The 144,179-nt window shown below is 38.3% G+C and overlaps 1 protein-coding gene across 1 annotated transcript; it reads right to left on the bottom strand.

The window, feature by feature from the left end:
- Positions 1–49,268: 49,268 nt before the first annotated feature.
- LOC117159700 (lachesin) lies at positions 49,269–143,780 on the bottom strand. Its single transcript, XM_033339796.2, has 9 exons — positions 143,045–143,780; positions 77,652–77,764; positions 74,876–75,164; positions 64,841–65,002; positions 57,925–58,074; positions 54,399–54,549; positions 54,165–54,313; positions 50,056–50,115; positions 49,269–49,979 (listed from the first exon to the last, which is right to left on the bottom strand). Exons 1-9 carry the CDS (start codon positions 143,181–143,183, stop codon positions 49,852–49,854), a joined length of 1,341 nt encoding a protein of 446 aa, XP_033195687.2. The 5' UTR covers positions 143,184–143,780; the 3' UTR covers positions 49,269–49,851.
- Positions 143,781–144,179: the final 399 nt, after the last annotated feature.

Below are 144,179 nucleotides of genomic sequence, written 5' to 3'. Positions count from 1 at the left end.
TTTTGGAGGGCGATTTGTGTGTGTTTTTCTATTTCGTCTAGGAATGAGTCGATTTGTCTGTTTGTTAGGTTGACGTTGTTGTAGATCTCTAGGTCGCAGTTTTGTTCGAGTATGTTTTGGAACTTTTTCCAGTCTGTCTTTTTGTAGTTGTACCTGGGTGTCTCGGTCTGGGTTTCGAGAGTTAGGAAGTCAGATGTGTTTTTGTTAATTTGAAATACTAGGGCGTTATGGTCACTGTCGTAGGCTAAGGTTTTTAGGGTATTGTTTGGACGTAGGTTTTGGAATTTTAGTCGCGCATCTGCTAGGCATATGTCCAGGTATGAGCCTCCTTTTGGGTAAGAGGGTAGCTCGGAGCTGTATAAGTTTGTTTTGTAGTGGATGCTTTTATTGTCTAGCCAGTTTCTAATGAAGTTGCCTCTCGTGTTGTTTATTTCGTTTTTCCAGCTTGTGTGTTTTGCGTTAAGGTCTCCTGCTATTATATAGTAGTTTTCCGGTTTGTTGAGCTGCAAGAGTTCGAAAAGGTTATTGAATTCGTAGTTAAATTCTTTCTGGTTTCCGTAGGTTGCGTAGGCTGCAGTGATGAATAAATTTTCCTTATTGCTTATTTTTATTTTTATGATCGTTGTTTCTAAGGTTCTGAAACGTGTTATTTTATCAATTAGGATCGTTTTGTATTTTATAGGGTTTTTTATGAGGATCGCTGTTCCTCCTCCTTGACTGGCGTTCGGTCTGTCGTGTCTTATCATGGAGTAGTTTTTGAAGTGTACATTGTGTCTTTTGTTTAGCTTTGTTTCTGAGATGAGTACTATATCGGGGGCTTCTTTATTTAATAGGGTTAGCATACTGTATCTTTTTTGGTTTGAAATTAAAGAGTTAGCATTTATTGCGATTATTTTCAGATGTTTTAGGTTAAATTTATTTGTCTTTTGCTGTGATGGTTGGTTTGGCGTGTTTTGGTTATTCGTCGTCTGTACTAATGAAAGTGCTGAAGATGGCGTCGATCCTTTCTTCGTGTGTTAATAGAGTGTTTTTTATTTCGTTTAGTTGCATTTGTTGTTCTTTTAACGCTTGGAGGATACCTTTTTTAAAGTCTTCGATAACGTTTATAATGTTTAGATGGGGGGAGTTATCGATTGTGATTGGGCTTTGGCTTGAGCGCGGATCTAAGTTTGCTGATTGTGGGGAGATTTTGGTTGTTTGATTTAGTGTTGTTTGCTGCTTCACTACGTCAGAGAACTTTAGTTCTGGGACGTATTTGCGGCTTATTTGGGCAATTCGTTGTGTCTTTGCTTCTTTGTCTTTTTTTATTTTATCTGCTACCTTTTTACGGAGCTCTACGAGTTTGGGGCAACCTTTGTATGACGCGGGGTGTCCATAGTTTTTGCAGTTGACGCAGAATATTTTGTCTTTGGTTACTGCGTTTTCCTTTTTTATTGTGCAGTCGCCTGGGCCATGGGGCTCACTGCATTTAACACAGCGGTAGTTTAGGTTGCAGTTTTGCGCTGTGTGGCCTATTCGCTGGCATTTGTGGCACTGAGTTATGTCATCCTTTTTTTTTATTATTTTTTCCCATTTTATCTTGTAGTAGTTAAAGTAGTTTATTTTTAGTAGGTTGCTTGTATTACTGTTGGGGGATAGCTGTATTATGTAGATTGGGAGCAATATATTGTTCTCCCTTGATCTTTTTGTCGTGAATCGTGTAACTTTTGTGAATTTTACGTCGTCTATTTGCAAGGCTTGTAGGTCTGTGAGTATTTCTGTTTCGGTGTAACTATTGTCTAAGCCTTTTAACAAGTATGTATGGTGTTTCTCTGTTTTGGGTGTGTACGTGTAAAAGGTTGTGTTAGCTGAGAGGAGTATTTGTTTTGCTTTGTGGAAGTCGGGTAGGTTTCGGAGGTAGAGTGCATGTTTACCTGAGTGTATTCTTTTAATATGGAACTGATTGATGCCCGCTACTTTCTCTATGAGCGTTACCGTGTCCTTGGGGTCTTGTAGGAGTATGTTTATGGGTGGTGGCCTGTTGTCTTTTGTGGTGGGTGGGGTGCTCGTGCGTTCCTCCGCGGAGCATCCGGTGGGGCGTCCGTCCGGTGCTCGGTCCCCCCTTGGCGATGCTGGTGGCGCTGGGCCTCCTGGGTTGTACGATGGGGTCTGTCGCCCCTGCAGTGTTGATTGTTTTGGTGGTATGGTGGGACTGTGTTTTCCTATTTTGCCTCTTAATGTTTCGTTTTTCTTTTTTATTTGTTCTAGCGTTGAGCTCGAAGTAGAGTAGTTTGATGGTCCCGGTTGTGGATGAGGCTCTGGTTCAGATTGTAGTATACTGAATCTGTTTTTTGTTATGATTGCTGGAGGCGAGGTTGCTCTTACGGGCTTCATGTTTTTCATTTCTTTGGCCTTTTCTTCTTGGCTGGAGTGATAATCTACAACTGTGTTTCCTAGGATGTTTACTAGTCTTTTCGTCCTGGCAACCAGGTTTGGTTGTGGGTTGAGTTTCCGCGTCTTTTGAGCGGAAAGTCTTAAATTATTCTTGATTTTGTTGGCCGTTTTTTGTGTGATTATTTTTCTCTTGATGGCTTTTTTTATTGGGTCCACGGTGGGTTCCGTTTCGTTGCTTTTGGCTTCATTATCGGTAACTTCTATCTTTTTATACAATTTTATTTTGTCTTATCTTATTTTATTTTCTTTTTGTTCTTATTTGTATTTATGGAGGTGATGACGATGCAGTATTTTTCACTATTTTGTCACTATTTTGTCACTTGATCTTTCTACTTTAGTGGATGTTAGTCTACTCCGACGCGCGCTCCGAGGGGTCCGTCCCGCTCGGTGGTCAACAGTCGACTCCTACCGCGGCTAAGTGGGCGCTGACAGTTGATGGTACACCTGCCGGAGCGCTAGGACCCGTAGTTCGGACGGAGAAGACGCCGCTAGCACGGACGCCAACGCGTGGGATATGGTCCGATATTCCCTGACTATTCGGATGGAGGTAATCCTCTGTAACCTCCTCAGTAGCAGTAGGCTGCGACGATTTCTCAGCAGATTTTCCGCCCACACCGGGGTCCCGTACAGGATCCTGGATCGAACCATTCCCTCGTAAAGTTGGCGAACTTCGACTCCAGCCTCGCCAATGTTTGGCAATAGATCGCATAAGGCGTTGGCTGTGGCCGTCACTTTAGGGACCAGAGCTCAAAGTGTGGCCCGAACGATTTTCTGCAACTTCTGTTGCAGGAGCATCTTGTCCTCCATTAAATGGCGATATGATGAGCAACTTCCGGCGAAAGGTTGCCTGTATCTGCGCCTTCTATATGTTCGGCATATGTCGTTCAGATGTCCGACGGATTGGAAGACATTGAATGAATCTCCGAAAAATGTGTCTCCAAGGCCTCCCATTGAACGTTCGGGATGCTGGATGACTTTCCCTGTGATGTCTTATCTTTGGGTCTAAATTAATATTTCCTCTGAAGGGAATTCTTCCGAGGAAAGAGCATCTTGTCTTGTATCTTAACTATTAAGGTTTGATTATTTTTATTGTATCTTTGATCATCGATTACAACCTACCTGTTGGGCTGCGTATTGATCCTGATTTGTGCATCTTCCACGTGCAAGGTTATCCAGAGGCAATAAGAGCAAAATTATTTTTGTCCTTTTTTCCTTGCAGATACTTCTGCCCATACCTCGCTCTTTCTTTCGTTGTACTAGTCATCCATAACCGTGTCGTTTAAGGGCTGGCACGGCATATCCAGGATGCAAAAGCCGCGTTGGTTTTGATTTCCTTTCTTCGCAGGAATGCTGTTGCTTTTTCTTTTGTTGCTGGATTTGACGCTTGATCCAACGTTTTCTTTTATTGGACTTTCGATCATTTCTAGCATTTTCGTATTTTCTTTCCTGGTTGTATGGGTACTGGATTTAATCTTTTTGCATCTTTTCCGGCTTCGCAAGTAATTTTAGATTCTGTCACTGTTTCGCGTCGGTTACCTTGTCGTGTAAAATTAAGGTAAAAATAAGGAACTTGTTAATTTCCGAAAAGGAGATTAAGTTCTTTTTATTTTTTACTCAATTTATACAATTTTTCGGTTCGCGATGATACACTTTCGATACTTGGATTAGTTAAGAATTTTTTTATTAGACTGACTGGATGATTTTGAAGGGAGCATTTATATTCTTCCATTCGTTGTAGTGGGAGAAGGTTTTGTTTATACTTAGTGTAAAATTCGGAGAACGGCTGGAGTGATCGAATGCCACTCAGGCGGCTGAGAACGGGTGCTGACCGGACGGTCACACGCGATAAGGCGTTCGGAATTTCGGTTTGTTATATACAGTTGCTCGAATTTCGTCTGTGACATTCCCCCCTTCTTAGATTGAACTTGATCCCTCAAGTTTTCTTCAGAAGACTTTTGTGGAATCGGACTTGACGTGGCTTGAAAATTACAGCTGATTCCTCCTCTCCATCTGAGTGGTATGTGTTGGTTGGAATATAGATGTTGGGTGTTGAGCCCAGGGTGAGTGGTACTGGTGGGGCTGTCGCATTGTGGCTGTTGATTACAGTTTCATTTCGGCAGCAAAATAAATTGATACATAATTTGTTCGGTATACATTTCCTGATGCATTTGAATACCCCTATTTTGTTTAATCCATATATACCTAGTATGCCTAATGCTATGTACCCTAATATCTGGAGCGTGGTTAGTCCCCAATACTGTATATTTTTAATTCTGTGTTCGAAATTAAGAGTTTCTATCTCGTCGCCTATTTTATCGATCGTTGTTTTATAGCCTTGTAAATTATCTATTATTTTCGGTGCTCGCTCGAGTTTATCTAATAGATGAGTGAAACTATCGTTTGTTTTGAGCGCTAGGGTTTTTGTTTTGATTTCGTATATGACTTCGTTTTTTGTTTCGCCTATACGCATGTGTTCGTCTTTGTACAATATATCGCAAGAAGTGTTAGCTCTTATGATGGAAGGCTTGTCAAGTTTTTGTAAGGTATGTTTCGTTTGGCAAATTGTGTCTATTTCTATCGGATTTGCTGGTATCGCAATGTAACAGTTGCTAGTTTTGAGCGGTATAAAGCTAATGTCTTCAATCTTAAGTACAGTTATTTGACAATGTTCAATGTGTGGTTTGAAATTTATTATTTCGCTGCGACAATCGGTTTTTGAATTTCTGTCATGGATTGGTAGTGTTTGTTTGCATATAGTGGTTCCGGCTCGATTCTTACAAAGTTTGTTGAAATACTTGATATCAGCGTTTATAAATGAAAGACCTGAAGTTAAATATATCTGATGTTCGACTACTGGAGCCAAAAATACTCCATTTCTTTTACTCGGGATAGGATATACTTGTAATATGTTCCATTCTGTGTTAGAGACTAAAGGTACTATGATTTTGAAAAATATTTTGTCATCTATTGTGAAGATTTTAAGATCACTGATGTCGAGTATGAATTGAAAATGTTCGGTTTTGGCAGAAATCGCGGTGTTGTACATCTGGCTACCTATTGCCTTGGCGTAATTTTCTATGAATTCTTTGGGGTCAAGTATTTGTGGACTAATTATTCCTTGTTTGCCTAATATCATGACGTTAAGTATTTCATCTAATTGGAAGTGTAAAGTTTGCATCGCGGTGTCGACTTTCATGATCATCTTAAGCATAGATCTATCGATATTTGCCTGCTGTTGTAATTTTAATATATCACTATATGATCTCTCTAAGTGGTTTAGGTTTTCTGAGTTTACAATTTTTCTAATAAGTGCTGTTTGATTAGCTATTATGGTCTTGATTTTATTATTATCATCGAATAGTTTGTCCATATTTTTGTTTATGAGCGTAAGATCATCATCGTCGAGAGTCCCGAACAGACTTTTCAATACGGAACCTATGATGTTAAGCAAACCTCGTGTGCTCCGGGTATGTGTTAACGCTTTCAAGTGTTTTGCGAGTTGTTTTAGGTTATTGATGCGATTTTGTAATCCGCCTAACTCTTCGACGTATTGTTTGCTGATTGCACGTGAGTCTATTGTTAATTTATATGATTCTATTGCGCTTATCTGTTCGTATATGTCGCTAGTGTCTAATCCTACTATTACATTGGCAGTGTCGCTGTATAAATATCCTTTTCCTATGTTTTCTACGAATACAGAGTTTCCTTCTAATGGTGTAATATTTATTTGCGCGGATACTATTCCGGCAAAGAGGAGCGTCGACCTGGAAAGTAAGGTTTTAAACGATTACCGTGTATCTTTTTGTCTTGAATCAGATAGTATGGAGTACATACTTTATCAATCGTGTACGGTCCTAACCATTCCACATCAAGTTTATGCCTTTTATGATCGTTATGTATTAAAACAGAGTCTCCTTCTTTGAAAACTGATTGAGGTTTTATAATTTTACGTTTTTGATCGCGCTGATATCGCTGTTTACTTTTGATCAATGTTTCGCGAGCGTGTCGGAGTCTAGAGTCCCATTCCTTTTTGCGGAACGTGACTTCGTCTGCGTATGTGCGTTGGGGATTCTTGGATATTGTGGAGGGAAGATTGGCTTGGTGTCCGAATGTGAGTTCGAATGGCGTGTAACCAGTAGAGTCGTGTATCATTGTGTTATATGCAAAGCATACAAAGTTAAGTTGATCGTCCCATTCTTCATCCGAATTTCGCTGTATCGATTTTAACATGTCTGTTATTACTGCGTGTGTCCGTTCTAACGATCCGTTACTTTGTGGGTGGAAGGATGTCGTTTTGATATGTTTGATTTTGAACGCGTCTTCGTACTGTTGCATTAAACTAGATATAAAATTCTGTCCGCGGTCAGTTAATATCTTTTTTGGAGCGGAAAAGATGTAAATGTAATGATTCAAGAGTGCGTTCCAAATTGTTTCCGTTTGCTGAGTTTTTAGTGGTACGAGTATTAAGTATTTTGTCAATTCGTCATGTATGGATAGAATGTACTGATTGCCTTTTTTCGTCTTTTTCAGTGGGCCTAATAAGTCCATAGCAATTTTATCGTTTGGTTCGAGGGGTGTGTCGGTGATACAAGGTTCTTCGCGCGGTCTGATACGTGTAGTTTTAGATGTTTGACAGGTGTCGCATGATTCTATATGTTGTTGTATACGTTTCATCAAATCTGGTACTCTGTGCCGTTCACGAATGCGATCGTATGTCTTTTGTATACCGGGGTGTCCTACTAAATCGTGATTTTCTTTCAATAATTCGTCTATTTCTTCGTCGCTATATGTTTGAATTGGTTCCCATGCAAAATTTAATTCTTTTACGGTGTCGTTCAGGAATAGTAAAATTTGTTTGATCGCGTTCTTTTCGGTCTCTGTGAAACTGTCGTCGCCTATACCTATCTTTTCGTTTATATGAATAATTTCGTTTAATTTAGTTAACCATTCGATTCTGTCGTAATTTCCTAGCTCTGTTTTGGATAATTGATAGAAAGATTTACGGTTCGGAGTCATTTTGAGAATTTTGGGTAACGCGTCGGTAGATTTTTCCCAATCGTGATATTTTTTATCGAGTTCTATGTTCAAATTTTCGCGTCGTCTGGTCAGAACATGTATTCTAGATAGTGCGTCGGCTGCAGTATTATCTTTTCCTTTCGTGTATTCTATGTCGTATTCGTATTCTTCTAGTTTTAATCGCCATCTAATCAAGCGTGATGAGGGGTCTTTGCAATTCTGTAACCATTTTAGTGCTTGGTGATCGGTTCGGATGAGGAATTTCCGTCCTAACAGATATTGTCGGAGGCGTTTCACGGCCCATACTATTGCTAAAAGTTCTTTTTCTGTAGTGGAATAATTTCGTTCCGGTGGGTTTAGAGTTCGCGAGATATAACAACATGGATGTCCGTCCTGTGATAAGATTGCACCTATACCTTCGTTACTGGCGTCAGTCGTTAATGTGAATGGTTTCGCAAAGTCTGGGAATTTTAGTACGGGTGATGAACAGAGTTTGTCTTTTAATGTCTGGAATGCTTCCTGGGTTTTATCTGTCCAATGAAATGGTGTCTCCTTTTTTGTAAGTTCGGTCAATGGTTTCGCGATCTTAGAAAAGTTTCTGATGAACTTACGGTAATAACCTGCTAGTCCTAAGAACGATTTGATGTCTGTGGGATTACGTGGCTGTTTGAAATTGCTAACGGCTTCTAATTTTTTGGGATTTGGCTTTACACCTTCGGCGGTTACTATATGTCCAAGATATTCTAATTCTGGTTTGAGAAATTCGCACTTGTCCGGCTGTATTTTGAGTCCGAGTTCGCGTAGGCGTTGCAATACTATCGCGAGGTTGCTATTGTGCTCTTCAATCGACTGTCCGAATATTATAATGTCGTCTAAATATACGAAGCAATGTTTATTTATGAGTCCTCTTAGCGCGGTATCCATCATGCGTTGAAATGTTGCAGGTGCATTCTTTAAACCGAATGGCATCCTATTGTAATGATAGTGTCCTTGTGGTGTGGAGAATGCTGTGTACTTTTTAGAGTCTATGTCCATTGGGATTTGGTGGAATCCGGAGGATAAATCGAGGGCTGAGAAGAATTTTGCGTTGCCTAGTTGAGATAGTATGTCGTCTATGTCAGGTAATGGATATGCGTCCTGGTCAGTTAGTTCGTTTATTTTTCTGAAGTCTATTACAATTCGCCATTTCTGTTTCCCTGAGGCGTCTGCCTTTTTTGGTACTACCCAGACTGGTGAATTGTAAGGAGAATCAGATGGTTCTATAATGTTCTTTTGTAGCATTTCGTCCATTTGTCGTTTGATTTCTTCTTTATGGCATTCAGGCGGTCGGTAAGATTTTGTGTTAATGATTTTATTTTCTTTTAACGTTATTGTGTGTTTAGCAAGATTAGTGCATGGTAATAAGTCGGTCTCTAGATTGAATACGTCAAGGTAGAACAGCAATATCTTTTCGATTGGTTCACGGAGGGTTTTCTCTATATGCGAAAGTCTAACTAAATCTTTAAACATGGAGACTTGATCATACGTATTTGAATTTTCGATAAAATTAGTCATTTTGGCTGGGCACTCACCACCATTGATAAAGCATATCGTTGTCGGTTTTCCTTCCAGGTAGACTGTTTTTGACACTGCTTGTTTTGGAGGTACGTCGTTTTCCTGTTGCAATAAAAGTATATTATTGTCAAGTTTTAATTGTTGATTCGAGAGTTCAAATTTGAATTTAGATAGGGCTGGCAAACCGAGTATGCCGTCTTCTATAATTGGAAAGTTGTCTTCTACCACAAAAAATTCTAGAGTTTTGCCAAATAGTTTTATCAAAGCGTGTTCGTTGGTTTTAAATTTAGAGTGTCCCATCGAGAATTTCTGTTCTTTTGTTATTCTTGGTCGTAATACGCATCTTCGCTTGAGTATATTAATTCCTGCTCCGCTGTCAATGAGGAATTTATGTCGCTGTCCGTCGGATCGTAAAAGTACTGTGGGTAGTCTTCCTGTTGTGGCGTTAATTCGTAGGTCTGGTCTATTGGTTCCTCTATTTCTTCCTTGTGTGTCTCGAGATTGTGGACTGCTGGTGGTCTCGGAAATTGGCTGGGTGTTCGAAAATTTTTACATTGACTGGAGACATGTCCGATTTGGTTGCATTTGAAGCATTTTAATTGTGTCCTTTGGGCAAGTGGTATTTGTTCGGTTTGTCGGAAGCTTCTTGGCATTGGATTGGGTGTTGGAGTTGGTTTTTTAGTGATCGGATTAGGATTATTGGTTGTTAGTCGTTGCTGCTCAGGAAGTCGTAATCGTTCTATTGGTTTTAGTCGTCGATTTCGATCTTCCCTGAAGAATCGCTCGATGTCGGTGGCTTTCTTTTCGGCTTCAAGGATATTGTATGGTGGATTGGCGAGTAGTAATTGTCCTATTTCGCCTTTCAGGCCTCGGATAAAATCGATCACGGAGTCTTTTAAAATCCTGTCGTTCATAGCTCGTCTAGTAATTTCGTCACGGTATTCGTTCGTTATACTGTATTGTAACTTATTGAGTGCTCTGCGGAACCTGATGATATAACTTTGCACACTTTCGTCGTGACGCTGTCTCGTTTCGCGTAGCTGGTCTTGATGTTCTCTAACAGAGTCTTGGGTGGCTACGTTTCGTCTTAGGGCATCGTACAGGTGTCCGTATTCGTATATCGATATATTGCAGATGGCCATTGCGGCTTTACCCGTGATTTTCCCGATTTTAATCATTTTTAATAGTAACGTGGGTTCGCTACACATGGCTCGTAATTCGCGTACTTCGCGTATGAATTCTTCTACTCCGATATTGTCTTCGCCGTTTAATTGCGGAATACATACTATCGCGTCTTTGGCCCGTAAGCTCGGAGAGGCGAATTGCGGTGGACGGTCTTCGTAAGAGGGATGGTTGTCTTCTTCTGTTCGAATTGGAACGCATGGTGGGGAAGTTCTATCTCTCGCGGCAACAGATTCGTCCATAGTAATAAGGGAGTCTAGTTCTGTAGTAGCGTCGCGTCCTATTTTTATTTTGGAGATATTTTTGCCTAATAGTTCTATTTCCGCGGCACGCTTCTTATTTTCACTGTCGGCCGTCCGTTGTGTCTCTTCTACACGTTGCGCAAGAATTTCAATTTGTTTTTGTATCACGTCGAGTATGGCACGAATCGAATTGTCCGTACCTCCGTTTGTAGAAACGGTTTCAATAGTTTCGACTTTGTCTTTTCGTGATGTGGGCATGATTCTAATTGAGCTTATTGATTCTGAACTACTGTTGCTATTTGAACTCGAAGCGCTTGAGAAACTGGGTTTTCTCACACGGTATCGTGAAAATGAATCCAGATTTTTCAGCTTACCGTAGTAGCTATGGCCGTTGAGGAGTCTCAGGGATGTTTCCTCTCTGGTTGGTTTTAGATTCCGAATCTTATTCGTAGGCTTGCTCTGCGCTGACCGTAGTCCTCTCGTCTAGTTTCACCGTAATGGAACGTTGAAAGTTGCTGCAGGGCCTCGTAGTAGCAAAGATTCGCACTGGGTCCGTTGATCCTTCGATCTTCAATGATGCGCGTACGCCGAAATCGTAATTTCGTTTACACTGAAGTGAATAGATCCTGGCACGGATCGCCAAAAATGTCGTGTAAAATTAAGGTAAAAATAAGGAACTTGTTAATTTCCGAAAAGGAGATTAAGTTCTTTTTATTTTTTACTCAATTTATACAATTTTTCGGTTCGCGATGATACACTTTCGATACTTGGATTAGTTAAGAATTTTTTTATTAGACTGACTGGATGATTTTGAAGGGAGCATTTATATTCTTCCATTCGTTGTAGTGGGAGAAGGTTTTGTTTATACTTAGTGTAAAATTCGGAGAACGGCTGGAGTGATCGAATGCCACTCAGGCGGCTGAGAACGGGTGCTGACCGGACGGTCACACGCGATAAGGCGTTCGGAATTTCGGTTTGTTATATACAGTTGCTCGAATTTCGTCTGTGACAACCTCTCTGTTTCCATACTCATGCTGCATGAAATAACTTGTTCTGCGTTTGCTGTCCCGTTTTTCTTTGTGGTTCCCCTGTGTTATATTTTGAGGTTCTATAGTTCGATATTAAATCGTTCGCGATTGCGTCCGTTTACTTATACTGGTCGGGGGAGAACCGGAAAATTCGAATTTGTCTACCTTTGACGGTTGCACGTAGCGGCGATATTGTTTTGCCCGGAGTATTTCTTACATTACTTGTAACCTAACGATCTTGGTACTCCAAGGCAAAACAACAACATGATTTGAATTGTGTTCTGACTTATGTGCCTCTACATCACCCTCCTACCAGTGATAACGTTTTTATTAAGTTAAACTTTTAAAATATTTACAGAGTTTCTCTACATCGTCGTTTTTTTAAAAAAAAATATCGATACACTCGATCCGACAATTTACGACGCCTAATCGAAACCTGTCTGGAACAAATTGGAAAAACGGACTCTATGTCTGGACAGGAGTGATATACCTATTCCTGGTATCTTCTTCCCCGGTGCCGGACCTACCGGAATCAGTATGTCACGAGATTCGGCGGTTTTTTTCTCTAGGTCGTCCGTAACTACAAACGCAGGTTTTAAACGGTCTCTGGAAACCGTTTCGTGGCGATTTATTTGGACGGTGTAATTTTTTTCGTCTCTTTTTATGACTTTAAACGATCCGTCATACATTTCATCATTCATAGCCGTTTCCCATAACTCTTTCTTTTCGGATCTCATCGCTTCGTTAAAATCCACCGGTAATTTTTCCGCTACGTACGTTATTAGGTTACCATAAAAATCGGTTCGTTTGATCTTATCTCTATCTCTCAATTGTCTCACATTGTCGCTAGTTCCATGCGGTTGTTTTTCATGTTCACTCTCTGCACTTTCATACGTACATGCTCTATCACTCTGCGCACTCACATCTTCGCGCTCGACAATTTTCGGTAAACTTAATTTTACGAATTTCGCATTCTCTAGTTCGGGCTTAAATATTACGTCACGGCTTAATATTACATTTTTTATTGTTGGCACGTACACTCGATACCCCCGTCCGTCATCTAAATAACCTACCACATATCCTTTGTTAGCCTTTTTGTCTAGTTTCGTTCTCTTCTCCGCAGGTATGCGTGCAAAGCACTCGGTACCGAAAACCCTAAACTTTTCTAAATTCGGCGGTTTCCCGTACCACAGTTCATATGGTGTTTTCTTGTCTTGTCTTGTCGACCCCGTCTTATTTATGACAGGTACTGCTGTGTTCATGGCTTCGCCCCATAAAAACAGCGGTAGATTTGGTTTCGAATATAGCATCAACCGACCTGCCTCTACTATTGTTCTATTTTCCCTTTCTGCGACACCATTCTGTTCAGGAGTGTATGAGACGTTAATTGTGTGCCAAATTCCCTGACTTCTTAAAAATTCTTTGACTTCTTTATTTTTGAATTCTTTCCCTCCATCACTATGAATTTCTTTAATTTTATTAAACTGATGATCATTAAACTGATTCTCAACTTCTAGGCAAAAAGTTTTTAATTTTTCAATTACTTCTGACTTACGTCGTAAGAAGTAAATCTTTGTGAATTTTGAAAAATCATCTTTAAATGTCAGAAAATACAGTTTCTTGCCTAATGACTCGACTTCCATAGGTCCACATACATCCGCATAAATAATTTCGCGAGGTTTAGTCGCCCGATTGATTTTCTCGTGAAAACTCGATCTATGATGTTTCCCGTACGCGCAACCTTCACAGAAAAAGTTACTATTCTCTACCACTTTCATATTTGAATTCTTTAAGAACTCTTTAAAATGCCTGATATTTTGATGACATAGCCGTTCGTGCCATAACTGTAACGTGTCCGCGTTTGACTCCGCTCTATTGCTAAAATTACAAACTTTCTTTTTTTTTTTTGTACGTGGAGAAATCCTCATGGACACTCCGCTGCCGCAATAATCGCGTAACAGCAGAGTAGTGTCGGACTCCTACCGACTAAAACTCCACGATGACCATCTTATGCGCGTGACAGGGGTGCTCCAGGAACCTCTTATGAATTAACTTCAGTTGTATCCCCTTCTCGCGTTCTCTTGTTCGAGCCGGCTATTGAGTAGGCGTTAGGGGGAGGTCGTTGCCCCTAGTGCTGTCACTTCTTCTGGTCGTAGTCCGTTGGGGTGGTGGCGGGGCGGCTTTGGGTCGTCTGACTGCCACCCTTCTCCATCGTCTTATCCTGCAGGGGTGAAAGTTTTTCTTTCTCTCCCTTTCCGCTCGCTCCTTCGCGAGCATAACTCGCTCGCAGAAGAGGCGGACGGCCTCGTATTCCTGTGACCCTCTCAACATCGCTTCCACAATCGCTGAGGAGGTCAACGTTTCTCCTATGGCGTGCCGCAGGGTGTAGCGGGGCAGCTCCCACGCCGGACAGAGCTCCAGGGTGTGCTGCGCTGTGTCCCTGCCCTCTCCGCAGTGGTGGCAGATGTCTGTCGTCTCTCGCCTTATTCTCTTCAGGAACTCGCCGAACACGCCGTGTCCGGTGAGTACTTGTGTCATCCTGAATGTGAGTGGGAGGCCGTAGCGGCTCCTCCATGCCTCCCAGTTTGGTAGGACCGCATCCGCGCCTCGGTGTTCGCTTCTCCCGTTGATCAGTTGGGATCGCCACAGGTTCCATGTGTCCTCCTCGGCGGTTCCTGTGTCGTTTGGAGCCGCTTGCTCGGTGGGGTCTTCTCCCGGGTGCCATTCTCTCCGGCGGGTGTATCTCTTTTTGAGCGCCAGCGCCCGCAGCTCCCACGGAGGGGACGCGACTAGGGTGGACGCCGACGCGTGAGACACCGTCCGGTATCCCCTAATGATTCTGATGGCGGTCACTCTGTGCAGCCTTCTCAGGAGCAGAATGCTGCGACGGCTTGCCATCAGGTCGTCCGCCCATACTGGGGCCCCGTACATCACTCCTGACCGAACGACGCCCTCGTAAAGTCGGCGCACCGCGTCTCCGGCCCCGCCGATGTTCGGTAGTAGGCCGCACAGGGCATTGGCAGCCGCTGACACCTCCGGGATCAGTGAGTCGAAGTGCGGTTCGAACGTCCACTGGCTGTCGATGGTGAGTCCCAGATACTTCATCTGTGATCCCACCCGGACGGTTTCACCCGCCATGTTTATGCATAGGCCGGGCGGTGGTGTCCCTCGCCTTTTCCTGTCAAAGAACCAGGTGGCCTCCGACTTCGCAGGGGAGACTCTCAGGCCCAGTTCGTTCACGGCACGGGTCGCACAGGCTTTGCGATTTCGCCAATGCGCAGCGTCTCGTGCCAGCCACGACCCTCGACCAGGATTAGGGTGTCGTCCGCATAGCATATCATGGCCGCGCCTGGGGGTAGCGGGCATCGCAGTACCTCGTCGTACGCAACGTTCCATAGTATGGGGCCCAGCACCGAGCCCTGTGGGAAGCCACGCTCGACGGATCGCTTTTCCTCTCCTTCCTTACTGGTGTAACAAACCCACCTGTCGTCGAGGTAGGCTCGGATCAATCGGACGAGGTAGCTGGGAACCTCGAAGTGCTCCAGGGCCGTCACTATCCTATCCCATGGCATGGTGTTGAACGCGTTGACGATGTCCAGGGAAACCGCCAGCGCCACGCCTTTCCGGGAGACCATGTCCTCCGCAATCGCTCGTACGCGTCTGACCGCGTCAATCATCGAGCGCCCCTTCCGGAAGCCGTACTGGCTTTCGCGCAAACCTGGCACTTGGCCCGCTATGTGTCGTTCCAAACGGGCGGCGACTACCCTCTCGAGTAGTTTGCCGACCTCGTCCAGTAGGCATATCGGCCGGAACGCTGACGGCGAGGTCGTCGGTCGGCCCTCTTTATGGAGCAGGACCAGCCTCGCCGTCCGCCACGCCCGGGGGTAGACTCCCTCCCTCAGGCATCTTGTGAAGAGGTGCCGGAGTCTGGGGGCCATGACCCCCATCACTTCCCCCCAGATCCGGCCAGGGATTCCGTCCGGGCCCGGTGCCACGTTACGGGCGGTCATTCTTCTGGTTGCCTCCCATATCTCTTCCTCCGTGACTTCCCAGTCGTCCCTCCATTTCAGCGGTCGTGTCGTTTCCCGTGGCCGTTCCGCCGCTCTGTTTTCTTGTGGGGGAAAGAGCGTTCCGGTGATCCGCGTCAGCAGCGCAGGCTCCATTTCCGCCATTGTCAGGGGGCCCTTCGCGCGTAGTTTCTGTGTCACCGTCTCCTGTATGGCCTCCCCCATGGGTCCGACTCGACTGTTTCGACCAGTTCGGACCAGGCACGGTCCTTCGCTTTTTTAATTTCCCTTTGTAGCGAGCGCCGTAGCGCGCGGTACGTCCGGTAGCGCAAGGAGACTTCTTCTTCGTCGCGTGGTCGCCAGCGGCGGGCCCTTAGGTACTGTCTTCGGGCCCGGACACATCTCGACCTCAGTTCCGCGATGTCGGGGTTCCACCAGTAAACTGCTCTGCTTCGCACCGTGCCCGGTGTGGCTCGTGGCATGGATGCGTCGCAGATTGCTGTCATGGCTTGGCGGAGGTTCTCGGCCTCCTCTTCCACGTCTGCTTCGGTCGTCGTTGTCGAGGCCTCCCAGCTCCAAGCTGTTGCTATAGCAGCCGCCCGGAGTAGATCTTCATTCCTCTCCTTTATTTTCCATCTAGGTGGTGGGCGCGCGTGTCTCCCCCTCGGCGGGCCGCGCCCGTCGTTTGTCGTCGGCATTCCAGGTCCAGGTGCGTCCACCTCCATGAATATGTAGAGGTGGTCCGACAGCGTCTCGACCCCTTCGGGCACTCTCCAGCCTGAGATCCGCCTGAATGCCTCGGGGGAGGCCCATGTTATGTCAGCAATGGAGCTCCCTCTGCACGTCACGCAGGTACTGGTCGAGCCCCTGTTCACTAACAGAAGTCCAAGTCCCGCGGCCCAGTTTGATAGCGTGCGGCCGCGCGCGTTGGTCCTGGCGTTCCCCCATTCCGTGGAGTGCGCGTTGAAGTCTCCCAGGACGAGCACTTGTCGGGGGAGTCGTCGCCAACTGCGTCTAGGAATTCTTCGAACGCTGCCCGTCCGCTGTTAGGTGACACGTACACCCCCACCATCATCATCCCTGCCCACTCGACCGCGGCGTACCTCGTATCCATACGGTGCCAAGTCCGTTCCGGGCGGGACGGATTTCTCCCAGCCGGATGTCCTCCGGCTTGCAGCCGCTCTCCCTCGCCAGGGTGTCCTGGATTTCCGCCTTGGTGGCCGCTATGTCTATCAGGGACACCCTTGCCTCCGCGGCTCGGAAGGGGGTCGCCACGTGGACCTCGTTCGGGTCCAGAGCCCGCGTCAGCTGTGCTGCGAGCGCTGCGGCCTTCTCCCTTCCTTGGTCCTCAGGGACCTCTAAGATGACACCTCCGGTGATGGTCTTCCGCATCCTCATCGTGTTGATGCCGAGCTCGGTCAGGAAGACACTGTCCTTGGCCGCAGCCAGCACCTCCGCGTAGGATTGGCTCGATTTATCCGTCAAGGTGATTGTTACCGCTGACGTTCGCGGTGCGCGCGGGAGGGGCCCCCTGCCTCCCCCTCTTCGTGCGTTCTCCAATCCACTCTCCGGAGTTTTCCTCTGACTCTCCGCCCCTGTCTCGGGGATCAGCTTCGCCGGCTGCTTCTTCCCTGCCTCCTTCTTCTTTCCTCTTCTTTTCCTTCCGACGGTCTGCCATTCGGTGACAGCCGTTCGGCCTCCCTTGGGCGCTGGGGCGCTTGGGGCTCCAGGCTCCATCCCTCTCGTGTTCGCGGCAGGGGCGACCTCCTTTCCTTCTCCTTTTTCTGTTCCCTGCAGTTGTTCCTGCAGTCGGTGCAGCAAGGATCTCATCTCCTCTACATGATGCTCGACTGCAGCGAGACGCGCCCTGTAGCTGCTCTCATCCGCGGTGGGGAGCGAGGCCGGCTCTTTTCGGAGTGCCTCTACCGCCGCCTCCAGTGTTGTTATGCGTCCTTGCGCTATAGCGAGTGCGTCGGTGACAGGGTCCGTTTTCCTCACTATCTCTATCACGCCCGCGGTGATGGTTCTCGCCGCCTCCTTCAGGGTTTTCCCCTGCGTGCCCTTGTGGCCGCGGGGTGCCTCGGCAGCCTTGGCCACCTCGGCGGCCCGGCGAATCAGTTCGGCTCCTATGTCCGCCGTTGTGGCTGTTCTCATTTCTTCAGCCGGGTCCGCGGGGAGTTCGGGGGATTCGTTGGCCTTCTTTCTCTTCGCTCGGGGTGCTTCTCTGGCGGGGGTTTCCTCCTCCTCTGTTGTTTCCTCAGTCCATATTCCCTCCTTGTCCAGCGTGAAGCGGGAGGATCCCTCCTTTGGCGGCATCGTCTTCGTCATGCTCCTGGTGCTAACGTGCAGCGGCTCCGCAGCCAGTTCCGTTTCCCTCCGTCCCCTAGCGTTTTCCTCTACCTCCTTCTCTTTCGTCATGGTTGCGTCCGTTTCCCCGTTGGGCGGGAAATGTCGCTCGGTCAGCACTTGCCACTCTGCCAGTCGCTGTCACTTTCAAGTGACCCGCGCAACGCGCTTCGGCGCACGCGCCAATATGGCTGCGTCTGGGTAGTTCCTCGAGTAGCCCGTGTAGCGGCGCTGTTGTCACGCGTCCTAATATGGCCACTCCACCGTCCTAACCTCACACTTGTTGGTTTTGCTTTAACTTCTCCTTGTCCAAGCCGGACTTCCCGTATCCACACCCGTTTTGCGCTCACAGGCACTAGTCCTCGTCAACGCCGTTAGCCGCGCTGGAAACACTCGTTCCCGGCCGATCACGAAAGTTAAGCAGCAGCGGTCACGGAGCGGTCTAGGATGGGTGACCGCTCCGTGAGGCGTTGACGAAGAGGGAAGGAGGCGCACCGAAGCCATTTTTCTGGGACCATCCAAGGAGCACGAGGCAGGCAGAAGCTCCCGGGACACAGGACTACCCTGGGGAAACACCGATGGATCTGATATTTCTTATAGTCGGGTGGCGGCTGGCCGGTGCCCGCGACACTAGCCAGTTCGCCGATCCGGTGCGGAAATTTCGGAGAATTTGGTGGCCCCCACGGAGTCCTGTGAGCATCCCGACGGATCTGATATTCTCTCATAGACGGATGGCAGCTGGCGGTGTCCGCGGCACCTGCCAGTGCGCCGATCCGGTGCGGAGAATTTCGGAGAAGTTAGTGGGCCCCACGCCTGCCAAGACCACGTCGAACCAGGAAGAGGCGTCAGGGGACGGGGTTCCAGGATGACGCAGCAGGAGCGAGGCGCTAGGGGGCGTGGTTCCCCCCCAGCGGTCCTAGAAGAGCAGGACGCCTCCCTTCGACAAAGAAGGAGAGATAGACGCCCGGGGGCAACCGGAGTAATTCGGGAGAGATCCCGGGTGCATCTCGACTCAGGCGTCAGGACAGGCCACCGTGGAGGTTTTAGCCGGTACGAATCCGGCACTACCCAGCGCCCTCTCCCCGGAGGGGCGCGGGGTGCCTATGAAGGTTTCCTCCACGAAAAAAAAAAAAAAAAAAAAAAAAAAAAAAAAAAAGGCACTAGTCCTCCACTCTGGTTACCTCCCTTGCCCAGGCTCTCCAGTTTTCCGGAGATTTCGATTACGCTCGCAGCTCCGTCCTCTTTACGTCTGCCTCCCATGTATCCCCACCACTCACTAAAATTACAAACTGACGGTATGATAATTCGCATATCTACTTTATACAAATTTCCGATAACAGAACCTCTTGCTATTATTTTCCGATTTTGTAAAAATATACAATTGGTCCCCTCCTTTGAAACACAGAAATCTATGCCCCTTCTTGCGACAGATCTAATGGAAAATAGATTTCTTTTCATACCTGGTACGTATAGAACATCGTTCATTGTACATGTTACCCATTTGCCGTCCACAAAAGTCTCTACTCTGATTTTTCCTTTGCCGCACGCATCCATGAATGTACCATCGCCGATCTCTATCTTCACCGTGTTATCGAAATCTTCGAAGACGCTGAACCATTCCCGTCGTCCTGTCATGTGATCTGTAGCTCCTGAATCGATTATCCAAACATCAGGGTTTGCCGCTTGTATCGCTGAGGTACTTCCTAACAGACCAATTCCGCTGTGATCCCGATTTTGATTTCTAGGTTCCTGGTTGTCTCTTCTGTTACTTTTAAAACAATTTTTACTTGTGTGGCCTTTCCTTTTGCATATAAAGCATCTAAAGCAATCCTTCTTTAGATGGCCAACTTTTCCACAATTGAAGCAGCTTGGTCCTTGTTTCTCGTATTCACGTTTACTTGACTGCTTCTGCTGTTCCCCTTTATAATTATTATTTTTTGTTACCAGTGCCACCGATGTTTCCTGGTCGTCTTTCTTCCATCTGATTTCTTCTGTCATCTGCCTGGTACTAAGCCTGTCTAAGGTCTTCTTTTCTTCTTCCACGGAATCCCACGCACTGTGAAAATGATCAAATTTGTTTGGTAACAACGATAAAATGCGTGTTATCAGCATTTTCTCGCCAATTTCACTCCCAAGGGTTTTCATCTTTGCCGCTATGAGTTCCAAGTTTGATAGGTTGTACGAGACATTTTCAGATTCTTCCCATTTAAAATCGAAGAACTGCTTCTGGACCATATTTAAATTCTCATCCGACTTCATGTCATATACTGTATTCAGCTTTTTCCACATTTCATGTGCTGTTGTGCAACATAAAAGAAGATCCAACGGTTTCCTTTCTACTGAAGTCACGATTAATTTTCTCGCTAATCGATCTGCTTTCAAAAATCTTTCACGCGCGATTTCTTTCGCCGCGCTGTTACCTGGATGACACAGATTCCCTTCACACACATTGATCAGGTCGTCATCTTCCTCCAAAAGTGTACGCATAACAAAACGCCACTGGAGCCAATTTTCTTCGCCGCGTAACATCTCGATCTTCGCACTTGCTGATTCCATTTTAGCACTATCCCTTATTTTACTAAGCACAACACTTTAACAATTTATTCACTTCACGTTTCTACCTTGCAATTTACAGTCCTGGGCCCATAACCTGTTGAGGTTATTCGATGTGTAAACAGAGAAAATACGTGGATAAATTGTAAGGCAGAAAATATATTTAAGTAGAAGTGTAATAAGTAAGAATACAATTTGAGCTGGTCCAGATCCGTACGCTAGCTGTGTTACCCAATGACTGAAAAACCCCGAAGCCAACATCGCCTGTCTACTGTTTATGGCCTGACTTCGTCGCAGTCTTTTGTCTACGCGCTGTCGATGGCTTCAGTGCTTGAGAAAACTAAAAAGACCAGATGTAGAGTTTTCTTAGAAGTGGTAACCACTTCAACAAAAACATACGGTGATGTTTCGAATTCCTTAAAAATGAAAATATTCTTTTCGCCATGACGCGTAACCGGGTGTGGCCTGACCTTCCTCATCTGTTCTTTAAGCCGGTTCGCATACTCCGTGTTGGCTTGCTGCTCAATTGCAATGAAAAATTCTCCCGGCAATCGTATGTCGGTGCCGTAGATCATTTCGGCAGCCGTTGTGTTTAAGTCCTCCTTTATCGCAGTTCGGATGCCTAACAATACTATAAGCAAAATCTCAACCCAGTTGCTCGTGCCGTGGCACTTTAACTGTCGCTTTTAACTGTCTGTGTAGCCGCTCTACACTAAATGTTTGGCGCCGAGCAACTGGCACTACTCTTCGAACAACCGCGGTTCAAATTGGCGCCCTTGGTCGGTCGTGATTCTTAAGGGTTCGCCAAAACGTGCTATCCAAGTATTAAGGAAGGCCGAAGCAACGGTTGCCGCTTCCATATCGACAATGGGAATAGCTTCGGGCCAACGCGTGAAACGATCGATACACGTTAGACAATATCGATACCCTTGTGAATATGGCATGACGATAATGTCTAAGTGTATGTGTTCGAACCGGCCAGCTACCGTTTTGAAAGTTCCGACTTGCGAGGATACGTGCCTGGTGACATTGCAGCGTTGACATGGTATACACCATCGCGTCCAATTTCGTCAATCTTTATTGATGGACGGCCAGGCGAAACGTGTTGTCACCAGTTTCTACGTAGCACGTATTCCGGGATGGGAAAGACCATGCAACGACTGAAATACAGTGCGACACAACGGCTCCGGTATATACGGTCGTGGGATTTCGTTTGTAAAATCACAATAAATTCCGACGTCCTGATCGGGAATCGTATTTTTTTCAATTTAATCGTAAATTTTTCAATTTAGAGCCTGACTTCATAATTTGACGTAGCTCTGCGTCATCTGCTTGCGCTGCTGATAATGTTTGGTGACCGACGGATTTCCCGATCGCTTCTATTCGTGATAAGGTATCGGCTATCGTATTATCAATTCCTTTAATATGTCGGATATTTGTCGTAAATTGTCCTACATAGTCGAGCTGACGGAATTGTCTTGGCGAACATTTGTCAGGATTTTGCTCAAACGCATATATCAGGGGTTTATGATTTGTGTAAATCGCGAAATCTCTCCCTTCAACAGCGTGTCTGAATCGCTTTACCGCCGTGTACATCGCGAGTAATTCACGGTCGTACGCTCTGTACTTTCGTTGCGCGAGGGATAGGGATTTCGTCATGAAACCTAAAGGTTGCCAAGTATCATTGACGCGTTGTTGGAGTACCGCTCCTATTGCGAAATCGGAAGCATCGACCACGAGGCTAACGGGCGCGCCAGGAATCGGATGCGCTAACATTGTCGCGTTAGCTAAGGCGCGCTTCGACTCGTGAAAGCTCTTTTCGGATTGATCGGACCACTCAATAGTCGCGTTGCACTTCGTCGTGCCTTTCAACAAATCGTTGAGTGGTTGCATAGTTTGCGCGGCCCTCGGTATGAAACGTCGATAAAAGTTAATCATACCGAGGTATCTTCGTAGTTCTTTAATGGTAGCAGGGTTTCATAATCGCTTCAACGCGTTCAGCCGGAGGTTTTATCCCCTCCGCGGTAACGGTATAGCCAAGGAATTGAATTTCGCGCACGCCGAATTCGCATTTCGCGAGATTGATGACGACCCCATATTCGTCGAGGCGTTTGAACAAAATCCGTAAATGCTCGCGGTGTTGTTCTTCGGTATCAGACGCGATTAAAAAGTCGTCGATATACGCGTAGACGAAATCGAGACCTCTCGTGATTTCGTCCACGAATCTTTGACACGTTTGGGCGGCATTTCGAAGCCCAAACATCATACTAGTCGCTTCAAATAGACCGAAAGGGGTAGTAATCGTCGTTTTCGGTACATCCTCCGGCGCGATGGGAATTTGATGGTAAGCATGCACAAGTTTGATCTTAGAAAAGATGCGCTTACCATAAAGATTCTGGGCAAAGTCCTCGATGTGTGGCGGTGTGTACCTATCCGGAATGGTACGGGCGTTCAATGCCCGATAGTCGCCACACGGTCGTATTCCTTCGTCCTTCTTCGGTACGATGTGCAAGGGTGATGCCCATGGGCTTCGCGATGGACGCATCACGCCTTGGTCTATCATAATTTCGAATTCCGCCTTTGCCTGCTTGAGTCGATCGGGGGCTAGGCGGCGTGGCTTCGCGTGGACGGGGGTTCCAGGTGTCGTGCAGATATGATGCTGCACTCCATGCTTTACTGTACTTCGCCGGAAGACGGGTGGTCGAGTTAACGGGAATTCTGTCAAGAATCGATGGTACGGGGATTCCTTGTCGATTGTCCTTATGGATCCTACGTCGGTATCAGCTGCGAATCCCCTCGTGAACAGCTGGGTAGTCTTGTCCAAGAGTCGCTTGTTCCGCGGGTCGACGAGTAACCCGTAATGGCCCAAGAAGTCGATGCCGATGATGGGCGTTTTCATGTCGGCTATTACAAAACGCCACTTAAAATCTCGACGCAAGGCCAGATCGAGGGACAAGGTGATAGTCCCATATGTCGCGATACGGGTTCCGTTCGCCGCGAACAGTTCATACGCGCTTTTACTCGCGTGACCGCGCACCTTGTTGCGCGGAAAAACGCACGTGTCCGCACCAGTGTCAATTAGAAAAGCGACGTTAGTTCGCTGGTCTCGTATGAAAATGCGGCGGGTCACCAAGCCGTCGTCGTTCGCCGCGTTTACGGACGGCTGGACTCGTTTCCCGACTTCCATCGACACGGAGATCTACATTTTCGCGCCCGCTCGCGGTACAGGTCGTGATAATAGCATAAGCCGTTTCGGGAGTTCGGGAGATGCATTCCATGGCAGCCGCTTGCCCTCCCTTGGTCGCTGGGGTGTTTGGAACTCCAGGCTTCGCCCTTCTCGTGGTCTCGTCGGGGACAACCTCCTTTTCCCTTCTTCTTTCAATGCTTTCCATTCCATTATTATAATTTGACCCAGACAACCGCGGCATTGCTGATCGGCATTCATCAGGGTTGTCCTCATCGACGTCACCAGTTATCTACCGCTGTGTATTATTACACTCCTCCTATTCACTAACTCCTTTTCTCTTTCAATTTCGCTTCTATAGCTCATAATTGCTTTACAATAGCCTTTAAATTTCTTTCAATATTCCTCTATGGTAAAATGATCTATGTCCTTCTTTTTGTTGGTATAAATGGATACCTTCCGTATCAATTTCTTAGTAAAATTATCCTTATTGCAACTGTCTCATTCACTTCGTCAATCCTCATAGGCTTTCTTACCAATTACATCAGGCCATTGTTTCAACGTGTTACTACTGTGACACGCATCGCCTTAGACAACCGTGCGTTTTAAGTTCCTAGTTTTCTTATTGGACTCTATCAGCATCCTAACTTTGATTTAAATTGGTAAGTTACCCGTCAACACGCAAAGCGCCGCATGAGAAACAGTGCGATATGCCGTAGTCGTAATACACAGGGCCGTTCTTTGTGCCCTTTTCAGAGTCTTCCTATTATTCGCAAGATGTTAGAATTTAATCTTGGAATTAGGATTAATATTCTGTGGAAGACACAATGTTTATGTTGAAATAATATAATGTGATATTTATTAAACAATTATTTCGAGAGTTATAAATGTGCGTTCTGGAATGTACACAGTTGGCTAGTTATTCACAGACTAACTGCCTTAGTGACCTGTGGCGCTTGTAAAGATTTTGAACCCCCACTCTCTATAATGAGTGTGACCTGAGTAGATGTCTGTGTAACGTCACGTGCCACGGAACCTTCTAGCAGCTTCTCGATACAAAGCGCTACGCTGTCAAGGCGCGACACCGACGTGCCCAATGTTCCATCCATATCCTTACGTTTCTTCCGCCGAGTTCTCGGAAGAGCATGCACGCGCCAGCCGCCGCGGTACATCTAACGAACGTACACTAGTGGGGATGGCGCTGAGCAACGAATGGAAGAATCTGTACGATCAAACACTCTATCCGCATGCGACTGATATCGTTGTATTCCAACACCCTTCCTCAACGATATTAGTCGCTTGATCATTGATTCTGCAAATTGCACTTCTGTAACAGAAAATTCAATTTAGTTGCACTTAAACCTTTCGCTCTTTAGGTGGAATCATGAGGTCCCAAGTCTTGTTATTTTTCAGCGAATCCATTTCCTCATCCATCGCCTTTATCCACAGTTCTGCATCTGGCCTTGATAGTGCCTCCTTTCGATCCTTTGGCTCTTCTAGGCTAACTGTCATGTTTAGTGCTCCCATGTACCTATCAGGAGGAATTCCTTTATTTAGTCTTTTTGATCGTCTTGGCTCTGAACCTTGAATATCTTCGGATTCATCTTTGGGTCCTTTTTCTTCAATAATTTCCTTATTGTTATCTCCTGTTTTATTTGCTGTACCTTCAGTAACGGTCTGTTCTTCAAAAATAATTTCTTCTGTCCCGGGTTCCTTATGAGTTTCAAGAAAGATCACATTACGGCTTATCTTTACTCTATCTGTAGCTGTATCGAGTAGTCTGTATGCCTTCGATTCTTCCGAATATCCGACAAACCTTAATTCTTCTGCTTTCTCGTCTAATTTTCTTCGACACTCTTGAGGTATATGTGCATATGCCATAGTACCAAAAGGACGAAGATTTTTGACGTCAGGTAGCTTAGAATACCATAATTCATACGGCGTCTTACCTGTGTGTTTTGTGGGTAGGACATTTTGCAGGTAGTTGGCTGTGTGTATTGCCTCACCCCAGTACTTCTTGTCCATGTCGGCGTCAATAAGCATACATTTAGCCATTTCTATTAGAGAGCGATTCTTCCTTTCAGCGACTCCATTTTGCTGCGGTGAGTATCCTGCTGTATATTGAATCTTTATACCTTCATTATGCAGGTAATTTCTCAGGTTGTTGTTGACGTATTCCCTTCCTCGATCTGATCTTATTGCTTTAGGTACCTTATTTAATTGATTTTTCATCGATTGCACAAATTCTTTAATATATTTCGTGGTTTCATGTTTTGTTTCCATCAGATATATTTTTGTGAATCTACTGAAATCGTCAATTATGGTTAAAGCATACCGTTTCTTACCTGGAGTTGCAGTCTGCATTGGGCCACAAACATCTGTATGTATGAGATCCAGAATGCTACTCGTCCTTGTCGTTGATTCTTTAGGGAAAGGTTTTTTCGTCATTTTCCCTTTTATACAGCACTCGCAAATTTCCCTTATTCCGCAGTCCTTTATCTTTATCCCGGTCGCAAGGCCGTTTTCTAATTGCTTTATCGCGTTTATATTTCTATGCCCGAAACGCTTGTGCCAGGTATGTTGACAGCTTTCGTTGTGTTGCTTTTCTTTCGTTGTACATGCGCTTTCGATGGTCGGCAGTAGATATGAATTGCTTGAGGCTTTAGCGAATATTTCCACTACTCCATCTTTTACAATACGACAACCGTCATTCTCGAAGCTTACTTTATAGCCGTCACCCGTTAGTTTTTTCACCGAGAGTAGGTTTGAGCTTAGCTCAGGTATGTACAACACTTTGTCAATATGCATGTTTGTTATCTTACCGTTACTTGGGTGCTTTATGATACCTGATCCTTTGCCCTTTATTTGGACTGCCCTAACTTCGTCTGCTAGTAGTACAAAACCCTTTTCATCTGGATTGAAGCTGCTGAAAAAATTTCTGTCTGCCTTCATGTGGCTCGTGGCCCCTGAGTCAATAATCCATGCATGCGTACGTCTTGTATCTTTATCACTCATTCCGAGGCAAAGTTCTTGGGAAATTTTCTCAGATGCTCTATGTTCTGTACTCACGAAAGCTTGCTGTTCTTCATCGGATCTATATTCCATTACCTTATTCACTTTATCCTTCTTTGTTTTCCATGTGGCGTATTTACGGCAATCCTTCTTCATGTGCCCGGGTTTTTTACAAAAGAAGCATTTCGTATTATTACTTCTACCATCACTTACTTTCATTACCGTCTCATTTTGGTCTGTTGTCCATCCTGAACCTCTGCGCCGTTTATATTCGTCGATGAGCTTTCCTTTGATGAATTCCATAGTGAGATCTGATTCCGGTCTACTTTCCAGGCTGCTAATTAGGGGACTGTATGACTCTGGTAGACTACGTAGAATCATTGCTACCGATATCTCCTCATCCAAGGGTTTTCCTAATGCTGTTAGCCGATCGAACATCTTCAACATTTCTGTTAAGTGTTCTTCCAAATTTCCGCCTTCAGCTAAGTTCATTCGACATATATCCTTGAGCAGAAATACTTTATTCGATAATGATGCTTTCTGATGATAGTTCTTCAGGGCCTCCCATGCTTGCTTCGCCGATCTTGCGCCCCGAATGTGAATAAGCTGACTATCCTCGACAAGTAACCCTATTGTCACACGAGCCTGATCGTCTTTATCTAGCCAATTTTGATCCATCTTGTCGGGCGCTGGAGTTGGATCTCTGATCACTGTCCAAACTTTATCTTTAATTAATAACAATTCGAGTTTATCTCTCCACGTCTCGTAATTGCTGCCGTTAAGTCTTTGAATCTCGAAACGTGCACTACTTGCCATTGTTATTTTGCTTTAGTCCGCACTTATACACTTATACACTTATATCTCACTGTAATGCTTTATGTTAATTGTATAATATTAACTTTAGTCACGAACTTATTTCAACACTAGCACATTGGGTCTGGGCCCATAACCTGTTAGAATTTAATCTTGGAATTAGGATTAATATTCTGTGGAAGACACAATGTTTATGTTGAAATAATATAATGTGATATTTATTAAACAATTATTTCGAGAGTTATAAATGTGCGTTCTGGAATGTAGACAGTTGGCTAGTTATTCACAGACTAACTGCCTTAGTGACCTGTGGCGCTTGTAAAGATTTTGAACCCCCACTCTCTATAATGAGTGTGACCTGAGTAGATGTCTGTGTAACGTCACGTGCCACGGAACCTTCTAGCAGCTTCTCGATACAAAGCACTACGCTGTCAAGGCGCGACACCGACGTGCCCAATGTTCCATCCATATCCTTACGTTTCTTCCGCCGAGTTCTCGGAAGAGCATGCACGCGCCAGCCGCCGCGGTACATCTAACGAACGTACGCTAGTGGGGATGGCGCTGGGCAACGAATGGAAGAATCTGTACGATCAAACACTCTATCCGCATGCGACTGATATCGTTGTATTCCAACACAAGATCTACTGCCCCAGCCCACACCGGTGCACCATACGTCACTATAGATTTCCACACATTATTACATCATTACAGCATTATAACATTATTACAAACTACGCGTCACATTAGGCGGTCCATTAATATTCGGTGAGATACCCCTAAGAGCTCCCGTAAAAACATTCGCTTTCGCACACACCGCTTCAACGTGCTTGTCAAATTTCTTGTGAGTGTCTATTGTAACTCCTAAATATTTTATACTTTCCACCGAGTTCGCAACCGCGTCACCCAGACTGATTCCAATAACTTGCGGCACACGCATACCCGATATGAATATTATCTGTGCCTTGTGTCTGGGCAACGTAAGACCGACACTCGCGCACCAATCGCACACAATTTTCAACAAACCATTCACCTTGGCGTTCACACACTCATTTTTCTTGACCGCACACGTCATCGCCAAGTCGTCCGCGAAAGCTGTTGCCTTGACCCAAGACAAGAATGGCCCAAGAACCGATCCCTGCGGTACACCAGCCGAAACATCGTACTCCACCGTACCAAACTGGTTACTAACCATAATCCTACTCTCTGTCAAATAGTCGTTCACCAGTCTTCTAACCTTCCAAGGCAGCTTTCTTTTAGCCACTTCATTAATGATGCTGTCCCAACTAAGGGTGTTGAACGCATTCTTAATGTCCAAAGCCATCATCATGCAGATCAGCCTTTTCTTCTTGCACATATCTGCAAACTTTAACACCTGATTAATCCACATCCACTGTGCTCCTTTTCTTCCTTAATCCATACTGCCTCCTGTGAAACGGGTCCACTCCCGTACATCTCTCTATAATTTTGTTCAGGAATTTCTCCCATACTTCCTTACCCAGTATCGGGAGTATGCTTATTGGCCTGTAAGCATTAGGAAGCCTGGGGTCCTAAGCAGTATCACTCTGGCTGTTTTCCAGCATCTGGGAATCCGTCCTGCATTCGTGATGTTGTTCATCACATCGGTTACAAGCTCTATTCTATGCGCGTCAACCAACTTGACAATATCGCCAGGTACACCATCTATTCCCACAGCCTTCTTTATATTAATATTATCTACTATTTCCTTTTCATCGTCTTCCGCTAGAGCAATATTCTCGGTACGAGAACTATTTCCGGTGATATCCCCCATCGTGTCCTCTTCTAAGACCTCGTGTTGCGAGGGTCTGTGTCCAATAATAAATAAATTACTAAGAATATCCTTCACCGCATTAATCGGTATGTCATTCACAGGCCCTCTACTCTTGCATCTATTCATATCCGTACGATATGGTTTACCCCACGGGTCACTTTCTAAAATCTTGCAAAATGCTACCCAAGCTCTCTTTTTACTTTCCGCGATTTATTTCTTCAGTTGCCTTTTTATCCCTTTATAAGCACCGTTAAAAACATCAGTTTCACTGGATTCACTTTTCCCGCCTCTTATTACCTTCCTCTGCGCTTTAAGGGCCTGTGCTCTTAATTCTGCAATCGTCTCATTCCACCAGTAATTGCAGAATTTCCTTTCGCCGCACAGCCCACCTTCCTTAGCATACATTCACACGTTCTTTCAAAACACTTTTGTAGATAATCTGCCTTGTATCCTTCGTCTATCATGTTAAAATCGTCCTCATTTAAAATGTCGTCAAATCTGGCTAAAAAATTGTCAGACGCTAGGCCCTTCGTTACATATATAAAAAATTTGTTTCTACAGTTTCCTGCCCTCATTTTAAAATCATGTACGATGTGCAAATGATCTGAAGCCGAGCAACTATTCAAAACCTTACTATTGACGTGGTGCTCGTTACACTGATTATATCAGGGCAACTCGTCCTCCCATTTCTATGAAATGTGTACTTCTGGTTTAGTCTTAACGGAAACACTCCATAGTTATACAGAGTTTTCATCAAGACTCTCCCTCTTTTATCCATACTTACTCCTCTCCAGCTGGTGGACTTTGCGTTAAAATCTCTCGCTACTATAACTTTCTTGCTCCTCCTTGTTCTCTCTTTAATCACGGATTCTATCATATTTATAAATTTGAGAAACTCCTGCTTCTTGAGGTTAGGAGAGCAATAGCCACTAAAACAGAGGATATCAGCTACACCTATACACCTACAGCTCTGCCATTAAATTGAGTGACCCATATCGATGCATCACCTTTTGCGTCATTGTACCAGAACAGTAGCTGCCTATTAGGTTTCAAGGTAATTACTGTCCGGCCTATTTTCAATCGCGCATTGATAATCCCCAAGTCCTGCGTCATCTTACATCTATTTAGATTAATCTGTAAAATTTTCATTTTCTTCCCTGGCTATTTGCCTCAACATTTTCCTGTAACTGGGGCATGCTAGTGACCCCGTCACATGATTAACTCTGGCACCTATTTCCTTTCCTTACTGCAAATAGCGCAGCAAGGCGCATTTGGGCACACAGCTATTGTATAATCCTTTTTTCCGCATTTTCTGCAGACCTCTTTACCCGGACTTATCGTTTTACATTTATTTGCGCTATGCCCAAACATGTGGCACCTAAAACATTGATCACATTTGGCAAAGTTCTTATCGTGGCTATGGTTAGACCCGTCCTAATCCTGATATTAACACCGCCCTTATCGATGTAAACTTTCGGTAACACCACAATCGCCAACTGTGTGCCCGACGGTGCCCGTCTCATTGTTTTAACTTCGACTTCACTACCGTCTTTAATTTTTAATTCATACACTATGGACACAACAAGCTCCTCCCTACTTACAAGGGGATCTGTTTCCTTAATCTCAATTGACACTTTGTCCTGCATAGGCGTCGCACGCACCTTATCACCTATAACTTCATTCAACTTAGTCATCACAATTTTCACCTCACTACCAGCCCTCAGCTCTATCAAAATATCACTGGTTCTGGTTCTCCTTATGCCGTGACTCTCCTTCAGGATCTCTTTTACCACCATGACCTCCTTATAGACCTGAAGCCACTCTTTCTCCTCTTCTACTTTCACAAGAATGGCCTCAGGCCTATTACGCATTCTTTCAGTCCTTCTGACCTTTCCTCTACGCTCATCTCTGGGTACCACTTCACTCTCCGCCTTCCCTAGACTCGGCTTCTCTTTCCTTCTATCCTTCCTACTGCGCCGGTTATAGACATTGCCAAATCGTCGCCGGTTCCCCTACCGGGCTGCTTTGCGGCCCCGGGGCGCTGAGCTATTGCCAGCGCCTAAGTTTGCACCCCACCGGGGGGCGTGGTGGACCTAGCGCGCCTCACTGAAGCGCGTCCATGGCCTCTGCCGCGCCCTCGCCGGTCAATCCTTTCAGGGTGAGAGACCGCACGCTCACCCTCTCCGCGGCCTCTTTTCGAAGCATAACTTGCTCACAGAAGGAGGTTACGGCCCTCCTCCTTTTCTCGCTTACCAACAATGCCTCGAGGATCGTCGGCGGCGAGAGGTCTCATCCTATTTCCGCGATGAGGTCTTGGCGCGGCCGCGCCCACGCCGGGCAGTATTCCAGCGTGTGCTGGGCCGAATCCACGCTTGCATCGCAGTGCTGGCAGCGCGCGGTCGCCTCCTTCCCGATTCGGTGCAGATACTCACCGAAGCAGATGTACTCCGCCACTAGCGATGCCTTAACACCCACTCGATGATTGCTAATTAACACACTATTACTCATTCACTAATAACTTACAATTGTTAAATAATGATTGGCTATATAACAACTAACATTAACGGTAAGTACCAGACTACATTATTTAATGGTATTAATATATACACTTCATTATTTCATTACTAGCTTTGTCACCATCGTTTGTCATGATAATTGCTATCAAGTCATATTTATCTTGGATATAAACATTATTTATTTACATTATTTATTTACATTAACTATTCCCGGCATTATGCAACTCGGAATAATTAACTGCCCTCAGCTTCCCTTGTATAACAAAATTTAACTAGGTAAGGCACCTAACCTCTATATCAAACCTGTGGAAACACGGATCCTATTAAGCTATCTGGAGCAAGAATAATCTAATACTAAAATAACTAATAATACGTAACCCGGTAAAAAGAGGTATGAATCAAATATAATATAACTAAGTAATAATAATGAAACTATAACTCTTTCCAGATAATACCACTTTACCTATCGTCTTACAATAGCTGCAGTTTCCGTGCAGTTCCCCGGGTAGCTCGCGCAACGGCGCTATTGTCACGCGTCCCAGTATGGCTTCCTCACCGTCATAACCTCACACGCGATTTTATTTCGCTTGTCACGTCTTCTCCAGACCGAATCCTGCTATTTCTTATACCCACTGTTTTCCACAGACACTAGCATTTCACTTGGATTAACTTCCTTGTCCGAATTCTCCAGTTTTCCCGGAGATTTCGATAACGCTTCCTCCAACAGCACCGGATACGACGCGAAGGACCAATATGTAGCTAATTCTCGACTGAAGAGCAACCGGTCAGGTCAAACCGATCGATATCGCGTACCTCAAATGACTTAACGAAGTTAAATGGCTCAAGGTGGAGGAGGTTTAATAGATCGAGTGTAAGAGTAATCTAGCATTGTATTTGCGTTTGTTTTATAAAAGTAAAGTGTGATGTTATGAACACGGCGGTGGTAGGATCTTGTTGGGAGTGAAGTACCGCACGGTACGATATCTGATGATGAACTGTTTTTTTTATATTTATAACGTTTATTGAATCATTAGATGAGTATTACATTTGTATGTTGTTCGCAATAAACAATAAATTTCGGTTAAGGAGTGGTTTAGACAAAAGTACCGATACGTGAAGTTACGACATAGCCATACAGTGTTTTGTGTGTCGGAATTACATTTTTTTTGTGTTTTAAATATACAACTTAGATTTAAGTCGCTGTAGAGCGGTACACTGACTATCTTAACCTTCAACTGATTTATATATTCTACTGGTTTATTGTTGATTATGACTGTCTGTTTCCTTCTCTTCCGGTTCATTATCATCGATGGATAATGGGGCTATTTTGTTGACTCCACGTTTATATTCTTCGTTGCTCGTTCTCACTGTCACCACTCGGCTGATTCCGTCTGTTCCTGGGCGTAAACTTGTTATTCGACCCATAGGCCACTGAAGTGGGTGGATGTTGTCTTCCTTCAGTAGAACGAGCATGCCTTGCTTGAGTTCAATGGTTTCGGGTTTGTGCCAGGTTTTTTCGACCATTAGTTAATTCACGTACTCTTTATACCATCTATTCCGTAGATGCTGCCTTACTTGTTGTATCCTTTGTCATGACAATAATCGATCTGGTTTGAGGACTGTAAGATCGCACTCGGGGGTGCTGGTTAGAGACTCACCGATCAGAAAGTGACCGGGTGTCAAAGGACTAAGGTCGTTGGGGTCGGATGATAAGAGAGTTAATGGCCTTGAGTTGAGGATAGCTTCGATTTCTATCATGCAAGTCGCTAATTCTTCGTACGCGAAGGGGGTGTCCTTCATTATGCGAATTAAGTGATGTTTTAACGCCTTTCCCACAATCCGCCAAAGTGTGGTGTACGGGGTGGAATGAAATGCCACTTTACGTTGTGGTTCAGTAGGTAATTTCGGAACTGTATATTTGTCTTCTCGGTTATTGTCCTAATGGCCTTGTGTAGTTCATTGTTGATCCCGGTAAACGTTGAAGCGTTGTCGCTGTAAATATCCGTACATTTCCCGCGTCTAGTGACGAACCTCCTCAGGGTTGCTATACTATTGTACTATAAAGATTGGGAACGATTTGTTGTTCTCCCTTGTTTCTTTTCGAGAAACGCGACACTTTAGTGAACTGTACCGTCGGGTCGAGCCTGGTAAGCCACTCGTGTTCCCGACGGGGCCTGGGGGCTCCGAAATCCCCTGCGCCGTACGTTTATTTATTTTATTCACCTTATCCGTATTATATATAATTGAATAGTCTATAGACATTGCCAAATCGTCAACATCCTGCCCATATACCGTCCGAAAGTATCCAATCGTTGTCCATTATATGCCAGGTCGTCAACAAATAAGCCAATCAGATGACCTAAGCCTGGTATCCTTTTCTGGGCAGAGGGGTCCGCCCTGTTCGGATGTTCACGGTCAACTGCGTAATGATGAACTGTCCTCCTACGTTGCTGATTCTCCCTACCAGCCGTAGGATTTCGTCTGTCGTTGTGCCCTTCCGGCTGGTACTTTCCCGGGGTTTTTTTACCTGACCTTGGAGTTTACAGCTCGCGGTGGACATGTAATTCGGGATTTCGTAAAGAAGAGAAGTGTCCGTGCTATAAACGGACGGCCACTCGAAATTCCGAACAGTTTGCATTATAAGATAACGGTGTTACCTTCATTCTTCGAATCAGTCTCTGTTACGCCGCGCGACTCTCTGCCTGGCCCAGGTCACACACCGCGGGCCAGACGGACACCAGATGTCCGCTCTTCCGTACGGCGTACCCTCAATAGCCTTAAGCACCGTCCATAAATCATAGATTTCCTAGAAAAGGTCCTTTAAACAAAACAAACATCTGGTCCCGAGGAATTTCTAAACACTATTGTCTACCACGGCAGGACAAGGGAAAGTTGTTTTTTCTCACGTACGCTGCAACTTTCTCCCACTAACCACTTTCTCTCGAGGGCAGTTAAGACCCTTCGTTTAACCAATTAAAAACGAAGCCTATTCCCTCACTCTCCTAAATAACATCGGCACCAATAAATCCTCAGTCACCGCGCTCATAATCGAGCATGAACACCTCCTAAATCTCCACTCCGGAACTCAAGCTACCTTGTACGCCCTAAGGAGATCTTATTGGCCTATCGACGGCCGCAGTCAAGTTTGGAGCACGCTGAAGAAGTGCGTCCGTTGCTGCAGAGCCAATCCCCCTCCAGTGGATTACATAATGGGCGACCTTCCAGCGGCACGGATCACAGAGTCTCGGCCATTTACCAACGTCGGAATTGACTACTGCGGGCCGTTTTACATCAAGGAACGAAGGGATCGCAACTGCGTCTCTCCGCGAACGGTCGTAACAGTCTCTTTACCGTTGCGATAAGCGCCCCAGATATGGTCGATTTACCATTACTTCTCCTGTATTCGAACGAGAATATAATTGAAAATCTTTTGCGTCGCCTTGATGTATTTGTAAAATAAATCGTCCTTTTCACAAAGCTCAAAGTAAAGATGATGAAACTCTCTTGTCTTTCTAAATTTGTTGCATTACCTATCGTCTCGTCTTCCATGTATTTTCTAACGGTGTATACATAGTACAGTAGAACCTTGCTTATCCGCTTATGAGGACTTTGAAATGAGTTGCATTAGATTCTGGCTGTATTTGAAAGCATTGTACAGCTGTATTTAAAGTATGCAATACATCCATGTCAGTTTCTTCATCATTACTGTTAGTATTACATTCCGTTGCTCCTCTTCCTTCCCTTTCTTTTTCTAATCCATCAATAGGTGCTGTGATTTTCATACGGTGCGACTTGTCGTATAATTTCTTCCTCGTTCAAAATTTAACGACTTTAGTTATTTCTATCAATTCCGATCCATTCTGCGGTGTTCTCTGTTTCATAATCTGCATAAGAAAAGATGCGTCACGTAATTTGATGAATATCTGACATTCCTTCTCTATCGTTATTCCTTTCCATCATTTCTTCACTCTCGTTATCGCTTTCCATCATTTCTTCTTCTATTTTCTTGAAACGAAGGAGTTTCCTGCATGCTTTATGAAGAGTTTCCGCTGTCAACAAACTCATCGGCATTATAGATGCAATCTTTTGAATAATTTTGGTTGCTTGCAAGATCGTACAAAGTTTTCTGGAATGCTTTAGCACTGTTTTATTTTGTAGAAAGATTTTTAACATAAATGTTTTACATCCTTTCGTGCTTTAAACTTCTGTCGCCATCCGTTGTTAGCTTTAAGATCTGTATTGCACGACATATTTTTTATTGAGGTACGAAACTTTTTCTCATAATGGGGCCGCCAATAGGCGTGCTCTTGACACGCTGTTATGTAAACCATCGGAAAAATGCACTATACAATTCAAAATTCCTTCTTCGTATTTCTATATTTATCATTTGAATATTTATCACGTTTAAAAATGAAAATCACAAAGGAATGCAAACTCTTATTTCTCAGGCCTTCTTCGATTAGAATGGCGTTACCCAAGCGGATTCGTTCTCTTTGATAACGTTCGCTTTTAATAATTTCTGCAACTCTTGCATTATGGAGGTGATGCATTAGCGGATGTCCTGCCGTATGTATCACGTACAGGTTGTTCAGAACCATTAAGGTGGACGAGTTTGTCCACGTGTCGCATTTCGCGAGATCGTACATCGAAATCAGTAGTTTGTTGTCCCATATCTGGATCCTGCATATACATACATCGGTGTTCATGTTCGTAAAGGCTGAAATTCGCAAGTATTCGTTCCAAGCGATCCATCGTCGGTCAGTTTTCATTGAACTGTGGAGGATTGTTCGAGGATAGATAATGTGAAGTAAGGAGAGCGGGAAGTAAGGATACCGTCAAATATATTTCAAATGAATTAAATAATTAAATAAATATATATTTATATATGTCTGGTTTTGATTGGTATTTTGGACGCGTTACAACTTTTCACGTGAATTAGCCATCGTTTCATAAAGCAGAGATTATATTTACACGCATATACAACACTATGATTTACGTATAAAATATATACAATAGTATGATTTACGAATAATAAGTTTAATGAACGCTATTAATAATGTTTTTGGATTCAAACGAATCCACGGTCAACGGGATAACTCTTTACTAAGCGTAAACTAATCTTAGGCACAGAAATACGATTATTGAAAATGCTCGATTTGTCATTCCCTAAGGCTATCGCACGAATGCCAGCCTCGTGGAGATTTTTCTCGCTGTACAATTGCGTTTTCTATGCCCGTTTGGAAGCATCGAGAAGGTTCCAAACGCCCGTTGCTAGGCAGTTTCTGCCTGGAGTTTGATTATTAATACAATGTATGTCCCATTGTATCGGCACCTCCGAGGCAACATCACACGTGGCTAGGCCCGCTCCCGAGGCCGCATGCCGCCACAACCATATTTCTCGGAAAACCCATACAACCACTCCAGACCTCCGTTAGGCAAAACGTCCATCCCGTGACCGTGGCTACGTTCGGCGACCAATTGTCAGCTCGAACCCAATTTCGCTATCACAAATCTCGAACAATTACAGCTATGATAAAATCTACGCTAGAGTACTAGAGGATGTTCCCAAAATTTCCAAGGAAAGGCTTCGGCTTTCCTTACATCTCCGACACGGCCATCCTGACTATCACACGTCCTCGGGTGTACCTTCAACAACAAAACAAAAGGAAACAAGATTAGTATCATTATGATTAGCATTCAAGGTGCCAGTTACATCCTGTGGGCTATCAGTCGGGTCGTAATGACATGATGGACCATTCTCGATTTCACACCCAAATGAGTCTTATCCTTCGAATCGCACATTCACTCAAAGTTCGTTCCATAACCAGCTTCGTAACATTGTCGCTGTCGGTACTAGACCAGCTCCAGCTTCGTGACATTGTCGCTGTTGATACTAGACCAGCTCCAGAATCAAAGTAAAATGCATACGATTCTGTTAGAATTTAATCTTGGGATTAAGATTAATAATCTGTGGAAAACACAATGTTTGTGTTTGAAATAATACAATGTGATATTTATTAAACAATTGTTACACGAATTGTAAATGTGCGTTCTGGAATGTAGACAGTTGGCTAGTTATTCACAGACTAACTGGCTTAGTGACCCATGGCCCTTGAAAAGGTTTAGAGCCTCACTCTCTATGCAGTAATGAGTGTGACCTGTGTGGGTGTCTGTGTGGCGTCACATGTGGCACAGAACCTTCTAGTAGTTTCTCGACGTGCCCATCTAGAATGTTCCATCCATATCCTCACGTTTCTTCCGACGTTTTTTGAAAAAGCATGCACGTGCTAACTGCCGAACTGCAGTGCAGTTGCATCTCACGAACGCACGCTAGTGGGGATGGCGCTGGGCAACGAACGGAAGAATCCATACGATCAATCACCTTATCTGCATGCGATTGATATCGTTGTATTCCAACAGATTCACCCAGATGGCTTAATATACCAGCCGGAGCTTTCACTACACAGGAGTCGATCCGGCGTTCGTCAATGGAATCGTGGTTTCTTTTCCGCAATGATGGACAATTAGACGCGATATGTCCCTCCTCATGGCAGTTGAAGCAAGTCACCTTCGACGATGTGGCTGGTCGTTTTTCCTTTGGATTTCGTATATCCTGCTCCTTCCCCGTTTGTGTTTTCAGGTGACACTCTGTTCTCCTATGTACGTGAACACCACAGCGGTAGCACTTAATCCAAAAAACTGATGGCCTGCTTCGTTTAGCTTCAGGTTCCGCCAGTGGATTATTTGACGAAAGTACCAGTCTCTTTCTCGCGTAAGAGAAAGCTCTCATTTCCTTATGGAATTGATCCTGGGTATGGATATCATTCGTAAATGCTATCCTTTCGAATGCTGGGCATGCAAAATCAGTCGTAGAAGGACGGCGGCGTTGATTAGTTCGGCATTGGTTAGATTTCCCCATTTCGCCGAGAGAAGGGAGCGAAGACGATTACCGAAAGCCCCGTGGGTTCGTCCTTCAGTGTTCATAACGCGCAAGAAAATGTAAACTTTATCCAAGTAAGACCACTGATCGGAACTTGCGTAAGCTACTGTGCTGTTGTACTCTCTTGAGCACGAGTTATAGTGAGATATAACTCGCCGTCTTGTAGAGGACTCTGTTTTTGTCTATCGATATGATTCGAACGACCAGGCTGTATCTATGTCCCGAGGCACAAATACATGAGACGCTCTCGATTCGCCTCGTCCTATGACACATGTTCCGCTACAGAACCAACCACTTCTTGTTTTTGCGTATATGTCTGTAACAGGCATTTTCTGTAACTCTTTTTTTTCGTCGAGGAAACCTTCATAGGCACCCCGCGTCCACCGGGGTAGTGCCGGATTAGTACCGGCTAAAACTTCCACAGTGGTCATCCCGACGATTGGTAGAAGTGCCCTGGACTTCGTCTTCTCCCTGATGGTGCAATCGGAAGTCATCCTTAGTTGATTGGACCGCTAGAAGAGACCACTCCTTCTAACGCCTCGTTGCCTGGGCCGTCGTGCAAGTCTGAGGGGGGGGGGGGGCAGACCCTCCCTGGCGTGACGGATGATGGCTTTTCACTCTTTCTCTCTAGGTGCGCTCCTTTACGAGCATGACTTGCTCGCAGTACTCCTCCTGTTGCCCCCTCAGCATGGCCTCTACAATCGCCTCAGGGGCCAAACTCTCGCCGATAGCGAGCCGTAGGATCTCGCGGTTCCTCCCAGTGTGCTGCGCCGTGTCTTCTACTTCCTCGCAATTGTGACACGTGCTGATCGCCCCTCCATCGAATCCTTAATATGAACTCCCCGAACGCTCCGTGCCCAGTGAACACCTGCGTCATCCTGTATGTCAGCGGGAGCCCGGCACGGTCTCTCCAGGCCACCCAGTTCGGTAGGACCGCTCCAACGGCTTGATGAGGCCGCGCCGTATTGTCGGCGGCGAGCCGAATGCGCTACCGTTCCCAGGTTTCGAGCTTTGCCTCCTCCCGGACGTCACGGGCCGACTAGTCGGCAGAGGGCGTATCCCTGCCCGAGCACTGGCTCCGCAGTTGATGGTACACCTTTTTTTTTTTTTTTTCGTGGAGGAAACTTTCATAGGCGCCCCGCGCCCTCCGGGGAGAGGGCGCTGGGTAGTGCCGGATTCGTACCGGCTAAAACCTCCACGGTGGCCTGTCCTGACGCCTGAGTCGAGATGCACCCGGGATCTCTCCCGCATTACTACCGGTTACCCCCGGGCGTCTATCTCTCCTTTTTGTCGAAGGGAGGCGTCCGCTCTTCTTGGACCGCTGGGGGGGACCACGCGCCCTAGCTGCTCCTGCTGCGTCATCCTGGGGACCCCGTCCCCTGACGCCTCTTCCTGGTTCTTTCGCGCTCCTACGGTGGCCGCGGCGGCGCCGGTGGCGGCGTCGCGCCCCTGCGGCGCGTTGTGTTCCTCGGGCGCTGCGATGTCCCGCTCCCGGTTTCTTTCCGCCCGCTCCTTCGCCAGCATGACCTGCTCGCAGTAGGTGCGGATGGCGGCGAACTCCTGGCGCCCTCTGAGCATGGCCGCGACGACCGCTTCGGGGGCTAAGCTCTCGCCGATTTCGAGCCTTAGGACGCGTCGTGGTTCCGCCCACGCCGGACAGAACTCCAGCGTGTGTTGCGCCGTGTCCTCCTCTTCCTCGCAGTGGTGACAGACGGACGTCGCTTCTCGCCGAATCCTTAGCAGGTACTCGCCGAACACTCCGTGGCCGGTGAGCACCTGAGTCATCCTGAAGGTCAGCGGCGCTCCGCCTCGATCCCTCCAGGCCTCCCAGTTGGGAAGCACGGCGCGAACGGCCCGGTGCGGCCGCACGGCGTCCTCCTGGATCAGCTGCGAGCGCCATCGTTCCCACGTCTCCTTCTTCGCCTCCTCCCGGATGTTCGGGGCCGGCTGGCTGGCGGTCGATGGCGTCGGGCCCCTCTGGTGTTCGTACACGCGTTCGAGCGCCAGGGCTTGCAGCTCGAACGGGGGGGATGCCGCCAGCACGGTCGCCGACGCGTACGACGTCGTCCTGTAGCCTCTCGCTATGCGGATAGCGGTCGTCCTCTGCAGCCTCCGCAGCAAGGTCAGGCTGCGGCGACTGGCCGTCAAGCTTCTGGACCAGACGGGTGCCCCGTAGAGGGCTCGGGACCGAACCACTCCCTCGTAGAGTCGGCGGATTCTCGATCCTGCTCCGCCGATGTTCGGTAGGAGGCCGCACAGGGCGTTGGCTGCGGCCGTCGCCTTCGGGACCAGTCCAGTTCGGTAGGAGTCCACCAGTACGTTCTTTGGTCGCGTCTCCCCCCCCCCCCCGGGACGGAGCGCGGCATCGAGGCGTCGCACGCCGCGCACATGTATCTTCGGAGCTCCTCCGCCTCCTCGTCGATGCTTTCCTGCCCGGTTGTCCGTCGGGCGTCCCAGCTCCAGGCGGATACAATCGTGGCCGCCCGTAGCATCTCCTTGTCCCTTTCCTTGAAACGCCATCGCGGTGGCGGGCGGCGGCGGTTTTCTCCCGGTCGTCGTCGTCTTCCGGCGTCGTCTGCGGCCCCCAGGGCCACCTCCATCAGTATGTAGAGGTGATCGGATAGCGTTTCCACCCCCTCGGCCACCTTCCAATCGTGGATTCGCCTGAGTAGCTCCGGGGTGGCCCACGTGATGTCCACTACCGAGGATCCTCTCCACGCCACGCAGGTGCTCGCCGAGCCCCTGTTTGCCAGCAGGAGCCCCACACCCGCTGCCCAATCGGTGAGCATCCTTCCTCGAGGGTTGGTCCTGGGATTTCCCCATTGCGTCGAGTGGGCGTTGAAGTCCCCGAGGACGAGTACTTGGCGGGGGAGGCATCTTCCGATGCACTCGCCGACTCGATCCAGGAAGTCCCCGCACGCGGCCAGGTCGATGTTTGGGGAGACGTATACCGCCACCACCGCTGCTCCCTGCCACTCGACCGCGACGAAGCCGCTGCCACGGTCCAGCAGGACGCCCGGGGCTGCCGTCCACGTTATCCCTGCGGATCCGTTCAGGTCCCCGACCCAGTTGGGCGAGTCGGGAATGCGATGTGGTTCGGCCACCGCCGCCAGGGCGACCTCGTTCTCCCGGATGGTCTGAAGGAGCAGATCTTGCGCCCTTCTCGACCTATTGAGGTTGCATTGCAGGAGGTGCTTGAATTATGTGGTCACCTCCATAGCCTCCTCCCGGCCGTCCGCCGCTGTTGGTTCGGCGGCGCTTCCTGGTGTCCCTTCCGCGCCTGCTGCTGCTGCTGGTTGGCGGATCGGTCGCTTTCTCTTGACTTTCGGTGAGGTGCATGCCTCTCCGCCCATCCTGTGGTTCGCGGGCGCCCCGAGCGACTCGCACAGGGGGCACTTGGGAGTGGAGGCGGGACAGTCTCTGGCGCGGTGTCCGTTTCCGCCGCACCTGTAGCACAGGTGCCCTCGGTCTTCGCTGGATACGCAGGTGGCGCGTACGTGTCCCAGTTCCAGGCACCTGAAGCACTGCAACGGCCGCTTCGGGATGGCCCTTATATCCTCGCGGTTGACCAGCCGATGGCTATCTTCTCTGCCTGGGCCAGCTTGCGAGCTCCTGCTGCCGGACACTTGATCCATGCCGTCCCGAGGCCGCCTCTGGTGGCGCCGATCTCGCCCACCTGTACCTCCGCGCTGCCGCATCCTGCCGCCGAGGCCAGTACTTTCTGCAGCTCCTCCCTCTTGACCGAGATGTCTATCCCGGTCACTCGTAACTCCGTCATCCTGGTTGGAGTGGCGATTCTCACCGCCGTCGGGTCCAGCGCCTCGGTCAGACGCGTCGCCAGTAGCGTCGCCTTTCCTCTGTCCTTGTCTCCAGGGACTTTGATTATGATGGCCCCCTTTTTCATTTCTAGACGTTCCATTCCGAGTTCCGAAAGCGGGATCCTTGTTCTGGCCGCTTCCAGGACGTCGGCGTACGACATCCTCGCTCCCTCGTTCAGCGTCAGGGTCACCGCGGATGTTCGCGGTGCGCCAGGGGGCGTGGCCACCTTGGGTGTGTTCAGTGGTCCTTTCTGCGTTTCAGGGGCACTCTGTTTCGGTGCGCCTGCCGTCCTGCCGGGCTGGGGCTGCTGCTGCCGTGCCCGCGTCGGTGGTGGCGCGGTCGGTCCTCTTCTTGCCGCCTCTCCTTCGGCGGCGACGGTTGTCCTTGTCCCGTTCGCCTTCCTCCTTCTCCTTCTTTTCTTTTTTGTTTCCGCCAGTTCCCAGCCCCCATCCTCCTGTTCCCTTGGGGGCGACGTCGGTTGGGCGGCGCGGGGATCGACGGAGTGGTCCTTGCTCGGTCGTGCTTCGGGGGGATGTTGCCATCGCGTGTCCCCGAATTGTTCCTCTATGATCCTAAGAAGAGGGTCCCAGTTCTCAGACTACTCTTTCTAGGGCGTCTAGGCGTGTCCTGTCGTTTCCATCTTCTCGTGGAGGACGGTCGTATTCGGACGTCGCGTTGGCGCATCGCGGGCATTCGTGGACTGGAGCAGCCAGTCTCCTTAGTTCCTGGCGGAGGGCTGCGTTCTCCTTTTCCAGCACGGACAGCCTCGTGTCTACGTGTCGTCGGTGCCTCGCGCTGGTCTCGTCCTTCTCGAGGATTCCGTGTTCCAGGCGGCGGTGATGTAACTCGCCGCGTTCTTCAGGGATCTAATGTAGGTCCCCTTGAGGTTTGAGGACGCCGTCGCGACGTGCATTATTTCAGACACGTGCATCGTCAGTCCCGCGCTGATGTCTGCCGGGGAGCTCGTCCTCATCTCCGCCTCTAATTCTTCGGACACCTCCGGGGTTGTGGCTGCTATTCTCCTCTTCTTCCCCCTGGATGCCGCCGAAGCCGAGCGCGAGGTGATCGAGGCTGTCGGATCCTCGTCGTCGGACCTCGCTCGCGCCCGTGATCCTCCTGCCATCGGTGACGTGCCATGGTCCAGCCTCGCTGGTGTGAGAAAGGCGCCCTCCGGCCTGTCCGCGGCTCTTAGCGAGCGTCTTGTCACTCTCCTCGGAGATTCCTCCGCCGTTTCCATCCTGTTGTCCTCCGGTTGTCCTCCTCCTGTCTCCTGTTCCATCGCCAGGCGTAGAAACACGTCCGGGGGCCTGGCGGTCCACCCTCGAACGGCCGTGGTCGCGAGATGTCGACGCAGTGGGGCCCACTTCACTACCCACGGCTGCGCCGGTACTGGGGTATCCCTCCCCTGCACCGTAAACTTTGTTACTTAAGTTTTTTATATACATTTTCTGTTTTTTGTTCTCTTCGTTGCCGAGGTCGTCAACGGTGTGTCCTGTCCTGGTGCCGCTCACTCTTCTTCACACCCTGATCCGGTCAGAGCTGGTGCAGGTGTGCCAGGGAGCCCCTTGTGATGAGGTGGTAAGTGGTCCTGACAGGCGTGGGGCCCACTAACTTCTCCGAAATTCTCCGCACCGGATCGGCGCACTGGCGGGTGCCGCGGACACCGCTAGCTGCCATCCGTCTATGAGAGAATATCAGATCCGTCGGGATTGCTCACAGGACTCCGTGGGGGCCACCAACTTCTCCGAAATTTCCGCACCGGATCGGCGAACTGGCTAGTGCCGCGGACACCGGCCAGCCGCCACCCGACTATAAGAAATATCAGATCCATCGGTGTTTCCCCAGGGTAGTCCTGTGTCCCGGGGGCTTCTGCCTGCCTCGTGCTCCTTGGATGGTCCCAGAAAAATGGCTTCGGTGCGCCTCCTTCCCTCTTCGTCAACGCCTCACGGAGCGGTCACCCATCCTAGACCGCTCCGTGACCGCTGCTGCTTAACTTTCGTGATCGATGGGAAACTAGCGTTTCCACCGCGGCTAAGTGGGCGCTGACAGTTGATGGTACACCTGCCGGAGCGCTAGGACCCGTAGTTCGGACGGAGAAGACGCCGCTAGCACGGACGCCAACGCGTGGGATATGGTCCGATATTCCCTGACTATTCGGATGGAGGTAATCCTCTGTAACCTCCTCAGTAGCAGTAGGCTGCGACGATTTCTCAGCAGATTTTCCGCCCACACCGGGGTCCCGTACAGGATCCTGGATCGAACCATTCCCTCGTAAAGTTGGCGAACTTCGACTCCAGCCTCGCCAATGTTTGGCAATAGATCGCATAAGGCGTTGGCTGTGGCCGTCACTTTAGGGACCAGAGCTCAAAGTGTGGCCCGAACGATTTTCTGCAACTTCTGTTGCAGGAGCATCTTGTCCTCCATTAAATGGCGATATGATGAGCAACTTCCGGCGAAAGGTTGCCTGTATCTGCGCCTTCTATATGTTCGGCATATGTCGTTCAGATGTCCGACGGATTGGAAGACATTGAATGAATCTCCGAAAAATGTGTCTCCAAGGCCTCCCATTGAACGTTCGGGATGCTGGATGACTTTCCCTGTGATGTCTTATCTTTGGGTCTAAATTAATATTTCCTCTGAAGGGAATTCTTCCGAGGAAAGAGCATCTTGTCTTGTATCTTAACTATTAAGGTTTGATTATTTTTATTGTATCTTTGATCATCGATTACAACCTACCTGTTGGGCTGCGTATTGATCCTGATTTGTGCATCTTCCACGTGCAAGGTTATCCAGAGGCAATAAGAGCAAAATTATTTTTGTCCTTTTTTCCTTGCAGATACTTCTGCCCATACCTCGCTCTTTCTTTCGTTGTACTAGTCATCCATAACCGTGTCGTTTAAGGGCTGGCACGGCATATCCAGGATGCAAAAGCCGCGTTGGTTTTGATTTCCTTTCTTCGCAGGAATGCTGTTGCTTTTTCTTTTGTTGCTGGATTTGACGCTTGATCCAACGTTTTCTTTTATTGGACTTTCGATCATTTCTAGCATTTTCGTATTTTCTTTCCTGGTTGTATGGGTACTGGATTTAATCTTTTTGCATCTTTCCGGCTTCGCAAGTAATTTTAAATTCTGTCACTGTTTCGCGTCGGTTACCTCTCTGTTTCCATACTCATGCTGCATGAAATAACTTGTTCTGCGTTTGCTGTCCCGTTTTTCTTTGTGGTTCCCCTGTGTTACATTTTGAGGTTCTATACTTGTTTATTGATGATAAAGAAACTGTTATATTTTTCTCGATTATTTCTGAATTATAGGATGTGTCTTTTATTTAGTTTCCTCTCTCGCCTACTTCAAAATAGTTGTTCGTTATGTTATTTCCAATTGTACTGTAACGTCTCAAATGACCTTCGGAAATCATTTCTTGCAACCTTATCAAGTACCCGTTGCGACGCCTCTTGTACCTTTTCCACAATGCAGAAACATTGCCCCTTCGCTTTCGATTTCATTTTGGAAAATGAAAAGAAGTTACCAAGGGCTAAATTTGGCGTGCATGGAGGATTTGGGATGACCGTGGTGTTGTCGGTTGAAAATTTTCCTGTTTCGTAAGATCGTAGTTGCGGCAAACAAAAACTGTGTCCTGTAAGACGACAATACCCCTGTGCACACGGCTTACGAAAACATATAAAAACATATAATTTCGTAGAAGTTGATTTAATATCTAGATTAAATGATATGAAAAATTACTATACCAGTTTCTGGTCGATAATTGAAAACTCCATCTGTTTGTTGAGGTTCCTTTTCGTGCTGCCGATTACATCTTGCCTCATAGTTTTCCAAAATGAATTAAGAATGAATCAACGATCGCATCTGCGATTGCTCGATCATCAATTACTTCATCGGAGTTACTTTCATTCTCGCTTTCCACTAAATTTCGATTTTCTATTTCCTGACTCGTCGAGGTAATAGTTAATCGTAAGACGACCACTAGAGAACTGAGCTACCATTCCAGAAGAGAATTCGAAAAATCTGATGATCTCTGCACAATGCAAAACGTTACTGCGAGCATCAGCCATCCTTGAGAGATGTCGTGAAACGTAATAAAGTGTCTGTATGAACTTTGGCTAGTAGGAACGAAACAAGAGTTTGTACAGTGCATAGACGTCGGTCCTGATGGGTTATGGGATAGCATTGCATTTTTGATGACTTCGAGATCAAGTGTGGATTGCTCGAAAAATTTTGTTTCTTGTGTTCGGGTTGTTTAAAACCAGAATTCTTCGGTAACAGTAGTGCGTCTATCAAATGGAGAAGAATATAGATATTGTTACATTCAACTCATTGTCTTAATTTTGCAAATTGCATAGAAGATTATAGTGAGACACGGCGTCGCTAATAACGGAGGATAATATATCACAGTGTGACACAACCGTGTCATAATCTGATGTCTCATTATAGTTCATGGAAGAGCATAGTGATGATGATAGTATTAACGCTGATATGATTCTTGATGACCTACCTAACATGAAATTAATGAACTATCAACATCAGTTTGCTTCTTGGAATTGTATGCCATAAAATATTTTGCTGGATATATGGCTAAGAAAATGACGTTAAAAAATCGCCATGTCGTAAATTCGTAGATAAATGTGCCAGTTTTTGTCGCAATGAGCAATTTCGTGCATACAACGTCAAAGAGAATTGTCAAATTTTGGACGCCTATGTGTAGCAACCAATGAACCAATTTTCGCAAATTTTTAGATTAACATATTGCGGACCAATCGTTTTATTGCAACACCTAAGCGATCGGGGGAAATTCCTTAATATAAAATTCACGTATTTATTCCTATTAGGTATAAGATATTGAAAACTACTCGTAGAGGTCATCTCCGAGATTTAAATTTTATAGTGTATTTTCTGAGCATATGATCGGTCATATCTAGACCGAATTTGATGCTATTATGTAATCTAATTGTCTCCAGTATATAGGTATCATTTTTTCAATTTCTACGGATGTATGCATAGAACTAAGAATCAGTACTTTCTTAGTTAGTATAGTTTTGTAAATTGTCAGAATACAATTATTTGAACGATATAATAGTAAACCTACAGCGACCGGTCAAATGACCGATTTTTAAATTCCATTTAGAATTTCTTACGTACAATGTTGTTGTACCGCCTTTCTACTATAACAAATTTCACGACGTTTCTTGTAGTATACCTACAATGAATCTTTTAATAATAGTGTAAATAGATATAGTGTAGTACATGTAATGCGTAATTTTGTAACTACTGTCAGTTGATTTGTCTCGGAAACTACGTGTTATTTTTTAATTAATACGAGTTTCATGACAAACGATAAACCAAACGCATGAGACGAAGAAGAGAGATATCCTTAAAAAGAAGAAAATTTGTATTATTTGCTTGTTTCATATGTATATTATTGTTTTAAAAATAAATATATCAAAGTACATCTGATTTTACAAAACTGAAAATAACAAACTCATACAATTAAGAAAAAAGGAGTATCGGTACAAATAGTTCTTAATTTGGTAAATGCCCTACTTAGATTGAGTAATCTCATTGAGATAATGTAATATAATTCATTCAGTAATGTAGTTGAGATAAGCAACCAATGAATAATTTATATCCTTCAGTTTAGAAACTAGAACCACTACACTTGTTCATTTTACGTTTGTAAGATGATAGTATCTATCGCCTATCTATTATAATTAATGAAACATTTGTAACTAAGAAATAAACATTTTCAAAAATGTCAAACACTTATTTGATGGTTTGAAAATGTATAAAAATAGTTTTCAGATATCTTACATCATTTTGTATGATGTATCATTTTACACATCTATCAAGCAAAATCTGAATATAAAATTGATCACAAAACTATAATTTTTCTTCTCGATAATTAATTTGTGTAAATTACTCAGTTTATGTTAACAAGTATTCTGTAGATTTGAGTGAGATAATGAGATATTACGTTTAATTATTTACTAATAATCATTTATTAGTCTTTTCTATTTAATACATTTATCTGTATTAATAAATTTTATTTAAATCTTAAAAACGGACAAAGTTACGATATTCTATTGTCACCTTGATGTAATGAGAGACGCTTATGAGTTACTTGAAAAGTTTACAAGGTAATCGGTGGGTTATGCTCAAAATACTAACTGCTAACCAATTCGTTCAAGTTTTAACGTACGTCATAAGTAACAAGAAGTGTAAGTTTTTATTGGATTTATTTTCTTTAATATAAGGTACATTCGACATGTACATATTATCAGCGGCGAGGTACAGAATCTCCTCTTGATAGCTGTACCTGTACCTGGTATCTGATCTATGGTATCTGTACTTCGCCGGTGATATTATAGCGAGTATTGAGTTTCGGTTGATAACGTAGACCAGTCTGACCTATTAAAAGCCGTAGCAAGTGCTGCTGCGTCGATAAGTACTACTTACGTAAGTGTGTACATTGTACATATCTGCGAAAATTGAGATCGAATATAAAAAATATACACGCTTTGTCGCATTTCAAAGGTATTTAAGATGATTATTGAAACGTTGAAATTACTTGAAAAGTCAGTTAGTACCTGCATACAACTATTTCTCGTTAGAGATCGTTAAATAGATTTGGAACTGAAAGTTTTAGAACAGCTACAGAAATTATTTTTTCACGATTTGGAAGCGGTAAAAGATACAATACACAAGCTGCGTTATACTTTCATCGCGCTATGTAGGGTAGAAGTATTTGAAGTTATACTGAAATTATTTCGAATAAAGAAGGGCAGGAAATGGAACACGGGTGTGTGTAGTTGTAGACAATATATATACAACGTTCGATCGCATACTTTTATTTCGAAACATCGAATTTCCTGACGTCTAAATATCCGCAACGCTGATACCAATGATAAGATGATTGTGAAGTATTATTATCAACGTTTCGTTAAGCATTATTAGGAAGGGCCAAGCTGCTTCAGCGTTTCCAAGTCTTGTATTTTTGGCGGTGCGTCGTTCCATTGATTCGCCGATTCATAACCGACGTTCAGCAAAATTAATTGCAAATCTAAATGGGCGCATACATTGACAACATCCATTGATCTAAAAATGTTTTCGACATTTGAAAGTAGGAAAGGGAAATAGGAAGATGTGGAGAACGCGAGCCTCCGTTTTATTTCTTTTTTCTTTGGTTCGCTGTTTCTTATCATTCACACGGACATTCAAATAATTCGAATTTTCTGCTTTTTTTCTTTCTTTTTTTTCTTTTTTCTCGAATCAAATACTCTCTTTGATTTTGTATAGGTTCAAACATACGCGCGCACACACGCACAAACATTCTTCCTCTTTTCTTGTCCTTTGGCACAAAGTTATCCGGCACTCAGCTTCGCGGTGACCAACAGCAGATGCCTTCTTCACCGCGGCCACAGTAGCACTGGTACAAACAGACATATCGACAAGAAGTGTGATAACTTCTTCCAACATCCAAACAATCGTCTGCCGCCGCTATTAGCGCCTGAACTTTGCGCTGCTTCCGCTAGACCTAAATAAACATAATCAACGTTATTCCATTCTCCTCGTTTTCTAAGATCATTGTGAGAGGAAAAGGATTAGCTTACCACCGATTATAGATACATGATCCTTGCCGCGCGACGATCTATCGAAACCGATTTTTATTTCTAAAAACAGATGATATATATGTGAGTGCACTACTATTATTTCTGCTACAATTATATTATTGTTATCGAAGTATAAGAATATACGTGTACGATATATGTATTCTATGTATATATATGTAGATTCAAAGTGATGTGTATAGGGTAATTTAAGTAGAGATGGACTATCATGAAAGACGAACTATGTATTTTCTAAACAAGCGTGTCGAATACGTCGATATTGTTATGCTAATAGCAATCGAATGTATCTGTGAAACGAAGATTAGAATTGCTTGGAAAAATGTCGAATCCATTACGATTGCTAATACAGCAGCGATTATTTACATTTCTTCTGTTTATCGCGTTATTCTATTTCATTTTAGTAATATCTCATTATTTATTTATTACTAGGTCATAAGTTTAGTAGATTAGTATTTTCCAGTTCTTAAAAAAGGAGTATATTTGTACGTCCATTCCTACACTCCGACATCGAAGAAAACGAGTGTACACGTACAACGTTGATCAAAATTTCATGTCGATCGATTACTATTTTAAGAAGATACACTATTTTAAGAAAATTTCGATGCACTTGGAAATGTCTAAGAAAGGGAGCGGCTTTGAGGAAGAAAATGGCAGCGGAAATGTGTAAGGAAGAAAGCGACTTTGAAGAAGAAAATGACAGCGGAAATGTTTGCGAAAGAAAAGAAACATTTTCGATTAAACCTTCGGTACGAGAAGTCAGAAATGCCCCTGTTGATTTCATTACAAATATACACTATATACCTTATACATTACAGACACACGTTAAAACTTGCAGTGCAAGTTTTTTTTCAGCAAAATAAAATTGAGATCGTAAATTGTGTACGTAAGTGTGAAAAAAAAACATTAGGGACCCTGAGATAATTATATTTATAGTAATTATATTTAGCATTTTACTCTGCTGATAACGTATTGCTTCTTCAAATATTACATTTGAATCTAAAGAAACCACAGGCCGGTGTCCCAACTCACTGCAATTTCACGTTCGAAATGTTGCAGCGGCTTTTAGAATGCAGAGATTTAGAAGATACTTGTAGATTTAGAACGCGGAGATTTGTAATGGAAATTTAAAGAGGCCTTTGGCGTTAACGAAAGAGGAATGGACTACGATCCCAGATGCATACATATAGTTCATGGACTGAACCCATTAAATGGAACCACGCTAAACTCACAGAAAAATCAGTTATTTTTAGGCGACTTTTATAAATAATGGTTAGCTTTTAAAGCACATGCTATGAAAAAGGACTGGAGCTGAGTTTATAAAAGTTTTATTAAATCAACCAATCTAAATTTTGCTTCCACTCCCTTGAAAATAATCCCTTCCTGCAACAATATAGCGATCAGATTGACTTTACCATAGCCCCAATGATTTCTGAAAGCAAAATTTAGATTGGCTCACTTAATCAAACTTTTATGAACTCAGTCTGGATTTTTCTTTTTTTACAACACCTCGTACAATTCAAATTGATAACTTGAGATACAGCTTCGTTGGTATTTCATTATTTAAACAATAGAAAAATACTTATAATACTAATTATTAGATGGCTGGTCTCAGAACAAAAACTAAACGGGAAAAGGCACATAAAAACAGGTAAAAGATAACGTAATAATGTAATTTTGTAAAATAATATAACTTGCGCATTAATCTGACAAATATTTCAGTCGATATAAGAATTAATGAGCTAGAAAGTTAAGCCACTTCTACGTTCAGTCGCAACGGAAAAACTGACAAAGTGTCGCGTACAGGTGACAGTTCTTCCTTTTTATCGCATGAGTCTGTAAGAGAGATGGAAGCGAACTCGTCTTCCGACGAGGAGTCGCAAGATTTCAGCTCTGTAACGCTTGGTAAGGTGTATAAGAAAATCGAAAATGAGAAAGAAAGGCGTATGAACATTGATATAGAGACAATGACGAAATACAAGAAACATGTCATTTCATATCTAGCAAAATTAGCTTCCATGTTACAGTTACGCTCTTCCTGCGACGCAAGTTAAACGAGCTTTTTCAACTCCGAATCTAAGTGAACGTCTCGACAGGTAACTTATCTTCACAAAATTAACATAAATTTATGTTTCTGAAATTTAACTTGTATTTTAGGCAATAGTTATATATGTACAAATATCAAATAAAGAATGGAACTGTAATAACTTTTATTTTATTCTATGCTTTAACATTTGCATAAGTTTTTTGCTTATTAAAATGATATAAGTTTTATAATTCATTTTGTGTCATTGATAAATAAAATGCATCAAAATTAGACTTCATTGTTTGATATTTCGCAGGAGACTTTAGAAGAATGTTTGAGATTAATATACTTGTAATTTTTATAAATAAACTTAAATGAAGAGATTCTTTCATTTAATTAATTGTAACACGCAAAGGCTATTCCTCGCTACAGACTCAACGTATCGAAATTTATTCCTGTTAATTATATTTATATTGTAAAACATACATGTGTTAAAATAAGTCTTCTATTACATATCTGAAGTTTATCTTAATGTACACGAATCTTATTTTAATATTTCTAAATAATCATCTATGTTGCATAACCTTAACTTGCAATAAAAAAGTTCAAATGTTCTAACCCATAGCATTTTTATAAGACCACCATTTTCTACACTTCTTCCTATATTAGCTTCCTGTAATTTTTTACATGTTTTGTGATGGAACTACCTTTCTGGTAACTAACTAAGGAATAATTTTAATAAGGTACGAATCGTGGGTCTGGCTTTGGTGCCATACGTTTAAGTGTTGATTCTCAGTAATGTAAATACAAGTTGAGGATGATTGAAATCAGAAAAATGGTTACCGGTAGGAAAAAATCTCCTATTATTGATAATGATTATTGCCTCAATATATTTTTGTGTCATACACTTTGGGAGTTGTAGAATCTCTTTACTCCTTATTATTTCAGTGTTATTTTCAGCGTTACAGATTCAGCATAAAATAAAATTACAATGGTTGTAATGATTGAAATTGTAACTAAAAATATAAAATTGTAAATAAAGTACAAGACAGTAAACAAAGTATACAGTCCAGGTAATGATGTATTAAAGCGAAAGAACATCAAAGTAAGAAAATTATAGAAGAAATGTGATATTCGTAACTTGAGTTAACATATATAATCGATATACTGCGAATAATATTAGTTTCCATTCTTCCCTTTAACTCGTGAAGGTCTATACGTGAAACGGAATATTTTCTCTGTCCACGATGATAAGAAAAATATTTCTTACGTAATTTAAATTTACGAAGAGACGAATCAGACCGGAAAAATATATTTTTATAAACGTCATTTTTTAACGTTTCTTTCAAACTCCTTTGTAATGTTTTTTTACGTATACATGATTTTTTTATACGTTATACCGCAATATCAAATACGCAAGAGTATAGTATGTCCACCATCGTGTTATACAATTTTTGTCTGAAACGTATCGTTCGTGTTTTTCGAAATGTTTATACGGTTCGAGATAAACCAAACACACTATATATGTATGTATATATAATAAAATACCGCTTTCAGTTTCCATCTTGCAAGCCCAATTAAAACGATTTGATGTTTTGGTAAAATTGATATTTGTCGTTTATGCAACGCTTTAAAAATCAAAATTGCGCACGTGAAAACCGTAGACCGAAATTCCGTTCTATTATTTGATGAGGTTTGCAATCAAAAAGTGTTTAGATTTCCATTCAATATCCTCCCTACCTTGTCCGTAGTATTGGCAGTTAAACGAAACATTCCGACATCGATACCGATGAATTTTTTTTACACATCATCTAGTAAACTAATTCTTTTAACTTATTTAAAAAAACTCGTTTTTAAAAAATTATTACAATTGTACGCATGTCCACTTATAAGCAATTACTTGAGAAATTGCTTCGTTAAAAAGGCAGATATTATACAGAACAGGAAACACAGTGAGTGATTTACGTGACGTAACGACGTAATGTAAGTCAACAATAAGATACAGAAGAAAATGTTTCTTATTACTTCCACTCGATTTATATTGTTTCCAAAGAGTAAAAAAACTTACCGTACAACCTTAAGGTTCCATCGGCCTTGCCAAGACTATTCGTCGATACGCATTTGTAACTGCCCACATCTTGTTCGGTAAATCCTTTGATCAACAACCACATCAGAACTTTGTATCCGGATCGTTCTTCTCGTACATTGTACTTGAGCCTGTGTAATTCGATGACAATAAGTTTTACCAGCCTTTAGGAAACGAAGCAAGAACACACGAGATTAAAAGAACACATAATCTCACCCTTCGAGCAGCATTTCGTCGTCTGAGCCTCGCCGGTTCTTTACCCAGTAATTAATTGTATTTGGAAATGCCTCGACATAGCACTCGAGCTGCACATCCGTGCTCAAAGGTGCTCCCAGAAGCTGATTAGGAGCTTTGACGACAGGTGCAACTGTGAAAGCGGTTTCAAATTAATTAGCCGATATTCATCGCGTTATACGGTTCGCTAAGATTTTAATTAACGTCCTTTTACGGGCGACATAGGTAACTATAATTCGTCCTTTTCCTTTCTGATAGCTGTGCGCACGATTTTTCCTTAGAGTTATCCAATTTAATACGACAATTACTGTTCCACTGTTTGCTAACTTTTGTTTCTCGAATGGCTGCGTGTAGAGTATTCGCGTTTATAGACGTCATTCGTTGAAAATAAATTTATATTCAGTGATCATGTACGTGTAAGAACCGCCATTTACGACGTTTCAATGAGTATTATCCTGCCATATATACATAATATTATGTAAAAACATTCTTCTAAATTTGCTTTTAGATTTACGCAACATTTATTTATGTAGCGATCATGTACACGTATAAATGCTACATTTGTGACATTTCAGTAAGTATTATTGCGCCGTGTATGCATGACGTTATATAAAAAGATTCTTTTAACTTTAGTTTTAGATTCACGCAGAGAGGTAATTTATTATTCAATCGCGTACTTGGAAATACGCTGGCTCATGAAAGTATTCAAATGTTTACTGTACAGAACTTTTATCTCGATATTGTACATATTATGCAAAACATTTGGAAATTTCATTAGTGCTGCAACGAGACACGATAGTCATAATTGTATTGGTCGAATTTGAAACCAATTTGAAAATGTATATAGAAGTTAGAAGATATTCATTGCAAACACATATTTAATACAAAATTAGTACACAACGTAAATAGCGATCTTGACCATATGGTGTTAAATATGGTTCCACTGAATATCGAAGTTTATTAATACGCGTATAATGCACGATAATAGACTGTTTAAATACTTTTGCGATCTCTGTAAAACATATGCATAATTACATTAAATACTTCGTAATTTCTGTATATATTTTCAAATTCATTTCAAACTTTACCAATATAACTACGCGATAGTCGAGTCTCATAATGGTGCTAATGTTTCAAAATGTTTCATACGCTACGCACAATATATTCATAAATGGTATCTAAAATTGTTCGAATATCTCCGTGAACCTGTGTATTTTATTTCGGACAATAGTACGCGCAAACAATCAGATACGAGTGGTATCTATAACAAGTTGAATCATATTTGAAGATACCGAATTGATAAACATATTAACATTTATTTTTCTACTTCTTTATCATTTTCTAGTGAAAGTGTTTTAGCGTATTCTTCCCATGCAGAGATAACGATATTTTAAAGAAAATAATGCCGTGTATTCGCTACGAGCAAGTAAATTATATGATACAACTTGTTATTAGTTGTTTTGGATCATTATGGATACATTAAGGATCATTAAGGGAAATTTACGACTTTAGAAATATATCTATATGTATAGATTTACAAGAGTATGTAATTACATCTTGCTTATGATAATTTCATACGAGCTTTCCCGCTATAATATCCATTCCAGAAATAATATTTGTTGCTGTATTATTACGTTTGACACTAGTATTAAAAAAGTAGCAAAGTTAAAATACAGTACTTTGTTATTAACTTGGGTGAAACATGTGAAATTATGCAATCTACGTTACGTTATGAAAATTGAGGAGAATTAATTCTCGGCTGGTATCTTTTCTTATCAAATAATTTAGACACTCAGCACTGATACTGATGTCAATTTAACCTAATTGCGGGATATTGATTCAAATCATTTTGTATTCGAGGGAAGCCACATTTGCATCAGATTTCGAATTTAAAATCAATAAAGAATTCAATGACGCATGCAAATGGACACATAACATACGACATTAAAATTATGAAATTCCGAATGCATTAGGTTGTTCCAAACATATCTTCCGCTTTATAAATAAATAATGGATGCGTAATATTTTATTTTACGTCGTGTTATTGAATTTTGTACAATCCATTCTGGTCTATTATTTTCCTACGTCTCTCCGGAAACCTCATAATGCCATTTTTCCAGAATTTCTGGCGTTTGCTAGCAAAATGTTGTCTTTTATATCATTTCTTTTTTTCAATTTTTATATCATCTATCGATCCTCTCACTGCGAATACAATTTTTTAACGACAGAAATAAAAGATAATCACGCGGAGCAATATCCGGAGAGCACGGAGGACGAGGTAGAGCATCCAGATCGAACGTTAACAATTTGTTTCTAACGGCTAAAAACGATAGAAAATGACGCCTCGTCTGTTCATCTATTCTTGTCGTTAGAAACAAATTGCGAATATTTCATTAAGATCTTTTAGCGTGACTCAGCCTGTTACTGTGACTGTTATTTATTCCTTTGTTTACAAAAATTTGTTCGCGGTGAAAAATCCAGCTCGGTAAATGACGCGAAAACGCACTTGGAATAACATTTTGCCAGCAAGCGCCAAAAGTTTCAGAAAAATGGCGCTATGGGACTTGTGGAGAGGTGAAAGAAGGTAATAGACCAGAATAGATCTTACACAAATCGATGAAACAATGTACAATATTGTGCATTCGTTGTTCGTTAATAAAAGGAAGGGAACTTTTGCGAAAATCTAATACATTACACATTCCACATTGAAATGAAGGCAGAAAAGCTACCAATACTATGACAAAAGATTGCGAGAACGTAAATTTTTCCATTGTAATTATCTCTTTCAATTATCTTTGTAAAGACGAGCATCAGCGAAACTCATATTGCATCAACGTTATGATCTGCGCTTTACGATTTACGGGAATGCAAATCTGCTTAAGTATTACGAGAAAACTTTTTCAAGGAATCGGGTTAAAATTACTTTCCGCTTTAAAAACAATGCGAAACGAGTATTAAAATGTTTAGCCGTTGTACGATTTCACGACATAATGAAATTAAATTGCGAACTCTACAAGCGAGTGGAACGTTATTGCGCAAGGTGATAAATCCGCAGACGACCTGCTACGTCTTCCTTTATCCTTCGGTTTAGCTCGCTCCGATTGTGCTCACTGATAAGCAATCTCGAATCTCTTTCGCTGCTACTCCGTGCAACAGAGAACAGAATTGACTTACTTTTTTGTAAGCAACGACATCATAGAATCACTTGGAACGTTATCGACTATCGTATCAAAGATAGAAGCCCGTAGATAAACCGTGAATCATTAGAGCATCTCGTTTCGTTCGCCTTTGCTTCATAGCGATGCACGATTTTACAGCTGTTCAGGGGTCTATCAAGCGCGGCAAAAACTTCAAAAGGAAGGCACGGCAAGTCGTTATGGCAATTATTCGAGTGATTCCGTGGATGCGGAGGGCGTCATTACGTTCGTAGCGGTACAGTCGCCTTTTGTCGTTGGTGGAAGCTTTTCCGCCGGCTACAATCAAGGATTAGAAGGAAAACAAGACTTACAATTCACGGCGAGTGTCACTCGCTTGCTAACGGCGGGCGGCACGTCGTTGCTAGCGATGCACAGATACGCCCCCATTTGTCGCCTCTCGACGCGATGGAATTGCAGCAGCGAACCGTTGTAGGTCTCGTGCTTCTCGAAAGTGCTACCACCTGCGCACCGAGAAAACGTTTTCTGTCTGCATATTTTCTCGAAAATTGACCCCCTCCCATGCACACACACATACACACACACACATACACACACACACACACACACACACACACACACACACACGACATCCACTTACTCGCTTCAAGCAACGCTTCGCATTCTCTCGTATCCGTCGTTTTTCTATCTTCCTCGCGGATCGCTTTTCATTCAAGAACCTCAGTCGTCGACTTCTTTTTTCTTCGTTTTTACGCTCTCGATTCCGCGAAAGGCAGAGACACGATAATACATATTTGTGGGAAGCAGCGGGCATGCGAAGATCGTTAGCAAAGGACGAAGAATTCACTCGTCACTGCACTTCGTTCTCTCCCGTATTTTCCCTTTAGTTTTAGAGACGCGTTTTATCTCGAATCATCGCGACAAGAACATTACGGTTATGGTTATTGTTATTACAGTCAACGGAACACGGTTAAATATTTGTGTCGCGTTTTCAATTTCGCTATCGACATCCCCTTAAGCAGAAACTCGTTCTGCACCATAACGAGCTGCTGCTTTTACGTGCTTTCAAAATATTTTAACGTCCGCGATAAATAGAATGCGTACGAAATTGAATTATTTGTAATTCCGCTAACACGTACAGACTAATTTTGGAAAGTCTGTCGAGTGTTTTTGGCGGAAAGCAAACTTAAATACGCGATATCATCCAGTAATTGTTACCTATACTTCAGCCACGTGTCCGGATGATTCGCTCAAGTTTACAAGACAGTTACGCGATAAAAGAAATTAAATATGTATACACTCGCAATACCTATGATTAACTTTGAAATAATGTTAATTGCAGTAAAGATAACTTAAGAACGTAAAGAACGTCGAATTTCGACGACTATGATTGTCAAAGCTGACCATTTTATTTCTGATGGCGTTACGTGGCAAAGATGAGACGAGTGAGAAATACCGAAAGATAACGCAACGAAAACGCGATGAGAAGCTCTGGTTCTGCAAGCCGAAAGGACAGTCAAGAATGAAAGATTGCCGACGGAAAGCCGCGAAATGGAAAGAACATTATTTCTCAAGACAAGAAGTTGCAACTTTTCGGATTTAAACGAATCCAGGTAAAACTTTTAACTAGGTCGAAACCACAGACTAATGCAATTGAACGAAGAAACTACCGTCAAAGTGGAGTGGGTGAACGGAAGTACGCCGCGCGTAAGGGAAAGGAAACAAGAGAGAGTGAGAGTGAGGAGGAAAGGAAGAGAAAGAGAGGGAGATAGCCCGAGATAGCCGGAAGCCTGACGCACAACGCAAGCGAAAGAAGAGACGAGAAGATATATGCTTAATTCACTACTTAGGTTGCTAACGAGTTTCTTAAGTGAGCGAACGCTAACGAGTTTGTAAAGCTCGTAAGAAAAGCGTCATCGTCAGGTAGGAAAGCGACGCAGGTTGCACGCGAGCAATGTTTTTGTGTATTTTGAAAAAAAGCATCGATACAATCTAAATATGCTATGTAAATTGCACGTTTCGTCCCATTTAACAACTTTAATAATTCTTATTTGTTCAAAATACTTACTTGTGTATTCTTTTTATTTCATTGCATATGATTAGTTAAATTCTATTTGCAATTTAATATACATGGTTGATTATTTATCGATGCATATTAATAACGGCAAATCTGTTGTGGATGAATTTTCTTTAATAAAGGACCATGCAAGTATTAATATCATTTTCGCGGTAAATGTCATTAAAAAATGATTCAGTTTCGTAGTAAATTTCTGTTTGCCCCATTAACTCGTAAGTACGTTCATTCGTGCGTTGGGACGAACGTTAATAGCGGTCTTCACGACAATCGTTAACTGCCTGTGGATGAAGAAAAATATGCAAAGTAAAAAGGACAAATACTGCGAGTCTTGAACGTTTCAGCCTAAGGGTAAGTGGAAGGAGGTAGTGCAACTACCTCGGCCAAAGTTTTGCCAACTCGAGGCCCTGCGGCAGAAACTACCACGTGCCTTCTACTCTATGTGTGTACAAACGATGTTATACGTACACGCACGGTATATATACTCTTCTAGGCCGTACAAGCGTAAGCTCCGTGGTTCGTTTTACGTGTCCCTACAGCGTATGTAAGTACACGGACTCTAACTCTTACCCTGGATGTGTGTGTCATACAAGATACCATGAAGAGGATTCTCATCCTCTGTTTCTTTACACGCGCATCCGCTGTTTCTGTCTTCGAGTTCAAGAGGTGAAACTTGTTTCAACGACCTGCCTCTTTATACCCACTTTACCATGTTCTTATGCTCAATCTGTGTGCCTACGGTCGAAAATTTCTCGGCTTTTGATTTCGTATTTTTCGCTTCTTATACGATGCCATCGAAAAGAATAACACATAAAACAGTTTATGCTACTTATTAATCGTTCTTTACAGCCAATTTTGCAAAGTTTATTTCTAGTAGTTTATCTAATGCTGTAGCTATTACCTTGTGTTAATTTATTTGATCTTTCTGCAATATATTTGTCAAAGATTAATCTATTTTCATGGAACGAACATATATCTCGTCTATATTTGTACAAACAGCAGTAAGCTTCGTTTTCTTACGATCATATTTCTCTTTGTAACCAAATAAATATGTTGATATATTCAATGTTTAATTTATATTTAACGGTAGGTGTAGATTAACCTAAAGTGCCAGCGAACGTAGAATAATATTCTAAAATAGTTACCTTTTCAAATAGAAGAATTATTCTGAAATTAATATTTTTCCATTGAAAATTACTGTAAAATCCGGCAATAAATCGGCGTCATCAAACATGTTCGCTCAATTTTCTCCACCACAAATAAAACTTATTTCGATCATTAAATAAATACAGCATATACTTAAGAAAGTTGTATAATCGTAAGAGGGACAAACATGATGGTAATAATTCTTTTTGCAGGCGAAGGTCTACGTTAATTTTAGCGATTCGAAGATTAATTTTGCCTCCTTGAATGGAATGCTCAATTTTGCATAAGATATTCCACGTTGAATTCTACTTTATTTGTAAGCAATTATTTATTTCCCGAAGGAAAATTTGATATTAACAATTTTATGAGCACAGGATGGGAAGTTTGTAAATGTTAAAAGATCAAAAATCTATCGATGCTTATTAATTACATTCTTAGAAGATAATTATTTGCGAATTATACTTTGGATCGTCATGACGTTGAAATGTTCAATTATTTCCTTATGCTTCTTTTCTACGTATCCTAATAGATTTTTGCGTGAAACGTTATCTCTATTGTCTCTATCTTCTCTATCAGTCCCTTTGATTTTTATAGTTGGACTGACTTCATCAGCAGAAGAGGTCCCCAAAACCGAGAATATTTGCATTATACGATCCAGGTCTGAGAGAATTACTCGGCTGAGAAGCTAAATTATTCAGAAGTGATGAAAACGAAGACAATTGCGCACTTGGTACAAGAAATGATATAAAATATCAAATTCCAAGAGTAAAAAACATGCTTAAAGGAATGTTACGACCAGACGGGCTTCTTCTTGCTCACGAAGTGAATTGTAGAAACGAAGAATGTTATGAATGGTTCGAGATTATGAGTCAGTTATTTCAGACACAAATCTATTGCAAAGATTTATTACGCAGAGAGGAAAATGTCAGAGAACTGGGCGTTTTAATATAATAACGATCCGAAATAAAATATTTAAATGGTTCAACGCGGGTTATCTGTTAGAAACTGTAACGGCTTAAAAAGTTGATAACTGGCCGGTTCAATCTTCGCATCTGAATTCGATTGAGCATTTATGGCGGAAGCTGAAACTCCGCATAGACAGAATCAAACATTCAAACAAGTCAGAATTATTTAAAGCCATAAGGGAAGAATAAAATGAAAACCTTTCAGACTTCAGATTTTTAACTGACTTCGTGTTTCGCCGTTATGTCACTGTTTCCGGTCCAATATCCACCATATAAATGGTGTTTCTTTTATTATATTATTAAATATTATATTATTATTAATATATTATTAATATATTATTTAGTATTATATCATCGGATGAATCACACGTTATTTCTGTAAGACACACGGCCGCAAATTCTTAACCTCATTAATTTAACAATTTCGTCGATAAATAGCTAGGTGATGAAAAAATATTGTTCCTTTGTTGCAGCTGTTGTTTCTTGGATTGCATTATATCCTCGTACAGGTATCCCTCGTACAACACGGTAGTTAGGTTGCAAAAAATGCCGCGTTATGCGATCCGTGTTATACGAAACAAAGAACTGTTAAATTAACAAGAGTATATTATTATTTTATATCTACGAGAAATATGTTTGTTAAAATAACTAATAATTGATTAAAAATATTATTTTCTAATTGCTATTGCAATAAACAAATTTTTAACTACAGGGAGCTAAAGGGAATTTAAAATTTCTATATTCTGAAATCCCGTATGAAAATTTCACAATACACGAGTTTACTCGAACGAAAATTATCGAATGACGGTGGTTGCGTTTAAAAATTCTGATTACGTGCCTTTTGTACGGGGATTTCTCCAACAGTATTCAAGCGGGTCCGTGTCGTTAGAGTATTGTGTGGGTGCGATACCAATATTTCTAGTATTTAAAATTTCTCCAATATTGTTTTTTGAAGTTTAAAGCAAAATGTTTCTCTAGATGAAACTTTTTTCATACCGCTGTATCGTTGAATACGTGTTCCAATAAGATGGATCAAGTTGAATATCTCAGAAGCAATGAGATTTAGAATAAACGTACTTGTTTCATTTTTATCCTTTGATCAATCAATTGACAATTGGATATTTCATTAGAAAAAAGAATATTTCCTGCAAATATAAAAGTTTTCTAATTCCTTGATCGGTATTTAAAATAACCGAGATATTTGAAGCGACCAGAGCTAGTGGAATATTCTGCCTCCCACATCAATGGAACATACAAGTATAGATATATCACTTGTGGTATTAATGCAAACTTAAAAATTGTCGTTTAAATTGTCTTTCCTTTGGACTGATTCTACCATGTGTATACTAAATGCAATCCTTTCTTTCGATGACACATACGTGATTTACGTAAAGTAACGTATATTACTTAATCGATTATGTATTAAACGATTACTAATTCACAAGCGTATAATTCGTTTAGTTAAGTACTATGAGACACTTGGAATTTCCTTATGATAGTAAGCTATTTGTGTGTACATTAATATGTATATATACATATAGTCATGGTCTTAGGTGTAACTAGGTACGCATATAAAATCATATTATTCTAGTAAGTCCTCCTTTTCGTGCGAGCAGGTCTTCAACGTAACCAGGATATTAGTTTCGTCTAATTACCCTATTAACATGAAACTAATGTAAAGTCACATGGTGCTGAATAGCGAATATCCTTTGGTGTATACTTACGACATCGAACAGCCTAGCAGTTATGTATGTTTGAAACTGCTATACGCGTACTATCGTGCAGTAAGCAGCAGGGTATTGCACGAACAGTAGATATACGAACGTTAATCCTCAAAATCATGTACAATTTCGAAACGAGTCTAGATTTCATAGTAGAATAAAAGCTTTGGTTTGAAACACTGAAGTTTCACGATGTTAAAAACTTCATCTCTCAACGAGATTACCCACCTTCGTATCATTTTATACCGCGCGTGTTTCAAAGCCTGTTTCAGCTATGAATATCAATTCGATAGTTTGACTTTTGTCATTTCTCTTCTTACTCGTTTAACGTTTAACGTTCTAACTATTCGAATGATTGACAAGTGACGTTTATAAGTTTCCATCGATGAACATTTAAAGTACACAAATCTGATAGAAGTTTCATGAGAATAAAGCGCAACAGTTCAAATGCAGTCGACAAAATTCGATTAAAGAAATCCGATTGAAAAAGCGATACCTTAGAAAGGAGAAAAACAAGTTGGAAGAGCTGCGAACCAGACAAGACAAAGTTTCATCTGTTTTATTGTCAGATTTGAAGCTCCTGTTCGTAATACGTAATCGATACTGCGGAAATAATAATAAAGCAAAAGAAACGACAGTGTCTTGGTAATATCTTACAAACGTAAACGTCGGAAAGTTCCTGTAAATATGCGTGACGTACGAAAGGAGCAGAAACGAAAATACGTTTATCCAAAATAATATGCAGGGATTGGAGACGCGTGTAGCGCGTAGTGTCGTTTGGCGCATGTCGTCAAATACGTTTAAAATACAAATGTAACTTTAGATGCGCTACTCTTCGATATTGAAAACGTTCTTATAGCGAACGAGTGTTACGTCGTATGAAATGAAACGTAACAAAATATGAAACAGGCAAAACAAAAAATGACGAGAGGAAAAAAGAGGAAACATTACATGCATCACCAGCCACAGTTGCGATATTAAAAATACAAGGGTATTGGAAATACATGATTGAAAGCATAACGCAATGTGATAAAACGACCACTGAAAGCCGCAAAAACGACAAGTTCGAATGTTACGCGTTCCGCATTCCGTTATTGATTTTAGCGACATAAAGCAGCGAAGCAGCGATTACCGATCATAACCATTGTAATAAAGCTGAGTTCGGGCAAAGGAGAAAGATGAAAACAGGCAAGCGACAGAAATGCGAACAAAGGAAGTAATGGGTAGCAAACGAAATTAAACCTTCGTCGTCCCTCTGCCTTTCCTTTCTTTTTTTTTTTTCTTTTTTTCTTTTTCACGAAGCGGTAAGTGAAAGAGGTCTGTCCGCGAAGATACCCACGAGTTTTATAGTGTCATTATGTACCAGCAGAAGAAGCCCTTATGAGAATAGGTTCTCCGTCTTCCCTTCGCCAGGATACTCTTGGAGTCGGCCTTCCCGTTGCACGACAGCTTAGAGTTGCATTGTCACCTTCCGAAACTGCCAAGTCGGCGCTGGTATCACCTCCATAGACGATATCCGGCGGTACTGTCCAACAAATGTCAAGAAGATATACAATCATCATTTTTTCTGTTATTAGAACAATCACAGTCGACGATGATACGTCTCATGCAAAAAGGGAATTTTCTTTGGTTCACTTCGTTCTATCTCACGCATTCTTCGTAAAAGTTCATCTGGAAATAACAGGTAACAGGTTTTAATCTACGTATGATAGGGCACGATGAATTCGATATGCAAATATTTTTATATCGCAAAATATTTCCTTCGCCGTTGAGACTGAGGATACATAAGAAGCATTTCAAGATTTATCTAGACTTTTAGTAAAAATATACAAAAGCGATGTATAGCAAAAAATTACATTTCCTTTCCAAAATATCAAGATATTTTGTGCGTCTTCGTTTGATATTTAAATATTATCCTCACATGCGTAAATTTCGTATGTACGCGTATATAGCTGCTCGCTAAAATATTCGTATATTTTTTATCAACATGTTAGACACGTATGTTATACGAAGTGTTTTAAAATTTCGTTAGCTGAAATGACGCCCAAATATCATGTTAAATAATAAAGTAAAAAATAAAATATATACATTTCTATTAAATAAGATATTTAATAGAAATATTATAGTATTTTGCAGCTGCCATTGAAAGATCTAAAGAGACAATTTTTAACATTTGTTATAAGATTAAAGTGACTGCTTATTGGATATTAGTCTTTTACTAAACATTAGTTTGTTAAATATAAGACTCCATTTGCACACTTTAATTTTTTTTAGAAGGCTTACTTGTTATTGACAGCATTTTGTACCTAAATGGTATAAATCATTATAATCAGTTTGACGATATTTTGTATAATTTATTTATATATACAAGGTAACTTAATGCGAATATGAATAAACGAACATAATTTTATGATTCATTCGAAGATAATATTACTGACTTTATTTTTTCTTGTCTCAATTGAGAATATATTTCTGTGAATATATAATGTAAAGATAAAAAAGTAATTCAAAATACTAGGGTTGAAAATGAATATACTTAAACTAAATTATAAATGTAATTATATACGTACATTCATATGTGTCTACATATATAATAATTTATTTAATTTAGTATATAATTTTTAAATATAATATACATGTAATAAATAATATAAAAATGTATAATATGTAATAAGTAATGTCTAATAAATATAATAAACAAATGTAATAAATAAATGTATGATAATATAAATTTATAAACACCACAAATTTTCAAGCTTTAAATTACACACATACATATAATTTTTCTAAAGAAAATTTCTTCGCGTTACTTTTCTCTCTTGATTTATAATCATTATCTGGAAATTATTTAAGAAAATTGTTTCGATGAAGTGAATGCATTGATGGATAAGTATAACTTACCCTAGTACGTGTTGTTATTTATATGTTAACAAATGTAAATCTATTCTTTTTTTTTCGATAATGAAATTGCATAGCTAAACTTGTAGTAACAGTGTATTCTCGTAAGTCAAAGAATAAGATATTTTACATTTTAATGGAAAGCTCCATGAAACCGATTAATAATTTCCTTCTTTGACGTGAACATATTCCTTTAATCACAGATTATGTAGAAGCTTTTGAAAGGTAAACGAGATGCAGTGTAATATTCCATAGTAAAAAGTGGTAAAACTAAGGAAGAAAGAAATTATGTCAAAGTTCGAAATTGATGAAAGACTTTTGTAGGTTAAAGTTCTCAAAAGATCCTTCTGTTCCGTAGGCACAACCCTAGGCGAAGGATATTATAATGAGACGGTATTTAATGTTTAGTCGGTATAGGTAACTAGACTCGATTTAGGAGTAGTAAGAGATAGAGGCGGACTAAGAAATTGCTAATGTTCGGAACGTTGAGAACATAATAATTATCCCTTCAATGAACGCCTCTCGACGTTAAATGGCGAGAAAAGGAAATGGAAATAATGGTGGAAAAGGAAAAAAAAGGAAGATGTGCGTTTCATTGCTCGTTACATTGCCGTATAATATATTCCATCCAATGCAAATTGGAATTTATGTGGAAGAATAGTAAGAATATTTTATACGTTCCAATAAAATACGATCGTTTATTATCGCATCAAAAGGTATACGTATAATCGCTTATTAAAATATTGCAACGATTCCAGTTTAAAATCCTGGAAATTACTATTGATTGATCTTTAGATTTCATTTGGATTATTTAAAAAAACATGTTTTTTTTTCTTTTAAACCTTGATCATTTATCAAGTTTATTTAACGTATATTGTAGGATGTTGTATACAGTTCTTGCATTTTTGTATGAAGTTTTGGTTAAGAATCCTATAATTTTGGAATCTTAAGAGATTCCAATATCGACTAATCTAAGTCCACGTTCCTTCTTACTCTGATTCTGAAATTTGACCTGTTTTCAGCAAAAATATCCCTGTGGATATGCTTCTCGATTTTCGATCAATTGGTAGTTTAGAATACCGGTCTTCCAGCAATTAGTAGCACCTCTGTAGTGTGCATCCAAATCCGAGAGTTACGATCCACGTGCTAAGGGTGTTGATTCTCCAAGCAATATTGTAACACGGTGTAATTGCTATTGAGCAGGCGACGATGAGTCCCTAATTACTTATTAAGGTTCGTTCATCGACCCTTCGGATCGCGAACCTAATAGCGTACCTTCCATCAACACACAGCCTCAAAAGTGGCAGATATCCGTGTTCGTGTTAGAAAGTTCGCCAATTATAAAAATAATCCGAACGTCTGAAAATACACGATTTTCTCATGCGGAATTGGAACGTGTTAGAAATTATTTTGTATCATTAAGAAATGGATTCGTCACGAGATTCTTTTGCAATTCCACCAAGTTAGAAATCTGTATTTTTTGCATTCTCACATTAACTATACTAAACACACCAACGATCATAGCAAGTTCTAGAATATATTTTTGATTAACGTATCATTTCATTCGCACGACATGTGTTTTATAATGTAAAATGATAAATGAAGTATAATTTATTCGAGTTTTTCAATAAATGTAACGAGTAAGAGTAACTAATATTTAATGGCTAGCACTGTATATTAATTGCTCCTTTTATTCTACGTAATTCGTTGATTAATAGAAGGTCGTCGGTTTTAGTTTCGAGAATTGTTCAATTATAGGACTTGTGTGGCTGCTTCTGTGGGGAAGGAAGCCATTATTACAGTTTCCTTTTTATTTTTTAGTTCCCACTTTTATGGAAACGTAATTAATGGTACTATTTGCAATCTTAAAATGAGTTTGCCTGAGATCATTTAGAAGGTTATTATTCAATATTACTTTCTCAATATCTTTCCTCTTGTGTCGGTTTTTTTTGTGCAGCTGTAGCAACTGATTTAATGTAATGAAATTAATTGGAAGTTTTATTTTTATTTCGTTCCGGTTGTAACAGTTAAAAAAATATATATATATATGTTGCAACAATATATGTTCTGAAATACATACAATTTTAATGATACTATTTCCAGGTTGAAAGCGATTTTGGAAATTTTTCATTTGCGACTAACGAGTTTTGATTTCTAATGTATGAGTGTTATTTTCATTATTTGTTCGGGTTTAAGATTCGTTTCTTGATAATATAAAATATCCGGCCGACATTTGTTAAGTTAAATCTGCAATTGTGGTAGTGTGTCGAGATAAGCGAGAAAAGAAACCATTCAAGCCCTAACAAAGTATCCCTATTGCCATTGTCGGTTACGAAACATACGTACTTACATACACATATATGTATTAGTTGTATAACGATTTTATAGATCTACTTTCTGTCTCTGTGTTAGCAAGTGATTTACAATCAAATTATACTATTGTATTTCTGTGCATATTATAAGTAGGATAATGGATTTGTGCAAGAGCATTATTAATATGTGATTACGTGTTAATACATTTGAAAGATCATTATTAAGTTCTTTTGGAATGGTTGGATTCCGAATAACATATTAATTAATTTACGTATCCAGGTATTATATATATATACATATATATATTTTAGCAAATTTATCAGATTGGGATACCACAGAAAATTTGATTGCGGAATATTAATTTTGGTTTTTGCTGGCTAAGTTATGTCGCCAATATTTCAATGTGGATATTTTACAATTTTCTGCATCCGTTACATTTATATATTAATGATTTACATATTAATAGAGTACGCTCTTCCGCTACCAGTAACGTATTTGTAATTTATTATGGAATTTCTAGTTGTAACTCGATTGTAGATGGGAGCATGCCCGTAGGTTGTGTGCAATAGCGTTTCTGAAATTTAGTAAAGTCGGTAGAGTTTACGTTATCTGGTGCTGTGTCGAGTAGAATCTACTTGTATGACTTTTCATTGTAACGAAATAGCTAATTTTGCTGGTAACTGTGAATTTTCCGCATTAGATTTTTTCACAATATGTGATACTGAAATCTTGTGCATCAATAAACATTTATCGCCTATAAATAACCCTTTAAATTATGGGATGGACTAATCTTTAAACATTAAGCCGTAAAAATGGCAAGCTCAATGCTCTACTGATTTGATCTTCCTTTTTTTTTTTTTAATTTCTTAAACGAGTTCATGCTGGTGATACATTTGATGAATCGATGTACATCTCCGTGTATAAATATCAGGTCGCTTGCTGGTTCCATATAAAACGTGGTAATCGATCTAGATTATCAGGCAAAGCAAAATTTTGCATCGACAGAAGATAACTATTTGAAATATACGATAAAAGTTGGCAGACACTTTTTCCAACAGTTACATAAAAATAGTGCATTGCGGCCTTCCCATTCTACCCAAAATCTGAATTTTATTTATAGAATCATTTGCAGTATTCGTAGGGTCGGATAACGATAAAAGGATATAAATAAAAATTTGACGAAACAGTCATCAAAAGACGCGGCGGGTAAAAATGGAACAAGAATCTAATTTAATTGCACGTATGTATAATTGTTGAAATTATTATAATATCGAGTATGTGTGTTATTCATAGTCTAGGATTTTAAACGAGATAATAAAACTTAACTTTTTGATGATTTCCTAATGATTTACCTAAGGCAACCTTTCGTCTCAATACTCAGAAAAAGGTTTAATAGTTTTAGTTCTAAGCAGCTGTTGTTAATAATAATATTTTGATTCTATTTTCACGTAACTCATCATTTTTTGCCAAAATTTGCGTTTTTTGCAGTGATAGATCAGTTCTGCTTCGGGATTTGTATTTGCAACCAAATAGTATCACATAGTGAGTATTATAGGATTCAGAAAGATTTTAATTTATCGGACAATATAATTTGTAAGTCACAAATTAATGTCTGATTAAGTCATGACTGACATGTTTTATCATATTCATAATACGATGCAATGACTTTTGCAGATTTACGTATAACGACAATACGTGAAAATATATTATTGCTCTGTTGTAACATTGGCAAAATATTTATATTGCTAATTAATAAAAATATATACATTGCTATGAAAGAAAATTTGGCCAACATTTGAAGAAACACTTATTGTAAATGAAATACATGCAATTTGTATCGTAAGACAGGGAAACTAGAGTTGTACGAAGACAGACAAATAGGTGGATCGATTTATTGGCAATGGCCCAATGACATTGGTTTTGCTTTTTTTCCGGACGTGGAAATTGTGTCTAGCGAAGCAACACAGAGTGCGAAAAAAGTCGTAAAAGAAATATTTCTTTTTAAGGGCGAGAAGAAGCTTGTACTTTCTTGACATCGGATGGTTAGTCGTTATAGTGTTCTATTTAAATCAATAACTGTCAACTAATTAAGCGTCAAAAACTATTGACGATATTGGCAGATGTTTCGAATAAACGTGTTATTACGGGAAACATAATTTGGCGTGAGTTAGCTATTTCGTAGATGGATGCATAAAGTGCGCTATACGAAGGGCAACTCTCTGTCTTCTTCATCGAAATATATTTTTATTGCATTAATAATTGATGTAAAATGAACATTAAATCTCAAGTGATATTTTAACATCTTCCTTGGAAATTTTCGACTTCTATCTGCAACATCTGATAGTACTATTAAAAGCTTCGAAAGTATTCACGAAGGAATTGATTTAAATAAGATATTCTGCATGCCTGTACAGAAGTATATGGAATGAGAAAACGAATTCCTTCGATTGCATAATTAAATCTAGTGATTTGAAACCCTAATTGTTTGATAGATTGTTCTAGGTAGAAGTCCAGTTAGCTTTCTCCATCGCTGGATCGCTACAGATTTAATATATTTTTCGTAACACGGGTAAAAGAAATATTTACGTAACATCTTGAAGATTTTTATCTGACTTTAGGAAAATGGCACGGTTATCTCAATTTTCGATGACGGAAATATGGAACCATATTACATGCTTAAACTCTCACGTATAGACGAGTCACTTAACTTTCTACCCTTATCTCTGCCACTGTGAATTACTTGTACGCTATTTGTTAGATGAAAAACATATTTTGACTAAAAACCGTATGGTATCAGGGCAAAGAGTATAACGTAATATTTGATTAAATTTTTATTACGTTGCTTTTTTCATTGAAATGTCAGTTTGAGTTTATCAAAAATGACATATGTCGTTTAGTTTCGCAGTTTGGAAGAGTATCGAACGCTGGGTAAAAAATTATTGCGGTGTATTTGTCTAGAAAACAGTAATTACCGAAGTATATTGTATGCCACATTTAGTATCATACAAGTTTGTGAGAAAAATTTTTTTCATATAACAAACGTTTCACCTGTAATCTAAGGTAGCAGAGTCAGGTAATCTACCCTGCACATCTATCCAAGTAAACAAGAAATATATTGGATTTAATTTCTACGTCTTATATTTATTCTATATAATTTTCAATAAGACTTTTCGTAAATACTACCGACCTAATTAGATTTTTTTTTCGAAATATGTTTCATAAAAAATTATACAACTATACAATAATAAAATAAGATATACAAAAATAATACAATTAAATATTGTATTTTTTAACTTTTCCACGATATTTCAAATAAAGTGGTATACAACGAATTTGTACTGCTTATATTAGAAGCTTTATGACGAAATTATTTAAAGCAACAGTATAATGATTCATAAATTAAAGAGATACAATGTGATCCTTTTTAAATGGTTCTAAATTTGTATTTATTTGATTATACTATTTCCTTACTTACTCTTACAAAACTGAAATATTTATTACACCGTATTCAGTATTTAAATAAGAACATTTTCAAAGTAACGCCTTTATCACATCGATTTCAAATGGAAAAGCTAACTGGTAAGACTATTTAAATAATTTTCCAAGCAATTATTTCTAACAAGGTAAAAGTTTTATCATTGTAAACAGATTCGAGAGTCTACCTGCAGAATAGTTTCGATAACAAGATTAGCTAGTTATTAGGATTTCTTTGTGCCTCGATCATGACAATTTACTACCACAGTAATTTAAATCGCGCCGGTATTTGAATAGAAAGATTAAATGTTCGATTACCATATTAACCCTTCGTCATTTTGCGAAGTAACATTCATTACAGTCTCCGCTAATTGCAGTATATTTCATTGCGGCACCATATATGTATAATTTGTACGATTTAAACCCTGTCCAATCCTATTGCGTGCATTAAATAACATGAGAAATTGTGGAAACCGTTTACGTCATCACGATCTAAAACGCAATACTGAATCTTTAAATTAATATAATTAACCTCGTTTATTTAAATATTTCAACTTTTGCGTAGCTTATCATAAATTCCACGTTTCACGAAATTTTTTTGCGCGTTTCGCTTCGATGGAACAAGAAAATATGCCGATTAACAGCAAAAATACTTCGTCGATTTCAGTTTTTCAACGTAGATGCGGTGTAAAATCCTAATTAATAGCAATTATATTTGTTCACTATTTCTGATCTGACTAGTTGATACACATATCCGGTCTTTGTCCGGGACATTATATAATGTATGACCTTCTATAAAAATAAAATTTTTAACAATGAAAATTTTGCGAATTTCTACTGGCTTGGCAAACGTTCTGTAGTTCGTGAAACAATTGTTGCACAGCGAAATTGTAAAGCTTCTGACCCCTCGATACTGTACAACTTTCATTTGAAACGTTTTTTCGTATTTCTGATAGTTACAGAAATAATCGCGTATAGATACTCAAACGGACATACTGTACGTATGTACGTTTCGGCTTCATCAATTATTGTTTTTGCCGAACGCGTATACGAATTTATGGGCTACGTTGATATTACATATATGTCGGAGATGAAAGGAAAACCGGAGCCTTCCCTTTGCAATTTTGAGGAAGCCTTCTAATGCTTTAGCCTAGATTTTATCATAACTGTAATTAAGCAATTGTCATTTGTAATTGTTTGATATTTGTGAAAGCGAAAGTGGGTTCGAGGTGACAACTGGTCGCCGAACGTAGCCACGGTCACGGGATAAACGTTTTGCCTGACGAAGGTGTGGATCGGTTGTATTGTTCTCCCTAGAAATCACATAGAATTGTACTTTAGAGATGTCGATATAATGGGACACACGTTGTATTAGGAATCTCCAGACAGAAACTGCCTAGTAACGGCGTTTGGATCTTTCTCGATGTTTCCAAAGAGTATACAACAAACTTTTGACAGAAATTGCCTAGCAACAACGATTGGAACCTTCTCGATGTCTCCAGCGAGCATATAACAAACAAATGCAGTCGTATAGCGAAAAAGATTTTCATCAGATATTCATTCGTGTGATCGCCTTGGAAAGTGATACATCGAGCAATTTACCGAGTGTCTCAGCAATCGTATTTTTGTGTATAAAATTATTCTACGCATAGTAAAGAGTTATCCCGTTGACCGTGGATTCGTTTGAACCCCGGAACATTGTTAATAGCGTTAATTAAATTCATTATTCGTAAAACCTACCAATCGTTAATCTCATTATTCGTTAAATTCATTATTCGTAAGACATATTATTCGTTCCTCTTATTGTTCGTTAAACTTATTATTCTTTAATCTAATTATTAGTTAAACTTATCGTTTGTTAATCTTATCATTTATTAAACTCATTATTCATAATATTTTGTAAAATCTTGTTTATTCGCGTAAATATATTCTCTGTTTCGTAAAACAATGGCTAATTCAAACGAAGAATCATTACGCGCCTTAAATCCTAATGATAACCCGACATATACAACACATACGTATGTATATACGTCAATCGTCCTCAAAGAAATAACAAATTAAATATTAAAATTAAATAATATTTAAATTGTTTCGTTTCAATGTTTATACAAATTTATCTCAATTTGAACGTATATATTTATATATTTGTAATGCGATCCGATAAGCAGTGGTGCTTCACGCCGATAAAAAGACATCGCTCGGAGGGTGAGATCATATCGTCTCGCTAATAGCAAATCGCTGTACATGTCGTGACAGCGATTTATATTTTTTATAATTATTATTATATGTATATTATGAAGGTTTATAATTCAGATTCATATTTTTGACACCTGCCTCCTTTTGTCATAGGTTAATGTTTCGCACACCCAAACCTTACTCGATAAATGCTCCTTAAAAAGGTGAGAACCGTATCAAAATCCATCTAGTGTTATTTTTATTATATTATTTTATATTATTTTATTATACGATTATCATTAATTTTATTTTATAGTATGTATAGATACATGCAATGATACATATAATAGTATTTGTAACACAAAGAAAGCATTTGTTACTAGCAGAGGTTCTGTTCAAATAAAAGAATATTCGGATGGAAAAATGTTTCGATATTAGAACAATGGATTCGAATAATGGAGGTTCGAATATGGGAAGCCGTACGATGTTAATCAAAATAAAGAAGAATTGCTTTGTATGGAATGTAAACAATTCTTACCTAAAATGTCCAAACATCCGAGTTCTGATATCATCGGGCTGGTGTTAATCTGACACATGTAACAATCTCTATCCGACTCCTTCAACTGACGAATGTGCAGCCGCCACGTGCCGTTGACGACTTCCTCCGTGGCTTGGCTACTTCCTGTCACCCCGAAGGCGTTACCGGATGCTACGCCGGACCCGGAACATCCGCTGGTCTCATAGGAGACCGAGATACGTGCATTGTGCGTTACCGTTCTAGTGTGGACTGAGAGAATCGTCTGGTCCGAGGCACGTAGCCAGCCAACCTGGAAAATCCATTGTCATTTCCTTACCTTTGCCGTGCCAACGACCAACTCTTTACCGTAACAAAAATTTTCATGTGGTTGCTCGAATAATCTCAATACTAATGATTTTTTGATACATCTGCATATTGGATCGATTGAGACTTTTTGCTATTCTTTACGTATTAGGTTGTCCGAAAAGTGTCATTTTTTCGCAAACATGTTTTTTACAACAATGCACCATTCAACAAACAGGAAACCAAGTCTGTGAAATGTCGCGGTGTTTATCTCAACAGAACAAAATGGATCGTACGTAATTCGACAAAATAACATAAATCAAAAAACGTTGTGCGTCTATTACTTCCTCATAAAACGAAAGAAACCTTTCGGACAACCTAATATTTCCTTTGCGAATACTTTCTTTTGTACATGAATTTAATAATCGTATTTTCACGCTTTTTATTTCATTTTGCCTTTATCATACCATTTACGATAAGCGTGAGAACGATATAGGATCGATCATATTTATCATTTTTAAATTAACCAATCATTGATTCAATTATCGACTTAATTTGTCATCGTAAATTATTGTTCGCCGCCTTGTATTTCGTAGGAATTAATGGACACGAAAATTAATCGAAAGCAGAGGAATATACTGGGGAGAATCGTGAGAGAAACGAGCAAGAAGCGAAATTCGACGAGAACGATCGATAAAGTAACGAAATGTAACATCTTCGCGCACGTAAATGCGGCTTTTTTTTTAGAAAAATGGGACGACAACGAATGTGATATAGAAATATGAAAGTGTTGCGTGTAATTAATTTTAAAGTGAAAATTGATCGTTTATTCTTTTCTCGTTAGTTTCCCTTCGTTTCAGCAAGTACGACATATTGATCGACGAGAGAAAATATTCCACACACAGAAATCGCATTAATTTCTGTCGATTTTCGTTATACCATAATCCAGTCATCTTTAGAGCATTCAATTTGAAAATAATATGAAAGTAAAACAACGTTTATAAGTTTGGCTGGCATTTTCTCTCATAAAAGATCTCCGGAAACTATTTGGATCTGACTGGGGGCCGAGCTTATCTTAATCCATCCCTGCCTGCCAAGCTGCCTTGAGTGGCTTTCTATAGACCGAATATTTCATCTAGGTGGATACTTTACGGGTGGAATCTGTCGCCAGGGAAAATGTGTCTTCTCCGTCTCTACTTACTCCTCAATCCACCATCCAGTTCCGATTCTCTCTTTCTCTCTTCTTTCCAACACATACACACATATTACCGCTCCTTTCTCTACTATCTCCTTCTTCACGCTTTCTGTGCTTCCATTTCCCTCGACCGTTCCCTCTTCCTCTTCGAATATATAGATTTCGATCGAAAAACTTATTACTAAATATAGCTAACGTTGGAAGGAGGATAACTCTCGGTTGGATTAGGAACGAGAGGTACTCGAGGGAAAATTTTTCGCAGAAGTGTACACAAACGTTGAACTGTAGTACCTATCGCTAGATGAAATTAATTGTTTTTCTTTCCTCTTTAATTAAACGATTTATGCAGATCTAAGCACAGACCTGTTTCTCTGTTATGTAGTTACGTGATTTTTAACGACACATTACATTATTTAACACGTTGTTACACGTTGTTTAAATACGAGACATTGGAAGGGAGAGTAGGTAATAAGAAAAAAGGAAGAGAGGGAGAGAGAGAGAGAGAGAGAGAGAATCTGTCAGCTTCGGTGATTTAATTTTGTCGCATACTTGTCGCTTTTAAATTCTGACTGACATTTTTTAATTTGACACTTTGCTCGTTTTGAACGAAGTTTCATACAAGATTACTCATCACCGAACGTTATTAAAATTCGTTGTACCGTTCAATGCACATTATTGCTTGATCTTCTTTGATACAAAACGAAAACATGTGTTCGTCGGTGATTTTAACACTTGCTATACGTGTAATATCGTCACTTTCATGTTACTTTTTACGTATTATTTGTAAAGTTGTATTGTGAATGACATTACTTTGTAAATAATTGAATATATTAACGGTAAAACGAAAATGGTAAGATGTATTTTAGTTTAGCTTACTTCATTCTTAGTAGGAGAATTTTTAAACTGTGCGTAAGATCTTAAGAATAAAACTATCGATTCAAAAATTCTATTAAACAATATTAAACCTGTTAGATCAGATGGCAGAGATTAACTGAATCTAGCAATACCAAAGAGGATTTCATTATTTTTATACTTTACGAAATAAATACAAAAATTATCATATAATTCTCAGTTTTAATTTTATTTTATGTGTATATTGAATTAGAAATGTGTGTGTGTATATATATACATTTTTTATATAGCGAATGCTGTATTTCGCAACATTTTGAATATGAGTAGAACTAAATATATTAAGTTAACTTTCGTAATTTTATAATCGTAGATATTTGTGAAATATTTTTGTTCCGCTTTCGTGAATCATTACCGTAAAGTAGTGAGAGTTTATTTATATTCAATTACCTTATATTTTCCAATATTGCGAACACAGCAAGAAAAAACGACTTCACGGCCGATTGCAGCAGTTTGATTTCCAACTGGAGCGATAAATACAGGTCCCGTAGCAATGCTTGAATCTGAAATAGGAGGAGATATTTTTTTATGAGTTTATATATTCTATTTATAAAACAAAGTACGGCAAATAAAAATTATGACAGAAAATGTGGATTTATGCACATGGTGTTCGAAAATTATTTGTCACGACTATCATACCTCTAGATGAGTGAAGATATGTAGAAAAAAATAGCTGCAAAACTGACACTGACCGAGGAATTCAGGGCCAAATTTTTGTATTGCCTCGTATTCTACTCATCGTGAGGATAAAAGATCTCAATGGAACCCTGGATTGCAATCCGACCTTTTTTTTTGGAAAAAAATGTTTAAAAACAAGAGCCACTTAAACGTATATTTGCTCCACTCGCAACGACATACAAAAATATTTCATATGTAGTTTATATGATATTAAAGAATGAATATGCGTATTGGTGATGCGTAATGATACGATGATGAATATGCGCAAATAATATTTTGCCCGAAGGTCATTTGTTCGAAGCTAGTATTAGTTTGCATATAGATCAATCTTTTTCTTTTCTATTGCGTGTTATAGCTGGCATTAGAATGTGAGTTTATTTACATCGACACTGGCGGACTCAGCATAAAACGCGAGAGAACTCGATGTAAGTAAACATGTTTACTTAACATGTCACACTACAAATATGTATCTAGAGGACCTGATCGCTATGAGCTTCCTAAGGTATCTCCGCCACTTGCTTTCCTAAATGTTATATAGATAAGTATTTGAGATGATGTTCCTTTACTACAATGCCAGAAATGGAAGTAAGCAATAATGGGGTTAAGATCACAAGTTCTAATTATTCTGTCATATTGTCATATTGTCATGTTATAAGTTGTTCATTGTAAACGCCTTGCTTTAATTTTGTCAAGGAAAATGAGCGGCGCTTCGAATAAACTCGGCGCTATACTACGACACGATTTTAATTGAAGTTCAACGACAAGTATGACAGATACAGCACGTTTATAAAAGATACATTAGTCTTGGCGTTAAGCGTGATTAAAACGCACTGGCTGAAGAATACCGAGATATTATTGAAAAAGCCGCTGCTGAAAATCACCGCGACAATCTGCGTTCTGCCATAAAGCGATGCTCTCGGTGTCGTGGCATCGTAGTTAAAGCCGGCAAAATTAATATTCCAATAAATGTTTCTGAAAGAAATCTGGCGAAGAAACGTGTTGCGATAGTAAACACGGCAATGTACAGTCACAAAATTATCTTTGATCGTCGGCGACGTGTACAATCTCGATAAAAATGAAGTTCATGCTAAACCCTAATTTTGTGAGTCGATGGTATTCCAAGGTCATATCGTTACACGTACGCTTTTTACGCATTCTAATGTCAGCTACAATATGTAGAAGGAAAATGATACGCATTTAAGTACAAAAGCACATCGATAAGCTATGAAAGATAATATTACATTGGTACGATAATTTACTTTTTGCGGCGTATTGTCCCTTTCACATTGTTCAAATTCTATGTAAAATATTCTTTGTTACCTCAGAATTGAAAGAGATATATAGAGATATTAAATGCGTGAAAAATGTAATACGATCAATCGGTGGATTGTGTAGGTACGTATTTTTAAATTGTAGAACAACAAATTACCATGACTGTTTTTCGCTTCAACAGCGATACAACCATAAGCTTTTTACATTTAATCAATTGATTCATTGTTTATTTGACGATTTTTCGCGATTGAAATCGCTGTTGTTAATTTTTATTGGAATGATCTATGTCGTTCGTTATCATTTTTAACTTCGCCATTAAACATTTATGCTTATATACCGTATATTCGTTGAAATTATTGAAAGATTTTTAAGTTTGAATCGTAATATTACCTCGAATATCATAGTCATAATATCATAATCAGATCTGAGTGAATTTCTTTTTTTTCTAATTATCAAGTATATTATAATCAATTCTCGTTGAGAATTGTAAGCAAGTTAGGCTGGCATGATACAGTGGCATGCGGAGTAATTTGAAATTACTCACAGTTGGCTTTTATGCGAGTGAATGTTCTACTTCAGCTGAATCTATTGTGTAGTTCTAGAGGCTAGTGTCTTTTTAGTCTGCGGATGTGTTCTGTACTGTCCAACAGTTAGGTCACCGGTGGGTTCGGGTGATTGCTTACACGTGTATTATATCTATTGCTGTACTTTGATATTTCTCCTTTTATTGTGAGTATCTTTAGGTCGCGATGGATTGTTTCCCTGGTTACGTTTTACAGAGCGTTCATTGAAATTCAATCATTGAAATTTAAATTAAATTAAGTTATATTAGTAAAAAGCAAACGTGATTCCAATAATTCATGATATCTTCGGTTATTGATCTTTTTAATTCAGTTATTGGTCTGGGCCAAAAGCAATGTGAAACTTCTTAAAAGCAACAATTGTTTTTATCCAAATTACATATTAAAAAATCTTTTAATTCTCCGGATCTTTCAAATATGAATAGAAGTAGTTCTTCGTTTTTCTTAGATATGACATGTTTTCTTCTTTCCTAAAATTCAACTAATTGCTGTAGAAGAAATATCACCTTCATTTTGTCGTCAAACATCGTACAGTTAATTACAGATAGCGTGTTCGTAATTCAATGTATTATGGATCGATATATTTGAATATATACAGGGTGGTTGGTAACTGGTGGTACAAGCGGAAAGGGGGTGATTCCACGCGATAAAAGAAGTCGAAAATATAGAATAAAAATTAAAAAAAAAATTTTTTTTTAATTTTTCCATCGAGACAACGATCTACAGTGAGATCCGTTATAACGTACCGCATGCGTACCGAGCGAAAATTCAAAGTCGATTTTCTCGAAAACAAAGCCTCAAACGAAAAATTTTTATTCTATATTTTCGACTTCTTTTTTCGCGTAGAATCACCCCTTTTCCGCTTGTACCACCAGTTACCAACCACCCTGTATATACGTCATTATGTGCCTTTGTATCATATTTTTTGGTTCATTTTATAATTCCTGATAGAATAGAGGACGTTGATATCGTCTTACTGAAAGCTACCTGTATTATCTTCTTAGTTCGTATTAAATCAACGCTATAATAAAATTACAAAATGACAGGAGAAACTTCTTTATCAATTAAACCTATGAAAATTATTATTTATTTTAACATTGCATGAAATAAATTGTTCGTCTTTTTTTATAAACGAAGCTTCGCTGAATTAGACAATTTTTTAAATATACAATATGTTAATTCAGTGTAAACTCAATTGAACTACCCCTATTATCGTAACAGAAATAAGGGAATCGATCATTTCGTGGCGTCGATTATCTAATCGTAACGGAAATTTACGATTCCCGTTGACGTGCTTTCTCACGATCGCGTTTCTCCGCGAATGGTCGATTAAACACAATAAAATATATAAAAATATACAATATACACATATACGTATATAATGCAAAAATTATCATTGTCATATTATTCCTCCTTTATTTACGCGTAATTCTCTTTGTAGGATGTAAAACTACGCATATCTACGTCACAAACTTGTAAAATATTCTGCCTTTGCAGCAAGACATACAATAATGAAACTGGGAAGAGCTTGAGCATAAGACTCAAAGAGCATGAAACATACACCAGATTGGATTACATAGAATCGACCGTAACAGAGTACCAAAAGAATGGAGTGGAGAATGTAAGACTAAAACTACAGTCTAACATCAACAGACATATTGATCACTGTCAGCTCAACATCATCTGAGATACGTTTCCCCAATTTTTTAGCTATACTACTTAGACCCTTCTTTTATACTTCTATTCAATTGGCACTTTTCAATATCTTTAGAACCGTAGAATAACACTCGATAATCGTTGAACGAACGATGAACTAAACTATTGACGACGCAAACAGTAAGTACTTAAATTGAAAAGGTCATCAAAACACGGGTGTATAAAGTTCTCGTCTTAATTTTCTCATAAAATTCAGGACTTGTCTGTTTTTTTAACGTTAGCTAGAACGTTACCTGATTTTTCTCTCTGCCATATTTATAGAGGTTTGATTTAAAATTAAAGTAACCATAACTCTTTATCTCTCACGCTTAAAATTCATTGCAACCAATCCGGCCCCTGCTGTAGTTATCTGAAGAATATAAATTGCAAATGGCGATTAAAAATTTATTGTTTCGTTATTGCTACCCATTAGCGACAACCGATTATTGTTACAAACTGCTATTACGAATTTAGTATCGTCGATACGACAAAATTATTATTTTCATGTAGTTCCCCTTAAACGCAAATTCTTTCAAATCTATCAAAAAACATTTACTCAACTGACGATTATTTTTAAATCTAGTCGCACGATTACCTTTGCATTTTAATGACGGTACACCAGTTGAATAATCAACTGCTCTTCATTGATTTGACGTGTAGCGTACCAAGGCCATTGTTACATCGTGCGATCGTTGCAGCATATTAGTATCAGATGTCGTATACAAAATATAATTTACTGTTCTATCAGTTTAATTATAATACATTTACAGGGGATGCTGAAAATAAATACTTTGGATTTTAAGCCATGCCTACAAGCTATTAATCATTAATTTGTCGATACTTCCTTGATTGATTCCCAATACGTTGGAAGTTGTTGGAAAGCCTGTTCAATACTGTAATGCAGTATCACAACGTTTTTAACAGCTGTTGCGTATTTATTGAATTTCAAGCGTGCGTTACAAGCAAAAATTCGATACAAATTCTAGACGATTCTAAATAATAATAAATTCTAATCCACGTTCAATCCAATCCACGTATTTAAACAGTTGCAATAAATCATCTGCTCACATGTACGAACAAGGTTTTCAACAACTTCGAACAGTACCAGGAAGTACCGAAATTATTTACGAATAATACAGAAATCAAGTTAATGACAAAAAGTCTGCGGGATATTTACAAATCAAATAAAACATACATACGTTCGTCGTTGAATTAATTCTTGAATTGGGAAATATTAAGCAGTCACCTATATACATATTCAGTATACATAAGAGGATCGCGCTACGTTTGCAAAACTCAAACAATCCCATCGAGTAATTCTAATAGTTAGAATCGTGACAGTCTCAGAACTTCGATTTATATATACAATGCGTTGATATAGCTGACGATGAATTGTAAATTCGTTCGGCGTTTACAGTATATAGCATGACGAATTGTAATATTCTATCTCTATTACAAATTAGCATAAGGATATGTTCTTCCGATGCACGAATCTGCTAATAAAGGTTCAAGCTTGAGTCACGTTCAGTGGAAACGTGACCTAATGTACGTATGTCGACAAGTTAGTAAATAGATGTTGTCAAATATCTTGCACCCAAGTATCTTAGTATCGAGTTTACTGACAAAACGTAGTAAGTTATACATCATCATTATAATATATAAATAAAATAATACATTTGATCTATAAAACAACCAATCTTATACATTTATTTTCCAATTATATATTGTTATTCAAATAATATTATTTTATATATCTATTTATAGTATTTATAGTATTTATTTATAGAGAAACGAAGCAAAATAACTACTAGGATGAAAGTAGTTTTCTATAATATCCAATCCTTGGTAGTAGCATTGACGAATTGTATTAAAGGTATTTATACCTACAGTGACTCGCGATGGTATTCGTACACTTACCATAGAACATTTTTATACGCATATTGTGCGTATTGTATAAAATTTCATAATTTTATTATATATTACAGCCTTATAAAATTTTTAACTTTTGACATTTCATCAGCACTATAATGAGACTCAACTGCTACGATTCTATTGGCAAGATTTGAATGCAATCTGAAAATTGTACACAGAAGTAGCAAGACATTTACTTATATCTACTAAGAAAAACTAGTATACTATGTGAATGGTCACCTCAAGCATACAAGAAGTATGAAAAATGATCCCACTGAATACCAAGACTTATTAATAATGTGGAAGATTGCCTGTTTAAGTAACAATATAATAATTAAGTAATAATTTCTGTACATTTTCAGAGTCCATTATTTATATAAATATGGCAATTCAGTGTTTCTACATTAAATTTCAAAATGTTTCGTATAATAGAAAAGATGTCGAAAAGTGAAGAAATACTTCTGTGAGCCACTGTAAATGATCGATGTTTCAAAGACAGACGATAAGGTAGACTGTACGGCGACTTGGGACAGCGTGTCAAACTTGGTCGACTAAATAACGAAATACTATTGTAGGCGTGATAGATTGACAGTCTGATAGAATGTTTAAAGCTGTTCGACACGATTGTGAGAAAAGACGTCTGACGTAGCCCGCGGGCGAAGGCGCAGTGAAAGCCAGCGGTGACGTTTTGGCTTCACCAAGGTGAAGTAAGGAGTAACGTGATGAGACTATAGCCTCATAGCTCTAAGTCCTATGATTAGATGAGCTTTGCGAACCGTTTCTCACTACCGGTTACACTTTTCAACACGTACTGCACGAATGAATTTATTCGCGTTTGTAAACATGATGAAGCTCTTGAATTATCAATTGATGAAACATCCAATATTCTATTGAGCATTTTTTTATTACAAGCTGGTACATCAAGAATCATTTTTTTTTTTTTTTTTTAGATAAGATCGCATTACACATCGCACTTACGGTATTTTGTATTGGACGTTTAGAAAGATTGTCTCGTAAGAATTTGTCGTTGTCACAACATTTAATTGCTAGTATCGATTATTCTGAACGATTACGTTACGTTAAAATAACGAATAAAAATTTATCGCTGCGAACGATTTTGGACAATTCTGAATAACAAAGAAAATATTTTTGTGACAGTTGCAAATTTTTACCGACATCTGCCTATCTTATCGTTAACTACATAAACGAATTCTTCGCTTTGTTATTTTTAAGCAATATTATTCATACGCGAAATATATCGTTCAGTATAGTCTAAACAATTTAAATCTTCCTAATAATATTTTTGTTGGCACGAAAAAGTACTTTCCTTTCAAATGAAAAATTTATATTTGTTTTGTAATTTCCCGAGTGAAATTTTTGTTGTCAAAAGCTAGAGGAAATGTCACGTTCCCATAATACGTACCTATCTTGTCTTTCTAGTTAATTTATTTTTGGAGAAACCAAATCATTCGAAAACAAGGTATACGTACGTACATGCTTTTGAAAAAAGAGTAAAATTAATCTTTTCTAAACAAATCATACATATTCCTCTTCTTTACCGAGAAAATAAAAAGAGAATAACACAATATTTCATTTTTATAGCCTTCAGTAGTTCCATATCTATGTTATCGGACATATTTCTTGAGAATTTGATCTTTCCAACTTTATATTTTACACAAACATGTTTATTGCACTATAAATATTTTCTATTTTATTATTCATGTGATACCATATTGGTCATCGTTCATGAAATTTTTATCACATTTATTGATAACTTACGTGAAAGTATTATATTCTATGATATACACTAACGCTAAATATACCCTGTAACTTCTATATACATTTTCAGCTTTCTTTTAAACTCTACTAATGTAATCGTGTATCTCATTACACTGTTAATGGAACTTTGTATAATCCACTTGATAAGATTTCAGCGAAACGTCCTTCTAAGTAATATGAAATTACCAGAAAAATTGGAATTCTGAAAGACAAACTAGTACAAAGTATACGCAACGATGTAAATTTTTAGAAAATTGAAAAAACTAGAAAATGTCAGAGAAGTGTAAAGAAAGGAATAAAAATTACAATAAAGTGGCAAGAAAATCATCTTGATTCTCTCGATGGTACTCTAGATTTGGCAGTCAAACACGAAAATCCCATAAAAACGAAACTAATACAGCGATGAATTTCAAATTAAGCTGCGCTAAACAAATTAGTCGGTTAAAGGTATTTTAACGGAGTAGTTGTTTCAGGATAATAATTTTCCCCGCTAATTGTGAACGACTTCTTGTTTCTACATCGTGCTTTAAAAGATAAATGGAAGAGAAAATATGCAGATAGGTGAAAAATGTAAAAAATGATGAAATAACACTTCAGTGGGGCTTTAATTAAACAGTATCAGTGCTACTTTTATAAAATGTAAGAATGTGCTTATCTTTTTATATGTCTGAGTCTGCGTTTCTTATTCTACCGTTTGAGAAAACTGAAAGTAAATACCAAAATTGTTTATCACGATACAATCAATTATAATACGAGTCTTTTTTTTTAATGATAATACATTTTCGATCCTTTGTTTTCAGCAGTCTGGAAACAGGATATTGAATCTTCATATCTTTAATTAAATTTTCCATTCAATTTTATTTATTGTCTATGTTACAATAAGCTTATTATTCCTAACACATTGTCAGACAGTTTTCGAGAGATAAGAATCGAGAAACTAGTTTTGTGTGTTTCACAGGAGAAGCTATAATTAAAATTTGCCAGAGAAGAATCGCGTTGAATATGTAATATAGAACGTAATTTTTGTGACGATTGGTATCATTTTTCACTGCAAAATATCAACAACGAAATTGCTTTCATACGTAACGGATGTGTAATTGATTGTGAAAGAGATTAAGAATGACATAAACACATGCGCATAGTAATTGTAACAATAATCTACGAGTAGTACTAATTTCTTAGCAAATTCTTCATTCCTTATACGCTGTATTGTTTTAAACGTTTCAATTGGATATTCGTATCTTTTCCATTAGAATTTACAAACGTAAGCATTCGAGTACTTCCACGTATGAACGTACAAAGGATAAAACAACGTGATAGACAGGTTTGGGAGAGAATAATCGAGAGTGACGTTGCTAATATTGAAAATAACGTAAAGTCAGTCGTGAATGCGTACGAAATAGAAAATGACAACGAAAAGTTGGTTTATTAAAGGTTGTTAAATCGTCGCGCATCGGCGCATTCCTGTGTTTTCTCTACGGTAGAAAATATTTCACGGGCGTTAACGGGACAGCACGACATTACTCTTGTCTCGCACGTTTCGCTCCGAGATTTCTCCGTTCTCCGTTCGTATCTTCATCTCTATGTGTCTTTATCCTCTTACGTTTTCACGTTCCTTCCATTTCTTCTCTCGAGCCGTGTTATCTTTCAATCTTCTCCTTGGAAGGCAGACAGCCTCACCTTCCTAGCAATCAAGCATCGAGAAACGTGTTTGCCGGAAACACTGAAAATATTCAAATCGCTCGCGCGACTTTTAATATTTTCCAATAGATTGTGAAATGGAGGCAGGGCATAGGAAACGACAAACGATAAACGGAAAGCGATAAACGATAGAAACGATAGAGAAAGGAAGATTGAAATGGAATTGGTGAATTGAAATCTATCGCGATATCCGCTTCAGTGTGACGCGCCATCGATATATTGACACGTTTCGCGAAAGACTCGCAAAATTTGAAACGATTTGCCGCGAACGTTGACATTGAAATGACGGGCATTTAGCGGTGGCGGAACATTCAAACATTGCGACGTTACGATGTATTCGTTTTTCCTTCCGGTGCCATTTCTTCTTGCTTGGAATACCTTCTGTTTTCACTGGCGTTCTCATTTATGCGGCTTTCTACCTCGCCCCGTGTTACTCTTTTCTTTTTTTCTTTTTTTTTTTTTGCTTTCCGCTCCCTTCCGTCCGCCCTCTTCTTTTTCGCAGACGAGCACTACCTTTCACGTCTTATTTTTTTCACTCTTACCCTCTTCTCGAGCTTGTTCGTCAGTTCTCTTCAGATAGCACAGAGAGCCACTCTCGACGTAAGTAATATCTAAATTGCTTCCGCGGTTTCAATTTTTTCTTCGATTTCAAGCTTATTCGGCTAAATTGGGATAAAATTGTTGCGAAACCATGAGATCGCTGAGAAAGAACGACAATACTTCTTCCGCCAATACTGCAAAGCTTCTTCGTTTTCTATCCTTCCTTTCCCCGTACTTTACTTTGATTCACTGGTATGTGTTATTCGTTTGCATAAGTCATATCGTATTATTCTGTATGTTCTTAGCATTTTTATAGGATTATCATTTACACGAGATGGTTATCGTAACCAAAATGGTGACACATTTTTTGGTGCTTTCCGGTAACCTGAGAGAAAATGTTACGGATAAAAATTTGTGAACATGTAATCAGTAACAAAGTGCGCTATTAAAAATTCGCCAAAATATTTGTTCTTCGACAAAAAATCAGGATCGCGTTTACTCTCTTATGACATTGTCATAATTTAGGAGGCATGGAAACCAATTCAACAACGTCGGATGAAGCTATTAACAAGCGAAAAGTTGAATTACGACGAGTTTATTTATTATTTTTAGCAACTAAAAAGTATTTTTGAATTACATTAGTGTTTCTCGGGTAAATAATTTTAAAATGATTTTCTAATCGACTTACTGAAAAAAACTTAATCGACTTAATCTGATATTGATGACAATTTTTCCTCGATATTTATCATACCCGATGAAAGAAATTATATAGCCATATAGAAGAATAAAGGTGATCTTAAATCTTCTATCGAGAAAAAGTATTTTGACATTGTTCAATATTCTATTTTCTTATCGATCGAGTATTAAGTAACTTTTGTTCACAACGCTCTTTTATCAACTTATAATTCTCATTCTAAAAATGCGAGCTTAACACTTTGACTGCCACGCCAAAATCACATGTCTCGCTCAGGACGCCACGGGAGTATTTTTATTATTCAAAGCATATAATGGCAAAATAATAATAAATTGATGATATAAGACAACATTCTTCTCCGATGGACCGTTTATCTTATTGGTGGTCGCGGGTGACCACCGTGGCGCCTTGGTAACAGTTGATAGCGACATATTATAACAAGGCTTCGTTTATTTCAACAAACCATTCGCATTCGTTATTTCGTCGTAAGCAAAACGTCCAGAAGATATTGTTGAAACGTGGAGAAGATATTAGTAAACAGTATTTGCTCATTCTATATGTAATAATAAGGTATGTTCACACTTCTAACTTCAATTATGTGATTAAAAAGCAACATTTACGATTATTTTCTAAGCTGTGTTTATAATATTCGTAGATTACCCCTCAAAGATATGGATGCAAACACAGATGCAAGATTTGTTCTCATTTTTTTTTTATTGATGTTCTAATAAAAATGTTTAATTGTTCAATGGAGCACTTTTTATTTTAAAGTATCTTCTGTTTATCGGTTATATTCAAAAAGCCCTAACTGTTAATTTTCATTCAATTTTTACAATTGTGAGAAGTTCAAGCGCTCCGGTCATCAATGACCACCGTGGCGTCACAGGAGAAACCGTGGCCGGTCATATATGACCAATGTGGCAATCAAAGTGTTAAACTTCGCTAGGAAAGGTAATTCGATACAGTAAGAATATCTGTAAAGATATGTCCACAAATTTTCTTTCTGAAAATGTTACCGCTACAAGCTTCTGCGTACTATATCTTTTCTCCTCAGCGCTTGAAGCTAATGAGAAAAGTTCATATAAACTATCTTTTATGCGATTCTGTTTACGAAAAACAGCAAGTTACGTGTTTTGTCATCTTATATCTGATCACTTCCATAAAAGATCTACAGAATGATTCAATTTTGAATCACGTCTGTTACTTGTTAATTCATTTACTTCCAATACGTCCTAGCGTTGCTTGAAATTATTGAAATCTCTGTTCCACTCTATAATGCAATATTTTAAGATTATCGATAGGTTCAGTATGTTTCGTACACAAGTGGTTTGAGTATTCTTACAAATAGAAATTTGTACAAAAATACAGTTTACAGGCTCTCTTTCTACGAGCAATAAATAAGCTTGGAAACAATAAGAATCGAGGTTTTGGCAAGGTTATCTTAAATGTCTTCTTTGTGGCACGATAGATGTTGAGAAACGTTGTCGTGTTTTCCTTAGTAAATGATCATAAGTTACGGTAGTTAGCGCAGTTAGGACTCCGCGTGAATGTCCGGACAGTAAACTGCACATGTGCGACGAGAAAATCCAAAATTACGATGTCCCAACTAGCCGAACACGAGGAAATCTTACTGACTGTAAGTTACGTTCCGTGCAACGTTCTAGAAGAGCATTAATTCCTTCCACCGAGTTTGTTTCACGGTATTTTCTGCTACAAGCAGCACAAAGAACAACGAAGTGGGTGAGAATGATCGAAAGGAGAAAATTGCGAAATGTCGAGGATGATCGATTGTTTTCCTTCGCTTATCCGCCAGCGGTTGGGACAAGAAAAAGAAAGGGAGGGAGGAAGCTAAAGCGGCAAGGTATATTATTATTTGAGCTGTTAGAGTGTATCAAAGAAAATGTCTCATAGATAAATATACATCTAAAATAATAACGACAACGTCTCCCTACGGAATAGCAGCGTGAACGACTTGTAATGTCTGTTGTCGAGAGACTGAAGTTAATTGCAATATCATTATGAAAATCGGCGACGTGTAACGTTTGTCCTAGTTACGTTCGACACGAAGACCTCGTACAATATCTACACTACGTTTGACCGAGTTAATATAAGGAAGATAAATGTATATCTTTATAAAGAATTTTTCTTTGAGATCGATGTTACCATTAAAGTAATCAGGTCCTTTATCCGAGTCGTAAACTTTCGTCTATATGTGTGTGTGTCTGTGTATTCGTACGTAGGTGTAACCTCTGGGAATGAAACGATGATAACAGTTTTAATCGGCCTTTTTCCGCCCAAATATTACACGTACATATACTTACGTGCGATACATTTCATTAAATATGTTAATACCATAACGTGTCGCAATGCGATAAATCACATTAATTGTCTGAAATAAATAAATTGAATTACAAATGTCGTATATAATGGTGGTCGCAAATTACGTGGCGTCGAAATGACTAGTATACGTTCTACTTTCGGTTAATGGTTATAGGGAGCGATCCAATGCAACGATGTAAATAATTCCTTAATTCCAGTTTACGAATATAAATTTTCTACGTTGTTACGCGTGCAAATCACAGATATACGTGTAATGAATGTAATGTACAGCGAAGTTTCCGAAGTTTCATGACAAAAGGAAATGTTGTACCATATATATTTATAACTTAATATATTTCTGAAAAGAGGTACACAAGGTACACGTGTTAATCCGCGGAAAGAGAAACGTCGTCAAAATTGGAACACACGAGCGGTATAGCATTGTCTAGTTCTGAAAATGGCCGATCCAAGATCACTGTTATTACGACTAGGGGGGAAGGAATATCCATGCTTTAAGAGACTCATTTTTTTTCACGAGGGGTGGAAAAAAAGCAGCTACGTTGCTCTTAATCATTGAAACGATCCCCTGGTACATATCGACGCACCTTCTCTACCATGCGTTTCCTTTCCCCCCTTTTTTTTTATTCTCTGAAATGCGGGCGTGGAACAAGAAGGGGACATGAATACGATAGTTGGTTACTAAGAAAAAGAAGCGGGAAAGCAACAGACGGGGACAGGCTGGCAGCGAGAAGGGGAGAGAAAGGATCAGCTCGGTGGGGCAGAAGAAAATCCCCTTTCGGGAATTCCTTGTTCCCGACCTCGATCGATTTTTTCCCTCGCGAGCTACAACTTGTCGGACCACGTCTCCTGCTAGAAATGAAATCGAATCTTCAAGCGGTACGTAAACCTATGTGGGGGAAAGACAATGTGTGCCCAGCCCGATAAAAATAACACGTTCCAAACTGCCGTTGGAATTGCGACGCGACTTCGGCAATGATGCCAACAATATCTGAATAACAAGATTACAATCGCGCAATTGTTCCTCGAATGTCGGCAAAAATAGTTCCGCTTCAGCCGCTTAAAGCTTTTTAAACTGATTATTAATGATCGATATATTACGTATCGTATTATATTCTGCGATTATTGATTTTAACAAATTGAACGAAATCGAAATCCGTGAGATGTATACATGTAACGAGATTTGAAATACGGAATTAACTTCGCGCTATATTTATAATTCTTGTCGCATAAGAACGTATAGCGATTTTTAATTTACTCTCTGCTATTCCAATTAAATAATTAATTTACAGCGCTTAATTTAAGGGACCTTCTTCACTTTAAAAATCCTTAATTATATGGTTATACGTGCAACATTAAGTGCGTCATTCTTTCTACCTGTTGCATAGTTTCAATCCCCAGAGACAGTCGAGAGGGAAATAAGAAAGGAGACAAACTATCGTAGAGGGTGTGAGAAAAAAATTAGTCACGTGCCTATTATGTATGCGTACCAACGGTTTCTAGTGTATTCTGCCAATTTCTGAGTAAATGAGTAAAGGAAGTCGTGACGATTTTAAATACAAGATTCTCTTAAATGAAACTGGTACGTGACTGGATTCTTGGTTCCTTTTCTCTCGCAAACGTATAATTCTGTAGTCGTGCTATTTGAAAAGAAGCTGCCGTAAGAAAGTGGAATCTGGTTACACAATACTTCGTACTTATTACAAAATACGTGAGCATACATATAAGCGTTGAATATTTTATAAACCAAATGTATTGTTCGTTTAGACAAGTTCTTCGGAATAATTCCACAGATGAAACGAAAGTGGATGGTTTTAAACAGCGAGCGCGTGTTCAATTGTGTACGTGATATTTTCCTCGAGCTTAGTACAGCCAACAGTTTATCCCTTTCTTTTATTCCTTCACATAAATTGTATCCGACGTTTTATTTTATCAATATACGTTGGTGCTTCATCCTAATTTGCTTTTGCCCTTAGAAAACTAATTATAAAGATACGAATTTAAAATGCATAAGATTCAACGCGAACTTATCTCGAATAATGTCATATGTATACATATGTGTTATAATCGGAGTTGTTTATTACAGTATTTGAATATCGTTAATTCTCCTTAATACTACGATAACTTTGTAATATTCAAACAGAATAGAAAGGCCAATTGTACCTAATATATGCTTGGTTATTATAAGATTTAAACGATTTGATTTAAGATTGAGTTCAATTAATTACTATTCGTTGGCAATAGATATTACGCCGGTAATATTTTACGAGTTGTTGCTTTCCTGCATTTTCATTGTTGACTGATCTGCAGTTAATGTCAAAGTTAAAAGATAAAAGCAATATCAGTCTTAGCGATGATTTATCATAAATCTTTTGTACTTTTACACAGACCAAGGGCCAACTCATCGAATAAAAATGCCCTCAAAAGTAACAACCTCCGAATGTTGACCATTGTGCATTGATTAAGGCGAGAAAGACCCGAATGTTCATCTCTCATTGTCTTCTTTTTTGTCATCGCTTCACAAATGAATTTCTCTTTCTCTATTATTTTTTACCCTATATTGTCATTTCAAATCAAACAATAAGAATATTTGTAATCATGCGTTTAATATCCATTTTATACAACAAATGGATCAAATAGAATCACTAAAAAAAATCACATCATTTTTCAAACATCTATATTTCGTTGCTAAATAACGTGCCTATCGGATTTGAACAGTGAATTACTTAGAGACAGTTAGTGTTAGTTACAAACAGAGACAGCCTTTCGCATAAAAGATTATTTCAATTTCTAAGGTACATTGAAACATAAAAGAAAAAATCGGATTATTTTGAACTTTACGCGTATTGTATATTAGCAGTCTAACGATAAGACTAACAGAGGATGACCTGTAACATAAATTAATGAAAAGTCAATTAGCCTCGTAGATGATTAAAATTTGTGACTCAATAAGGGTAAGCACAAAACTTGGTCCTTGTCGCTGTATAAACATAATGAATACACGACGGTAAAATAATGAAAACGTGGTAAAATTAAATTTAATCTAGAAAGTAATTTCCTAAAAAATTGCTTTCACATTCCCATTCGAGGAAATTATATTAATAATAAATAAATAAGTCAACTTCTTTCTTATCATCTGACACTATGCAACGGAAGAGCGACAATATAAAAAGATAATTAATAAAATACACTAGAACATAGCTAAATAAAATTGCATACAAAAGATGTTTTATAGAAATATTTAATTGAAACATTGAATTGAAAGAAATTTACGCAAAATGGTCGACGGTTAATAAATAAATAATAGAATTTGGAAACATAAATTGGAAAATAAAACGTAACATAGAAGCAATTCAGAACGTAGATTGCTTATCGGTTAGATTGCTTCTACAGTTTTGCTCAACTAAGTATGCACGCATACGTATAATATGAAAGTGACGTAGCGTCGACTTTGAATTTCGCGCAACTGGAAATTATAGTTATTATTACGATTATTGTTATTATCACTATTTGCATTATTATTGTTTCGTGCGTGTATTTGGCAGAATACAGGCGAAACGAGAAAAGAGAAACGAGAGAAATGGAAATGCGAAAACAAGTATGCATGAAAGAGAAATGCACCTTTTCATAATTTATAAATATCCTGATAGGGAAGCACAAACGGGTGTTGGGAAAAATTTCAACGGGGATCGAGATTATCTTGACAATTTTAGAGGAAAGCAGCGAAGGGACGAACCCTCTGCGATTGCGAGTCTCTGGATAAATAGCGATGGTATAGTTCAGCCTTCGGGGTGAAACGACAACAGCAGGAAGGAAACAGAGTTGTACAAAGGATTTTGTTGTGCACCTGTAGATTCCTCTTTAGACGTATACGTCGATTTTTCCGTGCGTATAAACTCTTCGACAAACCTGCTTGTTTTCATCTTTTAAATTATACAGCGTAGAATCGTCTTTTGGTCTTTCCACAATTTTACTTTTGTCTATTCATTGTTCGTTGTTTCTAAAAACTTCCACTCTACGCTTTTATTCTTTTCAGCTGTCTCTGCGATGATAAATTTTTCACCAAACGTCGAGTTGAAGTTTGTCCAATTTAAAACGAAAATGTCAAAATTAAAATACGGTTCACAAGTACGTATATCAATTTTTGCTGAAGTAACGAAAACAAACATATTGGTTTGAATTATTCTCTGAAATAAAATTTGTCTAGTTGATCGAAGAACAATTTAACTTTCGCGTCACGTCGAATAGAATTCTCTCTCGGTCTTTTAGTTGTTTCGTGCTTCGCCAATGTTTCATTGTTCCTACACTGTTCTCCACAATTTTCTGTTAACCCCTCTGGCCCGAACTTTTATCTTTATTCGTTTTCCAAGTTTTTTGTGTCTTTACACGTTGTTACATTCGTACGAATGCAAACTCAGTACTACACGAGATTATTTGCACGCCAGTTCTTACAGAGAAATTTTGCATGTTTATCCGTTTTAAATCTCCGTGATTGTCGGCTTATTTTTGCTATATTTTTTTATAGCTCGCAACATTTTCCAATATTTATTAATCGAGGTGCGCTTGTTTTTTTATTTATTCACAGAATTTTTTGCACTTTTCTGCCACCTAATGTGTATTATATTTCTCTTGCTATTACATAATTATTTTTGTTATTAATTCATGGAACTCTTCTTTATTACTTACCAATTAACTTAGACGCATCAGTACGAAATTTAAATTATTATTATGTATTTGAAAATTATACTATAAATGTTCTATATTATCTTTTTGGATATTTCATCGAACTATTTATCTAAATCTTAGTTTGACTTTTAACAATCATTCTCTTTTTCTTCTCTATTTATTATTTATATATAGATTTGAACGCTTACATTATATACTATCGTTATTAGCATTAGTGTACTCCAGTTATGAAACTTGATTTTCATTATTATAATATGTCCTCGTGTTCGAGTAATAATATGCGTAACGATGAAAATTCGATATTCAAATATTTTAACACTCAATATTTAAAAAAGTGATTTCATGGTTACATATTTCATTAAACGATTTTTTACTTTTGTATAAGATTTACTTATTCTAATAGAATTTGTACTCTCCTCGATCTTGTGGAATCTATCTTATCACTTCATGTTAACAAAATGGTAATTCTAGTCGCCTGATAAAATGATCGTGCTAATAGAAATTTTATGTCTTGTACTTTTTACAAGATATTTTTATTATGAACGTATCAAGATTTTCTCGGCTAAAATAAGTTTCAACATAGTATGATGCAAGTCTATTCTGAATTATTATACGTACAGAAGAATAATTCAACTTGACAATAATTTGGGATTATTACTAATGTCGTTAAAATAAAAATAGAAAAGCAATGTTATAACGCTGAATTGACAAAAGGATTAGTTAAAAATTGGGATAAAATTTACAGAATGTACGAGCATATTTTACGATTGAAAATAAAAAAAAACGCGATACAAATACTTTCTGTTTAAAGTCATAGCAAAATTGTGAAATAATGGCGGACTGGTTTTTTATCCGTTAAAGTGTAAAAAATAAATTTTGTAAATTTTAAAGCATTGTCCGAATATTACATAGAAAGAAGATATGATTCCAAATTCATAATCAATATTTATGATATTTTAAATTTATCTATTAACTTACTAAATTTTGTAAAGTTTGTTTTGTTAAAGTAAATTTTGTAAGTTAATACTCGGAACGTATTAATTGTTCCCTCGAAAATTTTCCCTTTTAAAAGCCTCAGCTTCGTTTTAGGGATCAAAGAACTTGTCCTGCTAGACACATTTTTTAACAAACGAGAAATCAATCCGTTGTTATTTCATAATTTTTGCTATATCTTCCCGATAATGTCGTTATATGATATTTGTTTTTCATTCTTATTCATGAAATATTCTACTACCGCTTGGCGGAGGAAACACGAGACACTCTGCTTCTATAAGACATAAGATATACCCTGACGACATTGTAATACTCTCTTGCTTATTCAATTACTTGGTGTGACTACCAAATAACCTGAAATCGGTGCTGTGATTCGCAACGATGAAAAATCGTGTAACGACAATCTACGTACAGAATGTTTTGTACGTAGAACGAAGGCAGGCAGAGGCGATCACAAATTTCACGTATTGCATCTTTTGTTTAGAAATACCCGAGTTTGCTTACGGTAATTGTTAGTCCGAACGCAAGATTACAAGAAAACTTTCCGTATTAGAGAAGATCGTTATCGGGATCTCGCGGGTCCGATGCAGCAGACAAAAGGTTGTCTATAGTTGCTATTCACGAGTTTTTATGTGTGCACATGAATAGAAGCGTTTCTAGGCCAGACTGTAAGAACACCGAGATTGTGGCAGCCCTTCCACACTCGCCATCAGAGGGACGTATACCAAAACACAATTTCTCGAAAGCCCCCGCTTCCGGAATCCTTGCTTTCATACAAATAATCCGCTGACCTGACCTGCATTATCCCTGCCGAGGAAGCCTTGTGTCCACCGACAGACCTAGCACATATTCTTCCTTCCTTTTCATTCTCTTTTCTGCTCTCTTTTTCTCCTCTTACATCGCGTTACGAATGCGTGCATCGTTGACTAATTGTATGATAACACGTGCAAGCAATGGCACATATTCGTAAGGTGTTGCCACCCGGAAGCAACATGCGCTCGTTTCCATTGAATTCAATTTCAATAAATTGTTGTTGCATCTATGCAAGTTGGCGGCAGAAAAAGGAAGAATGCACCTGGGACGCGAATGTAACGACAGATCCATTCTTCGCGTAATCCGTTTGAACCGAGTCAAGTCGAATTTGAACTCGTTTTGTTATCAGAATCTTGGCAATCGTTTGGGATAACGCGATAAAGATTTAACGGGAAACATTAAACTCCAGAAATCCGTATTCTTCACATTTTTGAAATTATTGTTTTCGTCTGTCACTTTCCAATCAAACTCGTCACTGGAACGACATTTTACAACAAAACAGTAATATTAAACGTGATTAAACGTGGAAAATTTAATCTTTTACAAATGTTTAATATGAAGAAATATTTCTCAGTTAATTACATATGCGAAAATATTTCAACACATTATGTCATATCGTAGTTTATTTAATTTTATCTATGCACGATACCAATACAATATTAGTACTATGTATATATATAATAATTTTTACCACTTCGATTTTAATATGCACAATATTCTATAACAAAGTACTAACTTGTCATTACTAAGTATAACTTGATATACAAATAATGTAAATCCGGATGCTAGTAACAGTGCTGCTCAGTTTTATACTTTCAACGAAGCATACTTTTTGGAACATAAAGTTCTACGTGGAAGATGTACAACGATCTAGTTACGACAAATCTATGCGGAATACAAAGAAATCGGTTAAGAATCTTTCGAAACACATGGCGTTTTCCTATTTTTTCTAGAATTCCAAACTCCCTCTGGCTATAGATTCGTAAGATATTTCAATCTAATGAACAAACCCGATTTTTCAAATTACAAAGGACAACAGTATTAAATAATAATTTGGATTTCCATTTAATGCTTTCGCTTAAAATTCGCCAGGCGTAAGAATACCGCAACTCGAAAGTCAAGAAGTAGCGAACCCAGTGAACGAAAAGCTCATGTGTGGTGAACTGAGTGAAGAACTCGTGGACAGGTAAGAGACGAAGGTGGTGAAGAAGATACAGATTCAGCAGTCGTCAAGCTGGATGATCCAAGTTGGATGTTGATTTTTCCTCTGTCCAGATAAGGAAAGAGGGTGAAGAAAGAAAGCGAGAAAGAAAGAGCAACAAGCATGGCAAATAGCCTTTTCTGACCTAGCGCGTACTGTTCCGCTAGGGAGTAAATGGTCGAGATGCGGATCCTGTGTTTTCGTCTTTTCGCATATATAACTAGCCAGTATGAGAAACTCTAATTTCCTTGATGCCACTGAACTGTCACCGAACGAAAACCTGACTTTTCCTTGAAAGTCTAATCATCAACGCTGGAGTGCAACGTACTAGGAATTTTATTACTTTCTGTGCCTCAATACTAATCACTATTCTGATACATATTGAGATATGTATAATATAATTTTGTGTGCTAGACTAGATTGGCCGCGTAGTAGTGACACACATATGTGAATATGAGTATGTGAAAATATGTGTGTGCGCAGTATCGCGAAAAACAGATGAATGTAACTGTTCCGTTGACAGTGTGGTATGAAAAATGGTGAGACAGAGAAAGTGCTGAGACGCGTGCAAATGTATATCGATGAAGATCCTGGAAATCGTTTATTAAATAAATCTAAAACTATTTTAATATAAATTCTAAGTGTAGTCTTAATGTTCCTTTACCTTTATTTCGGCAATTAAGATCCACAATTCTCAACAATACGTACATGTATTACTGATATAATCAAATTAATGACACACGCATATACCATATACATGTTAGAGATTGGAGAAAGACCATTAAATCGAGTACCAATATGTGTAGAAAAGATTTTCTTGAAATTGAATGCAGGCTGGTTGATAATTCATGGTACAAATGGAGTCAGGCAAATTCTATGGCTCGAAGTAGGACAAGAGTTAAGAATAATAAAATTGCTTATGAGAAAATGAGTTTGAAGAAGATGAATTTAATCGATGAATACACAGGAATAGACAAAATAGAGAAATTATTCTACATACGACGTCTTCAATGCAATTTTCTTAGTCCTGATTTTAGTATTATTTTGAGTCACAGAGTCTGTCTAACTCCGTTGAATTACGGATTATCCTGTATGGACTATTTAGTTAGCATTAATCTGAAAAGAGCTTGTAACGGGCCATAACATCATGGATTACGAGAGAAACTGACAAGGTCTATCGAAATTATTTAATTATAGTTTTTTTAGGATTCCTATAATGGTCTCTCGCTTATTATATTAACCTTCCACTATTTATAGAAATGATATTGCTAAAAATTCGAAGACATCCTGTTCACGAAGAAGAATTGTCTTGGCCTCGAGTTACATTTTCGAACGTATAAATATATATTCGATTCCAGAAAAATCTTTTCTCAACATTTATCGAACGTATGCGTTAAATTTAAACTAGAGATGAGTGAAGATCGTGTAATCCCATATTCTTCGTGTCTCAGTGGAAGAATCTGTCCTCGATCGAGGTTCGACAGTTTCATTAATTTGTCTTTTCTCAGCATGAAGGCCATCAGAACCATATACAGCCATAACCATATCGGTGTGTAGCTAAGTACGCATTTGAAATTGAACAATTAAATTTAAGATCTTACAGTGTTTTACACTTTCGTAAGATAACATCGAATCGTAACTTCAAAGTAGAAAATATTGTCACGTACTAATTAAATTTTATCAACGCTCATTAATATGTATTATTATGCCTCTAAATTCATGAGAGATTGATTACTCTAAAATACGAATATCCAAGACCGATAGCAAAATCCACGTATTCTACAAAGTCTACATTTTTTCAAACGAAACAAGTTATTTTTAGATCTGATACTCGTTTAATCTTTATGTACATTGTACACATTATACGTTTGTTTCTTTGTAGCTCGTTTCTACGTACAGTACAGAGAAAAGTCTAACATGTCCAAAATAAGCTTTTTAATTGTTTAGCGACGTACATAGTGTGCGTCCTTATCGTTTGTAATTTGCTATTGAAAAATGACGTGCGTTATGTCACATTCGTTTTTAGAATTATTTCTTGTAGTGAATTTGTCTATTTATTTATTGAAATGCGAAATGCATCTCACTCATAAAGTGTTCTCGTAATGATAAAAACATCTCTGAAGAAATTTGAGTGATATCTAACAAATATTATTCGGTGATAAATAGACTAAAAGTATAGGTCATGAAAATCTCTTCTCTAAAATTACTCGAACGTTTGAAAACAGGTTTTTTTATTTTTTTAACTAACAACGCATACCATGGATATTCACGTGAAATTTAAATTTTTAATGTAAAATATAGGCATTTCATCATTAGTAGAGGTCAAAAGAAAAGGAAAGAAATTAACTATCCTTTTCTTTACATGTACATTATCCTTGTATACGCCATCTTTTATTCAACTCTTGTTACTATTAACAATAAATCTGTTGTATTCCATATTGTAGTATCTACAAAATATGTGCATATTTTCTTTAGTAAATTCACGATATGTTCTAAAAGACAGAGATTTATTTTTGAACACGAATACTATCACATTGCCTGCAACCGTGTACGGCAATATATTCGCAACTTTTACAACTTTCGTTCTCAGTTATCGTAAATATCAGAAAGTCGGTATTTTCGAAAGATCAATTTGAAACGCGTGTTTAGGAGCAACACATTGAAGGAAATCATCACGTTTATCTCTATATCGTTCACTCTGTCTCCAGCTAAGATACGTTGAGGAAGGATGTTCGCAATATTCCGCAAGTATGCAAATTAAATTAATATAATACGCTTCCTTCAATAAAAGTAACATTTTTTGGGACTGCGTTCGAAAAATTCCCAAAATATAAATGTTTAGGCCTGTTAAATCCAAAATCACTTCGAATTGTTTGGATTCTTATTATCCTACTATCGAGTCGTAACTATCGTAACTATCGCGTAGGAATTTTTAAACACTGCAGAGTTTTGAACGATGGTGTGCTGATTACAAAAAAACCTTCTCGAAGGACCAAGCTCATGGTGAGATACGAAAATAACTTTGCTCCAAGCTAAACTATACAAAGTCGTTTAAAGCTATACTATAGAGTAGAGACGTGCTTGCAAACTATGAAGACCTCGTGTTAGGTACCTTTACAAACTGTTATTAAAACAAACCTTATGAAACTTCTATTCGAAGAATTTAAACGTTCGTACGTGTTCCTACCTTTATAACACATAACCAAACATACACGTTTACGTAATTGACGAATCAGTGGCTATTTTATCTTCTTGTACAAGTCGTTTAACCTCTGACCAACCGCACACTGACTGATCACCAGTATACCGAGCTACGAGTTTATGATATATCACTATTGAGGGCCATATAAAGGCGAGGGTCTGGTTACTCATCTGACCCGTGGACGTGTGGCTCCACGGCTGTAAAGTAATTTCTCAATCTCCAGTTTCGTAAGCAAAAAGACTAGGCAATAATAGATCCAAGACGTTTCTCGAAAGCAATGATTAAGAGTCCGTGTCATGAACCTACGAAGTCGACGCAAGACCTAACAATTCGAATTAATCTCTTTAACGGTAATCAGTCAAAAAACAAAAAAAAGATTTGGCAGACACTTCCATTTGAGTTCTTACTTGGACAGCAGTTGGCTGTAGTCAATCATATAAATTAGTACGTCGCTTGGAACTAACGTAACGTCTATTCCCTCATTCTCCGCATTCGAACAAATTGCCACAGATTAATTCGGCGTTCAACCGGTCGTGAAAGAATCGTTCCAGTTTGGTTAACTTGAGGTTTACGACTCGAACAAGGGAAAATTCATGCGGTTCAATCGTGGTGCTACGAAATCGATTCGACGACACGCAAGCCAAAGGTGATCCTGATCACAATAAAACTGTCAAGCGAATTGGGTCACATTATGCGTTCGGATCGTGTTGTAGTCTTCGAGATTTGGGATCGTACATTCCCAAGAGGAAAATCTTGCATCGATATAATTGCACATTGCAATCGCGTCACTTCTGAAGAACGACGATCGAGCTTAATTGGCAATGCAAAATTTTCCTCTACAATTTCTTTCTACCTGTAATCGGAACAGAGTTGTAGTTCGACCCAATTTACTTGACTCACTCTGTATAATTCCCTGTACAATTCAGATGTTAGCATGCATGGCTCTGACACGGTTGAGAATATCGACGAAACTTGTTCGAAAAAAGCGAAATCTAAGGTATTTGCATTTTAGAGAGTTTGCGACTAGGCGACGGATCTGGTCATTTAGTTTAGTTCAGCTTCTTCGCCAACCATTCTCAATGACCCAAACAACTGACATAAACTCGAAGTTTCCAAGAAACCAAGACCATTGTAATGGGTCATCAGGCACCGTGTCTGGCAAATGTAAACCGGAGGAAATTCTGTATAGTCAAACTTCCATTTACGTAAGGCACGGCTGGTAACTATCGCTCCGACCTTGAGGGTAACGCACCAAGGAAGAACCGTGACAAATAATGGATATTCATCAGAACGAATCAATCACCGTGTCGTAAGATCTTCGTTGAGTGCAACGAGAGTAGCAATCTCGAGGACGAAACATTTCATCACGAAGCGGTTTATAAGTACAAAGGTAAAGGAAATTGGTGCGTCTGAAGCCACGAGCTCCAAGATTCTTTAAGTATTCGATAGTTGTGAGTGAAGATATTGCAGTCTGAGTAATGGGTTTTATTGCGGATTTGGACTTGTGATTCTTCACACGTAGCGGAGCTCTAACTTTATTTAATATGATTACGTAAATAGAAAATTTATCGACCTCGGAGAAACACGTAACACGTACAGATCGATTCATTACAAGAGGTTAACTACAATACACAAGAAGAAACATTATCGCGTTTCTCTCGCGCTTCTTCGTGGTGCATACGTAAATGTAAACGACATTTTTCGCGCAAGTATAAAACCTGAAGATCTCCGCACTTACCAGGTTTAATTCAAATAACTCACCTTCGATCCCAAGTAGTTTGATAGATGTTCCATCGGTGTACCAAATGGCAATGTTACACGCAAGAGCATTGTTCGTTCACAAGATCACTGCACTGCGGTTTAAATACAGAAATGTGGTGCCTTTGATGAAAACGGTTTAAGAGATTTAAAGTCCAATAAAATGTAAATTAATCAGTTAAACTGATTGTTTTAGCTGATCTAATAATAATAATATTATTGTTCATTGTTATTCTAATGCTATTAATATCTATTATTCCAACGAAAATTCGAAGCCATTTTAATGTTTAAATCACCACTTACTTAACAAAAAAGGAATTGGGGTTAAATTCCGAAAATAATTTATCTGTTAAATCTACTGAATCTATGTAAGAAGATGTTGAAAATTTTATTTTGAGACTTATCTTATTATATCGGGCTGCTTTTCTTAATAGATTTGCTGCAAATATGCAGTGGCTTGCAAAACTACTGATGCGTGTTATATAAAAAAAGTTTTATCGTTTCATTATCAAATACAAAGATTATATTGGCAAAATTTCAATCTAATCTGAAAATATACGTAGAAGTTGCAAGATATTTCCTGCATTCTTATATTTAGTAAAAAAAAAGTAGTATATTGTAGCAATAGCTACCTCAAATATATAAGAGGTATTAAAGATAATTTCACTGAATACTGAGACTTATTAATAGTGTGTATGATTGCCTGTTTCAATACTTTTGTGATCTCTGCAAAATATACACATGTACTAAATATTTCATAACTTTTGTATATTTTCAGAGTCGTTGAAAATTTTACTAATATAGTCATGATAGTTAGCTGTCATTAGGGTACTGATGAAATTTCAAAATACTTCGAATAGCACACGTCAGACGTTCATAACTGATGTCGACAAATGTAGGAATATTTTCGCCAGCCACTGTAGATTTTTTAGATGCAGATTCGTTAGATTGGATGAAAATTAATGGACAGAATTGTACTTTAAATGAAGCTGTCCAAGCACACGTATTCACATTTTTCGAATGGAGATTTAATTGGACTTTTTAAAAAGAGGTTTAAAGGAAGATTAAGAATCTGGTAAATCGGCGAGGAAGTGTTGAATCTAAAGTAGGACAGTTACAGGGTGTCCTACGTAACTGGGTTAAACTGTACCTTCAAAATAAAAATGGAAAAGGAACTGTCATAACGGAAAATAAAACAGTATAGAATGAAGTCTCTCCTGGATTTAATTTTATGTAATTTTATGCTTCGGTACATCTAAAGAGTGCAGCTGCACCTGTTTTTTAAAAGTGGAATTTCATACTTTGACTGCATTAACCGCGATGTAGATTTTCACACTTTCGATAAAATTATTAAAACATCGTAGTTTGAAATTTGTTGTATTATTTCGGTGTATTGACAAACATTGTGAGATATTTTTATATTCAAACAAATCTATGAATTGTCATCTACTGCATTCTACGAGATTTTTCTATTCTTTTCCACACATTAATTAACGTATAATTTTTTTTGTCGAAGAATATTGTTCTTAAATGTGTTGGACATACCAATGAGAATGCAAGTGAACATTTTTTTTAAGAATTGAAACGCAGAACCAGACCAAACGATATCGAATAAATGAAATTAAGACATTCGAAATGGTGAAAGCGACTGTGTGATATTAAATGTGAAATACGAATTCTCTGATATAGATAAAAATTATTAGGACAAGTCGTTAAGCACGGTATATCTCGTGCGATACTCGGTGATTAATCGCTTCTTCGGCATACTTGCAGTCTATGATGGAATACAAAATTTTAGTTGGAACATTAAACTTGCCCTATTACACTTGCTACCAAAGGGATCCGTACAAACAGAATTCTTGAAAGTTCTAACCTAACTATTCCGTTCATACAAATACGTCTTGCGATCTAGCCTCGACTGTCTCGGTATCTAAAGCTCGGGTCAGCTAGGAAGCTTTTGTTGATGACTCTACTGGATGGACTCAAAACTTTCCCTTCGTTCATTCATCTTTCTTTCTTCCTCCTATTGCAGCGCCTCAAGAATATTTCAAGCGATAAAGATGTCCCTGTCTGTTCCAAGAGAAAGAATTTAACTTTACGAGAACGGTGCAGGCAATTAATTATCAGCAAAAAAATGTTCCCATTTATAAATTCTTTAAACAAAATTTTAATCAATCTATATTTTAATTCTCTAAATTCGGTGGAATTACAACTTGCGTCATTTTCATTTAGCATAACTAAGAAACAGAACAGGTTATTGACACGAAACTGTCTATCTTCATATGGTTTTAGAACCTCAAATTACATGGCTCCCTTGAAATTTCTATAAAAGAATGAAATAAAGGATCCTTTTGATACGACAAGCTTATACGCGGATTACTATTTCTCTAGGGAAAATCAAGCGATGCGCAGTATAGTTATCGTTAAAAAATAATAACGACTGGCCAGCAGCTTCGTAAAAGTCGTATAGAAGAATCCTGGACGTCCCAGAAGACCTTATAACACTTTATTTAAAAAGTCGTGGATCAAGCATTAAATCTCGTTGCTTAAAGAAATCCACAGGGGGATAACAAAATCTACTCTAAGAGATTTTCAAGTGGAAAGGATTAATGTTTCGGCGTAAGTCTACCCATATAAATAATCCAACAACCATATAATATATACCACGAAGATCAACAGCACAATCCATATATGATGATGAGCAGAAACTTAAATAACGACGATAGGTTGATATTAAAATGTCTATGGGTCTATATGTCTATAAGTCTATTTGTATATAAAGTGGATAATTTATCATATATACTTTATTATATGTTAGTACGTTATTACGGCTTATGGTATCACGGATAGAAAGATGTACTGGATTATTATATTTTGCACTGTAATAATTTCTTGTCTGCTACTGCTTTTAGTCTCTTTGATACATTTTCTTATCAGACTATGGATTATTTCTAGTCCAATGTTATATCATACTGCTGGTGTCCTTGTACTTCCTTTTCCAATAGGCCATACATTTCGATTAGGTTTAGATGAAGACTTTGAGCTGACCATTCCAATAGAGAAAATTTCTTATTTGTAAGCTCGCTTCGTCCATTAATCTTGTTATATGCTTTACATCTTAGTCTTGCTGGAATATGTTTTCGTCGTATGCAATTTATGTAGAAATTTATTATCTCGTTCATTCCCATTGTTTAGGTAAATCTTTTGCTGTTCAGTAGAATAATGAAAATAGCAAACGAAGTTGTAATTTGTAAGAAAAATAAATAGTTTCGTTACATTAAGTACCTTTGCACATTTCGTACCCTTTTATTCTGATGAAGTAAAATGTAAAGAAAGAATAAAAGCAAGATAACGAAGGAAACTCTATCTTACTTTCTATTCTTCTCTGTTATAAAAAATCTAATAAAAGAAATTAAATAATTATACAGAAAATGACAATCATTATCTACTATTCCATATTTGATAAAGTCTGTAAATGCTGTCAATTGGAAAAGAACTCTTTGGTTCAAACATCTATATCCAACATTTTTTCCCTTCAAAATACTTTTACGAAATGACAGTTATTGATTTTTATCGAACTTTGTGCCACGTTTATCGCTGTTGGCAAGATTTCTAACACGATCAGGATTCTTGAAAATGAGGACGAATTTTATAGAGTTTCACATTTCAGATAATTCGGTGATCAATCGAACGGTTTGCTTATTAACAACTAACTTCGTATTGTCTACCGTTTCCAATATAATGAGAATGCTTCAGAAATTTAAAATTTCAAAATGACGAAAGCACGTAATTACCAATAACGATTCAATAAAAGTCAAATCTTATCATGTAAATGGAACAAATTCCGTGTTGTAGCTAACCCTATCTCTGTGTTCCTGTGCACCTATTATGTGTTATTAGAGCCACTAACGTTACATTTTCTCCTTAGACAGAAAAGGATTTTTATAAGAGGAAATGGTTCGGCTTATCGGAACGAACTGGATCTTCAAGATCTTCATCAGGAAGTTCTTTTGGTTAACAAGGGTGAAGTACTCAGTCTCGATATTCAGATTGCTTCAAACATTGATGGAGCAAGCTAACTTCAAAGAGGATTTTGTTTCAACATTACAAGATCAAGGTTGAAGTAACCAGATCCAGAGAAGTTCGAAACACGGATTGGTCTTGGATACCAAACTAATGTTAAGGTAACGTATTCCAAACTGAGATTTCTGTTAAACAGCAATTTGAAGGATCAGCTATGCAGACGTACTAGTTTGTTATATGAAGCAACAAGCTACTACATTTACATATAACGTAAATTCTCTTGCCATTTGGTACGAAGTAACGTTTAGAACGATTACAAAATTATACAGCGTAAACTATACGATATACGTGTAAACTGCTTACAAATCAAGGCAACTTGTTTTTGTAATCTTTTATGAATTTGTGTAAGAAGTATCAATGTCAGTATTTACAAAGTCGAGAAATTAACGTTTAAAGATATGTTATAAAAATCACCGTCAAATAATTTTTGATACAGAAGTTTCTGCCGTTTCAAATTTCATTTCTACTATAAAACGTGAGAATAAAAGCTTGTGCCATTCGTGTTCTTTTTTTTTATATCGACTTCAACATTTTTCGTAGGAAGTTTATTTTATAAAAAGTTTCGACATTTGCATATACAAATGACATTACAGTCGTTTCTATGCAGAATTTGAAATTGTCGTTCTTTATATACCATGTACAATTGTTTACAAACTCAATACCGAGTTTAACTCAGTTTTGCAAAAAATATGACATTTTCTACACCAAGCCATAGGATTAATTGTGTTATCAACACTTTTTCGTAATTCAAACACGTATGTATAATTTAGTAAGTATAATTAAATAATTGTACTAATCGCAAGGCTACGATTATGAAATAACTAACGAAATAATACAGTCAACTGTGCACTTTGGTGCACGATAATACTCGAACGATATAATTTGTCATTTACTTTTTTAAAGGTGATTGTAAAAGCCTTCAGATCAATAGTAACGAACCTATTTAATTCGTATCGTGATAACAACCAAAAACAAATTGGTTAAAAATTTCGTTTCTTCGAACAGCAAATAGAATGATATAAGCAAATTTGGATACGTTTATTTATTATCCATTTTTGCATTTCGTGTATGTAAATGATAGAGTATAACGAAAAATACGGATAAAAGTCGCAGTTTTATACATATGTGTACGAGGAAGAGTTATTACATTTAAAGTTTGCTTACGCAAAATAAAAATTGTGCGAACAAAAATTTATCAACAATTGATCTTAAAATAAAATATCGTTCCTGTAACAAGAGAAAATATCAAAGTCATACACGTCTATTTTGATAACGTTTATATGGAAGGTAGTTCATGAAAAAATATTTGACACGTATTTTTTTTATCGACTATCTATCATATTGAAGAGATAAAAACAGCCCTCGAACCTATGGATTGGAAATATATTTTTTAGAATATTTCGTGAAGTATGAAAAATAGAAAAAACACTTTTGCTCTTAATTGATATTTTTAAACAAAGGACTCAATCATATAAGTTTTTATTGTTAAAGCTAATTTATTTCAATATACGATATATTAAAAACTTTAATATCTCGGAGTAACTTTTCTTGCCAAATAATCAATTGTATGCAGCTTTTTTAATCTGCAATTTTTCTGCAAAATTCTGTAAATTTAAGAATTCCTGCAATGTTTTCGATAGAGATGCTACATATACGTTTCAGTTATTTCCGAAAATCATTAATGAGCAGTGTCTTTCAATATTCAGCGAACGTAGATATCATCGAAATCGCTTTAACACAGAACTTAAATTTCGTAATAAATCATATTGTGTTATTCATTCAGTTTATTATTTAAGTTCTGGTACAATATGGTTTAATAAAAAATATGATTAGTATAACATCGCATGCTTAAAAAGGAATAATTAATTATTCCGTGCACTGTATTATAAACCTTAACTTTTCTTGTCTCACTTTCCTTAAATTCCAGTTACTTTTCAAGGTGTCATTGAAATAGCGGAAATATTTTAGGTAATTTCGTTAAAGGTCTTACGCTTACATATGCACATAATTATTAGACATACAATAAATCTTCAAAAATAATTTTCTTAACTTTACAAGAAATCGGTTAACATGGCCTTACTAATCTCAAATAGGAAACTCAAATAGTATAGGTACATAACATCGTGATGAGGTCATGATAAGAGGGGTATAGCTTTGGAATATTTTAGAATCAGTAGAGCGTTACAGCATGGTCGGCTATGGTATTCGTGCAACATATATACGCGTCTCACCAACTAGCCGTCTCTAGTTTGCAACAGGTCCCCGTCAAAGCTCGAAGTTTCTCTTGGTTTTCGTGGAACACAACGAAAGTAAATCCAGCAGCGAGCTACCGTAAGGAGCTCATCCTATTCGGCCAATCGAGTAATTAAATCCGATCGATAAACCTCTTATGATAATTCCGTTTGTTGGTACTTCGATGTGCTATAGGATCAAATGTTTGTTTATCTATGTTTGTTCAGTGTTGATTACAAATCGGATATAAGGCGGATTAATTAGACTTGCATCAATTAGTGTATCCACTCCGGAGACGAAAAATCACTCGATTTTGTTAATGCACTAAAAAATTGTCAACAAAATATCATATTTATTAGAGATATCTCGGTAAAAATTCATTTTCAGGGTCGACATACAATAAGATTGTTTAATAGAAATATTTATTTACTACGGCAATATAGTAACGCACTTTGCTGCAGTAATCCTTTGCTAATGTAAGCAATGACATATACTTAACGATAAAATAGCAATCCTTCCAACGAAAGGATGTATTCGTATCCTTTCAAAGTTTGCGAAAATTACAAGCCATCCTGAAAGTTATACAAATTCGTTAAACACATATCCCTTTCTTTTTACATGTTTCATATCGTGGTGATTTGTAATTTTCAGAATGGAAGCGAATTATTGGAATTAATATCGAATTAAAATACAACTTCGATTCGTACGCGTGTAAATTCGCTTATACGCATTCTTACCGAGTTCGATAAGTACGCCGATTTATATTCAAGTATTCAACTGCATATTTTTGATTTAAATGTAATTAAAAAAAATGAAATCTCGGTAGAGAATTGTTTTTGCAAGCAAGATATTATAAAAGGCATTACGCTTCGAATATTTTATATATTCTTTCGTATTGTATGGGTACTGTGTAATTTTCCACTCGCATGAACACGTAAAAATCCACGGTTCAGCAATAAGTAGCGCAACGAATTTAGTTGTGTGTGTCAGTAGGGCAGCAGTATGTATATATGTATTAAGATATAATATGCTTAATGGATTTTAACAGTCGAGGTATTAGCTTCATAAGAAAAGAACGATTTGGTAGAAGCTGCAGGCAGACGATGAAAAGTAGGAAGAAAAAGGAAAAAAGCAAGATGGAACGAGTAAGAAGAAGCAAGACTGACCAGATGAGAAATGGAACTGGGAATGAAAGAGTTAAAAGAAAAGAACAATCGACGGAAGAAAGTAATCGCTCGTTCAAGCTTTCTCTCTTTAGCGCCTGTGAGTAGTCTGTCTTAGAATGCTTAAATGGAAAAGAAGTGCACAGTGAGGATGCGTTGAACGGTTGTACGCGCGACGACAGAAATTCTTTCACGTTTCCCAATCGGAAAATCGGGCGATCGAACAAATGGAAAAGTCCGATGGTGCGCGAATTGAGAATAACTGTGAAGACTATAAATCAAATGCGTTTCATACGACTCGATACGAGTTGACATGTACGAGCTTCAAAAGTTTTTACTTTTACACATACTATATATTGGGTTGGCAACTAAGTGATTGCGGATTTTGTCAATACCATCTAACGACAAAATCCGCCATCACTTAGTTGCCAACCCAATAGCTTATCCTGCATTCAGAATGTTTTCCGTGTATTTGAAAATGTTTTTCATACTGCTGCGGACAGCAAGATTGGATGAACGTGGAAAGGTGGTTAATAATTCCAGAAAGTAATGCTATTATCGATAACTGAACGGCAAAAATCTTTGAAGTTAAATTTTTAAATATTCTAAAACATTGACATTGGCTAAAAGCAATTTCGCAGAATTCACGATACTGTTGCTTCGTTTCTATTAAGTTTGTTTGAACGATTTCAGATGACGTAGTATAGAAAAATATCTTACGTATGATGAGAATTATTGATAATTAATCGATTAATACAAGTAAAGTAATTACCAAGTAAAGATTTAAAAATGTTATTTGAACGTCGCATGATAACACATGTGCAGTTCGATATTGCCTGTAGTCAAGTATTTCGAAAAGACTTTGCAAACAGATCATTGCACGATTTTTTGTAAAAACGGTCGGGCTACGGTTAAACAGAAGCTTGGCTGTATTTGAGTGGACGGTTCGTAGATACGCGGAAAATAAGAGTTTCTGCAATTGCTGGCCGGTTGGTAAATACAAGGTTAACTCGTAAATAACTCCAACTGTACTAAATGGTATGTTGGGTAAAAGCCTCGCCCTAACTTTTCCCACACAACCAAGTTGTCAAAAATAATTCCCGTTTCATGCCCGAGTTACGCCAGGTGACATTTTTCTCGATACGTTATCAACGACAAATATTTATTTCTTGAAAAGATATTAATATATCACGCGATACGATATTGCAATTCCACGTGAAAGTCTCGTTAGGGAAATTTGACGAAGATAAAACCCTTGGCGAGTAATAAGTTTATCATTTCTTTTCAGCAAGAAAATGGAATTTATTCATGCTTCTTTTTACGTTTAATCTGTATTGCTAGTTATACCAGCAGAAATTAAGTTTCGTATCTTTATTAGATTTGAACTTGATTCGAGCCAATTAATCGGTAAGAAACGTAGAAATCGGGCCTGCTCGAAGAGACTTTCGAGATTTGCTCGGTTAAGAGCGGAACCTCTTGAATCTATCAACTACGTAATTAGAGGTGGTCGATCGATAAAATTAAGAAAATAAAACGCATGGCAGACTCCTGAAAATAGACGCCTTGCATCTTGCCTTTAATCATTTGATGTACAATATTACGTAGACGGTACGTACTGCATGAACGGTGCAATTTAAACTATGATTTTAACAATTTCCATAATACAATTGGATTCTTCAAATAATCCGCGTTTCTAACCTTTGAAATATTCTTAATATTTATCTGTTGTTTGTTCCGGTTTTAAATAATTGTCATTTCAATAATGAACAAAGAAAAATTCGCTATAAAAATTGTGAAAACTTTGACTCGTTGTACGTATAGTGCAGCGCAGTACAAACGATTGCGATGCCGCGAACTTCGAACGCGGCAATGAAACATTTATAAAATGCATAGGAAGAAACTTTTTGGTTTAAAATAGTATGCACGTCTGGCAGACCGACCGAATGTCAGTCCTTAATTAATTTCCTGTGCACGGCCTTAATTAATCCACGCGATTGAAAGGAAATTCGAAATCAAAGGAGAAAGCAGCGTGTAACTTGTTTATTGAATTCCTACGTCGTACTGCGGCTAAATGCGAGAGAATGTTTAAACTCGCAGAAGTGAATTAAGAGTATCGTGTAACCAAAGGAAGTTTCAGAGTTTCAAGAAATTAGCAAAGTTTGCACCGCGCAATACCTTCCGCTTTCCCTTCAACCCTTCTTCACTTTGTCGAACACGAAAGATATCGCGGTTCAATGCTTCCAAATAAGGCCGAGTCAAGGCAAATAAAATTTCCTTGTTATTTCTAGCTGGCGGAGAACTTGGACAAACGTAATATTTTCTCAATGATAGCTCATGAGATACTTCTTCCCTATGGTTATTACACGTAATAGCTCTGAGCACTGAGTACGATTTACCTACTCGTATCAATGTTTATTCCTACGAAATTGTATGTCTCTTTGTACGACTAACGAAGGAAAAATAAAAGAAAAATACGTGAAAATGTTATTAATCCTACTTTATTATCTGTGGTAATATTTATAATTTATGAACTCGCCTGTACGTATAATGTGCAATTCACAATTACATAGACTTAATGTACATGCGTTTGTTCGCTATTAAATCGTGCATAAATTTCGGCTTTATGACAGTAGATATATACGGTATATAAACAGTATATATTTTAATGACACAAAGAGTTCAAACATTCGACCAAGCAACTATGTACTCGCCATGTGTTCAGAACTCCTGTTTGGCAGCATAAACTCGGGAATTGTTGTATCCCATCGTACACCCGGGGCCTAAGCTACTTCAACTCTATCCAGTCGAAGTTCTGTACCTGCGATTTTCTCTTTCTCAGACCGATGTTTCGTTAACGCCAGCATACCAATTAGCAACTTATCTATCTTTTCCTATAAATAACAAAATTTGTACGGGTACTGAAAATTTTGAAATAATTTTGTATCGAAACGTAGGCAAATAGCTAATCAGGATCCAGTTTCTTACGTCTTTTGAGAATATCATCTTGCATCAGTCTTGCATTCTAAGACTTATTTCGATTTTTGTATTCTTAAATCACACGAGACATCGCGCGACAACCAAACAACCAACCGAGGCAACGCGAGAGACGCGATAATACGACTCTTTGTAATTTTCTGTTATAAATAACTCATTTAACGAATTGGCTTATAAAATACAGACTCGAAATAAATGAATTTTCTAATATCTTTTAAATTAAACAAAGAAGATCCGATCAACTTGTACGGTACATTTTAGTCATAAATCGTGCGTTTTCATTTGTCAAATATGACAATACATTGTAACTATAACATTTGATATTGATTTATAAATTCATAATGATTCACGTTTCTTTGATACTTCAATGATTTACGTGACATTAACAAATCTTTTGCCCGATCACGAACATGTTGTTACATATTCCTATTACTCTTGTAATTGTTTTATCAACCCATATTATGCGGCAGGCTATTGTTCTTCACTATGTCACGTCGGAATAAAGGAACAATAATACATGATTTTTTTATTATGAGTAATAGCACTGGCGCGGCATTTAATTCTCTTTTGTATTTTCGGTATTCATTGTATAGTACGTAGTACAATATATATATATATTTTTTTACAATTTATATAAAATTGTAAGTAAGTAAGGTTTCGAAAATGTTTTGATATTGGTCACAAAAATATGAAATAAAAAAGATATAGTTCCCATTTAAAAATATAATCACAACCATCGCAGCTTTTCAAGACCATTGCAAGGTAAAATAATGTTGTATCATACATAACTTTCGAGATATTTACGTGTTTCCAGATAAAATGGACACGTTGTATATCTCTCATAGAAAAAAGACTAAAAAGAAAACACTTCAGTGACCTCGCTAAAGAAATAAAATAGTCAAACTCGAAGATGGTATCCCGCTGGGGCTGGCCATCCACATGTTATTTAGCAATTAAGCTAGAAAAATTTACAAAATGTCCAGTTGGACAAATTGTAAAGTACAAATTAAACAATAATAAAAAAAACGCTGTATATACATTTGACACAGATAGAAAGGTCGATTGGAACCTCTTCTGCAAGATTTTATTTTAATGATTGGTCTATAGAACATATAATTGCAATTATTATTCCGGGAATATTTAACGGCAACTGTTGTACCTATTTTGGTTCGTTTCCTTCCGAAATTTTAGAAATCTAAGAATCTTCTAAATATGTATTTTAAAAGAGTAACCTCCATTCATCCTGGGGAAAGGAAGTATGGAATTAACAATTTACGACAGAAAAGTAACTTTTGCCTAAAATATCTTTTTACGAGTGTCACAAATTGTAATCGTTATAAATTCGTCGATCTGTAACATATTTTTCAGTTTCAATTTGAGTTTTGAGTAATAGTAATTAAAGCCGTATTATAGTATTAAACATTATGATCGTAGTGTCTTAATAAAAGTTGTGGACAGAAGTCAAAAATAATAATAGTTAACGCACTAAGTTTTAAGCTTGATAATTACTGAACAGCAATAACACGACACTCTGTATATACATACATGTGTGTCTAAGTACGCACTTACTACTGAGAAGTTAATAAGCACATATATAATATTCTACTATAATACTATCGTCAATTCAAATTTTCACAATGACTTGGAAATCTTTCGTCCTGATTCCATGAAAGTTTCCATTTCAACTTGAAATACGATGTGACTTCGAAGTAAGTACTATAAGATAAGTAGTAAATAAACTATAACAAGTAGTATAAAGTACTCACTGCAAACATGTACGCACACACATACACACACGCCCATGGACATCCCTTTTGGCCTAAGCCTACGTGCCTCAAGGACTGCACGTGGCTACCAGCTTGTCGTTGCCTGCTAAGCTTAATTCTAAATAGAAAACTATCAGTGGTCGGTTCTCATCACCGATAGCTCTGTTTCCTTAAAACTACCTACAGTGTAACGCTTATCCTAACTTATACAACATTGCAATATCGTTATTTTAATTAGCGCATACGCATAGGTTACAATTAATATCATCCATCTTTCCGAAAGACTAATATAGGTACGTAAACATTCTGTATTATTGTGAAATGATACAGGAAGAGAATTGAACTTGCTATTCAAATATTATAATATATAATAATATAATATATAATAAAATAAATGTTATTGAAATATTATTGAATTGGGAATGTCACTTTAATTCTCGATGTATTGTGTTCTTATTGAATTATATTATTTAAATATTATAATATATAATGATATAATGTACAATAAAATAAATGTTATTGAAATATTATTGAATCGGGAATATCACTTTAATTCTCGATGTAAAGATATCAAGTAAACCGTTGCATTGGAAAGAAGAGAAGGCGAAGCGGAAGCAATAGTTGTGCCCGTAAATATCTCTATAATAACGGTATAACGTAATAGATGCTGAAGCATAAGCTAAACGTAACAGAGAATGGAATAAAAGATCAGGGTGAGTACTAACGTTATTGGTCATAGGAAGTGAACAAATGTTACGCGTCCATGGTGATATCGCGCGTATTGGCGACAGTAACATCTTTTAATACTTGCGATGAACGAGTGTTTTTATATTCCGCTACAGTTTAATATCTACGAATTTACTTGCGTCGTCGTTTCTCTTTTCTCTTCCTTCTTTTCCTTTTTTCTTCTCTTGTTTCTCCTGCTCGTCACCGAACGGCCACTCGAGGTACTCGTAAAACGGATAAAAATCGTGGCGCGATGCAACACCGGTGAAGTATTTCCTTTTTTTTCTGCTTCCCTTCCGATCACGAGAGCCATTAAGCTTTTCCACTAGACTCTGTCAAGTGTCTACTAATATAGGTTCCACTAAATCATTCACGCTTCCTGCGTTCGTAAAAAAATGTACCAATCCACGCACCCTGCGCTGTTTGCAGCGCCTTAAAAAAGAAAGGCAAAAATACGTGTCGTACGCGTTGTATTAGCGAGCGTGCGACATTTGTTTCGCGTTACTGATTTACTCGAACAAAAATACGAGGAAATTATGTATATCCATATGGAAATATACGCGGGCCATTAAGCTACAACGAATAAACGTGACAGGAAATTTTTAATTGACGAAAAAAGACAAACGGTAGCGAGAGAACCAGGAGCGCTTCGAACGAGCGATATTGCAAATTCAATAATGCTATATACGAAAGAAAATTATGATCTCACAAGTCGTTATTTGTTATAAATATATAAAAAAGAAGACTATGGTTTTTTTCCAACGTTGTCAAAATTCATTTCTTTTCTTTTCTACAACTACCATCAGCTTCATATCGGTTAAGTTTCGCTAATTTTATATTTACGTTTCCTAATGTCTCTTTCTACAATCCTCGTTTTATTATTCCGGGTTTTTAAGAATCGATATTTTAGAACGGATAAATTCTTCGTAACTTCAAAGCGATTTGCTCATTAAGAAATTATCTGAGCACTTGAAAAGACTGTACCATATTGAAAACTTCAAAAATTGTTTCAGATAAAGCGTATCTTCCATCGAACGGGGTAAAATGCGATGGATACAATCTTTTGTAAATTGCTATATCGTTTTTGCAGTTTTCACCTTTTCTAAGCATTTTTCAGACATTTTTACTTACCTACGATACGCATCTTTGAATACCATTCGTGACTACTAAAGCCTGCGTTCGCCAGCCGATTGCAAGCTATTACCAGAGACTTTCGATAGGCCAACGTGTAATGCAGGGTTTTCCATGAGAGATCGTTTTTACTGTTTTTAAATCGAAAAACTTCGTAACATTTAAAAAATACACGCGTGGCCTAACAGTTGAGACTTCAACGTGTGGTTAGAAAAAGACTTCATTTCATTTGTTTAAATATTTTTACTCTTTACTTCGATTCGAAGATGAACAACAGGAAGACGTATTTTCGTGCAATTATGTTTTATTATTTCATTTGATTATTTTCATTATTCTCATTTTTATTGTTTATTATTTTATTAGTGATAAAAATATGAAACAGCGCAAAAGATTGCTGATGTGTATGGTGACGGTGATGTGAACAAAAGAATGACGCGAAGACGATTCAAAAAGTTTCGTGACGGACATTTCGGTGCTATCGGTCATAAACGTTTCGGCTGACCTATCGAAACTGGCAACGATCAGATCTATAGACCAATTGAAAATAATCCACGTTATATCGCGCGTGAGTGAAATGAGGGGAACACTGAATGAGGAATATTGAGAACAATTTGTATCAACTTGATATAGTCTCGTATCGAAAATTCTTACATTACTTTTCGACCAACCCGATATAAAACTTCAGTTGAACTGACCACTTCCATAACATGCGGATCAGGCAGCCTTGGCGTATCACGCGCGAGGTATAAAAAGAATTAACACGTTCCTTTCTTTCTGATTACATTTTCATTACCCTCTCCAATGGCCGGTGTATGCTGACAAAGAATTTTCCTTTAAATTTATTTCTATATCGTAAAACTTTTTATAGAAGTATATATCTACAATCGCTATAAAATTTTTAATACATTTTTCTCAACTAAGTCAGTCAGTATCATATACAATATGACCATACATTGGAGACTGCCATTTAAAACATTGTCCAATTTCTAATGTATCTCCATTTTTAGATTGTTCGTTATGAATCACTGATTTCGAATAAATCCGTAGCTACAATTTCGTGATTTAAACACATTTTTAATGTAGTTCTTTTAACGAATCGCATGTATAATCCTATAGAGTTATTTTCTCAACTGTGATGAAACTAGTCGTGATAAGACAAAGTAAATAAATTCATCCTTTTTGTATGTGTAAGTTATTTGTTTAAGTAGTAAATAATGAGCAATTATAATAGTATCATAATAAATAATACGTAATTTTATAATTTTATTAGTTATCGTTGAACGAAAATCTAAGAAAAAGAATAAGTTAACTCTAATTATATGCACATGTGCTTACTTACTTACTTACCTTCTCCTTTGGCTCTACGTAGAAATAATTGAAAGGTAAAGCTCCATTCGTGACATGTTATTCTGACAACTATGCAAGTACTCGAGCACGCTACTCTGTGAGCTCTTCTCCGGTGCTTCACATTGATTAACAGTGGTAAAAGAGTAAAACAAGCGGAAAAATTCTAAAAAGCTTTGCATGAACAAACACAGGCAAGAGTCATTGATTGATCCGAGAGCTTCGAAGAGATTAATGATCGTAAAAGTATGCATTTCGCTTAGAAAAACGGAAACTGTTCCTCTTTTACGCGTACAACATACGCACATTTATTATGTTATTAAAATCCGTGCTATTTAATTATCTAAAATATCTATTATCTAAAATAGCTGTTTCATCTCTTTTGTGGGATTTAATTCTGTCGTGGGATTTGTGATGTATATAAACTTGTTATTTCATTTAAATATACATATATTTCATTAGATTTTCCGAAACCATATGCAATTAACAATTTTCTATCCATTTGTATATAATAATCATAATCTTCTCGAAAATAGACTATGTAAATGGTAAGAAAAAGTATGTTCCCTCTCTTGTATTACTTATAACAAGATTATACGTACTTATTATATGTATATGTTTAATTACCACATTCGCTTAATCTGCTATCGATATATCTCTGATTTAGAAAAAAGGAGGTATTTTTTTTTTATAAAGACACTTTGACGGTTGTTAATTGAGCACGGGAAAAAGTTAGAGAGAAAAAAGAGGCGAAACAAGTGTGAGGAAACAGATTGGTACGAGTGTATATTAAGCATATATGCAAAAACGAACATACATACATGCAACCAATCTACGTGGCATGCCACAGAGGTTTGTACAGCTATACATATATAAAATGCTTCACGATCGTCAAATAAAAAGCAAAAGCATGTAGCACGAAAACATGCGTCATAAAATTCGCATTAAAAAAAGAGAAGAATATGCACGCACAGTAAAGAACGCAACGTCCTGTGACGTATTTTACGAGGGAAAAAACGGTACACAAAGAAGATCGGCGAACAATGTGACTTTAGAATAAGAACGAGCCGTACGTAGCATGTGTAGATTGGCAGCGTTCAATCATTTCTATCACTTCGAGTAATCGTACTTTATCGTGCAATTTCTTTTTCAGATTCCTAAAATGTGTTTCTAACATCGCATGAAATTTGAAATTTGCGATTTAAATTTAAATATGCAAATTGGCGAAAAATGTACTATACTGATAAAATTAGAATTTTGTAGCTATACAAAAAGAACTTCTATTAATCTCATGCTACACTTTAGATGTCTCCGCATCCTTTTTTTATATTATTTTTTATTTTTTCTAGATTCGTTGCACTTAATTAACATTGAAAACAAGTTTGCGCCACAGTAATTAATTTCGAATTCCCGTAAAAGTTTAATCAGAAAGTTTTACCGGTTGCACGAAGGAGTATCATGAAAGTGTCTTTTTAAGACGCCGTAAAGGCCGAAGCGACGAGTGAACTTAAAGATATGGAGGAGTAGATGCCAGCACCTTAATCTTTCCTACGGAAAAGTTTCTCTCGTCGCAAATCTTTCCTCGCACTTCGTCTTCTATTCCCCACCTTCTCCGCAGGGAATACGGCAACGAGCGTGTAAATCAGGAGACATTCGACTTTTTAAACAGATTACGCTATTTTCCGGGAATGCGATGAATGTTATACCATACGTTTGCTACAGCGTTCGAGAAATTGAAAAATTTCACGAAAGCGGTCGCTGTTTCTTCGTTATTATATCAATTTCGCACAGTGAGAAGCCAACCGAGACACAGATACTATTTGCAGGTACATGTTTTTGAGCCATTGCTCGAAATCAAGTCTTGCGCAGATGGAGTCATGGTATTAGCTAATAGATGGCAGAAGATTATTAAACAAAATAATATGTAATTGCTTTAATTGCATTATCGCAAGATATTGGAATAAAATTCGCAATTTATATTGGAGTATGTTTACGATTTAACCAACAAGCCAGGCATTTTTCTCGTGCAAAGGCCAGATAATATCAAATGTTTGACGACGTTTGAAAATATATTACTCCTAATAGATAAAGTTTGACACGTCTACTAATCATAAAAGCCATAAATTTAATGATCTAGTCGCTATTTATTGCCAATCGTATTTCAGTTAGTTCTATCTGTTCGTTATAGTTGGATTATAGTAAATGATGAAACACATAGAATTGTGATATATCGTATGAGGCTACGCAAATGCAATAAATGTAAAATATATCAGCGTTGTTCGATAAGTTTTACCAAAACCTACCATGTTCGATAATGAAAAATAATTATGTGAATTATGTATAAATGATGGAAATGACAATTTCTTCGACAAAGTTATTAAGAATTCGTACGAAAAAGTAGAGCGAGAAAAAGAAGAAGATGGGACAACAATTATTCGATAATGAAGGAAGATTTGAAATATAAATTTGATGTAAATTAAATACTTTCCGTTCGCTGCCTGTCAAAATTCTATAGCCATAAATTATGCATAATGTTAATGTTGCATCTTCGAGCCTAATAAATCTTTCAGCATACGGCGATCTAGGTAGTCGTAAATCGTCTTTCAAATTGTCAAGTCCGCCATCCCTTGCACCCCAATACACCCATTGTTCACCACTGGTAAAGCGCACATAACTCCAGAACCAATTGCAGAACCACATCCCAACGTCACTCTCTCAGCCAACTAAACGGTTACAGACTTTCGAGAACCGCAGAATGTCGCCCCTTATTCTCTTCTGTGTCGACAGCATGTTTATCGTCCAATTGTCACCGTATAAGAAATTTTTCTAACTTTTCACCTGATCATCGAACGTCGTATACTCGTCCCAAATTGTTACTCAATCTTATTGCGATAGGTTTCACGATAACGTCACGCTACCGTTATCGTTACACAACATCGATACTAGAACAGGAGATACTAGAACGATGTGCAAACTACCATCGAATCATAGCAACGCCTCGAGTAACTTGCACATCGTATGATTTATTCTCAGGCATCTGATCTGAGGGTTATGATATAACATATGCGCCAGTTTTAAATGGAAATATTTCACTTTCATAAAATCACGGAGCAAGAAGGTAAACACAAACGTAACAGAGGATTAACTGATGAAGGAAACGAAGAACAGGTGGAGAGTCGAAAATCCTTCTGAAAAGAGGTTACTCAGAGGATTTCTCAATTACCAGAGTGGAATGTGTGATGAACTGAAGAACAGAGACGCTAGCAGGACGAACGAGCGACCGAGCCGAAAGTAGAGGAGTGACAAGCAGCCCGACGGGATTTTAAGCTCAAGACGTCACGGGAGTTTAGTGAAACGGTTAAAGGAGCGACCTAACGAGAAGTCCCTTTGTCCCAAAGGATAACCTTCCTCTCCATTAACCGGTCCACGCGATAAAGTCCCTGATGTATCAAGGAATCCCCAAAGAACAAATTAGGCAAATCCTATTTCAGATCGAATTTCCCCACTATGCTAATTGTAGAAACATTGTGATCACGGCGTTATACAGAGCGTAACAGAATTCTCGATACAAACGTGGACGAGGCGATTCTTCGTACAAAGAAAAGGCAATATTGTAAACTTTTTTCGTACGATGTTTATATCATTTATTTTATAATCGAGAACTATAAATAGAATACAAATCTATTTGCTTATTAGTAGGACAAGACAAGTTCATTCTAAGATTTTAACTTGCTTTTGTATCACGAAATCCATTGTATTTCGTACATTCCTACGATGAATAATTTATATATGTATACGTATCCTATCTTTCTCTTTAAAACGATCTTGAATCAATATATTGAATGGAACTAAATGTATTATACTATAAATGGAAAGAAGCTTATTTGCATTTTTCAATAAAATATAATTTTTATCTTTAATTTAAATTTAAGTTCGTTTGGAACACTATAAGTAACTGTTACTATATGAAATTTTAAATTTCTATTAATTAAATAGTTGTTACAAAACACTTGTAACTATTACACTTTTTAAATGCAAACAATGTATTAACATTTTTTTAAGGGATCCGACAGTGATACGAATTTTACTGAAGAGACGTTTAACGATTCTTTTCTCTAACTGTTTTATATGATATGGCCTTCGAACGTATCAGGATAATCCAAAGAAAGAATTAGGTAAGCTTGGCGTAAATGCTAAGAGCTTATAGTGGAGTATGAGACAATCTGATATGAAGCACCATTTGTCTCCTATTCCAACTTTAAATCTCACGTGGTTTCTATACTTATCTGTTATCTCTTCTATTATTTATTTTATTTATTTACTTCTACTTTCCCTCTTCCATTTTCATATTCCCTTTAGTTTCTTAACATTCGATATGCAACAATTTATAAATATCCTCTAAATTTATATTCTCTTTGCTCCTTCTGCATTTGTTACATTTTTTTACAATGTCTCTCCCTTTCCTCCTCTTTTCCCCTTTCCTTCTTTTTCCTTTGTACATATACATTGGCTCGCGAAAGTATTCCTATACTTGTCATTCATGAACATATTAAGTTATACTATAAGGAACATTTTAAGATTTCATTAGTACTATAAGTAAATTATAGTATATATAATTATTAAGATTCTGGAAATGTATACAGAGGTTACAAAAGTCCCAATATTCGGTGGGATCATCCTCAACACGTTTATGTGTTTAAGGTGACCCACACCGTAAGTGATAAAAGGAGTAGGGAATAAAGTGATTCACACTGTATATTAATTTTTTATTACATATAAGTTTGCAGTAAATATTTTGCAACTCTGCACCTTCAAATTTTGCCATTATAATCGTGGCAGTCGCGGTCTCATTATACCATTGACCAAATACCAAAATGTTTTATCACAATATTTATTGCAATATGCGCATACAAATTTTCTACGCTGTGTGCGACCACTTTTATGGGCCACTGTATACACGTTCATACGTATGTCTATTTTCGCGCAACATGTGCGTGTGATTAAAGATTGTTCGCTAGTAGGAAAATCCGGTATTTTCATAGCAGCAGCATCTTGCTTTTGGGGAAAAGGAGGACAGAAGAGGCCATTATATCTTCCGCACGAATAAACGTAGGTATCCATCTAGGCGCTTCCTAGAGACCCAGGAAAAGCACGAAAGAAAGAAGACGTGGAATTAATTTTGATGCTGTCAGTTCTCTATCCCGTTTCCTTCGAAGCTGAGTTATAATTTAGCATCATACCGAGTGCTAAGCGAGTGGATAAGACCGATGAAAGTGCAAATCGGAATGCAGTATTTTAAACTGACCTGGATTTTCTGTTTCATTGATAGAAAGAATATTTCGTTTGCTACTTTCAGAGTTTCCGAATGATCGATATTTAAATAAGTAAGATGTTACAATTAGGTTGTTAAGAACCAATATGTCAAAAAGTGGAGCAAAGATTTACACAAGGCTATATTTAATTCTTTAGTCAAAACTATTTAAATATTGACAATTCAATTTTGATGGAACAAATGTCCGTAGCGAATAATACGAGTATATTCTTCGATATATTTCTTTCCTACATAATCCTGTTGTTAAACTTGTAAACACTGATCGATCAAATTCGATAACTCTAAATTCCGTCGGTCAAACTTTTTCTCTTCCTTTTTTTAAATAAATAAAAGCTTGTGTTATTTTGTTGCTATTTAATTTATATTATGTCAAATTTCCTTTCTCCTCTGTTCCAAGAAGATATATATATCTACTTCTAAAATATAACCGAGTTTGATCGAAATCTTCCCCTATTTTGTTGTGGTATTACGAGAATGAGATGATCAGCTTGACTCAAATCCGATAGAACATGGAAACGAAATTAATTAACGAGAAGAAGCCAGAAAATAAAACTAAGCTTCGAGAAGCGATAAAATTATAATATCGCGGAAGAACTTTCAATAAATCGCAGAAATCTTGTAACGTCAATGTCACAATGCGTTAAGGCTGTCATACACGGAGCAGCAAGATATCAGACGATATAAATACTAAGTAAAAAATTGTTTGCTCCGTTTACATTGACATTATCGAACACTTTTATTTCTGCCAATAAAATACTTTTTACTTTCCTATTGTCTTACTTTTACCAATAAATAAACATTTTTAGGATCCATATTGGATAAATTAATCTCTCCATATGTTTTATATTTATGCAATTCCTATTAACTTTCCGCCGGATTGCGTAATCCATTTTATATTTTGAAGACAAGATAATATATCCTTTTTATTAATACGTCAGATATATGCGGATCGAACGTGTTCATGAAGAGTAATGAATTTTTAACAAACTAATCGATTCGGAAAATATACAGAAAAATAGGAAAATTGAGAATGCCTGGTCGATGCATTCTGTATCTTCTTATCACCGTGTATGTGACGCGTAATTTACAAAACATGTTCGAGCAATTTGAATGATTCTGTAACAGTAACAAGACTGGCGCATCAATCACAGTGCGAGTTAAAATTAGGCGCGCAAAACCAATGGCTACTATAAATTCATAAACGTCGCTTTGAATGAGATGAATTTCGGTAACAGCGGCTAGAAGCATCAACGGAGCGGGAGAAAAATTTTGCTCGGCCGGAACCGTTTTATAGTATCGTATACGCAAGCTACGACGGAAATTCGTGAAATTGGTTTCGCGATGATACCGTCGTTACCAACACTGTAATAAAACGGTGGTGGCCGACAGTAGCAGGCTCGACGCGACACGAGACGACGAGATGCTGCTAAAATTTCGGAGACGACATAACCCAAATCAGTCAGTACTGCAATTGCGACAATGCCGATGGCTGTGAGTCGCGGAAGGAGGACGACAGACGGCCATGCTTGACGACAGAAATAAAGAAGAGAAAAACGAAAAGGAAAGGAACGTGAAAAGGCAACCAAACGTTATATCGGACGAGCGAGAGAGAACAGGCAGAGAAAAAGAGAACACTCCGGGCGAAACATCACGTTCGACCTCACATCGAACCAGAAAATTGTACGATGCGCAAAACAGACTCGAACCAATTTTTTTTCCTTCTTCCTTCCACCTCTTATCTCTCTTTCTTTTTCTATCTCGTCCCAAATGTAAGCCCTTTCTCGCTTCTCCGGTAGCAGCCTAGCGGAACTAGCGAGCTTCAAAACGAAAATCTATGCAATCACGGTTATCGCTGTTTGCTCGCCCTTATCGGATTTCAGAATCGAAAAATTGCACTGGGGATCAAAGAGCTACTTTGATCGACGAAATAGATAAGTGCGCGATCCCTTTATGCATCGTTAATGAATTTTGGATCCTCGGCGCGAGAAATCGAGCAAATCGCCCGATGGAAACTTTAACTCGAATATTATGATTTTCAAACGTCGTTATCGAAAGCGCTACTAGCAAATTCCATTACACGGACATATTTGTATAAAGCGATTTGAACGTCGACGGATACAATCGCGATCATTTTAACTTTTCTAGGTTTATTCTCGATAGAATCCTGTAAGATAATCTGGTAGATGTAAAAAGATATAACGTAATCGCATATTCCTAGTCATAATTTATGATGGCAATCTGCCAGTAACATTCCATTTATAGCACTTTATTTATATTTACATTCCTGTTGTTTAATTTAGCCGTGGCCCCTTATGGAAAGCCTAAGAGCTCATTGTGAATAAATAAATATCCACGCATAAAATTATATCAAGAAGCGGGCGTTAATGATATAACCAAATTTGAACTATTCTAGATTCTAATTTTATTTCATTACATTGTACGGTACTTGACTAAATCACGCGAAATGATGTCTATTTGTAGATAAGAAAATGCAATGAATATATCGCAATCGAATATCGCGTCAAAATAATACAGAAAGCTTTTTACGATCCATAATTTTGTAAAAAATATGAAAAAGATCTATTTGTAATTACGTAACAAGAATATTCACTCTTCGTATCTTTAATTGTTAACGAACTCACGTTTACTTAAGTACATTATTAACGACGAAATGAGATATTCTAAGTTACCTTCTTAAGAATTAAAATGGTGATCATCGAAGTTATCAGTTCCTATCTACATCGACGTGGATATTTTTATCATTCCTGAAAGCAGAGCTAGAAATATTCATCCTCCGGAGAGTTCGATTGATCGGTTATACGTTTCCGAATGTTTTCAAGTGTATGAGAGTGGCGAACTTTGCTAATCTTGAGAGATAATAAGCGAGGCGAGGAGACCAGAACTACGCTGGAACTTCTTCCGCAGAAAAATTCGTTGTGAGATAATCCAGCACGAAAGTGGTAATGGAGCAACCGCATAACGTCCTTGTTGAAGATATTGTTGGTTATTTAATAATTACCTCGTATCATCTAACCTAATTAAGATGCATTTAACCTGAATATTCTAATACGGTCCGTGGGTGGCATTGCATACATAGTTTACTTATAATTTGTCAACGCTAGCAATCTCAATTATAAAGTTAGCAGTCTCATTACTTTTGAAATAGGCGGCGTATAGTTAGTTTAATACGTTACACACTCGACATATTATACGTTATATGTACACTGTGTACGATATACACAACCAGGATGTCCCAGTACGGGTAGTACAACCGAGCGTAGGTGGATTCCTCGTGAAAAAATAAATCGAAAGTGTAGAATAACGATTATTTGTTCGCAGCTTGGGTCTTGAGAAAATGAAGCTCGAAAATTGGTCGCGTGCTTCCTTTGCACTTGTCGCGCTTTAACTGCACTATAAGCGATGCTGTTAGATTGCCTTGTACCTGTATTTACAATCGAGTAAGCGATGTTACGCTTGGTCTTGGTGGAACGGTGATCTCAGCTGCAAAATTGAATCTTTTTTATGGGATTATATCAAAGAATTTGTGTATGCCGTAGAGTATAGAAATCGTGAACGATTAATAGAATATAATAAATTCTTCCCGACGTACTTCACACTGACTATCCAGAAATTTAAACAAAAACCGGGAAGAATTAATTTTTACATGTAATGTACGTCAAAGGATTATACAGGGCATTTGGGCAAGTGCGAATTCGAAATTCATTGGCAACAATTTCGTGATCTCGTGACTTGACAAGCAACAATTCGTTCGCGACAAAATGAACGATAATTGCAGCAATTTCTTCGTTAAGCTAAACATTGATTTCACTAAAATGTAGTATTAATTAGTATCCTTTATAATATTGTCAAAATACTAACGTAGAGTACGATCGGATAAATCGAAATTGTGGCAAGTGCCTAAAAAATGTTCAAACTGGATTTTCTCGGAAACGAAGCCGCGAACAAGAAATCGCTAATCTTTGTTTTCGATTTATTTCGTCGCGAGGAATCCACCTATTCCCGGTTGTACCGGGTCGCAGAAACGCAATCGAATTTCGAAGATCAAATACAAATCTTTTTTTATAATACAATAAAATTAATCCTTCCTACATACAGTGTGTCCGTTTTATCTGGAAGCACGCTAAGTATCTCAAAAACTATGGATGATATAATAAAAAGTTTGCAGCAAATGTTGTATAATTTCGATGGGGACATATGCCGATATTTATTTCACCTTGCAATAACCTTGAAAAGTTTGGGGAAAGGAAAGCTTCGCGGTTATACAGGATGGTTGGTAACTGGTGGTACAAGCAGAAAGTGGGTGATTCTACACGAAAAAAGAAGTCGAAAATATAGAATAAAAATTTTTCGTTTGAGGCTTTGTTTTCGAGAAAATCAACTTTGAATTTTCGCTCGGTACGCGTGCGGTACGTTATAACAGATCTCACTGTAGATCGTTGTCTCGATGGAAAAATTAAAAAAAAAAATTAAAAAAGAAATTTTTATTCTATATTTTCGACTTTTTTCGCGTAGAATCACCCCGTTTCCGCTTGTACCACCAGTTACCAACCACCCTGTATTATTAAATGGGAACCACACATATTTCTGTTCCTTATTCTTGTGGTCGACATCGAAATATATTCCAAACACTTCTCACTTGTATTTTTGCATAAATCACTGTCGAGATATGGAATCTCAAACTTGATATACCGCGATTCTGCTGACATTGGCGTGATCCAACGTACGCCACGGTCAGGTAGCTCGGCCAGACTTTATAATTCATCGTAAGGCACTGAAAATAGCTGATTGTGTCTATACGTGTGTTTGTACTAGCTACTGTTTCCAAACGATTAGTCGTTTGTCCTTCTATATGTTTGGAAAGGAAATTTTCCATTCTTCTCAAAAATTAATATCTCTATAGTAGTTTTTTTTACAAAAAATACGAGTAATGTTTTGAAAATGTTTTCACGTCGATTAGAAAAATATGGAATAAAAAAGTTATAGTTCCCATTTAAAAATATAACCGTGACCTCTACAAGGGCTTTTCAAGAGTATTGCAAAATATTGTTAAATAAATATCGGCATATGTCCCCTTTGAAATCCTACAACATTTGTTTTAAACATAGTTTTCGAGATATTTTCGTGTTTCCAAGATAAAACTGATACATTGTGTACATAGTATAGATTACAGTATTGTTATTATTACAATACAGAAAGTAATTCTTTCTGTCGTAAATAAACGTACAAAATTAATATTTAACTGTATTGGTTAATATATCGCTTACGATCATAAATACGACGGTAAATAGAAAAATAAAATTGCACAAAATATAACAAAGGCTACCGTATCGTTATCGCAACGAAGATAACAATTGTTTTTAATTCTCCCGCTTTCCGGATTGACATTATCGATCGGAAGGAAATTGAACAGCCCTATAAACCTTAATTACAATAACTTCTGCTAAAATAAAACGCTCTTTGTGCGCTTACCGTTGCACGTAATTACTTTTGTCCACTGCATATTTTTCTACGTGCACCTCGACGTAGAATTTCATAAACAAATTTTGACTATAAAGACTTCATACATTGTTCTCTCGCTAGTATGTATTTCGTATGCATTTAAATAATCGAATTCATTAATTTTCTTTCACAATTTCCAATATTTAGCTTCATTTATTGAAAACTGAAAACAATTTATAGCGATATATGTAACAGCAGCATTGTAAAATGGTAAAAAGGAAAAAATTACGCGATTACTTATTTTCCTATTTAAGTAACTGGAACGCGAGTGTATGGTCGAACAGCGTAAATAAAATTCATTTTTTCAAATTATGATTTAATTGTGGCAATATATCAAACATTTCTGCTTTATTCTACTACGCTTTTCGAAACGAATTAGTAACTTTAATTGCTCAGTGTGAAAATGCTCCAATCAAACCAAAGACTTCACAAGTCGGTAAAACATTTATGTTGTGCATTTAAGTATACAATATACATGGTATGATTACAGCTACACTTCACAAAAATACAATACAATGATATTGATAGTTCTCTCTGTTAATTTTAGTTGATCTGTTTGCCAGATTTAGAGAAACGTGCTGATCTGGACGACACGAGCGATTACTGAAATGAACTAATTTCGAAACTAGCGGATTCTCCTGGCTTTTTATTAATTGCTTCGCGTGACAATCGCGAAATTCAGTCATTTTTCGTTTTATTATAAGTATCATTAAACATATGAATTATTACATGTAACGCACAAAGTCTCTAACTGGAAATGTTTTAGGGTTTCAAATTAGTCGTCATACGTTCCATTTGCATTCTATATCTCCAAATAAGTTTAAAGGTAATTTATTATGCAAAATTTGTTAGTATCAACTCAGTGACAATTTAACGTTTAGTTAAAAAGAAAACATATATCGCTTCGCGTACAATCAAATTAACATATTTCGACTTGTCTTTGTTTACTCAAGTATCCTGTTTGTTGAGCCACATCGTCATTTTTATTTACCTCCGGAAGCGTACTACGAGAAGTAGCTCTACATGTTTGATAATGCAGTATCAATAATATAAATAAGGCATAGAATCAAAATATATGCAGTTTCATATACAGATGTTGAATTGATTTAACAAGCTGATATTATTGATTTAGTAATTTCCAATTGATATAGAAGAAGTAGCGTAGACAGGTTTCTTAAGACATAAAGAATATCATATGTTAATCTTCTTCAAATTCAATATTCATAATGAGATATTTCTGTTTGTTCCTTACATTTGTGTAGTTGCTGCAGCATTGAATCTCTATTGAATGTCGATGAATGTTTTATTATATTGCAGTGTAATTAGTGCAAGTTCAAAGTGTTCCACTAATAATTTTTTCAGCGAAATTAGTAAAAGATTAACAGGTTAATATGAAATCACCCTGTAAGCTACTTTATTTATTAGGGAATATTATATCAGAAACTTTTAATTCATTGAAAAAGTAATCGATACATAATACACCATCAAATATGAGTATTGTAAATATTGAAACCACCTTTATTCAAACTACCGTTACTCGAATATTTTACTATTCATGGCGAGAGATAATGTAAAAAGAGCTTTTGACAGTAACAGATTACACCAAATTTATTATGCGAATGAAACATCTGATATTTTTAGGAGCTCGAAAATCGGCAGAAATGTAGGATAACTTAAATAGCATTCGAAGCTTCCAGCGTCTGACATTTAAACGAAGAAAGAAACCCATGAACTAATAAATTTTTTAATCACCGTTCGTTGATCGAGCATACACGGAAACCATGGTAACTGGAAAATCCCTGTTCTTTTGTAAACTTCGTATATTTGCTGAGAATCTCAATGATAGAAGTATTGGGTACTTTCTCTTTTTACTTTCCGGTTCTCCATGGAAAAAATATCCGTTAAAAGCTAATCTGTAAATTTTTATTTTTCTTCACATCTGAAAAAGAATTTGATTTCTCCAAATAATTTTATGCAAAAAGGAAAAAGCAAAAGAAGGCAGCGTTATTCACAGACCGCATCGCCGTCGTTGTAAAAAAATTTCGATTTTCTTGCTAAGTGAAAGGCTCTACGGAGCTTTCATTTTATACTCCAACTCGCTGGCGTTTCTGCTTTCTTCGCATATACAAATTTGATTCACAAGGATATTTGTCTATTCAGGACAGGATGTTGAATTGTCTCGTTCATTCAAACATTTGAATTTATGCAATGCATATAAATGTTAAAATAGCAAGACGAGATCATCCTCAGTGAGAGTATCGTCTTTGACGGTCTTTGTATCATAATTGTATCTAGCATAACGTCGTGTAAAGCTATTTCTCGAGAATTCGGGGGCGTATCAACTATAATTGAAATTAGCAACGATGTAATTAACATACTACCATCGTCTACTTCGTTTACTTATACCATTTTACTAACTGGATTTCGCTACTTATGACTTATGACAGATAATATACAAAAGAACGTGGAATGACTGACGACAAATGAACATAGTTATGGTAGAAGAATTTAATTTAAGGATTAAAATTTCTAGCAATTTCACTCCACAGTTTTACGCGCTTAACTTTCACTCAAACGATTTTCCACTTTCTCATAATTTTATAGGAAAATATTATTTACGTGTAAATACACGTCTTGATACTAAAAAAAAAAAAAGAAAGCAAAAATCATTCGTTTAATACTTGTATCGAGATCCTCTACAAATCTGCAAAGTTAAAAAAAGAGACTGAAATTCTCGGGTTACCGAAGTTCTCTTGTTAAACGATCATACAGGGTGCCGAATGATCAGAAATTCTCCTGAAAATTCAAAAAGCTCGCTGAAATTGATGATATATTTCCTGACTTAGTTAAATTTCAACACAAAGGAGTACCACTAAAGACGAATGAATAAAATATAAAGGACGAGACAGTTAGAAAGAAAAAGAATTTTCTCTGGACTTATGAAAAGAATTTGTCGCTGAACTTTAAAATTAGAACTTTACCAGGCTTCTTCTGTGGACTTTAAAAACTTTCTGAATATTAACAAACTTTGTTATAACTTTGGATCTTACAACTTCGAATCGCAATCGGCTTGATATTATCAAATCGTGTGCTGACAAATACGTTCGTTTTCTTTGACATATTCTCGGTATGTTCTGTAACGTTTAAATACGAGTAATCGAGAAACACAGGAGTCGTAAAAGTATAATTCCATTAACGAAAAAGCACAATACGCGTGTGTAAGTTGATTTTTACGGATATCCTAATTATATGTAAAAATGTAAACCTGTCGTTCGAAACTATCTACATACAATTAATTTTCTTCAAAGAGCCTGATGATGATGAGGTTGTGCAGTAATAAAACAGAGTACAAAAGTTATGATAATGTTGAAGTACCACAGTACTTTGAGCATTTTGGGTTGTAGAAAAAAGAGCGAGACACGCACGTAATAGGGAGATAAAAATTTAATTTTATCTAATAACGTCGAGTAAAAATATTGTATAACTCGGCCACGCCACGAATTTAATGTAAATCCTTAATCAAATCAGAGTCAATTTAATTTGATTCTACCGTTTTATTAATTCTACCATTAATGGTTCTGCTCTTTTTTCTAAAACGTACGGAGATTAACATCACGGAAGTAAATCTATCAACGAAAAATCTACTTAATTCTCTTCTTCCTATTAGCGCGAATGAACGTTTCCATTGTATTATCGAAATGCTTTTCTTAAATGCTTCTCACGAGACTTCTTGGAATGTAAATCGAATTTAAATCTAATTTCAGTTCTTTATACCCGCGTAAAATGTTTGGTATATGGAAGAAGATAATTAACACTATAATGTGCTATTAAAGTTTCATTTCTAGAATTGGAGAAAAAGTTAGCGTTTCGGTTGAAAGTAATTTGAATAATTCAAGAAAATAATTGTCAAGAGATAGTAAAAAATCAAGCGACACTTGTAATTGTTTTTTCTGGCGTTTCTTCTTTTTCCATTTTTCTCTACATTTGTTTTCTTATCGCGTCGTATTCCGCCGTCAAGTCGTTAAACCTATAAATTAAAGCACAGACTTCCTACGAACTAATTTATCAGACAATGTATTTTCTGCGACTAATCTATCTTTTAGAATCTGTAAATGTAATTGCTGTGCTCTGGTCAACGCTTGTAGCGTTAAAGTCATCGTCCGTCAGGAACGTATTTCCCAGGCTCACGAAAAACACGACAAGCTTTTCTTTAGAGATCCTCTGTATTGGAGAATTTAGGTGGGCACAGTAAACAGAAGATTCATAGTGTTTTAAATTAAACTTTATCATCCTATAACAATACATATGTTCCGCTTGGACATTGCGTTGCGTATATGCAGATACGTTGAACATTACAACCTCTATACCCATTGTCCCTTATTTTCCCTCAGAAATATTTCCTTTAACCTGCTAAATATCATTCCTTTTTTCGACTATGTAAAACTATTTCTTATTTAACGCTTTAACTTTTTTAACTATTTGGTTGACTAGCGCCTGAACTTTTTCAATTATATAGAAACGATACAGAGATTGGAAACTTTTTCGTATTATCAGAATCGCTATCGAAAATAGTGATTCAGTAGATAACACATGTATTTATTCTGGTTTAGGGGATCTATAATTAAAGTTAATGTACGTATATCCCTTTTTGAGAATATTGCGTTATTGGTAGGAGGATCGCTCTTAGATATACCATTTCCTATGGAAATGTTAGACAGATTTGAGTTCTTATCGTTAATGACAAAGTGCAAGACCATTTCGTACGATAGAAATTGTTATCTACCGTACCGTACGTATGTGTAGTAATGTTTCCACTTATAATATTAGCACTTTCTTGTATTAGTCAATTTCTGCTTCTTCATCTAAAATCAACGAAAAATAATGATAAAAATGTACAAGTTCAAGTATATTTAATATTCGTTAACTTCTTGTTCAACAGCCAAAGATTCATTCCCTCAGTTGCCATCTAAATTAGCAGAACGATGTGTGCCGTGTAGAATGACATTATATGAATTACGTATGATGCAGAGCTTTGAAGATTTTAATTATCATTCAACGTGTATTCATACCTCTTTATATTGTTCGCCAAGGTAAAATATTCTCAGTTTCTCAGGAGTTCTCGAAAGTCGAGACTTTAGGATATTTAAACGTCGACAAGATTCAAATAACACCGAGTCGAAACTCCATGACGATTGATTTAATCGAAAACTTGCCGGCGAAGGCATTGAATTCCCAATACCGGTCGTACCAGCGGTACCATTACTAATGAATCATTTCCAACTTTGGACACAACGGCAGTTGGAACATAGACGAACGTTCCAGTTACCACTGCCGATCGTACAGTTTCACTGGCAAAAAAAATATGATCGATCGTGGCACAGTCCACGCTGTGCTTGGAACGACGAAAATAAATTTGGCAAACGATCCATTTCCCCCGAGAAACGTGGAAATTCATATCGGTGGTTTGCGCGTTTAAGTTTTCTTAATAACAACAATCGAAACTTTTTACGTTTCGTCAATTTTCCACACGTTATGTCCATTTCTTTAATATCATCGGCTACGATTTACCGTTAAATTCTAATCGCTGCATTCCAATGCTGCAAAATATGACACTGTTTCCTCAAACAAATTTTCATTCGTCAAAATATCATTAAACGTCAATTAATATTATCATATTAAATAGTCGATATAAAATGAAACCGAGCTTTTGTACATAGGTCTCGATTAAGCAGGCTGATCACTGACTCAGTATAATTTCTTCAAATCACGTTTATTCTCCTATCATCGTTTAAACCCACTGAATTTAAATTATAACACTATTCTTTGTTACGAACTTTTTGAATATTCCACCAGTACTTCAAAGAGAATACATGCCGCGCACTATGCGTATTCAACGGGCGTATTCCTGTACGAGACTCTTGGCTCGCAAAACTTTGTGGACATGGCTTCCAATGAAACGGTTTATAACACTTCATTACGAAACTTTATTATAATACTTCATTTCATTGAACACGTATTTAATACGGCCCGACATATACATATGGTAGTAACAACTATTACGTTTCAGGAATTCATTTCATTTATCTTTTGGTTGGATTTTATTTCGCTTTCAGTCAGAACTTCGTAAAATCACAGATTATACACATTCGTCTCGCTATGGACTCCTTTCTAAAGAAAATCAATGGCAACTATAAGCAAACAACATCTCTTTGCTTTTAATATTATTTTACGTATTCAAATTTTTAATCTTGAGAGACTTCTCTTTCGTCATGATATTAGATTGACCGTTTCCTTTTAACGCGACTCGTATTATTTATATCTTTATTTCTTTTATCCTAACTGTCTATATCCTTTATTCTTGAGTATTTCGTCTTTCATTGTTTATATTCGTACACATTTCTCTTTAATATCAAATTTCATTTTCTTCTTTTTGTAAGCTTTACATTAACGAATTCGCGATTAAAGCTTTTCGAGTTTGGTTCAGGCCAAAAAATAGACAAAGCGAATAGAAGTAGGCGAGAGAGTAGAAATTTCGTCGCGTAAAGTGAACAACGCATGAGAGTGATCATTTACATTGGAAATAATAGAATTTGTATTCTCTATCGATTAAAAACATACAGTTCAAAATAGTTTGATCGTGTTTATACCCAGACCCGTTCTAATCGAGGAAATCTAAACAATTTGTTGCAGCACGTTCTATCGAGAGAAAATAATTCATATATATATGTTAGTACATTGTTCGTCGGTTGTCAACAGAGGAGACGCGATGTCTTTGTTCTCCCATCCAGCTTCAGCCACTGTATTTATTTCGCTAACCAGAGTTGAGCTCAAAAAACAACGGTACTTCGCTTCAACTATCTCCGAGAATTGTGAACAGAGGGGCGTAACGGAATCGCTATTAACGAGCCTTTTTCAGCTGATATTAACGAAGCATTGTTATATTTTAAAGCCCATATCTTTAGCGTAAATCGTATGTGGTGGTAGAAAAATGTACAAAAAAAAAAAAAAAAAAAAATAAGAAATAAAAACAAAATATCTTCAGTTGTAAACATTTTCGATCGATTGAGGAAGGAATGTCGAAAGTTTGATTTGTTACCAGTTGCAAGGAAAATCGCTCAATTGCACAGGCAGATCAGCCATCATATAAAGTAATTTATCGTCGCCTATCTAATCGTTCTTGTGTCGTTAAGTGTTACATTCGAATCAGCTCGGATCGCAAAGTAGCATTTCCTATATAGCATAAAAAGCTTTCATCTGCTTAAAAGCACAGCATACAAATGGGGATAAAAATCAGATGTCAACGTATTTACATTATCATATGTAGTTTAAATATAAATTCGTTCACATATCCATAACAGCAATGAGTATCGATACACTGCGTTGTCTGCACAGAGATGAGATTCTCGGCATAAATGTTTTGCCGATCAGAAGATGATTACATGCTGCTCATACATGTGGCTAACGATGTGGTTATTCACAGGTAACGTATTGCCTTCCATGTGACAGATAACGAAAAATTAATAGAGTTATGTCGTCCGATGTCAATATGTTAGGTGTGCGGTAAACAGCATCCACGCGTGAGCAATTGGACATCTAAACGTCGCCGGTCTGATGCAGTGCTGTTAAATGGATGTTAGCCTTAAATCTTCTAGCAAACGCTCTAACAAACACCATGACTCATGCATGCCTAGTCAATTTCGCTGTCCTTCCCTCCATCATCCTTCTCTGCATCGCTCTTCTCTATCGCGCTACTGTATTTGCTCATGACAGTTCCCCCGATTCGACGCCTTTCTTCTCTCACAATTTCCCTTCAATTTTCCACGATTCTGTAATTAAATGCTTTTCGAGTAATTAATATTCGTACCTCGTTGTCTTTTCTGCAAATTTTCAACATCCATCAACCTTCGACATACATCGCCGAACACAATATACCTTTTACACATACGTCGACAAAACAACGTATCACTATTCGATACAATGTTAAACAATCATTCTGCCAATTTTATACTATCGCAACGTTTGATTAGAACGATTACAACGCCTTCGTGTAGTAGCTATTCACGATATGATATCTTGGCTACGTGATTTTGTGAAACATATATTTTGGATACGTATTACATCTCTACCCTCGTTATAATTTACTTTCACGAAACAATGTAAAAGTATAGTAGTATATTGCTTTTGAAAGATGCGCTCGATCGAAGATGCATTCTAAAATTTGGATGATGTAACACGATAACGTGTCAGGTTACACTTTTCCAGATATTGTCGTGATGATCTTACAACGTATTGTTTCATTTGGAAATATAGAAGCATAGTATTATAGAATACATCCATACCATAATGATATTATTCGAGCGAAATTATTTAACAGAAATATTAGAAATTGTACGTAATTCTACTCCGCGTATTATGCACAGATTTAGCCTTGAAAGGTGAACAAAGTCAGGTAGTGCGAGATTATGCGAATTGCTTCGAATGCCAGGAGTAAATTTGGGAGCGGATAGAGTTTCACTGGCAAAGGTGGAAAGTTCGTAGCCTCGAGGCTTGTTGGAAATTTTCCTTCTCCCTCTAAAGTGTAAAATAACTTCCACGTATAAGTAACTAATTTACATCGTCTTGGCGAAACATAATAATATTATTTAATAGGAGATTGAAATAAATGCAGGAAAGTGAAAACGAAAAAATATAAAAAGCATAGATGTTTAAAAAGTAGGCACGAAAATATATTTATAGATATAAAGCGATAGGAGAGGTGCCAAATACATTAGACGCGTGATGAACATTTGAAACTGGTAATAGTAAAATAATTTTAAATTAAATGTAAACAAATTTCAATTAAATTATATCGATATATTGCATCTCAGGCTTGAATCTACCATATTAAAAACTGCAACATCTTATTATTCCAATTATTTCATATTGTCGCGATATAGAAAATATTACAGTAATTCGTTTCTTATTGCGTTGACAATAGGATTTAAAAGTATGTTCGTCACGAAGTTCAATGAAATTACCTCGACAGAATTAATAAAGTGAACCTGGTTTCTATCGAAGTGTACAGAATGCGCGTTATCTTTAACATGCAATTCCCTGGACAAGGTTCCTTGTATGTAGGCGAACTGTAATACCGAGCGATATTAAATTTCTTCATCAAGCTTCTCATTAAGTAGTCAGCCTCAATTCACTAACCGATTCGGTATTGTAAAAGAAAACGTTCCAACTTAATAAAACAATAAACAACGAAATTTCGGAAATTTCTAAAAGACTAAAGCACGTAATTTATATTAAAAAAGCGAAGTTGTGGAAAGAACCAGTAAAGAAAAGCATTTACATACATACGACGAAAAAAAGAAACCTATATTACAGTAAATTATACTTGCAACATATAGTGGTTCGCGAAGATATTCGTATTAGAAAATTTTTACGTATACACATGAGACATAAAACATTTTGAAATTCCATTAGCACCAGTACCATTATACTGGTAATGAGACACGATTATCGTGACTATATTCGTAAAACTTGAAAAGAATCTACAAATGCATACATATAGAAGTTGCAAGATATTTGTTGGAAGCACACACTTGGTGAACATCATCAAAATATTTGAACAGTCAATTGTTTGTTATATTAACGAGCCACGATATTTAGTGAGATACTTTTGGCACCAATTGTATGCTTCAGATTATTATTCATGTTGTATAGCAATTTTTCTTCGCGTGTATGTTTGCGATAAATGGCTTAATTTTAATCATGTCGTAATTTTTACATATACATTTTCAAACTGTACTATTGTAATCGCGATAGCCGTATTAACGAAATAACAGAAAATTTCGTACGATGCACATTATATGTTCATAAAAATTTTCTTTGGCGAGCCTTCGAATACTTTCGTGAACCGCTGTACATCGAAGGCATTTAAGACTTTGGCACGTTAAATTCTTCTGCGTTCAAATGTTCAGCTCTTACGCGTACATGCCTAAAACACGCGATTTGTACCGTAAAAGAAAAACACAGCTTCGTACCAAGTATCTAATCTTGCGACAAGTAAATTCGACAATTTAGGAGTTTGCTCGTAAGATCTGGAAAATTCATGCTATCGGTTGGCACCGAAGTTTTCTTAATAACGAATCCCGAATTCCGACCGTTTCACGAAGTAGGTCGCATTGCATGCGATTTCCTGTAGTTGCGTTTCGTGTGTTCTCGCCTTTTCTATTTTCTAAATTTTCTCCCTTCGCTCCTTTCCCTATACACACTTGCCGCTACTCTAAGTAGCCTCTGCAACGTAGCAAGGTAAACCGCGCGCCGTCTTACGATACAACTTGTTCCCATATGCAAACTACGTACATGTACAAAAACACGGCGGGAAGTTACCCTATGGCGAGGCGACTAGAGAAAAAATGCATACCGCGTGCATGTGGACAGAACTGTGCGAAAGGTGAATGAAAAGAGGCTTGTCTGTGTGTGCAACGACTATATCAGGTGCGTTTTAGCTTTATGCGTGATTCGGAAGCTTGTTTATTAAGAATGTTTTACAAATTGTTTGGTATAATTGGTGTTACCGATAATTTGATATAATTAAATCACTATTTCCGATTTTTCGTATAGAAAAACAGATTCTGATGTAACAAAATAGGAGCAGACGTTTATCCGCATCAGTTTATCCACGTTACCTGATTGCTATATTACATCGATGAGTATCTGCTCAATCACTCTTTTCTCATTTTGTTTGAAAGTATAATTAATATAATAAAGAAGATCTACTTTTTCTCTACGCAATAATCATGACGTGATATGATGTTTGAATGAATTTTTAAAATGTTTTTCTACATAGTAGCTACTTGTTTTATATGTTAATGTGTAGTAATGGTAAACATATATCAGACAAATCGGAATATACAGTATATATAAGGAGATTTATGTAAATGGGAAATAATTGTAGTTAGGAAAAAGTATTAAAGGGAAAAATATTAAGAATGCTCGTTCCAAAGCGATTAAGCGACGCAATTTTCTTGGATGCATAATTATAGCTATTCCTCTTTCCGCATCCGTTTCAAGCGGCAACATTCTCAAGTTATCTATTCCAACTTATATATGCTATGCACGTATCTACCTGTACCTATCTAGCTCTCCGATTGGAGAAATAGATAAAGAATGAGAAATAAACAAACATAAGTCTCACGAGGTTATGAAGTTCAGAAATCGAATAAATAGAAGATATGGCCAATCACATCTTTCTAGTGGGAATTTGAACTGTCACTAAGAACTTTGTTATAGAACTTCAACTCGTCTTCGCAACGATAAAGCTTAATTTTCTACAAAAGTTTTCTTGACAACCTGACAAGCCAACTTCTATTATCTGCATCTCCGCACGCGTGCATGCTAAACGTGGGAAATATGAAAGTATGCGAATGAGTAGGAAAAAAATATCTATACTTTTGCCAAACATTATATATAATTATATTTATATATATAATCGTATATATACTGTAATATCACTCATTCGAAAGAGAATTATTCATAACGTTCTCCTTTAGTATCTCTATTTTCGGTTATTGTTTATTGATTAATCCTAGATTCCACACGTGAACAAAAGTCACATCAGTGCGCACGCCGGGTCTGTCAGGCTTATTACCCCCTCTTCCTCAATTTAATTATTATTCTATCAGTAATCATCCAGACTGAAAGATATATTTTTTATTATTTAATGTTAACGGCTCAAAGAATTTTAGTAAAAAAGTGTAGTTAAAGAAAATGTATATTTTTAGGCCCAACGTGTGTTCTGTGGAGTCGATAATCTCGTAAAAGATTTCAATAAAATGTACAAATTTAATTATAAGCGCAAGCATTTTTAGTTAACCGTTATAACAATCACTCGTGGTTACTTTTCACGTTGTTTGGAACATATCAATGCATATCGTAGGCAGAATGCAACGAATGTTTCTTACCGGATACGTTTAAAACAAAACGGATAAGAGGGCGAGAACGGAATGATACAAAAATAAAGGAAGAAGAAAGAGGGAGGGAGAGGGAGACGCTAAAACTTGAGGAAATACGGTAAGCAGTGGCACATGGCACGTCTTGTTTCTGTGGTAAAAAGTGTAGCGGCTGTGAAATGACTTTTTGCCCGTGGGCTCGAAACGGTGAAGGGTTGAACGATCGCCTCCAGGCAGTACATTTTGGATCTTTTTTGGCGTAAGTTGACCTTACGTGTTAGAAGCGAAAGTTTGGATCGTTCGTTAAGCTGAACGCTTTACGTACTGTGGATTACGACACTTGCCGTTCGTAATTTTCTACCCTTTCTTCCCTCTTGCTTCAGTTTGCTCTTAATTAACCACGATCTTCGTGTTTTTCTATCTGACGAAATTTTTCGTACTTCTCTCTTACTCCCTTCTCGTCTACGTTATACACGTTATATCGAAATCATGATTTTCCTTAGATAAACTTGATCCTTTTATAATATTTTCTTCAATGTTGGCAAAGATTCAATATATTAATAATATCTCGCTTACTTTCTTCTTGCTTTTTCATTATTTCTACCAATATCATACATAGGGAACACGAGATTTCCGATTAATTTCCGATTATGATACTTGTCTAACGTGTAAAAGTAGCAGATAGTTAAACAAACGTTTAGGTTGATGAAACGCCTGTAGAACAACAATTGCCGATATCCTGTCGATCGAAGGTACTTGTCATGAGGTATGCAAGTATAAATAGGGATTTTTGGCGCGGTTTCTCTTACGAAGCCATCGAAAAACTGTCGAACTAGTTGAGTAGCGATAGACATTTACCGATGGCCTGTCAAAAATTCATTTTCGCGCTTTTCACCTGTCAATACGCGTTACTGTATGCATTCCATGCGCGTTCTCATTCACAAATCATATGGTAGGTACGTTGACTTCCTGTTGCAAACGAAACTGCTCTATTCCTACTAAACTAGTCTCTCTATTGTATATAAAAAGTTGACGATTTGCTACTTTGAGAAGCACATTGCGTGATTCGCTCGTTCGTTTACGATTAAATGTTGCTGACATTTGCGTGTAAAGTATTCGGGTTAGTTGATTTTGTCATGAAGATCTGAGGTATGTATATATATATACATATATATATGTATAACTTTCGTACGATACATAAATACCCGCTTTTAACCATGAAGACGTATCTGGGCCGTTAATTTCTATTTAGTGCTTATTCTTGTGCCTTGTCTTGTCTTGTTTTATTACATAAATTTACATGCTTATCGACTTATGCGTTGTTTCAAAGTTCCATCGTCACATTATCGAAACATTATACGTGTCATCGAGGAGTCACATAGCATATAAATCGATGTTTCGCGAATGATTAACGATTAATTGAAAGTTCGACGACGTTCGTTACTACCAACGTTTCATTACGATTATCGATCTATATCGATTAACCCGCAGCGAGCAACGTACGCGGCAAAGGGGGCAATAATCGATTTCTTATCGATAAACCATTTACTCTGTTCGTCCGATCGCGCTTTCTTTCTCCAACAAAGAACAATAACAGAGAAAGGGCTAACGCGTAAAGGTTGGAAAGAAAGAGAAAATTATGTAATATTCCTGTACACATGATACGTGACACCGGCGAGACAAAGAAAAGAGTAGTTGGCAAATATTTTTACCTTGATGAAGGCCAGAACGATCAACATTGTGTCCATTGACGTGTCCCATGCCGTCGATTCCGATAAACGTCAAAAGAGACGTTAACGAAGCGATCATCGAGATCGTCCTCGAAGCTTTAACGGCACGAGCTGCTGGCATTCCTGCTTGCCGGTTCTTTCTTGACGAGAATCGTAGATCGTGTCAGTGAAACGCTGCTAAACCTCAGATATAAGAGAGTACAAAGACGTATCGTGATGCAACCGTTCTATTAATCGTATCACTTTGTTTCGCAAATCAGTCCTCGATTAGCGCACCTGGTGCCGCTCGGAGCGCCTTCTGCGTGCGAGGCACGTGCTCCGAGCAGTTCCCGGCCGAACGACTCCGCTCATCTCCGCGTTCTTTCTTCTTCTCGGCTTGTTTTTCTCTTGGCCACGGGTCCAGTAATATGTTCGTAGATCCACGGATTACAATGTTAATAATCACACTGATAATATTTGTCTAGAAACGCAAGCACTGAGGGTAATGTTTCAAGAATAAATGGAGACGCATTGAATTGTCATCGAATAAATTATTCTTGCACAGACGTTAACCGTGAAGCTTGTAAATATTCAAAGTTAACACTGACACTGAACGATACGTTTACTCGTCGTATATCGATAAGGAAGAGGGTCCACGACAAGCTCTCCTTCCCGAGGCTGGTCCTGGTCCCTCTGTCCCGGGCCGTAGACTGTCTGCTACCTGGAAATCCTCGGTGTACGGAGTATGCTCCTGCCTCCACCTCCACCTCCACCTCCACCGTCCACCTACAACCCCTCCTCCGAAGGCACCACTTCCACCCACCGCCACTCGCCGCCGATAAACTTCCTACGGGCACCCTCTGACATACACCCCCTCGCTTCCCTACTCTCTGCCGCCTGCAGCCCGCACCAGGAACCGTCTACCGGCTAGCGCCTGCGCCGACCAAACTGTGCCCTGATGCCCGGGCACTGCTGCTGCCACTGCTGCTACCTCTGCTGCTTTCTCGTACCTTCACAAATCTCTCCTCCTCCACCTCTCAACTCCCGTTACCAGTCTCTTACCCCTCAACCCCGTTTGCGCGCTTCCTTTTCTCTATCAGTCCATCTCTCCTTGTCGCTTTTTCCGGGCTTTCCTATC

The sequence above is a fragment of the Bombus vancouverensis genome, chromosome 5 (assembly GCF_051014615.1).
Source record: "Bombus vancouverensis nearcticus chromosome 5, iyBomVanc1_principal, whole genome shotgun sequence".
NCBI lineage: Eukaryota > Metazoa > Arthropoda > Insecta > Hymenoptera > Apidae > Bombus > Bombus vancouverensis.
The sequence above is the reverse complement of the archived record's forward strand: the minus strand, read 5'-3'. Positions and strand labels throughout refer to the sequence as shown.

Excerpts from the sequence above, each read along its gene's own strand:
- LOC117159700 (XM_033339796.2), bottom strand. The coding sequence starts at position 143,183 with ATGCCAGCAGCTCGTGCCGTTAAAGCTTCGAGGACGATCTCGATGATC. Across the intron at positions 54,314-54,398 it reads GACGAAATGCTGCTCGAAGG|GCTCAAGTACAATGTACGAG; the intron begins GTGAGATTATGT and ends CGAATTACACAG. Across the intron at positions 49,980-50,055 it reads TCATGTATCTATAATCGGTG|GTCTAGCGGAAGCAGCGCAA; the intron begins GTAAGCTAATCC and ends ATGTTTATTTAG.